At 44.6% G+C, this 144,179-nt stretch overlaps 1 protein-coding gene across 1 annotated transcript; it reads right to left on the bottom strand.

Moving 5' to 3' along the window:
* Positions 1-29,549: 29,549 nt before the first annotated feature.
* LOC137631175 (zinc finger protein 721-like) lies at positions 29,550-128,875 on the bottom strand. The gene is made up of 9 exons (XM_068366187.1): positions 128,683-128,875; positions 127,959-128,051; positions 99,656-100,865; positions 74,881-74,984; positions 72,445-72,561; positions 71,203-72,244; positions 49,822-49,969; positions 47,587-47,842; positions 29,550-31,529 (listed from the first exon to the last, which is right to left on the bottom strand). Exons 3-9 carry the CDS (start codon positions 100,810-100,812, stop codon positions 29,833-29,835), a joined length of 4,521 nt encoding a protein of 1,506 aa, XP_068222288.1. The 5' UTR covers positions 100,813-100,865; positions 127,959-128,051; positions 128,683-128,875; the 3' UTR covers positions 29,550-29,832.
* Positions 128,876-144,179: the final 15,304 nt, after the last annotated feature.

Genomic DNA, 144,179 nt, shown 5'->3' with positions numbered 1-144,179 from the left:
GCTACTACTTTTTCTTTGTCTATGTGGCTCCTTTAGACACCTTTCTCATCGTCTTTTCTGATTTTTCTATAGTCTATAATCGTACTTTTTCCATTTTCACTTCTAGTCCATTTTCCACTACATTCTTCATGTGTATTGATAATACTTAGATTCATATTATCTACTAACTATGCTAGCATCCTGCCATTTGACATCTTTGTGCTTATGTTAGTCGATTCTCGAGACTTATTTCGTTCAACAACTCATCGACTCTGTTCTAAAAATCTACCCTTTTGAGACTTGGGTTGCCCTCTTAGTTTTCAGCATTGTTTTCGTAATTGGTGAATCTGCTGCTTTTTTTTCCCAGGTTATTCTCCTAGAACTAGCCTCCTGGCTAGTACAGTGGTAACGTGTTTGCCTCGCATTCGCGTGGTAAGAGATCGATCCCCGCCCAGGGCCGTGAGTTTAAGTTGTTTACTGTGGAGGCTACTGCTGTGGTAGGGCACCACAGTGGGGGGTTGGGCTTGCCAGGCTTACGTTCTGGTGAGCATCTATTCTGATGGAACTGAAACCAGACACCTTTAACCTTTACTTCTTTCTGTCCCCATAACATTTGTATCTGCCGCCTCTCTTATTATAGGGACATATAATTTATAAATTGCTGTTTCCCTTCTTCATTGTTGATACTTCATTGGCCCTCTCATTTGTTCTAACCCAATTTTTCTTTCCATTGTTTGTGGCTTATGCCAAAATTTACAAGTTTCTCCCCACTGGCATCTCCTTATCTCATTCTGCCTGCATATTATTCTTTCACTATTACTTCTTGAATATTGTTTCCTGTGGTAAAATCTGCACTCAGTGCCTCGGTAGCATTTCCTTGCAGCAAAGTATTTGCATTCTTTATTTGTCATATTTTTTCTAAATGTCCTATTCTCCAAACTTCCACCCTATTTTTCTCTTTGTTCATTACTTACTATATCTTGTTTGATTTCACTTTCCTTTCTACTAATTTGATCCTTTCCTTTCTCATTCTGAGTGTATTCACTCTGCAAATTTATTTCAATCCGCTACTTTCTCCTCTCCTATTCTTGCTTATTCACTTCACTTAAATTTTCTGAAGATTCTTCAATGTTATCATTTCCCGAGTCCCTAGATTCTACTTTCCTGTTTTCATCGAGCATTCTTTCATTTAAGTCAGTTAAATCTCAAATCATTAAGTTTAGATTTCCTATCGTGTGCGAGTTTTCCGTTATCTCCTCAATCAAGGTTTTATGTCGTCCCTTGTAATTTCTGCACTCCTCTTGCAACATTGGTATTGTCCTAGACTTGTCTCCATTAGTTGTCTTCAGTAAGTTTATTTCATTCTCTTGTTCCTTGATGGTAACGTTACTCCTATCAAGACTATTCAACATTTCTTTTTTTCTTTCTTCCTCTAATTTACCTGTAACGAACTCCATCTAGGAATATTTTTCTTTATAGTTAGGTCTTTTACTTTCATTAATTTCTAGTTTTTTTGCCTTTAACATACTCATCCACTGGGTTTGTAGCAATTTTTACAAAACCAAAATAAGCCCGATGTCTTACCGGTCGATTCTATTACTGCCAATTCCGTTTTTGACAGACCGTGACAAGCTAAGCACGTCCACAATTCGTATTTATGGCATGATGCACAACCCTCACCAACCTTTTCATACAGTATCCACAAATTTCATCAACACGCAGATTTGACTCTCATGTTGTAGCCTCCTCAACGCTTTCCCTACCTGTCTTTTCATTTCCTCTTACGTGAGTTGAAGTGAAACTCAGCTTCAATCAACTTGCTGCTCCCGTTCAACTCTTGACTACTGTACCCTATATCTAGAAATGATACATCCGAGTCATTATTCTTAGCTAAGCCTAAACCTAGTTCTGCTTGTTTTCCTTCATTGTACACCATCCCTGTAATCATTTTAATGACACCTTTGCGTCTTTAAAATGTTTGAAAAATTAAGGCTAATGAAAATTAAGGATAAAATTAATGCCAAAATTAGTAGATCCCAGTGTGGTGGGATAGAGGGTAGATCTACAGCAGATCACTCCCTTATCACAGCGAATGCTGTAATAGACTATAGACTCCAAGGACCCCACCTCTTAGTGGGTAGCTCATTCTTGGCAAGAAAGGCAGGATCCGGAAAAAGGTTCAATTCTCCTGTGTCTGGGAACTGAATATGGCCTTCGTTTTTAGATAAGGCCACTATTTCACTAACTCTAGCCCCTGAGGCTATTGCAAACAGAAAAATTACTTTCTGTGTTAGATCCTTTAGAGTACAATCCTCATTGTTTAGGTTCGAAGCATAGTGCAAGGCTTTGTCCAAAGACCACGTGATGGGCTTTGGTGGGATTGCTGGCTTGAGTCTAGCGCATGCTTTTGGGATCTTATTAAAGATTTCACTAAAGAGGTCCACTTCAAAGGCGTAAAGTAGTGGTCTAGCCAGGGCTGACTTACATGAAGTAATCGTAATAGAAGCCAGGCCTTGTTCGTGTAGGTATATGAAGAATACGAGACAGAAATCTATCAATATTTCTGACAGTTTCCTTGTTTTTACAAAGGAAACCCATTTCTTTCATGATGATTCATATTGTCTCCTAGTTGAACATGACTTATACTCTTCGATGAAGTCAACTTTATCCTTCGAGATTCCAATCTTTTTGTTCGCCGCTAGGGCGAGAAAATCATGAGATGTAGGTTGTTGGTTCTCGAGGATGAAGCGTAGACAGTCGACTTCTGGGCCAGTTGAGATAATACTGGATCTGGCAGAGGAAACAGCTTCAGTTTCAGCTCTAGAACTAGAGGGAACCAATTGCTTTTGGGCCACTACTGCTGCTGTCCCTCTGAAGGATCTTAGCTTGTCGAGGACTCTTAGCTGGAGATTGGTTGGTGGAAACAGGTAAATGCGATTCCACCTGTTCCAGTCGAGGGACATGGTGTCCATCGCCTATGCTTGAGGGTCCATATAAGGGGCTATGTAACGAGGTAGTTTCTTGTTGCCACTCGTTACGAAGAGGTCGATCTGCAGTTCCGGGACTTTTTCCGAGATGAGGGAGAATGAGTCTGTGTCTAAGGACCATTCTGTCTCTATGGGCTTTCGCCTGGATAGAGCGTCCGCCATCACGTTGCGGAACCCTTGTAGGTGAACTGCTGATAGGTGCCATCCCTTTTTCCTTGCCAGGTAGAAGATGGCTAATATCACATGGTCGATGTGAGGCAATCTCGAGCCTTGTCGATTTAGACATTTTACTATCACTTCGTTGTCCAGGACCAATCTGATGTGGATTGCTCTGCGAGGGGATAGTTTCTTCAACATCAGGAAACTGCCAAAGCTTCCAAAATGTTAATATGAAAGGTTTTGAACTGGTGCGACCAATTCCCTTGCACTTTTCTCTCGTGAGAATGGCCTCCCCATCCTTCCAAGGCCGTCTGTATCACCACTGATGGTTGTGGTGGTTGCAGGGGAATTGTCCATTGACCACAGCCTGAACTGCGTGCGCAACAGGGTCGGGGTCAACATTAGTTGATCTCTTCGAGCGTTTGATGCGTATCGTCTCCAGACTCCTGATGCATCTTATACACACGCTTTTAGCACCAGGTCTGTCACTGCTGCGAACTGGAGAGAGCCCAATACTCTTTCCTGTTGGCGTCTTGAAATACTCGTGATGGATTAGTCTCCTGACAGATCCCGCTATCTCTCTCCTCTTATTGGATGGAATGGAGAGGTGGGGTGACTTTAAGTCCCATTGGATTCCTAGCCATTGGAACTTCTGAGCTGGAGAAAGGCGAGACTTCTTGCGATTGATCTTGAAGCCCAGGTGTTACAGGAATTGGATCACCTTGTTGGCTGCCTGCAGACAAGTAGTCTTGGATGCTGCCCATACCAGCCAATCGTCTAGATATGCTACCACTGAACTTCCTCAGAGCGTAGCTGCTGTACGATTGTGTCTGCTAGCTTCATGAATATCCTTGGAGCTGTGTTCAGTCCGAAGGGCATTGCTCTGAAGACAAACTTCTTCTGTAGCTTGAATCCTAGGTAGGAGGAGAAAGGGCGACTCACTGGAAGATGCCAGTAAGCATCTGCTAGGTCTATCGAGACTGTGTACGCCCCTTTTGGTAGCAGGGTCCTTATGTGTTGCAAAGTAAGCATCCGGAACTTGTTGTTCTTGATGAACTTGTTGAGTGGAGACAAGTCTAGAATGACTCTGAGTTTGTCTAAGTCTTTCTTGGGAACACAAAACAGCCTTCCCTGGAATTTGATGGACTTTGCTTTCCTTATTACTTTCTTGTTCAAGAGTTCTGAGGTATATTCTTCTAACAAGGGGGTGGAGTGTTGGAGGAATTCTGGAAAACGGGGTGGAGTCTGTTCCATTTCCACCCGAGTCCATTCGTGATTAGGCTGTGGGCCCAGGGATTGAAGGTCCAGCGATCCCAAAAGTGATACAGTCTGCCCCTACCTGGAGCCCCTCATTGCTTGGGGGGTCCTGCGGATTTGTTTCCGCGAACACGTCCTCCTCGGCCCCCAGAGGAGTTATCTCCGGGAGAACTTCTCCTTGGGCCTTTTCCTTTCTGACTAGGGCAAAAGAAAGTCGACTGCCTCTCAAAGTTAGGGTTAAACACTGGCGACTGGGCTACCAGTTGTTGAGGGACCATCTGGAAGGTGGTCTGAGGCATCGTGGTCATAGTCACGGCAGGAAGTTGTGCAAGTCTGTGTGGTCTCCTTGCCTTTTTATTCTTAGGCCGGGGACCTCCGTCCGAGGAAGATTTCATCTTTGAGCTCATGCCCCACTTTTGGAGAAGGTTCCTGTTCTCCGTGGCTGCTCTGGCTATGATCTCTCGGACCAGTTCCTGTGGAAAAAGGTCTTTACCCCAGATGCTTGAGGTAATCAGCTTGCTTGGTTCATGTCTTATGGTCGCTGAGGCCAAAACAAACTACCTGAAGGCTCTCCTTGCTCTGAGGAAAGCATATAAGTCTTTCACAAGGGTACCCATGTGAGACTTAGCCAGGAAGATGAACATTTCTGGGCCGTTATGTAGACCTGCACTCATTTCCAGGCACTTCTGATGAGAAAGGGAGCCCACAAGTCTCTCCTTCATCTCCTGTTCCCTCCTCAGAAGATGGTCTGGCAACTTTGGGAGGTTCTTATAGAACTGCTGGCCTGCTATCTCTGGATCCAACTTAGAGATGGAGAAGGTTAGGTGGACATCCTTCCACTTCTCGCAGGTAGGCAGTGCTAGAGAGAATGGTTTGCATTCCTCTAGGGTTGGGCAGGGTTTGCCCTCGTCGACTGCCTTAACGGCAAAGTCTAGTGCTTTCTCCGAAAAGGGGAAAGAGATGGAGGAAAGGCTGAGACTTTGGAGTTGGTGTATCCGGCTCCTTTCAAGGTTTTTAGGAGGATTGGTTGCGCCTTGTCATGCTCGAAGACAATTTCTTTGGGTACCATTTCCTCACGGGCTGCCTGTTCATCCCACAGTCTCACGTAACAGTCTGGGTAAGCTGAAAAGTTAGGCCAAAACTCAAGGTCTTCAATTAGTTTGGCCCCCAACTTCTCCGAGACGAATAGTTCCCATTCATCATGGGCATATGCTCCACATACCTCCAGGGGTTGGTTTCAGAACAGAGAGGGAGATCCAATACTCTAAGGGGCTTCTTAGTGGAGCCCTTGGTAGGTCCAGGGCGGTCTGCCATATCGTGCAACAGTATCTGCTGCTGCTTGATTGATTCTCTCATCGTCTCTTGTTCCTTTTGGAACAATTCCATCATCCGTTGAATCGAAGTGAGGATTGCTTCGTTCTTGTCGGCCTGTGTAAGTGGTTGTAGAGTTGGGGTTGAAGAAGTTGACGGCATAGGTTGGTATGCCGTCACGGCGAACTGAGGGTCTTCGGTTGCCGTTGAAATGGATCCTTCTTCCTCCGCTTGTGGATGTTCCATGTCTTCTTCAGGGCTTCCTTGCAGTAGGTCCTGCTCAGTGTCAGTGGACACTTCTGACATCCTTTCTCGGTGGATGTCCATGCCTTCCAGTTCCTTATTTATGTCTGCGTCGATCTTAAGTTGTATGAGGGGAGGCTGGACCTGTTCCTGGGGCACCACCGCATTTGGTAGAGGCTTGGGGAACAGTAGGCACCTTAGGGAGTCGTTGGGTAAGTACAGTCCCGAAGAGTTCTTCTGGAAACCCTCTTACCCATTTGCAAAGGGTCTCCCTCGCTGTATCCCTAGTCTCTATGTTGACTGGGGGAGCTTCTCCGAAGCCGTTGGCCAGCAGGGTCGAGCAGGTGGGGCAACCCTTCGGGTCCCAATACTTGAGGACTCCCGACACGATGAAGCAGGGGGCATGAGTACTGCACTTCGTGTGGCCACAAAAGTCTTTGCCTTTGTGGTTGCAGAACAATGCTGCACACTTCTCCATCGGCTCCTCCTGTAAAGGAAAAAGGGCCCAATGAGTACTCATGTTTTTTATATCAAGTGATATAAAAGCATACATTTTTATCAACAATAGTAATCACTATTGTTTATAATAGCTTAGGATAGTAAGCTTAAAAGGAAGTAGAAAAGACACATATCTGTGTTTCCTCTCCCAGGCCATTGCTGAGACCTCCGTCAGTAATAGTATTTAGTTTCCCTGATAAGGATAATACAAGGTAGAAAAAACTCTAGGAACTAGAGTTAGAGTTAGTAAGTGTCTATACTAACATTATCCACCTTTAGTATATACTGTAAGGAAACCGCTCCCTTCGTCGTCCAGAAAATCAACAAACTGTTTATTTATTTGAATTCTCCTTTCGCCACACCGTGGTTTCCCATGTATATGTATTCCGCTCTATCAGAGCTACATTTTGACATATGTATCATTTCATTATATGTTTCTGTTAACTCATAATTCGTATATTTGTAAGTGTAAGAAAACACATATATTTTGGCGGGCAATTCAATCTGATTTGGCGCCAGCGCCATCCTACCTTTCCGTCCGCACCTTGTAATATACTCCCATGCACATTTGAATAAAGTATCAGTTGATCTTGGTGACACTTGTCTCACTGTCCTTACAACTGGTGACCCCGGAGTTGAAAGTAGCATCAGCGGTTTTGGCTTTGCCATTAACGGACTTATTACGGCCGTGCTACCTTCTCTATACAGTACTCCGTTACCTTAGGCGTGAGCCTGCCTTTGGTTCTCCCACACTTCGGTGCATGTAAGGCAGTAAGATGAGCTTAACCGACATATCAACTTCCCACCTCTTCGCCGACTCGTCGTCTGGCCACGATGCAGGAAGCAACACGCCCATTGCACCCAACGGCCTCGCCTCCAAGCCCAAAGTGAAACTGCCGCCCTTTTCTCAACACAACACCGCTTCCTGGTTCCTGAGAGCAGATGTACTCTTCCGCGTCGCTAGACTCAGCGACTCCTGCCCCAAGGCTGACATCGTTCTCACCTCCATACCTGAAGAGGTATTCGACAAGATTTCCCCATGGCTCGACGCCCAGGCCGGCCAAGTTTCATACGACAACCTGAGAACGAAACTCATCGGTATCTATTCCCTCTCCGTCTCAGCAAGGGCACAGAAAGTCCTGGACCTCGCTGGCAAGCCCATGGGTGACACCTCTCCTGTTGAGGCGTGGGACGAGTTATCCGGCCTGCTTATGCTCCCCGAAACAGACAGCAACGGCCGATGACGTGAGATTAGCTTATCTCGCGAGATCTTTCTTCGACGCCTACCACAGGACGTAAGGGCCCAATTGACAAACGCCAACACGCTCCCGATGAACGAACTCCTGTCGAAGGCTCAGAAGCTCCACGAGGCCTCCAAAGCATCTCGCCTCGGAGCATCATCGTCAACACCGCCTTCGTTCTCCTCCTTCAGCAGCTGCTCTTCCATAGACTCCTCGGCAACGGCCCCTGAGGACGACGAGATCAACGTTCTATCAAGAAAGTAAAACCCATGACAACCAAGGTCGACGCCATCAGAAAGTTCCCGATACCTACGACCATCCGCCAACTTCAGGAGTTCCTGGGGATGGTCAATTACTACAGGCGCTTCATCCCCAACATCGCACAAACCCTGTCACCCCTCGACAACGTCCTGAAAGGAAAAGCAAAAAAACTCGAGTGGGGTTTGCCCCAGCAACAGGCATTCGCCCGGACGAAGGATGCCCTCGCGAATGCCACCACCCTGGCTCATTTCGACGACAACGCGCCCCTGCGACTAACGACCGACGCCAGCAACGTCGCCTGTGGGGCTGTGCTGGAGCAACTCGTCGATGGTTCTCCTCGACCGCTGGCATTCTTCAGCAAGAAATTGAAACCCGCCGAAACAAGATACAGCACCTTCAATAGGGAACTCCTCACCGTCCGCCACTTCAGGCACATCCTGGAGGGCACTCCCTTCACAATCGCGACGGACCATCAACCCCTCGTACACGCTTTCACGAAATCGACAGACGCATGGTCCTCCCGACAACAACGTCATCTCGCATCAATCGCCGAATTCGGGTGCACCATACGTTACGTCTCAGGAAAGAAAAACCCAGTCGCGGACGCCCTTTCAAGGATTGAAATTGACGCAATCCACCTGGGAATCGACTACGCCAATCTCGCAACCGAACAACGCACCGACCGAGAAGCACAGGATCACCTGACGGGGCCATCCGCGCTCAAGATAAGTGCCATTCCCCTCGGACCAGCAGGAGTAACTATTATTTGCGACACCAGCACCGGCCGCCCACGTCCCTGGATACCAGCCTCCTGCAGAAGGAAAATATTCGATATCATCCATGGACTTTCACACCCCTCAGGACGCACCACCGCTCGCCTTCTGTCTGAAAAGTTCGTCTGGCCAGGGATAAAAAAGGATGCCTGGGAATGGGCGAAGTCATGCATCAACTGCCAGTCAAGCAAAGTCAGCCGTCACACCGAATCGGGGGTAGGCGATTTTCCCCAGCCAAAAAGACGTTTCGATCACATACACATCGACGTCGTGGGACCATTGCCCCCTTCTGGATCTGCTTGCTACCTGCTTACGATCATCGATCGCTCCACGAGGTGGTTGGAGGCATCGCCGATGACCGAAGCTACGAATCAAGCATGCGCCGAAGCCCTCCTGTCAAGCTGGGTGAGCAGGTTTGGCGTTCCTGACGACATCATGACAGACAGAGGCCCCGCTTTCCTCTCAGAAATATGGCTCGCTTTGGCAAACCTGATGGGGACGACGCTCCACAGCACCACGGCATACAACCCCGCGGCAAACGGCATGGTCAAAAGAACTCACCACGCCCTCAAGGCGTCCTTGATGGCGAGCTGCACCGACGGGGACTGGAAATCACGACTTCCTTGGGTACTCCTCGGCCTTCGCACCGCCCCTCGCGCAGACGGCGAACCTTCGCCCGCCGAAAAGGTTTACGGGAAGGAGCTCGCAGTTCCTGGCGAATACTTTCCCTCATCAACCGACGACACGCAGCTGGGTCACCTAAGGGACATCACCAGGAAGTTCAGTCCATGTCTCAAAACTTACCAGGACAGAACCAAGCACTTCAAGCCAAAAAACCTGGATGACTGCGGGTATATTTTCGTCCGTGTCGACGCTCATCGACAACCACTAACTAGACCTTATCGAGGCCCCTACCGGGTAATTAAGAAGACAACGAAAGCCTTCCTTCTCGACGTCCATGGCCAAGAGGACTGGGTCTCAATAGACCGCGTGAAACCAGCGTTTCTCGAAGGAAGCGACACCGCCTCCGCCGGACCTGGCAGATCCAGAGTTCCACCTCAAAACAAGGCGCCCAACGAAAGACAAATCATCAAACGACGATAAGAGGAAGAGATCCTTACACCGACCACCGGCGCGCCCCTCCGTTCAAAAACAAGAGGAACCCTCCGACGCCCGAAAAGATACGAAGATTGATCATCAGTCCTCTACGCCGCCCGATGTCTTGGGGGGGAGTACATGTAAGTACACCGCTCCCTTCGTCGTCCAGAAAATCAACAAACATGATAAATTCGAAGATAATTTGTATTTTTCCTAACCATACAAACCTTAGCTATTTACAGAGGGTTTACCTTTTAGCGCAGCTGAAATGACGAGCCAATAGTTTTAACGAGGGTTAATTACCCCCACGCTAGTTAGCGGGGGATGGGGAAGGGTAGCTTGCTACCCCTCCCCCCTCCACACACCGGTGACTTGCTTCACTTCACTTAGAGGTAGGACTTGACTTGGGGGTCAGGGATGGCGGGCACATATGTGTAAATAGCTAAGGTTTGTATGGTTAGGAAAAATACAAATTATCTTCGAATTTGTCATTTGTTCCGTAACCGAAATACAAACCACGCTATTTACAGAGGGTGACTTACCCCTTAGGAAGGGTGGAAAGTCCCCAGCCTTACTGACTTCGGCTTGCCCGGGGGCTCGATCCCTCAGTGAGCAGCACTAGAGAGAGGGAGCCCCTGTACCTCACAAGTTCCTAGCATCGCTAGGAACGAGTGGCCTACATAAGCAGTGTGAGGTGGAGAGTGTGACTCGTCCTATGAAGTTGACCTTGAGACCTTCAGATAGGAATTCTAGGATAGGACGTTCCCCATACCACCTCGTCAGGGTATGGGAGACGCAGCACAAAGAAGCATGGGTTACCTGCAGAGGTCAAGGCCAGCTATGCGAGGACCAGGATGCTGCTTCCCCAAGAGAGGGGAGAATGAAGAAAGAAGTAAGGGTCAGACATACTCTTTCATTCACGCAGACTAAGACCGGGTAACAACGCCCTCAACCTACTGCTACTTGTCCAAAAAGGAGCCTGAGGTTAGACCAGCTGTTGTGCAGCCACCACAGGGCCGATAGAAAACGTATCGAGGCTCCTGTGGGTCACGTCTCGCAGGTAGTGGGCTGTGAAGGTCGTTTGACGCTTCCAGACCCCAGCTTGAAGTACCTGTGTCACAGAGAAGTTTCTCTTGAAGGCCAGGGATGTAGCAATACCCCTGACATCGTGGGCCCGAGGGCGACGTGACGGAGGAGGGTCAGGATTCAGGGCATGGTGGATAACCCTTCGAATCCAAGCTGAGATGGTGTTCCTGGTGACCCTCCTCTTTGTCCTGCCTGTGCTCACAAACAAAGCTCGCACATGAGGACGGACTGCAGCCGTTCTCTTCAAGTAGTGACTCAGACACCTCACTGGACATAGTAGCAGCTGGTCTGGGTCGTTTGTTACAGAACGGAGACTCGCGATCCTGAAAGAGTCGAACCGAGGATCCGGCACTCCAGGATTCTGAGTCTTGGCCACAAACTCAGGGACGAACCTGAACGCTACCTCCCCCCATCCCCTTGAATGGGCGATGTCATACGAGAGACCATGAAGTTCACTAACTCGCTTGGCCGAAGCCAAGGCGAGTAGGAAAGCCGTCTTCAAAGACAGGTGGCGATCGGAGGCCTGGCGTAATGGCTCGAAGGGAGGTCTCTTAAGAGACCTGAGGACTCGAACCACGTTCCAAGGAGGGGGTCTCACTTCCGACTGGGGGCAGGTAAGCTCATAGCTACGTATGAGTAAAGAGAGTTCTAGCGATGAAGAAATATCCACGCCCTTCAATCTGAAGGCCAAGCTTAAGGCTGAGCGATAGCCTTTCACTGCCGAAACAGAAAGGCGCATTTCTTCCCGCAGATACACGAGTAAGTCCACTATTGCTGGAATAGTGGCATCGAGTGGAGAGATACCCCTTCCACGACACCAACCACAAAAGACTCTCCACTTGGCTTGGTAGACTCCCTCAGAGGACCTTCGCAGGTGCCGAGACATTCTCTCCGCAACCTGTTGCGAAAAGCCTCTCTCCGCGAGGAGACGCTGGATAGTCTCCAGGCGTGAAGCCGAAGCGAGGCTACGGCCCTGTGAGGGACGCCGGAGTGGGGTTGTCTGAGAAGCTCGTGTCGTGGAGGAAGCTCCCTTGGGAATTCAGTCAGGAGTTGCAGAAGGTCCGGAAACCATTCCGCGTGATGCCATAGCGGAGCTACCAGAGTCATCAAACAGTTGACCGATAGTCTGGTCCTGTTGAGCACCCTTCTCATCAGACAGAACGGTGGGAAGGCGTACACGTCGATGTTGTCCCACCGTTGCTGGAAAGCATCTTGCCAGAGTGCCTTGGGGTCCGGGACTGATGAGCAGTACAGGGGCAGCTTGAAGTTCAAGGCTGTCGCGAACAAGTCCACAGTCGGGGAACCCCACAAAGTCAGGACTTTGTTGGCTATCTGAGGATCCAAAGACCACTCGGTACTCACTATCTGCAAAGCCCTGCTCAGACTGTCGGCGAGCAAGTGGGTTTCGGTCCACCTCAGAGTCTCTACTGCAAGATGGGATAGCTGTTGCGAAAAAGTGCCTCCCTGGTTGTTGATATAGTGGTGTCGCCGCTCATCACCACCACGGAGTGACCCGCCAGGGACCGTTAGAACTGCTGAAGAGCCAGAAAGACGGCCTTCAATTCTAGCAGGTTGATGTGTAGGCACTTTTCTGATTCTGACCAAAGGCCTGAGTCCCTCTGGTTCAGAACGTGCGCCCCCCACCCTTCTTTTGACGCGTCCGAAAACAGAGTCAATTCCGGGGGGAGCACGAGAAGACTCACTCCCTTCTGCAGGTTCTCGTCGGCCAGCCACCACCGCAAGTCCGTCTGTTCCAGAGACCCCATTGGGATCCGAATGTCCGGGGAATCAGATCCTTGATTCCACCGGGACTTGAGCCGCCATTGAAGGGATCTCATCCTGAGGCGGCTGTTTGGAACCAGACGGGCCAGGGAGGATAGGTGGCCTAAGAGACGCAACCACGATTGGGCGGGGAGTTCTTTTCGCCTGAGGAAGGGTTCCGCCACCCTCCTCAGCCTTGCTATCCGGTCGTCTGATGGAAAGGCTTTGTGGAGATTGGTGTCTATTAGCATGCCTAGATAAACCAGTCGTTGGGACGGCTGCAGAGAGGACTTCTCGAGGTTTACCACGATCCCCAGATCCTGGCAAAGATCCAGAAGCCTGTCTCGGTGCCGAAGAAGGGTCGACTCCGAGTCTGCTAGGATCAGCCAATCGTCCAGGTAACGAAGGAGACGAATGCCGTTCCTGTGCGCCCAAGATGAAATCAGGGTGAACACTGGTGAACACCTGAGGAGCTGTGGAGAGACCGAAACACAGCACCTTGAACTGGTAGATCTTGTTGTCTAGGCAGAATCTCAGGTACTTCCTGGAAGACGGATGGATTGGGATCTGGAAGTACGCATCCTTTAGATCCAGTGTACACATGAAGTCTTGTGGTCTCACCGCAAGTCTGACCGTGTCTGCTGTCTCCATGCTGAACCGGGTTTGTTTGACAAACCTGTTCAGAGCTGAGAGATCGATGACGGGTCTCTAGCCTCCAGTAGCCTTCTCTACAAGAAAGAGTCGACTGAAGAAGCCTGGGGAGCCGTCCACAACCTCCTGGAGAGCACCCTTCTCGAGCATGGTCTCGACTTCGGCCTGAAGGGCCAGCCCCTTTGCCGATCCTGTGGCATAGGAGCTCAACGACACTGGATTCGCTGTCAGGGGAGGTTGAGATGTTGTGAACGGGACGCGATAACCTTGGCCGATCAGAGAGACCGTCCAAGCATCGGCCCCGTGTTGCTGCCACCTGCACTACCAACCTGAAGGCATCCCCCCACAGGTGGACATGCAGGGGGACTGCCACCCCTAGGGCTTGCGGCTGCGGCCGCCACCCCTAGGAGTCTTGCCTCCCCTGGAGGACTTACCGCCCCTCTTGACCTTGGCTGGAAAGGGCTGGGGCTTAGACACCACTTTCTTAGCTGCCGGTGCCTGTTTGGGAGCCTTACGAGGCTGTTGCTGCTGTTGTGGCGGGGCTGGAGGCTTACAGGGCCGAGTTGTAAGGGCCCTGTGGAGGAGGGAGTCCGTGCTTGATTTCCTCCACCTCTCAGCCGTTTGCTTCATGTTTTGAGGCTCAAACAGGCTCTCCCCCAGAAGGGAAGCATGTCGGAGCCTACACACATCTACGGCAGGGACCTTCGGATGGAATCTCTCGGACACAGCATCGCGACGCTTCAACACCGAGTTGGCCCACAGGGTGGTAACCTGGTGCGCCAAAAACTCGATGGAGTGGGTGCCCGAGAGCAAGAAGGTCTCTAGGGCCTTCCTATTGGTCTCCTTGGACAAATCCTCCGATCAAAATAGGATGCCCAGAGATCCTAGCCAGAAGTCCAGCCACAAAGTGGCCTGCATGGCACACTTAGCGACCTTCTCATGGTTAAGGATCTCTGCCGCCGAGAACGACACCTGCCGGGCAGAGAGTTTCTCAAGGGGAACTCCCTTCGCCAGCTCCTCCACAGAGTGATGGAGAGGAAGAGCGAGGTTGTGCTCACCCAGGATCTCGAAATACCTCCTCTGCTGGAGGCGAGGAGGAGGGATGAGCTTGTTCCCGGCAGTGGAACGACTGGAGGAGGCAAGAAGTGCGAGCTGAGCGTTGGCCCTAGCCCTGGCACTCTTCAGCCCCCGAGACCAGGGCAGAGCTGCACTGGTCTTAGGGGCCTTCCGAACGTCAAACACTTCATCCAGAATCGTGTCTTTGCCTTCACGGGGGGCGATGACTGGATCCATAAGCCTGTTAAGTTGCCTTATCTGGCTTAGGACCTGCCAGAAGGCATGTTCGGATTCTTGCTGTTCTCCTCCTTGCGGGCTGGCAGCTAAGTCTCCTGCCCCAGGAATCTCTTCCTGGGGTGATACGTGGACATTCCCCTGGGTAGTCGTGGGTTCCTGACGAATCCTTGCAGAGGATTTAGGGATGGTCTTGGAATCCTTGGATTCCCTCCTGGGAGGGATACAGGATCCCAACAACGAGGTTCGAGGGGCCCCTTCCTCACGAGACGATTCTCCTGCATGAAGCGAAGTCTCCCCCACTGGTGCCGAGGGGAAGACTACCGCCCCACTGGACTCACCTGAGGACGGAAAGGCCTTGTCCACGGGAGAAGGAGAGAGTACTCGTGCAGGAGAAGGGACCTTCGCGACCGACCTCTTGGGAACCAACTTCGCCCTGGGGGAAGTCACCACGAAGTCCACTCCTCTCTTTCTCTTCAGCGTAGGAGAGACAGCCGTTGGTTTGTTACCCTGGCCGGCGAGTGCTGGTTTCATAACCCTCACTAACGCCCGTGCCAGAGGACCAAACCAAGTCTGCTGCTCCAAGGACACAGAGTCCGAAATCCTCGCTAAAAGGAAAGGGATCGGGCGATCCTTTGGAGTGGACACGACGGTACCTGCCTGAAAAAAAGGTGGGGAAGAATGATGTACTAACCTCTCCTCGTCCTGCACTACCAACCTGTGTTTGGATGGAGGTGATCCCGAGTGCCGTCTACGAGCACGAGTTCCTGCTGCTACCACTGGCTGCGGAATTCGCCGCGAACGATGGTCGCGCGAGGGCGAATGGTCGCGCGAAGGTGAATGGTCGCGCGGGCGAGCGATCGCGCAGGCGTGCAGGTGGATGATCGCGCGGGCGCACAGGCGAGCGGTTGCGCGAGCGCGCAGGCGAGCGGTCGCGCAGGCGAGTGGGCGCGAGGGTGGGCAGGTAAATGAACGCGTGTCCGAGGCGACGAACGCAAGCGTTGGCGCGACGGCGAGGGAACGCGCTGCCGCGTAGGTGAGGAAGATCGCTGGCGATGTAGATCCACAGGCGATCGATGACGAGCTGGTGAGTGCAGTCGCTCAAGTTGGCGATGGCGCGATGTGGCATGTCGACGCACTGGCGTGCGATGGTGAGCAGCATGCGCAGGTGAATGACCGCGTAATGGTAAGCGATGGCGAGCAGCATGCGCAGGTGAATGATCGCGTGATGGGGTGCAATGGTGATCAGCATCCGCAGGAGGGCGATCGTGCAGGGGCGAGCGATGGCGAGCAGCATGCGCAGGAGGGCGATCGCGTGATGGCGAGCGATGGCGAGCAGCATGCGCAGGTGGGCGATCGCGTGATGGGGTGCGATGGTGATCAGCATCCGCAGGAGGGCGATCGTGCAGGGGCGATCGATGGCGAGCATCATGCGCAGGAGGGCGATCGTGCAATGGCGAGCGATGGCGAGCAGCATGCGCAGGCGGGCGATCGCGCGATGGCGAGCTAGAAGCTGGCGAACCATGTTCCTTCAGGAACGTTGGAGAACGTTGGCGCGCTAGCTGTCGCTGTTGAATAGGCGATACTAAGATCGCCTGTGCGCGCTGGCAAGCAGGTGAGCGCTGGTGAGGAGGTAATCGCTGGCGGGTAGGTGATCGCTGGCGAGCTGGAGATCGCTGGCGAGCAGAAGGTCGACGCGTGTCATGTGAAAGGACAGGTGGCGCGGCGCGTTCACGAGCAGGAACTGGGAGATCGCTGGCGCGTTGGCGAACATGTGTTTTTGTCACACGCGCAGCACGATGTTGCGTAGCTACAGGACCAGGCAGATGGTGAGCAGGGAGTTCAGCAGGAACTAAAGGGTGGTCAGAGACCGCAGGGCGATGGTCCTCAAATGAGCGCTGACGCTCGGAAGAGAGCTGACGAGCAGGAGAGCGCTGGCGAGGGGGGCGAACATCAGGAGAGAGCCGACGAGCAGGTGAGCGTCGGCGAGCAGGAGAGCGCTGAAGATCAGGAGAGCGCTGGCGAGCAGGAGAGCGCTGGCGAGCAGGAGAGTGCTTGTGCGCTAGCACTGCTCGCGTAAGGGAATAATCCCTTAGCCCCGAAGGGACCGTTGCCCGTCGGGTGACGAGTTCTCCAGAAGGCGAAGATCTGGCAGGAGATGGCGAGCGGTCTGCAGAGAGGTTCAAGGAGGGCGTAGCTGTAGGTAGGTTGAGGCTGACGAGGAGAGTCCCCCCCGGAGGATGAAGACCCAAAAAGGCGCCTCTTAGTCCCCCTGTAAGGGGAAGGGAGGCCCTTGTGGCGTAGCGGACGGTGAGCCTTACGGCGGAGGCGGCCTCGGGGAAGATCGTCGGGACCATCGGTCCTCCGAAGGGGAGTCTCCGTTAAAGCACTTCCCTCAGAAGGAAGCTGAGCAGCAGCCGAGACCGAAGGACTCACTTCCCCCTTCGAAGGATGTACGGAAGGAGGAGGAGAGCCTTTAGCACCATCACCCGCAACAGCAACTGCGGCGGAAGGCCCAGCCACGTCGGAGGCCTCTGTCACCACGACGTCGACAATAGACCGAGGGTCTACCTCTGCTACCGCCGGCGACTGCTTAACAACGGCCCCCAACGAGACAAGGTCAATAAGAGCGACCCTGGAGGGCAAGCCCTTAAGCCCCAGGGACGACCAAATCTGTAAAAGATCATCACTGGATAAGGCATTATCAATAACCTCCCCCGGAGGAGGAGGGGGAACCGCCTCGCTATGGGAGGCGACGCCCTCTCCCCCCACCGAAGGTCGGGAAACAGAACAAGGGCCTGCGCTCCCACTCGGCCGACTCTCCTTAGGAGGCGGACGAGGGGGAGCTTCGGAGGAGGTTTGGGCGGCGGAAGAAGAGTCCCGAGAACCTTCCTCCTTCAAGGCTAACCCCGGAGGAGAACGGTCTCTCTTGGACTTCTTCTTACGCCGACGGCCAAACCTCTCCCACTGGGAGGCAGACCATTCCCTGCACTCACTGCACATGTTCTCCTGGTCACACCGTCGGCCCCGACATTGAGGGCAGAGGGTGTGCGGATCCGTATTTAAGTCCGACATGAAAGTCCCACAAGGACGACCGGCAACTCCAGGGCATGTACGCATTGTAAAGAAATAACTGAAGGTCAACTTCCAACCAACACATACGCTGAAAAGAAAAAGCAGAAAATTAAAGGCTGTCACGAGGGCGATGAGCAGACACGTCTGATCACCGCCGAGCCAAAAGTGAAGTGAAGCAAGTCACCGGTGTGTGGAGGGGGGAGGGGTAGCAAGCTACCCTTCCCCACCCCCCGCTAACCAGCGCGGGGGGTAATTAACCCTCGTTAAAACTATTGGCTCGTCATTTCAGCTGCGCTAAAAGGTAAACCCTCTGTAAATAGCGTGGTTTGTATTTCGGTTACGGAACAATGTTTATTTATTTGAATTCTCCTTTCGCCACACCGTGGTTTCCCATGTATATGTATTCCGCTCTATCAGAGCTACATTTTGACATATGTATCATTTCATTACATGTTTGTTAACTCATAATTCGTATATTTGTAAGTGTAAGAAAACATATATTTTGGCGGGCAATTCAATCTGATTTGGCGCCAGCGCCATCCTACCTTTCCATCCGCACCTTGTAATATACTCCCATGCACATTTGAATAAAGTATCAGTTGATCTTGGTGACGCTTGTCTCACTGTCCTTACAATACTAATACTGATCGGTGATTTTTTAGGGTCCTGATGATCGAAAAAACCATCTAGAATATTGTGTAGTATTGAGCCTCATGATGGAGAAGACCTGACTATTAGAATTAACTGCATACCTAGTATTACGGACAGGGTGGTACTGTCCGCGAAGATCTGAATGTAAAGGATGGTGAGAATTATGAAAAATCTTATGCAACATGCAACATTTTATTCCTGATCTAAATCAGGAATAAAAAATTTAATAGACCCTCAGTTCTTGTCCAGCAAATTAAGATGAGAAGACCAGACAGGAGGACAATACTCGAAACAAGGTAGAAAGAAAGAATTAAAACACTTTTGTTCCGTAACCGAAATACAAACCACGCTATTTACATTGGGTTTACCTTTTAGCGTAGGTGAAATGCCGAGCCAATAGTTTTTAACGAGGGTTAATTACCCCCGCGCTAGTTAGCGGGGGTAGGGGAAGGGATAGCTTGCTACCCCTCCCCCCCCACACACCGGTGATTTGCTTCACTTCACTTTTGGCTTCGGCGATGAACAGACGTGTCTGTCCATCGTCCTCGTTGACAGCCTTTAATCTTTTTCTGCTTTTTCTTTCAGTTTGTTTGTGTGTCTGTGTGTTAGATGTTGACCACCTTTATTATTACTATGCGTACGTGCCCTGGAATTGCCGGCCGCCCTTGTGGTACTTTTATGTCGGCCGTGGACACTGATCCTCACACCCTTTGCCCGCTGTGTCGAGGCCGACGGTGTGATCAGGAAAATAAGTGTACAGTAGTGAGTGCAGGGAGTGGTCTGCCTCCCAGTGGGAGAGGTTTGGGCGCCGGCGTAAGAAGAAGTCCAAGAGAGACCGTTCTTCCGGGGTTGCCTTGAGGGAGGAAGGTTCTCGGGACTCTTCTTTCGCCGCCCCAACCTCCTCCGAAGCTCCCCCTCGTTCGGCTCCTAAGGAGAGTCGGCCGAGTGGGAGCGCAGGCCCTAGTTCTGTTTCCCGACCTTGGGTTGGGGGAGAGGGCGTCGCCTCCCACAGCGGTGCGGTTCCTCGTCCTCCCCTGGGGGAGGTTATTAATGAATCTTTGTCTAACGATGATCTTTTTCAGATTTGGGCTTCCCTGGGGCTTAAGGGCCTGCCCTCCAGGGTTGCCCTGATTGACCTTGTCCAGTTGGGGGCTGCCGTTAAGCAGTCGCCGGTGATAGCAGAGGTAGATCCTCTGTCTATCGTCGATGTCGTGGTGGCAGAGGCTTCCGACGGGGCGGGTCAATCCTCTGCAGGTGCAGTTGTGGATGTTGGTGCTGACGGCTCTCCTCCCCCTTCCGTACATCCTTCGAAGGGGGAAGGGAGTCCTTCGGGCTCTTCTGCTGTCCAGCTTCCCTCTAAGGGGAGTGCTTTGACTGAGACTCCCCTTCGGAGGACTGATGGTCCTGACGATCTTCCTCGTGGCCGCCTTCGCCGTAAGGCTCACTGTCCGCTGCGTCGCAAGGGCCTCCCGTCTCCTTATAAGGGTGCTAAGAGGCGCCTTTTTGGATCTTCTCCTTCTTCCTCCGAAGGGGACTCTCCTCGCCGTAAACAGCCTGCAGCTCCAGCTTCCTTAGACCTCTCTGGGGATCGGTCTCCTACGCCTTCCAGACCTTCAACTTCTGGGGCAGATGTTCAGCAACCTGACCTCGTCACCCGACGGGCAACGGTCCTTTCGGAGCAAAGGGATTCTTCCCTTACGCGTGCAGTGTTAGCGCACAGGCCCTCTCCTGCTCGTCAGCGCTCTCCTGTTCGTCAGCGATCTCCTGTTCGCCAGCGCTCTCCTGTTCGTCAGCGATCTCCTGTTCGCCAGCGCTCTCCTGATGATCGCCCCTCTTCTCGCCAGCGCTCTCCTAAGGACATCCTTCAACCTGTTGTTCCTGAGGAGCGCCCAGCGCGCCAGCGTTCCCATGCTCGCCCTTCTGCAGTGTTAGCGCACAGGCGCTCTCCTGCTCGTCAGCGCTCTTCTGACCGTCAGCGCTCTCCTGATCGTCAGCGCTCTTCTGAGGACCATCGCCCCTCTGCTCGTCAGCGCTCCCCTGTGGTCTCCGAATATCCTGCAGTTCCTGTTGTGCGCCTTGCGCGCCATCAGTCTCCTGAGCGCCCTCGCGATCCTCAGCTTGTTCCTGTACAACATCGCTCGCGTTCTCCAGCGCGTGTTTCTAAAACACACGTTCACCCACGCGCTTCCTGTTCCTGTTCGTGAACGTTCGGCTTTGCGCCCCGCGCCGACTGTTCCCTCACAGGATTCCACGCGTCGCCCTCTTGCTCGCCAGCGATCACAGACGATTCAACAATCGCCTGCTCGTCAGCGTTCTCCTACGCGTCAGCGATCACCTGAACATCGGCGATCTCCAGACCGCCCGCGTGACCTATCGCCTGCGCGCAAGCGTTCTCCAACGCGCCGTCGCCCAGAAGAGCTGGAAGGACATGGGTCGCCCTGTTAGCTCGCCCTCGCGCGGTCGTTCGCCTGCGCGATCTACGCGCTATCGCTCGCCAACGCGCCATCGCTCGCCTGCGTTCACCAGCGCACCACCGATCGCCTGCTCGCAATCGCTCTCCCACGCGCTACAGGTCTCCTGACCAACGTCCCCAGCGATCTTCGGAGCATTCTCGATCGCCCGCGCGACAACGCGTTCCCTCGCCGACGCGCCAACACATTCGTTCACCTGTACGCCCTCGCGCCCACGCGACCGCTCGCCTGCGCGACCGTTCGCCTACACGCGACCACCGTTCGCGCCGAATTTCGCAGCCCGTGACAGCAGCAGGAACGCGTGTCACCAGACCGCGCTCAGGATCGCCTCCACCAAAGAGCCGAACACTTGTGCAGGACAGGGAAGACACTTCAGAGAGGTCAGTACGTCTTTCTTCCCCTTTTCCTTTTCAGGCAAGTCCAGTGGTGTCCACTCCGAAGGATCACCCGATCCCCTTCCCTCCAGCGAGAATTTCGGACTCTGTGTCTGTGGAGCGACTTGGTTTGGTCCCCTGATGCGGGCGTTAGTGAGGGTTATGAAGCCAGCACTCGCCGATCAGGGGAACAAGCCAACGACTGCCTCACCTCCGCTGAAGAGAAAGAGAGGAGTGGACTTCGTGGTGACTTCCCCCAGGGAGAAGTTGGTTCCTAAGAGGTCTGTCGGGAAGGCCCCATCCAATTCGCAGGCGTTTTCTCCTTCTCCCGTGGACGAGGCTTTTCCGTCCTCGGGTGAGTCCAGTGAGGTGATAGTCTCCCCCTCGGCACCAAGAGGGGAGCCTTCTCTTCATGGAGGAGAATCGTCTCGCGCGGAAGGGGCTCTCCGAACCTCTTTGTTGGGATCCTGTATCCCTCCCAGGAGGGAACCCAAGGTCTCCAAGACCATCCCGAAATCGTCTTCAAGGATTCGTCAGGAACCCGCTGCTCCCCGGGAGAACGTCCACGCTTCGCCCCAGGAAGAGATTCCGGGGACGGGTGACTTAGCTGCCAGCCCACAAGGAGGAGACCAGCAGGAATCTGAACATGCCTTCTGGCAGGTCCTGAGCCTGATGAGGCAACTCAATGGGTTCATGGATCCCGTGATCGCCCCCGGAGAAGGCAAGGACACGGTCCTGGACCAAGTGTTCGATGTTCAGAAGGCCCCTAAGACCAGTGCGGCTCTGCCCTGGTCTCGGGGATTGAAGAGTGCCAGAGCCAGGGCCAATGCCCAGCTCGCGATTCTTGCCTCCTCCAGTCGTTCCTCTGCCGGGAACAAACTCATCCCACCTCCTCGTCTCCAGCAGAGGAGGTATTTTGAGATCTTGAGTGAGTCTAGTCTCGCTCTTCCTCTCCATCACTCCGTGGAAGAGCTGGCTAAGGGAGTTCCCCTCGAGAAGCTCTCCACCCGGCAGGTGTCGTTCTCGCCATCGGAGATCCTGAGCCATGAGAAGGTCGCGAAGTGCGCCATGCAGGCCACTTCGTGGTTGGATATATGGCTAGGAACTCTGGGCCATCCTATTGCGCTCCGAGGACTTGTCTAAGGAGACCAATAGGAAGGCTCTGGAGACCTTCCTACTCTCGGGCACCCGCTCCATGGAGTTCCTGGCGCACCAGGTCACCACCCTGTGGGCCAACTCGGTGTTGAAGCGGCGCGATGCAGTGACCGAGAGGGTCCACCCGAAGGTCCCCGCCGTGGATGTCTGTAGGCTCAGACATGCTTCCCTCCTTGGGGAGAATCTGTTGGAGCCACAGGATATGGAGCGAACGGCTGAGAGGTGGAGGAAATCTAGCACGGACTCCCTCCTCCATAGGGCCCTTACAGCTCGGCCCTATAAGCCTCCAGCTCCGCAGCAACAGCAGCAGCAGCCTCGTAAGGCACCGAAGCAGGCACCGGCAGCTAAGAAAGTGGTGTCTAAGCCCCAGCCCTTTCCAGCCAAGGTCAAGAGGGGCGGTAAGTCCTCCAGGGGAGGCAAGACTCCTAGAGGGAGCGGCCGCGGCCGCAAACCCTAGGAATGGCAGTCCCCCCGCGTGTCCACCTGTAGGGGGATGCCTTCAACGTTGTGTGCACAGGTGGCAGCAACACGGGGCCGATGCTTGGACGGTTTCAGTTATCGGCCAAGGCTATCGCGTCCCGTTCATAACATCTCAACCTCCCCTGACAGCGAATCCAGTGTCGTTGAGCTCCTATGCCACGGGATCAGCAAAGGGACTGGCCCTTCGGGCGGAAGTCGAGACCATGCTCAAGAAGGATGCTCTCCAGGAGGTCGTTGACGGCTCCCCAGGCTTCTTCAGTTGACTCTTTCTTGTAAAGAAGGCATCTGGAGGCTGGAGACCTGTCATCGACCTCTCGGCTCTGAACGGGTTTGTCAAGCAAACTCCGTTCAGCATGGAAACCGCAGACACGGTCAGACTTGCGGTGAGACCTCTAGACTTCATGTGCACACTGGATCTAAAGGACGCGTACTTCCAGATCCCAATCCATCTGTCTTCCAGGAAGTACTTGAGATTCTGCCTAGACAACAAGATCTACCAGTTCAAGGTGCTGTGTTTCGGTTTCTCCACAGCTCCTCAGGTGTTTACCAGAGTGTTCACCCTGATTTCATCTTGGGCGCACAGGAACGGCATTCGTCTCCTTCGTTATCTGGACGACTGGCTGATCCTAGCAGACTCGGAGTCAACCCTTCTTCGGCACCGAGACAGGCTTCTAGGTCTTTGCCAGGATCTGGGGATCGTGGTAAACCTCGAGAAGTCCTCTCTGCAGCCGTCCCAACGACTGGTTTATCTAGGCATGCTGATAGACACCAATCTCCACAAAGCCTTTCCATCAGACGACAGGATAGCAAGGCTGAGGAGGGTGGCGGAACCCTTCCTCAGGCGAGAAGAGCTTCCCGCCTAATCGTGGTTGCGTCTCTTAGGTCACCTGTCCCTGGCTCGTCTGGTTCCCAACGGCCGCCTCAGGATGAGATCCCTACAGTGGCGGCTCAAGTCCCGGTGGAATCAAGGATCCGATTTCCCGGACGTTCAGGTCCCGATAGGATCTGTGGAACGGACGGACCTGCGGTGGTGGCTGGCCGACGAGAACCTGCGAAAGGGAGTGAGTCTTCTTGTCCTCCCCCCGGAATTGACACTGTTTTCGGACGCGTCAAAAGAAGGGTGGGGGCACACGTTCTGAACCAGAGGATCTCAGGCCTTTGGTCAGAATCAGAAAAGTGCCTGCACATCAACCTGCTAGAGTTGAAGGCCGTCTTTCTGGCTCTTCAACAGTTCCAACGGACCCTGGCGGGTCATTCCGTGGTGGTGATGAGCGACAACACCACAGTAGTGGCTTATATCAACAAGCAGGGAGGCACTTTTTCGCAGCAGCTATCCCATCTTGCAGTAGAGATTCTGAAGTGGACGGAAGTCCACTCGATAACATTATCAGCTCGCTTCATTCCTGGCAAGAGGAATGTGCTCGCTGACAGTCTGAGCAGGGCCTCGCAGATAGTGAGTACCGAGTGGTCTTTGGATCCTCAGATAGCCAACAAAGTCCTGACTTTGTGGGGTTCCCCGACTGTGGACCTATTCGCGACAGTGTTGAATTTCAAGCTGCCTCTATACTGCTCCCCAGTCCCGGACCCCAAGGCTCTCTGGCAAGATGCTTTCCAGCAACGGTGGGACAACATCAACGTGTACGCCTTCCCACCGTTCTGTCTGATGAGAAGGGTGCTCAACAGGACCAGACTATCTGTCAACTGTTCGATGACTCTGGTAGCTCCGCTATGGCATCACGCGGAATGGTTCCCGGACCTTCTGCAGCTCCTGACGGAGCTCCCGAGGGAACTTCTTCCACGACACGAGCTTCTCAGACAACCCCACTCCAACATCCCTCACAAGGCCGTGGCCTCGCTTCGGCTTCACGCCTGCAGACTGTCCAGCGTCTCCTCATGGAGAGAGGCTTTTCGCAACAGGTTGCGGAGAGAATGTCTCGGCACCTGCGAAAGTCCTCTGAGGGAGTCTACCAGGCGAAGTGGAGAGTCTTTTGTGGTTGGTGTCGTGGGAGGGGTATCTCTCCACTCGATGCCACTATTCCAGCAATAGCGGACTTCCTCGTATATCTGCGGGAGGAAATGCGCCTTTCTGTTTCGGCAGTGAAAGGCTATCGCTCAGCCTTAAGCTTGGCTTTCAGGCTGAAAGGCGTGGACATTTCTTCCTCGCTAGAACTCTCTCTACTCATACGTAACTATGAGCTTACCTTCCCCCAGTCGGAAGTGAGACCTCCTCCTTGGAACGTGGTTCGGGTCCTCAGGGCTCTTAAGAGACCTCCCTTCGAACCATTACGCCAGGCCTCCGATTGCCACCTGTCTTGGAAGACAGCTTTCCTGCTCGCTTTGGCTTCGGCCAAGCGAGTTAGTGTACTTCATGGTCTCTCGTACGACATCGCCCATTCAAGGGGATGAGGGGAGGTAACGTTCAGGTTCGTCCCTGATTTTGTGGCAAAGACTCAGAATCCTGGAGTGCCGGATCCTCGGTTTGACTCTTTCAGGATCGCGAGTCTCCGCTCTGTAACAAGCGACCCAGACCAGCTGCTACTATGTCCAGTGAGGTGTCTGAGGTACTACTTGAAGAGAACGGCTGCAGTCCGTCCTCAAGTGCGAGCATTGTTTGTGAGCACAGGCAGGACAAAGAGGAGGGTCACCAGGAACACCATCTCAGCTTGGATTCGAAGGGTTATCCACAACGCCTTGAATCCAGACCCTCCTCCGTCACGTCACCCTAGGGCACACGATGTCAGGGGTGTTGCTACGTCCCTGGCCTTCAAGAGAAACTTCTCTGTGACGCAGGTGCTTCAAGCTGGGGTCTGGAAGCGTCAGACGACCTTCACAGCCCACTACCTGCAGGACGTGACCCACAGGAGCCTCGATACGTTTTCTATTGGCCCTGTGGTGGCTGCACGACAGCTGGTCTAACCTCAGGCTCCTTTATGGACAAGTAGCAGTAGGTTGAGGGCGTTGTTACCCGGTTTTAGTCTGCGTGAATGAAAGAGTATGTCTGACCCTTACTTCTTTCTTCATTCTCCCCTCTCTTGGGGAAGCAGCATCCTGGTCCTCGCATAGCTGGCCTTGACCTCTGCAGGTAAACCACGCTTCCTTGTGCTCCTAGTATTAAGCTTAATACTGTTGCGTCCCCCATACCCTGACGAGGTGGTATTGGGAACGTCCTATCCTAGATTCCTATCTAAAGGTCTCAAGGTCAACTTCATAGGACGAGTCACACTTTTCTCCACATACAACTTATGTAGGCCACTCGTTCCTAGCGAAGCAAGGAACTTGTGAGGTGCAGGGGCTCCTTCTCTCAAGTGCTACTTACTGAGGGATGGAGTCCCCAGGCAAAGCCGAAGTCAGTAAGGCTGGGGACTTTCCACCCTTCCTAAGGGGTAAATCACCCAATGTAAATAGCGTGGCTTGTATTTCGGTTACGGAACAAATGACAAATTCGGAGATAATTTGTATTTTTCCAAACCATACAAACCTTAGCTATTTACACATATTTGCCCGCCAGCCCTGGCCCCCAAGTCAAGTCCTACCTCTAAGTGAAGCGAAGCAAATCACCGGTGTGTGGGGGGGGAGGGGTAGCAAGCTATCCCTTCCACTACCCCCGCTAACTAGCGCGGGGGTAATTAACCCTCGTTAAAAACTATTGGCTCGTCATTTCAGCTACGCTAAAAGGTAAACCCAATGTAAATGGCTAAGGTTTGTATGGTTAGGAAAAATACAAATTATCTCCGAATTTGTCATCTTCATAGATTGATCACCAAAAATCTTGAAAGACTTCCTCCAAAAGCAAATTTTTTGTGCAACTGAAGAAGACACAGACCTAATGTGTTTCCCAAAAGTAAATTTGTTGCCGAGATTCACACCTAAATTTTTAAATGAGTCATACAGAGTTAAAGAAATATTTTCAATGCTAAGGTCCGGATGTTGTGGAGCACCTGTCCTCGACCTACTTACAATCGTACAGTCGTCTTCCTTGCCTAAGCTTCAGCCTAGAGAGTAAGTGAACTACATGGTCTATCTCATCTTATGTCACATTCAAGAGGGTGGAGAGAAGTAGAGGAAACAAAGACCATTTTGAACTAACTGTTGTCCCTTGATGGCTCAGATGGTCTGTAATAACGTTTCTCTTCCAGGGAATAAACATCGCCAAGAGAGAGATCGACTGGGATCGTGTTCACTTGAGAATTTCTACTGATAGATTGCATAAAAGGAGAGAGGCTGAGCCACCTTGTTTGGAGATGTAGGTCACTACTGTGGAGTTTTCTCTCATCAACACCATGGAGTGACCTTTCAGAATCTTTGCAAAGTGGAGTACAGTAATGCTAGTTACGCCACTTTCATTTCCAGGAAGTTTATGTGAAATCTCTTGTCCTCTTCTGACCATAGACCCGAAATTTGTTTCTTCCCCAGATGAGCACCCAACCCCTGGCGAGATGTATCGGTAAATAACATGAGCTGTGGAGGGGGAGCCTGAAGGCAGGTTCCAGCTGACAAGTTCTCCTTATCCACCCACCACAGGAGGTCTGATATCACCTGACGTACTTGCAGCTGGGCTGTAGGATAGTCTGAAGCTTGTGACCACTGGGTCTTTAGAACCCACTGCACCAAGCGCAGATGTAACCTCCCCAGAGGAACAAGTTTCTTTAACGAGGAGCGATGACCTAACAACTTCTGCCAAGTCAGGGCAGGCAGGAGGTTCCCTTTCAGAAAGGTTGTTACCAACGTCCTGAACCTTGCTATTCTGTTTACTGAAGGGAAGGCTTTGGCTTACACCAAGTCTATGTTCATGGCCAGATACCTGATAGACTGTTTGGGGATGAGGCTGCACTTCTGAAGGTTCAGTTGGACCCCTAACTCCTTGCACAGATCTAGCAGTAGGTCTCTGTGTTTCAGGAGAGCTAGAGATTCTGCTAGAGAAGCCAGTCGTCTAGGTATCTCGTGAACCTGATGCCCATGGCATGTGCCCAGGCTGAGACATGGTCAAAGACTGTGGTGAAGACTTGAGGGGCTGTAGATTGGCCAAATTGCAGCACCTTGAATTGTAAAACCTTGCCTCGAAAGATCACGTGCTGCCGAACAGCAAGCTGAAAGAGAACAACAATCACGAGGAGACACGTGATCGCGTGGAGGAGAACAGAGAGATGGCGAGCATCTAGCCAGAGAAAGGCGATAATCAGCAGCAGGAGAAGGATGGTTAGCAGAGCGTCAAACATGCACCGACGAGTGACAATCACGAGGTGTTAGGTGACGAACACGAGCCGCAGAGTGATCTTGAGAAGACCAACAATCACGAGCAGGAGAACAAAGAGAAGATCGTCGACCTCACGAACTAGAGCAATGCCTGATGGAGGGCAAACATAGAGGACTACAGTCCATAGAGGACAAAGAGACCCAAGGATGGTAGGAGGTCTTGTCGTCAGCAGGAAGTCGTTGATGAGTAGACGACTGGGTGCGCTGGTCACGAAGGCGCACAGGACTGACTGAAGCAGGAGAAGGCGAGAGATGGGCCTCGCACGCAGTCAGAGCATTTATAGAGACAGGGATTCAACTTCGAAGGGACCAGGAGAAGGACCCTTCCGGGACACCCACTGAAGAAATTCCAAAAGCACCTCCTAGGAAGAAGGCCAAGCCACACCCAGTGAATGCCGATCCTGCAGCACATCTGAGAGGAAGAAGGACTCGCCCCAGGGTGGGGGCGAAATTACTTCTTTAATGGAAGCAACAACGTCCCCAGAACCCTGAGGTTGCCCTAGAGTTAGCTGGTCTACGCTCCTACTCGACTGCCCCTCGGAAGAGGCAGAACGAGCAGGAACTTAGGGAAGATATCGGGGGGTGAGAGAAGACATCCGAGGCTTCTTCACCCTTAAGGAAGACCCCGAAGGCAAAGACTCTCTCCTACACTTCTTTCCCAAGCACCCAAATCTCTCCTACTGGGAGGCAGACCACTCCCTACACTCCTCGCAGGTGGAACCCTGCTCACAACGACGTCCTCTGCAGGTTGGGCACAATGAGTGGGGGTCGGTCTCGACCAAGGACATGGTGCCGCAAGAGCACCCTTCAGGCCCTGGAAAAGTATGCATGAGGAAAATCAAAAGGATGAACACACCTAAAAGAGAAAAAGCAATTGCTGGTAATGGCCAAGTGTTTGAAAGTGCAAAGCGGATATGTTCATTCTCCTCAAGTCAAAAGAAAAGTGACGTGGTTTCACTGGTGCGTAAGTGAGAGGGGTAGCCCAGCTAACTAGCGGTTGGGTGGTTGCCAGCCCGCATGAAAGTCTTAATGGCTAGTCTTCGCACTTTGGTGACAGATAATCACAATTAAATACTGGTAAATACAGGTTTGTAGTGTCGGAACAATTCTGTTTTCTTAATATTTATTGACAACCCTCTTTCTCTGCTTGATTGGTCTAAAGTACTGATTAAAGCTTTAAGTTTATCCTGAGAGTCTGTAACAAGAGTTGTATCATCAGCCTACAGTGCATAGTTGTGAAGCAAACTATATACAGTGGTACTGATATCTCCATTTTTGCTTTTTATATCATTCATGGAGCAGTTTCACTATATAAATTATCTTTTCAGGATTATTGTAGCAAACTTTTCTAAAATTCTCTAATAATCCACAGATCCCAATAGCTAGATGAGATGATGAGGCTTAATTAGTATGGTAACTCACAATGAAAAGAAAAAAAAATGTTTTTTAAAACAGGATATGTTACTGAAAGGATTATATAAAATACAAGGGCAACCACATTAATATCAATTTATTCAAAACAAATATGATATTCAAGGTCTTACAGACTTTCTTACCAACACCTACTATATTTTAAAAAGTATTATTTCTTCACAATATTAGGCTAATATAAATACAGGAAAGTAATTCTGAACACATTTCCATCATTAAATTATTGTAACAAAACAATTTCATTTAGTAATTATTATCGGATCGAGCAAAGGTATTATTTTATTTACAATATAATTATATCTAGAAGCATAACTGTCACAAGGATACCATGGCAAAACTAATTTCATCTACAGTGAAGACTCGTATTCAGAGGCATCCATCGTAATACTTTCTACAAATATTTCTTCTTTTACAGTAACAGGTAGATCATCAGTCTCTGCTTTCAGAACATCTGGGAAAACTACTAAAGTCTCAAATGGTTTCTCCAAGTCATGGGGCTTTGAATCTTCATCCATTTGTGTGTCTGTGGAGCTTTCTTCTGGCTTTTCACTATCAACCTGTTCACCTGTATGCAATTTTATATGAATCTTAAGCTCTCCTAGAAAAGGAAAACTTTCACCACATGACTTACATGAAAATGGCCCCTCTCCTGTATGTTGTTTCATATGCATTGTAAAGAGTTCTTCGTCAGGAAATTCTTCGCCACATTCATTACAAATAAAAGGTTTTTCTCCGGGATGTTTTTTCATGTGAACAATAAGATTTTGTTTAGTTAGGTAACCTTTACCACATACTCTACAAGAATACTGCTCCTCAGATGCATGCTGCCTTGCATGTATCATAAGAGTCCCTTTACGAGGAAAATCTTTGCCACAGACGTCACACGTATATGGTCTCTCACCTGTATGTATCCTTTCATGCACTATTAGACTTTCTTTTGCCAGATAACCCTTCCCACAGAAGCTACAAGAATATGGTTTCTCCCCTGTGTGATGTCTCATGTGACTTTGAAGTCTTTCTTTAGTCTTAAACGCTTTCGTGCAAACTTCACAATGAAAAGGCCTCTCATCAGAGTGTTGCATAGAATGCACCTTTAATTTACTAATATCAATAAAACCTTTGCCACATATTTCACACAGAAACTGGGTTCTATCTACATGTGTTTTTGTGTGTCTTCCTAAAGTGCGCTTATGTGGGAAAGTCTTGCCGCATATTTCACATGTAAATGGTCTTTCCCCAGTATGTTGTTTCATATGATCTGTAAGTCTCACCTTCTCCGTGTATTCTTTACCACATACTTTACAAGGGAATGGTCTTTCACTCCGGTGTAACTTCATATGTTTCATAAGGGTACCTTTTGTAGAAAAAGGTTTAGAGCAAATTTCACAGGTAAATGGTCTCACACCTGCATGCTGGTTCATATGATCCAGAAATCTTCCTCTTTCTACATAACCTTTACCACATATCTCACAAGAATATGGGCGTTCACTGGAATGTCGACTCAAGTGGGTCTTTAATCTCTTCTTAGCTATAAATCTTTTTCCACAAATTTCACAGCAGAATGGTTCCTCACCCGTGTGTTTTCTCATATGTATCACTCGATAACTATTTAAAATAAAACCCATTCCACAAATTTCACAGGAATATGGACGCTTACCTGTGTGTATTAACAAATGTTGTCTAAGACTCCTTCTTTTTGTGAAATTTTTATTGCAAACATTACAAGTCCAAGTCCCATCAACATTTTTTTCTATTTGTTCATAAGGGTTTTCTCCTTGTTCGCCATGTGTAGCATGGGATTCTCCATCTTCGCTGTTTTCTTCTTGCTTAAAACTTGTAGGATACGATTCTGTGAGTTCAATGTTTTCTTCTTTAAAGCTTGCATCATAAAACTCCGTGTGTTCGTTAGTCACCTCTTGCTTAACAGATGTAGCAAAAGATTCTGTGTTTTCGCAAATATTTTCTTCTTCCTTACAACTTGAATCGAAGGAATCACAAAACACAATGTGCTCCATTGGTGATTCGTTCATTTGTAATAATGTAACTGAAAATTAAGAATTGAAGTAGTTATAAAACAGGCACCAATATATTTACAGACTATAATTTAAAATTTCACGTCTATCTTATCGTTATATAATGATTTAAGACCAATTATAAATAATATTATTTCTAACAGTATAAGGCTAGTATTCACTTTAAAGCAGATACTGTATACTAATATTATATAACTAAAAGCAATTACATATACTAATATAATACAACTAAAAGCAATTACATATACTAATACTAAAAAACTAAAAGCACTTACATATACAAATATGAGAATCACCAAAACATGATAAAAATATCTACACCATTCAACATCCGAAGGTGTTAGCTGTACAAGACCCTCTCCAAATGAATGTCTGATTTTTATTTATGCAACTAAATAAATCCCTACATGTATTTAAAATCCTCTACTAAATACATTCCATTCAACTGTACTACCCAATTGCATCATTAATTACATACATCCTCATATTATACTTTTTCTTTCACCTCATATGCTAACCAAAATTATTCATTTTTACAGCTTCAGCCTCTTCTCATTTCATTGCTACCAACATTTACATTCCGCATCCATAAGGAGAGTTGGCTCAATAAATTACTTCATACACTCCTACCTTGGATTCCATAGGCAATTCAGGCTTCTTCCTAATGGCTGCACAAAGCCTCTCAATTTTCTTGCTTTACTTTCCTTGATTCACATTTTCTCTCACTTATCCGCTTAGCTATCTTGAGCATTTGCTTTTTCCTATCTGCTGTCTTGAGATACTGATAGCATTCCTCCCAAATGTTCTAAGGACTGGCCACCTTCCTTTTAGCCTCCCTCCTCCTCTAGCGTACATTAATCATCTTCACGTGTTCTGCAAGAGCCACAAACCATTCTATTGTTAAACTTTCCATGGTACACATTGATTCCAACATGTAACTCTACATCTCTTCCCAGTTATCACATCCAATACTTCCTATGCTTATAAAATATAAAAATTTAATTCTCATTTTTGTAAGCTACTCTTCATGAGATTTTTTCTTCAAGCAGGCATAATCAATTATGAGACGTCACTATTGTACAATATTTTCAGATTGTCTCTAAATACAGTACAGTGCTAGACTTTCTGTATGAATAAATAGTTTGTATACCCTTTTTCAAAGGATATTTGAGACCTCTTGTGTCAAATAACAAACATACCTGATTTACTTTCTGTAAATTTTAGTTCTGTATTACTGTATACTGTACATGAATGATCTGAAAGGTTTTCAATCTGAATTTTTTTCCCCATTTGATCATTAGTAGCCAAGCTACAACCTTAGTTGGAGAGGCAGGATGCTAGAAGTCCAAGGACTCCAACAGGGAAAGTAGCCCAGTTAGGAAAGGAAATAATAAAAAGAAATTGGTCAGTAATCACGTTAAAATGTCATATAAAAACTATGAAAAGACATATTAATCTGTTCACCAGAAAAAAAAAATTGGAACAAGTTTGAATTTCTGAAATTCACAGCTTCAACTGCCAGATTAGGAAGATCATTCCATAATCTTGTCATCTTGTCACAGCTGGAATTTAACTTCTGGAATACTGAAGAAGGCAAAACTTAGAACTGACAGCAAACCAAGTACTATTTACAGGAAGATCTGAATACAAAGGATGGTCAGAATGAGGAAAAATCTTATGCAACATGCACAGCGAACTATCTATATAACAGTGCAAGAGATTAATATCTAGACCAGGCATAAGGAATTTAATACATGACAAGTTTTGTCCGATCAATTAGATGATAGTTAGCAGCTGAATGCCAGACAGAAGAGCAATGCTAAAAACATGGTTGAATGAAAAACTAAAACATTTCCTCATGTTAGATTGATCACCCAAAAATCTTAAAAGATTTTTCTCAATATGCCAACATTTGGTGCCATTGAAGAAGAAACAGATCAAATGAGTTTCTCAAACAAGAAATACACCTATAGTTCATTTCTTTTAGCGATGCATATTTGCACCGACTCGCAGCGGTGCCCTTTTAACTCGGAAAAGTTTCCGGATCGCTGATTGGTTGGACGAGATAATTCCAACCAATCAGCGATCACGAAACTTTTCCGAGCTAAAAGGGCACCGCTGCGAGTTGGTGCAAATATGCATCGCTAAAAGAAATGGGCTATAGAATTTTAGATATTTAAGTAGAACATAGTTGAAGACATTGGAAATTAAAAATCTGGATGTTAAGGCACCATTTGTATTGAATTTTTTTATGGTTCAACATTGTCTGTCATCATCCCATTTATGATTACAGTACTATAGAGACAATATATGGTAGTATCAAAATATGGCAAGTTATATCAGCGTAATTTGCATTATAACAGATGTAAATAGCTATATCAGTTTTATTCCAGTATCATGATAAGTAATGTTTAGATTTTGTGAATTGCAAATAATTTTGGCCATAATCAATGGACTCATTCAGTTTGTTACTCGTTAATATCCTAGAAATATCCTAATCATCTGATATTATGCTGTACCTCTACTATCAACAAATTCATACCCATGCTCAATTTAAATTCATGATACTGAAAGTATGGTTCTTATCACAGTAGTATCATAATCATTGCACCCTTGTGTACATATAAAATATCCTTGTGAACATCTTCTAATATTCATATTACTTCCTCTCCGGAAGCTGTGTATAATCGCAATTACCCATAAGATTTTTTAAAATTTAAACATTTTCCTATTTCCTTCTCTTGAATAAACACATACCCTTAATAGAGGAAATAACTTTCTAGCTGTAAGTGGTAACTGACGCGCCAGTATCTTGTCTCTTTCAGTTTCTCAGTCGTGCCTGTCGGGATCAGACCTCTCCAGATTGTTTGCTTATTACTAAACATTAAGATGTTTTCCCTGATTTGGTTAGCAACTACCACTGTACATAGTGTGTGCACGGGAATTGTTTTTAGGAGATCAAGATTTGCATTCCCCTTGTGTATAGTGTTGGGAAAAAATTCTGTGATTTAAATAAATGTTGAGAAGAGTGCGTTTCCCTTAAAGGAATATTGTAGTAGGTTTCAATGATTTCCAATTAAGTTTACAGTTCAAAGTGCAAAGGGAAGTTGTTGTTAGTTCTGGGGAAAAGCCAGGAAATACTAGGCTAGTTGATTACAGCAGGGAGGGACGACAATGACATGCCTCCATCTTCAGACAATTCACATAATCAGCCAACATTCGATGGTCATGAGCTTCATAAACTCTGGACATTGCTAGCTTCCTTTATCAAGTCCGGAAGTCCAGTGAAACCTCTCTTGCAAGCAGTAATTCTGGTCCTACTCGGTCCGCTGCCAAATCTGACCCGATTCCCTCCCCAAGTTGAGCCTAGTGCTAAGAGTTTCTTTCAGTAAGGGTTCTGAAAGTTCTCTGTGCAGTACTGATTTGAAAGTCTATCATAGAATCTTGAATTCTTTAATTATTTTAGACCCTTCTCATTATAAACCCTTGCAAGCCACAATCTTAGTTGCTCTATAAGGCAACTAGATGGTGAGGCAGAAAGACAAATAGGTAGTTTCATCCTTATATCCCTCCATTTACTAAAGTAAGCGCTCCTGAACAACCTCATATTACTTATGTGGATGGCATGGCATATCGTATGATTCCCTTAAATCTTGACGGTCTGAACGGAGTTTCAACTAAAGTCAATTGTTTTCATCACGTTTCAGATAAGTGTACTCTGTTCCCTTGTTTTAATTTATCAAACCTGATTCTTTTAATAGGAGTATGCTTTCAGCAAAATTGGATACAGCTGTTAAAACTTTGGCAGGGAAGCCCAACCACCTGACAGGCCACCGAGTCCTTTTTGACCTTCAGACTAGAGCTTGTGGGGTAGTTGAGGTGGGACTTATAGTCAGCTACCGCATTATGCAAGTTTATTCTTTGAGACTTCATTCGATTGCAACACAGAAAACCAAGTAACCAATTAAATAAAAAATTAAATAATTGGGTGGAATATTCCACAGCAGGACAATTTTAAACTAACTGCGCTCCTTTGCACTTTGCTAGCTTCGCACCACTTCCTTCTCCGCTCCCATTTCACTCTGACTCGTCACCAGAGTTGCGATTTCAACGCCTTTCATGCTGGATCTGGTGCATTTTTAGAGAATTCAGCCTATTTTTACTATCTGGCATGGTTTTTTATTCTATGCCCTTACGAAATATAATACTGTATACAGTAGGGCTTTTCCCGATGATAGTATATATGATAAAATGGTTGCCTTCCAGTCTTTCTTCCCAACTTGACTTACTGAAAAATTTCTGCTTTATCATCATTATATCTTAAAACATCCTTTAGTGCTTTTCAGAACTTTATGTAGCATGTATGTAACAAGCGAAATATCTACCCTGCTCATCAGTTTTACATTGTGTGTATATCTTCCGATTCAGTCCATTAAGAGCAGAATCATATTTTCATGTAAAAAAGTGATGTATTTGCATACAGTAGTACATAATATACTCCTGGACATTGTTTATATTTACGGGGTAATATACTGTAGATATGACAAATTCGTAGATAATATGTTATTTTCATTAGTAAAATAAATTTTTGAATATACTTACCCGGTGATCATGTAGCTGTCAGCTCTGCTGCCCGACAGAAAAACCTAAGGACGAAATACGCCAGCGATCGCTATACAGGTGGGGGTGTACATCAACAGCGCCATCTGTCGAGCAGGTACTCAAGTACTTCATGTCAACACAGAACCAATTTTCTCCTCGGTCCACTGGGTCTCTATTGGGGAGGAAGGGTGGGTCCTTTAATTTATGATCACCAGGTAAGTATATTCAAAAATTTATTTTACTAATGAAAATAACATTTTTCAATATTAAACTTACCCGGTGATCATGTAGCTGATTCACACCCAGGGGGGTGGGTAGAGACCAGCATACATGTTAACATTAAAAGATAAGTATTTCGTATTTCATTTTAGCAGTTATTCAAAATAACAAACATAAAATAAATAAGTACCTGGTAAGGAAGTCGACTTGAACAATTACTCTGCCTTTTTAAGTACGTCTTCCTTACTGAGCCTCGCGATCCTCATAGGATGCTGAGCGACTCCTAGGAGCTGAAGTATCAAGGGTTGCAACCCATACAACAGGACCTCATCAAAACCTCTAATCTAGGCGCTTCTCAAGAAATGACTTTGACCACCCGCCAAATCAACTAGGATGCGAAAGGCTTCTTAGCCTTCCGGACAACCCAAAAACAATAAAACATTTCAAGAGAAAGATTAAAAAGGTTATGGAATTAGGGAATTGTAGTGGTTGAGCCCTCACCCACTACTGCACTCGTTGCTACGAATGGTCCCAGAGTGTAGCAGTTCTCGTAAAGAGACTGGACATTCTTAAGATAAAAAGACGCGAACACTGATTTGCTTTTCCAATAGGTTGCGTCGATTATACTTTGCAGAGATCTATTTTGTTTAAAGGCCACGGAAGTTGCGACAGCTCTAACTTCGTGTGTCCTTACCTTCAGCAAAGCTTGGTCTTCCTCACTCAGATAGGAATGAGCTTCTCGTATTAACAGTCTGATAAAATAGGATAAAGCATTCTTTGACATAGGCAAAGATGGATTCTTAACTGAACACCATAAAGCTTCAGACGGGCCTCGTAAAGGTTTTAAATAGAACTTAAGAGCTCTTACAGGACATAAGACTCTTTCTAGTTCATTTCCAACCATACGATAAGTTTGGAATATCGAACGATATTGGTCAAGGCCGAGAAGGCAGCTCGTGTTGGCTAGAAAACCAAGTTGTAGAACATGTAGCCGTTTCGGATGAGAATCCGATGTTCTTGCTGAAGGCATGAATCTCACTGACTCTTTTAGCTGTGGCTAAGCATATCAGGAAAAGAGTCTTTAAGGTGAGATCTTTCAGGGAGGCTGATTGTAGCGGCTCGAACCTGTCTGACATAAGGAATCTTAGTACCACGTCTAAATTCCAACCAGGTGTAACCAAACGACGCTCCTTCGTGGTCTCAAAAGACTTAAGGAGGTCCTGTAGATCTTTATTGTTGGAAAGATCTAAGCCTCTGTGACGGAAGACTGATGCCTACATGCTTCTGTAACCCTTGATAGTGGGAGCTGAAAGAGATCGTTCTTTCCTCAGATATAAGAGAAAGTAAGCTATTCGAGTTACAGAGGTACTGGTCGAGGATACGGATACTGACTTGCACCAGTTTCGGAAGATTTCCAACTTCGATTGGTAGACTCTAAGGGTGGATGTTTTCCTTGCTCTAGCAATCGCTCTGGCTGCCTCCTTCGGAAAGCCTCTAGCTCTCGCAAGTCTTTCGATAGTCTGAAGGCAGTCAGACTAAGAGTGTGGAGGCCTTGGTGTACCTTCTTTACGCGTGGCTGACGCAGAAGGTCCACCCTTAGGGGAAGTGTTCTGGGAACGTCTACTAGCCATCGAAGTACCTCGGTGAGCCATTCTCTCGCGGGCCAGAGGGAATCAACTAGCGTCAACCTTGTCCCTTCGTGAGAGGCGAACTTCTGCAGTACCTTGTTGACAATCTTGAACGGAGGGAATGCATATAGATCTAGATGTGACCAATCTAGTAGAAAGGCATCTATATGAACTGCTGCTGGGTCCGGGATTGGTGAGCAAAATATTGGGAGCCTCTTGGTCATCGAGGTTGCGAAGAGATCTATGGTTGGCTGGCCCCAGGTGGCCCAAAGTCTCTTGCATACATCCTTGTGGAGGGTCCATTCTGTTGGAATTATTTGTCCCTTCCGACTGAGACAATCTGCCATGACATTCAAGTTGCCTTGGATGAACCTCGTTACTAGTGAAAAGTCTAGACCTTTTGACCAGGTGAGGAGGTCCCTTGCGATCTCGAACAATGTCAGAGAGTAGGTCCCTCCTTGCTTGGAGATGTACGCCAAAGCCGTGGTGTTGTCCGAGTTCACCTCCACCACTTTGCCTTGAAGGAGAGACCTGAAGCTTTTCCAGGTCAGACGTACTGCCAGTAGCTCCTTGCAGTTGAAATGCATTGTCCTTTGACTCGAGTTCCATAATCCCGAGCATTCCCTACCGTCTAATGTCGCACCCCAGCCTACGTCCGATGCGTCCGAGAAGAGAACGTGGTTGGGAGTCTGAACAGTCAGGGGAAGACCCTCTCTAAGGTTGATAGTCCTTTCACCAAGTCAGACAAGACTTTATCTTTCCGGAAACCGGGATCAAGACCGCTTCTAGCGTCTTGTCCTTTTCCAGTGAAAAGCTAGATGAAATAGAAGAGGACGGAGGTGTAGTCTTCCTAGTGACACAAATTGATCCACGGATGACAGTGTCCCTACCAGACTCATCCACAGCCTGACTGGGCAGCATTCCTTCTTCAGCATCTTCTGGATGGATAGCAGGGCTGGGGGTTGATCGTCTTGTTCAGCAACGTCCTCATCAGAGGGTTCCTCATCCGAAACTGATGAGGAAACGGCAACGGAGTGGGCAACGTCTGACTCGCTGAATCCGGTCGCACTGGTGGATGTGTGACGGAGCCGGACGCATGGCATTGCTGCACAGTCTGTGAACTGTCAACAACCATGGGTGCGCGAGGAAGTACAGCGTCAACCCGAACTGTCTAGACTGTCTGGGTTATGCAGTCAACACCCTACCGGGTTGCTGAGGTTGACGCACTGCGTCACAACAAGTCACCTCTGCTGGTTGTTGAACGTCTTCCTAGTGACACACTGAACGTCAACAACCACCTCCGAGCGTCGCTTAACGTCAACGTGCGACTGGCAACCCACACTGGGTCGCATCGGTGGAGGAACCACCTCAACTGGCAGACGCGAGTAGGATACCTCAGCGTCAACAGGGCGCACAACCAACCGGTTGGAAGGTTGTTGGCCAGAAGGTTCTTCTCCACATTTAAGTCCTCAATCAAGGACACAAGCTTGGACTGCATGTTTTGCAGCAAAGCCCATAGGGTCTACGGGAGCAGGTGTGGCAACAGACGGGGTTAGCGACTGAGGCGGAACCATTTACCATCCCTGGAAGCCTAGTTATGTGTGACATAATAGTACAGCAACACTTCAAAGGCTCGACAAAAGTGGGAAGTTGACCTGTAAACAACTTGGAGCGTCTCCTGGCTAGGCGCCAGGGCGAGTCTACCAGAATTGAGAAGTCCATCTGGGCAGAGGCAAGAACTCCCAAGCCGAGAACTTCTCTCGTGTCTTATCAGACTCTCGCTCTATAAGCCAGTTTAAAAGAAGGGAAAACAAAGGCTGTATCCCTAAAACTACTCCTGGTGCAAAACCAGTCGCCTAGCCAACGTAACGCTCTCTAGGAGAGCGAGAGAGCACTAGCTTAACAACAACGGCTTCGAAGCAGCTAGGCCTAGTGTAAGTTCTGACGTTTAGGCGAACGAGGAGCAGCAGTTACAAGATCCGGACGAAGATCCTTAAAAAATCATCATGATTTAATTAAAGTCCATAGGAGGCTAAGCAGCTTAAGGCTCCTCTCCAAATGACAGAGTCCTCAAAGGAATATCAGTAGGAGGGAGAACAGCACTTTCTCATCTACAGGAACCTTGTCCGAGAAAAGCTAGGTTATCTCAGTGAATCTCTCACTGGTGCATTAGTAGCAGACCAGAAGGCAACGTCATGTAACTGCTTGACAGTCTGTGAACTGTTAACAACTGAACTGTCAACCACAACAGGTGCGTGAGGACATACAGCACTGGTGCATTAGTAGCAGACCAGAAAGCAACGTCATGTAACTGCTTGACAGTCTGTGAACTGTCAACAACTGAACTGTCAACCACAACAGGTGCGTGAGGACATACAGTGTTCACTCGAGACTGCTTTGACTGTCTATACTGAGCAGTCAAAACAACTCTAGAATGCGGAGGTTGACGCACCGCGTCAAAACACGGCAACTTAACTCCACCCTCCTGTTGTTGTGGTAACACGCGAACGTCAACGGAGGGTTCCGTGCGTCGGTGAACGTCAACATGCGTCTGGCAGGGTACACTGCGCATGGGTGGTGGAACTCTCACAGCTGGAGTGCGGGAGCAGGTAGCCTCAGCGTCTACTGGACGCACAACCGTGGTTGGTTGTAGGCTAACGGGTGCAGCGTCAACCTTCTCCGCACGATACTCCTGCATAAAAGAAGCTAACTGTGTCTGCATAGACTGTAGCAAAGACCACTTAGGGTCTACAGCAGCAGGTGCGGCAACAGACGATGTTACTGCCTGTTGCGGTACCACTTTGCCTCTCTTAGGAGGTGTGCAGTCGTCGGAAGACTGCAGCGAGTCCGAACTGACCCAGTGGCTACAACTGGGCCGTTGGACTTGCACGGAAGGGACCGACTTGCACTTAATAAGCTGCGAGACCTTGGTCCATGGTTTCTTACGAGAAACCTCTTCCGCAGACGAGAAATAAATGGGCTCTCTCGTCTTTGTGTGGGTGGGGCGATCTTGGGTAGATACGCCCGAAACCAAGGAGGGAAAACGTCTGTTCGTTGATCAAGGCCTGACGAACCCATAAGTCGTTCGACATTACTTCTCCCCTGGGCTTGGGAGCTTGTAAGAGGTCCCGGACTAGGTGAACGACAGGCACGAACAGACGAACCCTCGGACGCAACACTGTAACCCTTGCGCATATCACTTTATCACTTCGATTTTCTGCTTTGCACTAATTTCACTGAAATCGAAACTTTTACTGATTTCTACGTGAAATACGCAATTCTACCCTTCATAAAAAGGTAGTAATTGCGAAATCAGTCGTATAATGCAGCTCATTAATACTAGCAAAAAACAGAAAACATATATAAAGATAAAAAATTCAGTGGCTGGGAAAGAGACTAAACACTAGTTCAAATAAACTACGTTTACAATCTCTCACCGCACATAGCCTGGGGAAGAGAATAAAACCCTAGAAACGTTTTACCTTCTTCCCTGTACAGCGACTAGGGAGGAGAGTAACACGAGAAACAACGTTACCCGCTTGAACGGAACGTTTTCTCTCCTCTCTCTCCCTCCGTCTCTATCTCTCTCTCTCTTTCTCTCTTGATTTCGCACCTAAGAGAAGAGCCCAATTATAAATCGTCAAAAAAAAACATGTTATTTGACTAAAAGGAACAAACTGAAAGGTTTTCCAAATAAAAAGTTCCTTTAATTTAGAATTTAAAACATTTAAGTTAAGAAAGAATGAACGAAACGTCAGAAACGATTTACTCTTACTGCAAAGTGAAACCGTGATGCTCTCTCTCTATCGTAACGATAGAGCGCATGTTGAACGTCCTGAACGTCAACAACTGCGTAGTCTAAAAACTAAACGTTAGTTCATCTTTGAAAACAGTACGAAAACTATCAAAGAGATTCTTTCATAAAACATTAAATTTAAAAAGTTTTAAATTCTTTAAAGGCTAACGGGCTCAACGTTGATTAACTTCGGTTCCAATTTCGGACCGCCTACTATAAGGAAAGGTCGCATATAAACAAAACATAAAAATTTATTCTATATGTTTATAATAAATGGAAAGTTAATCGAAGAGGCCTAATAAAGGCGGAGAGATATAAAATATGTGGATCTATAACGTGTTAAGCAAAATTACAAAAAACCTAAACACACTTCCTTCTAAGGGAAGGGTCGGCCATTTAAAAGTGAAAGAGAATCCATACTCTCTTTGTCACCATAATTAAATCTATCCAAAACGAGTTCAAGTTTTGAGATGAAGATAAAACCCCTGCATAGCGAAAGCTCAAAACTAGAATAGTGTACTTCACCAAATAGTTGTGAAAACAAATCCAGTTAGTAACAGCGTATTTAGTAGGTCTTGCCAGTGGCACGACAGAGAGAAAATTAGTTCTGTGTTGACATGAAGTACTTGAGTACCTGCTCGACAGATGGCGCTGTTGATGTACACCCCCACCTGTATAGCGATCGCTGGCGTATTTCGTCCTTAGGTTTTTCTGTCGGGCAGCAGAGCTGACAGCTACATGATCACCGGGTAAGTTTAATATTGAAAATTGTATTTTTCCTAACCATACAAACCTTAGCTATTTAATATGGGTATTACTTTTGGCGTAGCTGAAATGACGAACCATTAGAATTTTAACGAGTGTTTACTACTCCCTCGCTAGTTAGCGCGGGGGTAGGGAGGGGTAGCTAGCTACCCCTCCCCCTCTCACACACCTGTGACTAGCTCACTTTGCTTAGAGGTAGGACTTCCCGAGGGACAGGGCTGGCAGGCAAGTTTGATTAAATAGCTAAGGTTTGTATGGTTAGGCAAAATACAAATTATCTAAGAATTTGTCATTTGTTCCGTAACCGAAATACAAACCACACTATTTAATATGGGTGACTTAACCCTCAGGTAGGGTGGTCCCAGCCATTTCTGACTTTTGGCTTTTGCCCGGGGACTGAGTATCTGAGTGTGTCAGCGCTCAAGATAAGGAGTCCCTGCACCTCGCAAGTGCCTTGCTCTGTGAAGGACCGCGACCTACATAAGCTGATGTGTGAAGGAATGAAGTGTGACTCGTCCTAGGAAGTTGACCTGAAGTACTTTAGATGGAATTCTAGGATAAGACGTTCCCAATACCACCTCGTAAGGGTATGGGGACGTGACAGTATTATCTAATACTAGGAACACAAGGGAACATGGTTTACCTGCAGTGGTTTGAGGTCAGCTGTGCAGAGAACCCAGGATGCTGCTTTCCCCAAGAGAGGGGAGGATGAAGAAAAGAATAAGGGCCAGACAAACCTTTTCATTCATGCAGACTAAAACCGGGTAACAATGCCCTCAACCATCTGCTACTTGTCCATTAAGGAGCATGAGGTTTAAACAAGCTGTTGTGCAGCCACCACAGGGCCGATAGAGACCGTATCGAGCCTCCTGTGGATCACGTCTTGCAGGTAGTGGGCGGTGAAGGTCGTTTGACGCTTCCAAACCCCTGCTAGTAAAACCTGCATCACTGAATAGTTTCTCTTGAAGGCCAGGGACGTAGCAATGCCCCTGACATCGTGTGCTCTGGGGCGACGTGGTGGAGAAGGGTCAGGATTTAGGAAATGATGGATAACCCTGCGAATCCATGCTGAGATAGTGTTCTTAGTGACCCTCCTCTTCCTCCTTCCAGTGCTAACAAACAATGCCTGTACCCGCGGACGAACTGCAGCTGTTCTCTTAAGATAGAGCCTCAGACTCCTCACTGGGCACAGTAGGAGATGGTCTGGGTCATCTGTTACAGAACACAGACTCGAAATCCGGAAAGAGTCGAACCGAGGGTCCGGCACTCCTGGATTTTGAGTCTTAGCTACAAACTCAGGGACGAATCTGAACGTTACCTCCCCCATCCCCTTGAATGGGCGATGTCATACGAGAGATCATGAAGTTCGCTAACTCGTTTGGCCGAGGCCAAAGCGAGTAGGAACACCGTCTTCCAAGTCAGGTGGCGATCAGAAGCATGGCGTAATGGTTCGAAGGGAGGTCTCTTAAGAGACCTGAGAATTCGAACCCCGTTCCATGGAGGAGGTCTCACTTCTGACTGAAGGCAGGTAAGTTCATAACTTCGTATGAGTAGAGAAAGTTCCAGTGAAGAAGAAATGTCCATTCCTTTGAGCCTGAAGGCAAGACTTAAGGCTGAGCGATAGCCTTTCACTGCCGAGACTGAAAGGCACATTTCCTCCCGCAAATACACGAGAAACTCCGCTATTGCTGGAATAGTGGCATCGAGTGGAGTGATACCCCTTCCATGACACCAACCACAGAAAACTCTCCACTTCGCCTGGTAGACCCCTGCGGATGACTTTCGCAGGTGTCCAGACATCCTTTCCGCAACTCGTTGCGAAAAGCCTCTGTGAGGAGATGCTGGATAGTCTCCAGGCGTGAAGCCACAGCGAAGCTACGGCTTTGTAAAAGATGTTGACGTGTGGTTGTTTGAGTAGCTCGTGTCGTGGAGGGAGTTCTCTCAGGAGCTCCGTAAGGAGTTGCAGAAGGTCCGGAAACCACTCTGCGTGATGCCATAGCGGAGCTATTAAGGTCATAGACAGGTTGACCGATTTCTGGTCTAGTTGAGCACCCTCCTCATCAGACAGAACAGGGGAAAGGCGTACACGTCGATGTTGTCCCACCGTTGTTGGAAGGCATCTTGCCAGAGTGCCTTGGGGTCCGGGACTGGGGAACAGTACAGCGGAAGCTTGAAATTCAAGGCTGTCGCGAACAGATCCACCGTCGGGGAACCCCACAAAGTCAGGAATTTGTTGGCTACTAGACGATCCAAAGACCACTCGGTACTCACTATCTGAGATGCCCTGTTCAGACTGTCGGCGAGCACATTCCTCTTGCCTGGAATGAAGCGAGCTGATAGTGGAATCGAGTGGACTTCGGTCCATCTCAGTATCTCTACTGCAAGATGGGATAGCTGTTCTGAAAAGGTACCTCCCTGCTTGTTGATGTAAGCCACTACCGTGGTGTTGTCGCTCATCACTACCACGGAGTGACCCGCCAGGTACTGTTGGAACTGCAGAAGTGCCAGGGATACGGCCTTCATTTCTAGCATATTTATGTGGGGGCACTTTTCTGATTCTGACCACAGGCCTGAGGTCCTGTGGTTCAGAACATGGGCCCCCCACCCTTTCTTTGAGGCGTCCGAAAACAGCATCAAATCTGGGGGGAGGACGAGAAGATCCACTCCCTTTCGTAGGTTCTCGTCTGTCACCCACCACTGAAGGTCCGTCCGTTCCGCAGGACCCATAGGGACCAAGACGTCCGGGGAATCGTGTCCTTGATTCCACCGGGACTTGAGTCGCCATTGCAGGGATCTCATCCTGAGGCGACAGTTTGGAACTAGACGGGCCAGGGAAGAAAGGTGACCGAGGAGACGTAACCACGATTGGGCTGGGAGTTCTTCCCGTCTGAGGAAAGAGTCTGTGACCCTCCTCAGCCTTGCTATCCTGTCGTCTGATAGGAAGGCTTTGTGGAGATTGGTGTCCAAGATCATACCTAGATATACCACCCGTTGAGTTGGAAGCAGAGAAGACTTCTCGAGATTTACCATGATCCCTAGATCTTGACAAATTCCTAGAAGCTTGTCTCGGTGTCGAAGAAGGGTCGACTCCGAGTGCCAGGATCAGCCAGTCGTCCAGATAACGGAGGAGAAGGATGCCGATCCTGTGTGCCCACGAAGAAATCAGGGTGAACACTCTGGTAAATACCTGAGGTGCTGTGGAGAGACCGGAACACAGCACCTTGAACTGGTAGATCTTGTTGTCTAGGCTGAATCTTAAGTACTTCCTTGAAGACGGATGGACTGGGATCTGGAAGTACGCGTCCTTCAGGTCCAGTGTACACATGAAGTCTTGTGGTCTCACTGCAAGTCTGACCGTGTCTGCTGTCTCCATGCTGAACGGAGTTTGTTTGACAAACCTGTTCAGAGCTGAGAGGTCGATGACTGGTCTCCAGCCTCCAGACGCCTTCTTTACAAGAAAGAGTCGACTGAAGAAGCCGGGGGAGCCGTCGACGACCTCCTGGAAAGCGCCCTTCTTTAACATGGTCTCGACTTCTGCCTGTAGGGCTTGCCCCTTTGCCGATCCCATGGCATAGGAGCTCAACAACACTAGGTCCACTGTCGGGGGAGGTAGAGATGTTGTGAACGGGACGCGATATCCCTGACTGATTACGGAAATCGTCCAGGAATCGGCCCCGAGTTGCTGCCACCTGATCGTGCAACTTTGTAGGCATCCCCCCACTGGTGGACATGCAGGGGATTGCCAATCCTAGCGATTGCGGCCTCGGCCACTCCCTCTAGGATTGTTCCCTCCCCTGGAGGACATTTTGCCTTTCTTGTCTTTGACAGGAAAGGGCTTTTGTTTGGACACCGTCGTCTTTGCTGCCACTGCCGGTTTCGTTGTCTTGGACGGGCGAGGTTGTTGAGGTGCTGGAGGTTTGATGTGAGAGCCCTCTGGAGGAGAGAGTCCTGATTGGATTTCCTCCACCTCTCAGCTGCCTGTTCCACATCTTTAGGCTCAAACAGATTCTTTCCCAAAAGGGAAGAATGTCTGAGCCTGCTGACTTCGACGGCTGGGACCTTCGAATGGAACCTTTCTGCCACCGCATCACGTCGTTTTAAGATGGAATTGGCCTACAAGTTCGAGACTTGGTGGGCCAGAAACTCAATGGTGCGGGTGCCCAAAAGGAGGAAGGTCTCCAGGGCTTTCCTGGTGCTCTCCTTAGACAGATCCTCGGATCGCAACAGGATGCCAAGAGACCCCAGCCAGACGTCCAGCCACGAAGTAGCCTGCATGGCACACTTCGCAACCTTCTCCTGACTTAGGATCTCTGTCACCGAGATAGTCACTTGCCGGCTAGAGAGCCTCTCTAGAGGGACTCCCTTGGTAAGCACTTCCACAGAGTGGTGCAGGGGAAGAGCTAAGCAAGACTCCTCCATGATCTCAAAGTACCTCCTCTGGTGGATACGAGGAGGAGGGAGGAGCTTGTTGCCAGCAGTGGAACGGCTGGAGGAGGCGAGTTCCGTGAGCTGGCCCTCAACCTTATCCCTGGCACTCTTCACACCTTGGGACCAGGGCAAAGCCGCACTGGCCTTAGCGGGTTTCTGGGTGCCAAAGACTCGGTCCAGGACTGTGTCCTTGCCCTCACGAGGAGGAATCTCGGGGTCCGGAAACCCGTTGAGATGCCTCATCAGGGTCAGGACCTGCCAGAAGGCATGCTCCGACTCCTGTTGCTCTCCTCCTCGAGAACTGGCAGCAAAGTCTCCTGTCCCCAAAGGCTCTACTTGGGGGGACACGTGGACGTTCTCCGATGGTCTCGTTGGCTCTGCTCGAATCCTAGAGGAAGACTTAGGGATGGTCTTAGAGTCCTTAGGTTCCCTCCTAGGAGGGATACAGGACTCCAATAACGAAGTTTGAGGGCTCTTCTCCGCCCCAACTCGAGACGATTCTCCTGCTCATGGTGGGGTTTCTCCCATTGGTGCAATGGGAGAACGTCTCACCACGGATAGATTCCCGAGGATGGAAAATCTTCGTCCACAGGAGAAGGAGAGAAAGTCTGAGGGGGGAGGGAGCCTTACTCAAGGATTTCCTAGGAGCCAGCTTGACCCTGGGAGAAGTCACCACGACTTCTACTCCACTCTTCCTCTTCAGTGGGGTCGGAGCTGCCCTTGGTTTGAGGCTCAACTCAGAGAAGGCAGGCTTGACAGCCCGAACTACAGCTCTGATAAGGGAACCAAACCATGGCTGCTTACTGACAGATGCTGTGTCAGAGATTCCCTCTGGAGGGAAGGGGATCGAGCGATCCATCGGAGTAGACACTACAACTGGGCCTGCCTGAAAAGAAAGGGAAGAAGATTGGTTCCTGGACCTATCCGAAGACTTCCCCTCCTCCTGCGAGCGCGTTGGTCTGCGCTTGCAGGGGGGGCGGGAGAACGTGAAGACGACGACCTGGATGCTCTCGTTCCTGAAGCCTCGCGCTGCTGTGAATCCCAATGGGAATCATGCCGGGGATCCCGCTGGCGCGATGGAATATTCAATGGTTTGCACGCGGGCGAACATTCGTGCGCGTGCGCGCGGAGATGAAGGCGCGGGCATGCGGGTGAGGGCAAGCGCTGACGAGCAGGAGAGCGATGGCGCACAAGCGAGCGATGGCGGACAGGCGAGCGATGGCGCGCAGGGTGCGTAGGTGAGCAACTGCGTACTGGCGAGGGGGCGCGTGGGCACGCAGGCGATCTGTGGCGCGCAGGTGATCGGTGGCGCGCAGGTGCGCGATCTGGCGAAGGCAGAGGGAGCGCAGTAGGAACCACCAGCGTAGTTGTGCGCGAAGGTGACTGCTCGTGGGCGCGTGGACGCACAGGATCTCAGAGACCTCTTGAAGGGCGCACAGCAAGGGCTGGAACATGTACGCGCGAAGGTGACTGCGCGCGATGGCGCGCGGGCGAAGTCCGATGGCGCGCAGGAGATCGCTGACGAGAAGGTGAAAGCAGAGTCTTCCCTCCTGTGCCTAGATCTGGAGATCGTGGGCGCGCGGGTGAACAATGGCGAGCAGGAGGGCGCTGGCGAACTGGACATTGTGGGCGTGCGTGGCGCGTATCAGGATCACGGCGCGCAGATGTGCGCTGGCGAGGAGAAGATCGCTGGCGCGCAGGTGAGCGCTGGTGCGCAGGAGATCGACGGCGAGCAGAAGAGCGCTGGCGCGTAGACTCTGCAGCAGGAGAGCCCTGGCACAGGATGATTCTGGAGAGTAGTCTCAGGAACAGCAGAAACAGCAGGCGAGCGAATTGCGCACGAGCGCGCAGGAGACCGTGGACGCACAGGGGATACCTGGCACTTAAGGGACTTACTCACAATGTCAGAAAGCCCCTTTTGTCCCGAAGGGACCGGTGCCCGTTGGATAACGGGGTGCGTGGGCACCCACAGCGTGTCAGCAGCCAGGAACGGAGAAGAAAGATCAGCAGGTCTGGCAGGCGAAGGAGATCGCGAACAATCAGCAAAGAGGTCCAGGGATGCAGCTGCAACGGTCACTGCACGGCGAGGAGGATCCTCTGCGGGGGACTGCGAAGGCGAAGAACCGAAGAGGCGCCTCCTAACTCCCTTGTGGGGAGTAGGAAGGCCTGTACGGCGAAGAGAAAGACCAGCTTTACGTCTGATACATCCTCTGGGGGCAGCAGGCAGACCATCATCAGTCCTCCGAAGAGGAGTTTCTGTTAGTGAACTCCCTCAAGGGGAAGAATCACCTGCAGGAGAGACCATTGGACTTAGCTCCTCCCTCGAAGGATGTTCGGAGGGGGGAACTAAGCCTTCAGCAACATCAGCACCCAAGGCAGAGGTTTGACCTAACTCGTCCGAAGCCTCTGCCACAACAACGTCGACGATAGACAGAGGGTCGACCTCTGCTATCGACGGCGACTGTTTGACAGCAGCCCCCAACCTAATTATGTCAAACAGGGCTTCCTTGGAGGGCGAACCCTGAAGCCCCAAGGAAGCCCAAAGCTGCAATAAATCATCATTAGAGACATTAGCAGAAATAACCTCGCCTGGGGGAGGAGGAGGAGCTGCCTCGCTATGGGAGGCAATGCCCGCTCCCGCACCCCGAGATTGGCGAACACAAGTACGGCCTACGCTACCACTCGACGGCCTCTCAGAAGAGACCGATTGAGTGGGAGCTTCGGAGGAGGTTTGAGCTACGGAAGAAGAGTCCTTGGGATTTTCTCTCTTCAAGGAAACCCTTGAAGGAGAAATATCCCGTTTAGACTTCTTCCGGCGCCGTGAAAACCTCTCCCACTGGGAGGTAGACCACTCCCTACACTCACCGCAAACCTTATTCCTTTCACACCGTTGGCCCCTGCAATAAGGGCATAAGGTGTTAGGGTCTGTGTCCACCGCCAACATAAACATTCCGCAAGGGCGGTCAGGTAAGCCGGGACACTTCCGCATAGTAGAGGCCAACTTCCAAGCACACTGAAAAGAAAAAGCAAAACAAGATCAAAGGCTGTCAATAAGCAAGGGTGGGAGGAGACACGTCTGTTCATCACCCGAGCCAAAAGCAAAGTGAGCTAGTCACAGGTGTGTGAGGGGGGGGGGAGGGGTAGCTAGCTACCCCTCCCTACCCCCCGCTAACTAGCGAGCGGATAGTAAACCCTCATTAAAATTCTAATGGCTCGTCATTTCAGCTACGCCGAAAGTAATACCCATATTAAATAGCGTGGTTTGTATTTCGGTTACAGAACAAATGTGATTTCCTACGGTACTGTACTGCGCAACAGACAATGCCCACACATGAGTTACTTCAAGGCTGCGTATAACTTCGTATGAAAATGGTGGCTATTATATAAAATATGTACGCGAGTTAATCTTAAATTGTATAAATATTGTATAGTACATAATTACAATATTGTAATGTACATTAAAGTTTATTGCAAACATAAGCTACATGTGCAGCGATTCAAGCCATCCAAATGAAAACAGTAAACACTTACAGTATAATTAGGCTTTATTGCAGCGATAGTACTGTACATATACTGTATTACAGTAATATACACTACAGTATTAGCAAATGTTATACAGTATCATTAGATAGGAACAACAGTTTTGTTATTATACTGTAAATGAACGATAACTACTGGGTAAAATTATTGTTCCGGTCAGGGCAACGACTACTGTACTGTAGTGTTACATACTGTACTGTAGCCTTACCGTTTCCAGTGTGTACTGTGCACGTGTGCACATGTACTATACACTTACTGATTTAATTACAAACTACTTATACTGTGATAGAAACAAAGTAAAAACAATATTAGGATGTAAATTGTTGGGTTGGGTTTGGAGTTATCCTACCCTAGGTCACCAAATATATGCAAAATTGCGCTTTTTGCACCCATTTCTGTTACATAACCCTTGCAAAGAGTGGGAGCTAACTGTATAAATTAAAAGGACTCAGGTTTGTGTAGCTAGGAAAAATACAAATTACTTAAAAAATTTGTGGTTGGTCCTACAAAAACACAAACTCTTGTTCTTTAATAGGATTTGTGTAGCTAGGAAAAATACAAATTACTTAAAAAATTTGTGGTTGGTCCTACAAAAACACAAACTCTTGTTCTTTAATAGGATTTGTGTAGCTAGGAAAAATACAAATTACTTAAAAAATTTGTGGTTGGTCCTACAAAAACACAAACTCTTGTTCTTTAATAGGATTTGTGTAGCTAGGAAAAATACAAATTACTTAAAAAATTTGTGGTTGGTCCTACAAAAACACAAACTCTTGTTCTTTAATAGGATTTGTGTAGCTAGGAAAAATACAAATTACTTAAAAAATTTGTGGTTGGTCCTACAAAAACACAAACTCTTGTTCTTTAATAGGATTTGTGTAGCTAGGAAAAATACAAATTACTTAAAAAATTTGTGGTTGGTCCTACAAAAACACAAACTCTTGTTCTTTAATAGGATATTTATCCTCAAGGGGGACGAAGTCCCTATAGCCAAACTGGCTGTTTTAATATCAAGGGAAATGTCTAAGCACCTTGGTCTTATACAGGAACAGAAGTGATGACTGTCAATCTCCTAACAACCTAGTCTTGAATATACGGCAGGTGTTAGGCTAGGTTACTGCCAGAAACTGGTGGATAATGAAGGAAAATCTATATCTGTGGAGAATGTTGTCAGAATGTACAGTTACTAAGAAAATGGGTTGCATACATTTTGCCATCCTGACCCTCGTCTGGGAGGTTGGAAGAAAAACTTTTAAACAAAACTTATTTCTAAGAAAAATTACTCGATTATGTGGCTCCCTACATCTAGAGCCCGATCCAGCAAATAACAGGGATTGCTGTACCACAAGGAAGGGGAAGAAAGAAGGGGTAAACGTGCCAGTCATTTTACCTCTCATTCTAGACTTTATATCATGACTACAAACATGAGGTTAGGTTATGTTAGGTTCTATTTCGTAGATAGGGAGTTTTTTGTCCTGTGGAGATAGGTTTGTTACATAATCTTATTGAGCAACTACCACCGGGACAAGAATACTGGTATTCAGGGACTTCTAGGTATACTGTACTCCTATAGATAATGGGTAGGAACGGTTCTGACATTACCCGATTCTTACCTTCAAAAATTGCACCCCTGACAGGCTCTTCTTCAGACCTGGAATAGATCTGATTTGTGTGACCTTGAGTGTATGAATCCGGGATGGTTTCTATATCTTCTTGTCCAATAGGGAAAGGACATTTGATTGACTTATAAAACTAGTAAGAAATAGTATTCAACGATCTTCCACTATTTTTTTGATTGTAGGAGGAATCATAGTGACCTCCCAGAACCGGTAAGCAATTCATTCAGGTTCCCGCTACTGTACTGCAGTCACTTGTTGTAGGGAAGAGATGAAGAAGGATTTGAAGTTATGAACAGTTGGGTTCTAGGTCCTGTACCCAAACTCCTGAACCGAGATGGAGATCCACTATTCTTACGAATAACTTGTGGCACAAGCAAAGTTATGCCATTTCCTACTTGCTTTGTCAGGACTAGGCTAGCCAAGGATATTCAAGGGTCCAACCCTATCTGCTGTATGTTACTCTGTTTGAGCGGAGATTACTCAAGAGGCCTGCAAACTCTTGAAACATTTCCCATGTGCTGAAACAAATGTTCAATGTGTTATCAGCATACTTTGGTCCTTTATTTCTGCCTAGCCATGAGGCTGAGTTTCTGATAGAACAGGATTCTCATATTGTAGTGAAAATGGAGGTGAACTACTTTGGTTTTGGAGCATTGCCTCCCATAGAGAGGTAGGATAAGGTGATTGCCAAGAAAATCCAAGAGATAACTCTTGATGTGGAAGGCACCAGATGTAATCCTTTAGGTTCTATGTGTGGGAGAAGACCTCTTCTTGATCGCAGAACTTACTGTGCTTGCTGTCTTCCTTTGAAGTGGAAGAAAGTTGGTCTCCTGGATCCAGTTGACATCTTAACTAGAAGAGTTGACTGTCAAAGCAAGGGAAACTGTCTAAAAGGACTTAAGAGTACATTTCTCTCTCTGTTGTTCCTTAGAGATCTAAAGGAGCACTGGTAAGGTGGCTTCAGAGCCTGAAAAGTTCTTGCCTTCTGCCTGTTCAGGACTGTTGAGTTTCTGTTGAGGTGAAGTATATAACTGCATACAATCAAAGGTCGAGTAATCTGTTGTCAGACCCATCTTGAAAGCAGCTTCCATGGTAGGAGATTTCTGTCCTGAAAAAGATTGTGTTCCCCATGCCTGAGTCTTACAAAATGGGCCCTGTTTTGAGTACTGCAATCGCTGAATCAATAGATTGTGGTAATGGAGTCACCAAAGCATATCAGGAATGTCCTGAGACAGGACAAGGACAATGGTTGTCTCATATGAGACCTAGCACTGGTGAGAGAAGTGTGAGCTCCTGTGCATAATACCAAACCCCTTCCCTGGGTATGAATTGAATTAAATATAAAATTTGGGCATCAAACCAAGCACTGGAGCATCAAAGACCATTCAGTGCTATATAATGCAAATCAATCAATCATACCCATAGACTCCCAAGATTTGGTTTTCAATTTAACCTATAAAACCAATCACACAACTTGCATACAATAACACCTATATGTAAAATAAGAAGGGATTAAAAGTATTAAAAAATAAATTACGGTAATAATATTAATTAAAGCTCGTGATATATAGCAATACTCTATAAATATTTTTAAGTTTAGGGTATTACAATTTTCCTCCTATATATCTCTTTAAAGGTTTCTGCTACAGTAAATGTATCCTCCTCTGAAGATTAAAAACAGGACAATCGACTAAAATATGTTCAATATCTATTGTCACTTGACAGGTATTACAAAGAGGGGCATGTCACCCTTCCCCACTCTTCATTAAATAATCGTGGGTTGCATGTATATGGCTAATACGAAGGCTAATTAAAATGATGCTATCCTTCCTATCATAATACAGTATTACAACATGACTATTTATCCACCAAAAGGTGGATTTGTTTCAATTTTGTATTGGTGGTCAGTTCAGACAGTGAAAATGCATCTTAAATTTAAGGTTTTTGTAAGGAATACTAGCTTCCTTAGCTGCCTTATCTACCATTCATTTCCATCCACCCCAAAGTGGCCAGGGACCCAACAAAATTCAACACTGGTATTCTTCCTAGACTACAGGAATACTAACCAAATACAGCCATCCTAAGTTATCATGGGTGTTACGTTCACGGGGCTCCCTTTGACAGTGAAAGCAAGTAATTTCTTGTTGGTTCTCTCATTCATTATTTTTTTGGTGTCTCTCATGAACCAAATGCTAAAAACTAAGTCCCCGAAGGAGGCTAAAATCAAAATAGCATAAACAAAGTCAAAGAGAGGTAGATACTCAACTTTAGCGAAAAAGAGGAAGCCAATTCACAAAACTAATCATCAAAGTTTGCGAAAAAAGCGCCTCCCAAAAATCAATCGAACTGTAGCCATCAGCTGCGTTCGAAGGAATGGGAAGCAGGAACGTATAGGGGCACTCGAAGGTGATAGGATGTGTAACGGCTCCTTACTTATCCTTCCCCTTAGTGGATTAGACTGGGTAAGGTCTGTTTGGGGTGCAGATATCTATGGTTATCTTAGGATACATCTTTGATTATCCACGATATCTTTGGATAGTTGTTTCCGGGGGTTGGAACCCCGTGATACCTGACGGTAATTCTCTTGTAATATCAATCGAAGAAATATTATACTGTAGAAGTTGCCAGAAGGAACTTCCATCAGGACGACATGGCTCGAGCCCAAAAATAGATTTTTCCTACGTCAAAATCCCTTAAAGAGATTAGCACAGTACCTAACTCTGCCAAAACGAATTCAAAAGGAATATCACCAACACAAACCAGAAGATGTTTTTGTGGGAATGTAGGTAGAGATAATCCAGAGAAACAGATTAGAGAAGTATTATGTAGATAAGTAGTTAGCTGATACGGAAAGTAGGATCTCTAGTTTCAAAACTGATGAAGTAGCAAAAATAAAAGCAAGCAATGTTATTAGTAAATGATGAGGTAGGTGATGCTCACCCCACAATGAATGGTAAGGAATTTGAAAATATCAACACTTTCTGAGAGTATAAAGAAATATGTAAGCTCTTATGGCATTCTGCCCAAAAGACAGATAGGTTATCAAATTTACACTAGTTCCTATCAGCAAAATACGATGGTGGCTCTATGACTATCTATGTCACACAGATGTAAAATCATTAAGAAATAATAAAAAAAGGATGATTCCCTTAAGATAAAAACAATTGTCAATGACAATTCACTTCATGAGGTATTAACTTACATAGCGTGTAGCATCCTAGATATTGATTTTAATGAAGAGAAAGGGAAAATAACCAAAATACTTAGAAATCAGAAGAAAGAAACTAGGGAACAAATAGCTACATTTCCTACAAGTAAAGCTTAGAATAATTTGAATAGCTACAGGAATGTTAGTTCCGAAGATTACGGTGATAGCACAAATTACTATAACCAGAATAAGAGGCAGTTCTTTGGACAAATTCAGAACAAGGAAATGATCAATCCACAGGAAATATCAAAAGGGAGATAGAAATAAGGCTAAATATTGCAAGTATTGTCAGAAGGGTGGTCACACAGAACAGGAAACATCGGATACATGGCCAAGTGGTGTCATGAATATGTTTACAGTATTTCATTACGGTAATTGAGAGAGAGAGAGAGAGAGAGAGAGAGAGAGAGAGAGAGAGAGAGAGAGAGAGAGAGAGAGAGAGAGAGAGAGAGAGAGAGCCGAATTATATTGACTTTGTAAACGTGTACCTTGTCACAAGATAAGAAATGAAAATATTAAGTTATAGGAATGAAGAAAACAAATAACGAGACGATTGCAGGCACAAAGATGTTACTTTGTGACCTCAATGCTCTGAGTTGCTCAATACGCATTAGCCAAGCATTGTATCGGTTGGAGACCATTTTCTGATCATCTGTCATATTGCCGAGTCAAATCTCTTTCCCACAGGGCTGGAGACGGGGAGGACGCAGTGGCAGAAGCAGTAACAGTGGCTGTTGGAAATAGGACAGCTACCCTTGCCAAAGTGGATATCCATGGTACCCATCCACGCCAATGCCCAACTTAAGGAGAAGCAAACCAAGATGTTGACAGTTCGTCATTATAGTCCTGCTGGAATAGGTCTATCTTGGCCTTATTAATATTATTTTACTTTACAATGTAGTTTTAACTTGGTAATATTTTAAAACCCTGCTGTGTCCCTCTCCATTGCCAGACCCTAGTAGCCCGATGACTTTGTAATTTTTATGTATTCAGAATGAGGACTTGGAAGTTTTAACTATTTCTGTTCAACTTGATACTGTAAATTGTGGCTTTGAATATTTCCAGTAACTTTCAAATAATGTGCTCAATAATCTTATGAATATTTTCTTATTTAAATATATGAACTGATTGAAAAAATAACAGATTAAACTCTGTCCTTATCCTCACTTCCCACATTCTTATGTTTTAACCGCTACTACCACAAGGCCACGTTACAACATTAAAAGACACACATTAGTAGAGAGTGTCAAACCAAGGTGGTTAGGTATGTTATTATTTTTGTTATTTAAACCCAGCAATTTTGAGCCATAACATCCTAGTAGCAGATGAAGAAATCCAGACATCCCGTAGGCTACTGATATAAAAAATAAAAATGCAAGGTATTCGTAGATGCCGTAGAAAGGAAAAGCTGACATAAGGTTTAGGTTTTATTCAGTCTTACGAACACAAGGAAGTCAAAATCTCTTTGTGCTGGACCAAAGAGAAATCCATGTGTTCGGTAGGGCCTAGCGACAATCACCACTATGAGACAAGGCCATGTGACTCACCACAGCTTAATGACAAGCTGCCATGTTGGAAAACGCCCCTATACAAGCAGCATAAAAGAAGGAAAATTTAAAGTAAAAGGACTAGTCCAGTCCAGCATCAACTGTCAGCTAAGCAGCAAGGTCTGCCCGACATCACAGGCCACCCTCAGGGTTAAGCGTTCACCTACTATATTCCTGTCCCTAGCAATGGACAGATATGATCCGAAACAACAGTAACCAGACACTGAAAAAGAATCACTGGACTCTGAAAAAAGTCACCCAACTCTGAAAAAGTCACCCAGCTCTGAAAAAGTCACCTGACGCTGAGAAAGTCCCCCAACCCTGACAAAGAGTCCCCCCACACTGATAGAGTCCCCTGACGCTGAGAAAGTTTCCCAACGCTGAGAAAGAGTAACCCGACGCTAGTACCCCGACGCCAAGAAAGAATCCCCCGACCCCAAGAAAGAATCCCCCAACGCTGAGAAAGGGTCCCCCGATGCAGGGGAAGAATCCCAGATGCTGAGAACGAGTAACCCTACAAGAAAGTCCCCCAATGCTAAGAAAGTCCGACTGAGAAGTTATCCAACGCTGAATAAGTCACCCAACGTAGAAAAAGGAACCCGACTCTGAAAATGAGTCCCTGATTCAGAAAATGAGTCCCTGACTCAGAAAATGAGTCAACTGACTCTGAAAATAAGTCACAGGACTCTGAAAAAGTCTCCACCTTCTGAAAAGAAAGTCAACCAACTCTGAAAAGAAAGTCACCCGACTCTGAAAAGAAAGTCACCCGACTCTGAAAAGAGTCACCCAACTCTGAAAAGAATGTCCCCCAACTGCAAAAAAAAGTCCCCCAACTGCAAAAAAAAGTCCCCCAACTGCAAAAAAAAGTCCCCCGACTGAAGAAGTCACCCGACTGAAAAAAAGTTGCCCGATTGAAAAAAAGTTGCCCAACTGAAAAAAAGTCGCCCAACTGAAAAAAAGTCGCCCGACTGAAAAAAAGTCGCCCGACTGAATAAAAGTAACCCGACTGAATAAAAGTAACCAGACTGAATAAAAGTCACCCGACTAAAAAACAGAGTCATCCGACTGAAAAAAGTCACACGACTGAAAAAAAGTCACACGACTGAAAAAAAAGTCACACGACTGAAAAAAAGTCGCCCGACTCTGAAAAAAGTCCCCCGACAGAAAAAAGTTGCCCAATACTGAAAAAGTCACCCTACTCTGAAGAAAAAGTCACACGACTGAAGAAAAAGTCACCCAACTCTGAAGAAAAAGTCACAAGATTCTGAAATTGCTGCCATTCAGACCATGTGGTAGATGGAACCTAAAAGAGGGCAGGAGACTGTCTGACTCCTGCTATTCAGTCATAAACGCCAGTGACAAGAAAGGAGACCAGTCAACAGCAGATGAAAATAGAATAGCACCATTGCACCACTTAGTGAGGAAGACAGTCTAAGGGCTTCCCATTCCACATATCAAGTTCTACTATTCTGTGTATCCTTGCCTACTGGCTCAGTGAACGTTTTGTTGTTAAATTTCATGCATAGTATTTACTCATGTAAAGTAATGAAACTACACAGCACCATTTATTTTCCACTAATCTTACGAGTGACTAATAAATTAAAGGTTTTCTACCAAAAATAAATAATTCTGTTCAATTCCTACATAAAATTTAAAGAACCTTCACCAATAATCTGTAATAATCACTTTAATTATACAAAGCTTCACACTGACATAATTCTCTCTTTATAGTATATACAGTATATGCAAGATCAATTTTAAATGTTGCTATTTTTCTTAAAATATTTCATATCAATAGCCCCTTACTTCTCATAGTTTATTTCCTTTCCTCACTGGGCTATTTTTCAATATTGGTGCCCTTGAGCTTATAGCACCCTGCTTTTCCAACTAGGGTTGTAGCTTAGCTAATAATAATAATAATAATAATAATAATAATAATAATAATAATAATAATAATAATGATGATGATGATGATGATGATGATGATATAAGCTATGAACCCGATCTTTATGAATTACTATATATCTTCTGAGTCAGTGTCCTTTTAATTGCATAAGGAAACAGTTTACAGTAACAATCAGCTCAAGTTACAATAAGGAATCAAGAGATCCCTACCTACATTTTAAAAATAATATTTACACCAAATCTGTGCCTACAAAGTTTCCATGGAGGCATCAAAAACTTTTCTCTTTTTCATATGAGATCTATGCCACTTCTTTCTCGAGTCTTACTACTTATGACCTCCAGTCACAGTATGTCAACTTCTCCCTGCTTTACTTGAAGAGATGTTTACTGGAAATTCATTACACCTTTCATTTAATACCTCACATCTTGACCCTCTGCTAAGAGTAAAGCTTCTGAGATGAATTGCCCAGCCTTACAGTATGAGTAAACACATCCTCATAAAAATTGGCAATGTATTCAATTAGAAAGGGCCCTGCTTAATTCATGGTACCTTGTCAGTCTTCAGAGCTGAGGACGCCAAACATTCCTATACAGTAAAAAGTGTAATGGCGATTCTTTCTTATTGCTCAAACCTATGAGTTCTGAATGATTCTCTTACTCAATGGCAGAATCTCAGCTCTTTTCCATCCATGTGGCTATTCAGGCTATGGTAAAAGGAATTTTTTTTGTGTGGAAGACAAAACAGCATTTTATCAGTAGAAAATTATCTTTTTTTAATACAAATTCATCACTTTTAACCTTAAAAGAGTCAAGCTGCAGACCTAACTGATATATCACAGCCAGAAAATATCTACACTAAATTATCGTTTGTCATAAAAAAGCTAAAGACCACACTAAATTATCCTGTTTGTCATAAAGAACCTAAAGTCTACCCTAAATTACCCTGTTTGTCATAAAGAGCCTAAAGTCTACACTAAATTATTCTGTTTGTCATAAAGATGCACAGGGTCAAACACAATGACCCTCTTTGTCATAAAGATGCTAAAGTTCAAACTAAATAATACAGACTATCAATAGGAACCTAGGGAAACAATGCCCACATGGCCAAAACCTACAGAGAAACAGGACTGCCTAGAATTGAAACACACACATGAACAGGCTGTAAAATAATAGTTTTGTACTGATAAATTAATTAAGAAAAAATATTAAAACTACTAAAACAATAGCTTCATTGCATACAAAATCCTTATTATGCACAAACCTTACTGTTGGTAGAGTTGAGCATACCACTCAAACTAAAACAACTACAGTGTGCCTCCAGTTACCATGAGTTAGATAATCCACAAGAAAAGCAACCTTGCTCCCACCAGTAGTAAATACTTTCTTTACCACACATGAAGTCCAAAATGTGGTCGAGTGGTAAGCACTCAAAGCATGAGAAAATTGTTAAAAACATATGCCCTAAAAACATTAAAAAACTTATATAATAATGTACATACATACATACATATACCAAAGGCACTTCCCCCAATTTTGGGGGGTAGCCGACATCAACAAGAAACAAAACAAAAAAAGGGGACCTCTACTCTCTACGTTCCTCCAGCCTAACCAGGGACTCAGCTGAGTTCAGCTGGTACTGCTAGGGTGCCACAGCCCAACCTCCCACATAATAATGTAGTTGGTATAAAAAACTCTTCTAAAATGTAAGAAGACTAAAGTAGGTAAAGTTGAAGTAGCTAAGCTGTTATAAAGGAAGAGAGTAAAGCTACATATAATAATACATGTATTGATGTAACTACTGTATGTAAGAAGTCAGTTTATCTCATCATCTGACAAGTCACGTGATAACAATTGGATGAAAGATTTTACTCTCCCGTAGCCTTCTGGACTTGAATAAACACTGTAAAGACCAACCAATCACTTGCCGTAGTTACTTATCAAGAATATTTCTCTCCCACAGAATTCTCTTCAATAATCTATGCAACACCACCTCAACTTGATGATAGTTGACTAGCCAGAAGAGGAAGACTGATGACTATTATCTAATATCCATAAACTAGTTCTTTCCTCAAGTATATATTAACTGCTCCTAACCTACTTACATAGAGTGCTTGAATAGATATTATCACTTCTACCCATGACTGTCAAATGGAGCCCAATTTGGAGAAATGTCAATATATTCCCCTGGAATGAAGAAGAGCAGCAAAACTTAAAACCTCCAAGACCTTTGGTTTGGATTCATCTTGAAGAGTATGAGCAGCAATAGATGAAGAGATGGGATAGAACTTCTTTGATGCAAGAGAAATACAGTATAGCAAACTGGAGATGCTTGTAGCAAGACACTACCATTTGCATCAAGTGCATACACAACAAACAATTTCAAGAGGGAGGAAAAAAAACCAGATCAAATTCATAAATTCTAGTTACAAGCATTGAACACCACTACCTAAACAAGTCGTTAAGAACAGCATCCTAACACCCTTACCTATAACAGTTTCATGAATGTAACGCATGCAGTGTGCCTCACATAGCATGTTGTAGCTAGTGCTTATTTTCTAGCTCTTCTAACCCAACCGTTCAACTTTTTAAATGTTAGCGTACTCTAATTTTAGCCAATCAGTTAAAAATAAATCCTACATGCAAGTCCATTATTATTATCATAATCATAATTATTAGCATTACTAGCTAAACCTACAACCATATTTGGGAAAGCACGATGATACACGTCCTAAGGCTCCGACAGGGAATAATAGCCCAGTGAGGAAAGGAAATAAACAAAATATATATGAGGAGTAATGAATAAAAAGTATAAAATATCATAAGATCAGTAACATTAAAATACTGTAGATTTGTCTTATATAAACAAGGAAGAGAGAATCGTGTCATCCTGTTCTATACAAAAAACATTCGCTGCAAGTTTCAACTTCTGATATTCTAACGATTCAACTGCTTGATTAGGAAGATAATTTCACAACCTGGTCACAGCTGGAAACAAACTTCTAGAACACTATGTAGTATTGATCCTCATAATGGAGAAGGCAAAACTTAGAATCAACTGCATACCAAGTATTATAAGCAGGATGTTACTGTCTGGGAAGACCTAAACCCATCAATAACTTTTCTTTACCTATTACTCAAAAAATCCATAAATATTGATAAGTATTGACCCATCTACTCTCAACTGTTTGAGTTTGAAAACATGGGCCTCATGATTAATATGGTCAAAGGCTGCACTAAAATCAAGGCCAATCATATGAACTTCCTGACCACAATTAAGTCTTCCTGACCACAATTAAGTGATTTCTCTACAGCATTAGAGATTGTAAGAAGGGCATCAGAGGCTCCAAAGCATTTACAGAAGCCAAATTGTAAACTCGGGAACAGAAGATTACCTTCACCATTCCTATTTAGTAATTATGCCAAAAGAGGTTAAAAAACTTCAGATAGTATGGAAGTTATGGAAGTTGGGTGGTAATCAGCTGGACTAGAGCTACCAAAAAAGGGATTTTGACAAAGGAAAAATCTATTTCTGGGGAGAGACCAGTGACGCCCGGTGAAAAGGTCCTTCTTTACACTTTTCTGATATAAATCTTCCAAATATACCGGAGAAAGATAAAAGTATGGAATGCAGAGGTTACTACCCTCGCGCGAGCACCTTGTGAGTGTCGTGTATACATCAGGGGCGTGTGAAAACCACTATTCACAGGCTGTCTTCCATTTAGATAATTCCTTCATCAAAGGCCCTAGAAACCAAACTTGGACCACGCCACCGACACCTAACACGAACACCCTCTAGGACATCTTCGACCCAGAAACACATTTACATAATGAAATATTACCAATTCTCCAACAAGATTAAAAAGAACCTCTTCCTGCTAACTTGCAGATAATTACAGATAATTTAGGAACAAAGAAATCTGCAGTCTTTATAAAAATAAAACAAAGGAAAAATACCATTTGAATCTACACCTCCATAAGCATCAAAGTCCATCAAGTGTTTTAATTTCACAGGACCAATAAGCTAAACTAGTTAGTTTGGCCTCAGAAAAACATGAAAGAGGAAGATCGAGTTTTTCATTGCTCTATTTAATGTCAAACAGATCAGACAAAAGGGTTGCCTTGCCCTTTGGGCAGTGAGTGACAGAGCCATCTGGCTTAAGTAAAGACAGAACTGTCAACTTTACACCAAGGTGCAGATTTACGGATCACTTATTATTTGTGTTCCTATGTTGTACCATAAATGGTTTCTTTTACGGTCACACTGTATTCCTAGAAATGTAACACAGATCGTGTTAAACTAATTAGTAATAAAATAATATAAATACACTGATAAGAAATGGTTAGAGCTTCTCAACTTGTTTATGCAATATTCTGGCCTTTGATATTAATACAGATGGGAATCGGAATCAAGAACACAGAAAATTCTTCCCAGCATGCTCTACCCAAAATAATCTGCAACTATCAAATGAACAATTATGGGGCTCTAGCTGAACCGTCACCATAAAATGAAAAGACCAGCATGACCTTGCATTATGCCCTTTATCAACAAATTTGTTGTCTTGGACTGTAACCAATACATCATTATCAAGAATTAAGTCAATTAAAGAAAGCTGTAACATCTATACTTCATTAACTCTGGTGATGCCAAAGCATGCCTTTCTAAGCAATCCTCTTAGATTCCCCAGCATGCCCTGATTCTTAAATTTTAAGTACAGTAGTATAAAACTCTGGTGGATGGCAAATATAAATCACCCTAAGGTTTCTCAACAACCTAACATTATACTGTTACAATATTCATTGAACAATTCTTTGTTTATTGGTAATCTCAAATAAGCAATTAACATTTTAACTCAATGTGACAATATTCCAATCAATCCTTTCACCAAAAAAAATAACACAAACCACCAATGTTAAATTTCCTCTCAAAATCCATAGGGTGCAGAATTCTCCAATACTCCCTCCAAGAGTCTGTTGTAATACTAGTCATGCCATGGTCTTAAGGAAATTTAAACAAAATCAAGCCCAGTCACAACCAGGAAATGGTCCAAGGCAGTCCAAAGCAACAACCTGGCAAGAACGAGATAAGAGACAAATAACCACCTCTCATTCCCATAACAAGAATACGCAATTTCCAAAAAGCCCACATAAACTGAAGAAGAGTGTAGTCCACAAAATAAAAGCAGATCAAGAACTTGGCCAGCTGATGTTTTTGACAAAGTTGTTGAAAGGCACAAAACTCAATTATCAATTACTGTACTTTATCCCCTCCATGATCCAAATTTCATATACAACCAAAATAAAAGTGAAGTCCGGTCTCTTGTAATATGATATTTTAATTATAAAATAAATTTTTGAATATACTTACCCGGTGAATATATAGCTGCAACTCTGTTGCTCGACAGACAAAAAACTGTACAAAAAAACTCGCCAGCGATCGCTATACAGGTTGCGGGTGTGCCCATCAGCGCCAACTGTCGGCCAGATACCAAACTCCATGTAAACAAAGACTCAATTTTCTCCTCATCCCACTGCGTCTCTATTGGGGAGGAAGGGAGGGTCGTTTAATTTATATTCACCGGGTAAGTATATTCAAAAATTTATTTTATAATTAAAATATCATTTTTAAATATTTAACTTAGCCGGTGAATATATAGCTGATTCACACCCAGGGTGGTGGGTAGAGACCAGTTAAATATGTTTACATCTTATGAGCTAAGAGTTTTTATTTCATTTTAGAAGTTATAAAAATAACAAAAACAAAATAAATAGGTACCTGGTAAGGAAGTCGACTTAGACGATTACTCTGCCTTATAAGTACGTCTTCCTTACGGAGCCTCGCGATCCTCTTAGTATGCTGACAGACCCCTAGGAGCTGAAGTATCAAGGGCTGCAACCCATACAACAGGACCTCATCAAACCCCTAATCTGGGCGCTCTCAAGAAATGACTTTGACCACCCGCCAAATCAACCAGGATGCGAAAGGCTTCTTAGCCTTCCGGACAACCCATAAAAAAACAACATTTCAAGACACAGATTAAAAGGATATGGAATTAGGGAATTGTAGTGGTTGAGCCCTCACCCACTACTGCACTCGCTGCTACGAATGGTCCCAGTGTGTAGCAGTTCTCGTAAAGAGACTGGACATCTTTCAAGTAAAATGACGCGAACACTGACTTGCTTCTCCAATAGGTTGCGTCCATTATACTTTGCAGAGATATATTTTGCTTAAAGGCCACGGAAGTTGTTACAGCTCTAACTTTGTGCGTCTTCACCTTAAGCAAAGTTCGGTCTTCCTCACTCAGATGTGAATGAGCTTCTCGTATTAACAATCTGATAAAGTCTGACCAAGCATTCTTTGACATAGACAAGGATGGTTTCTTAACTGAACACCATAAAGCTTCAGATTGGCCTCGTATAGGTTTAGTACGCTTTAAATAGAACTTAAGAGCTCTAACAGGGCATAAGACTCTTTCTAGTTCATTGCCTACGATCTCCGATAAGCTGGGAATATCGAAAGATTTAGGCCAAGGCCGAGAAGGCAGCTCATTTTTGGCTAGAAAACCAAGTTGCAGCGAACAAGTGGCTTTTTCCGACGAAAATCCGATGTTCTTGCTGAAGGCATGAATCTCACTGACTCTTTTAGCCGAGGCTAAGCATACCAGGAAAAGTCTTAAGAGTGAGATCTTTCAGGGAGGCTGATTGTAACGGCTCCAACCTGTCTGACATGAGGAATCTTAGTACCACGTCTAAATTCCGTCCAGGGGTAGCCAAACGACGCTCCTTGGTGGTCTCAAAAGACTTAAGGAGGTCTTGCAGATCTTTATGTTGGAAAGATCTAAGCCTCTATGCCGGAAGACCGATGCCAACATGCTTCTGTAGCCCTTGATAGTGGGAGCTGAAAGGGATCGTCCTTTTCTCAGGTATAAGAGAAAATCAGCTATTTGAGCTACAGAGGTACTGGTCGAGGATACAGAAACTGACTTGCACCAGTCTCGGAAGACTTCCCACTTCGATTGGTAGACTCTAATGGAAGACGCTCTCCTTGCTCTAGCAATCGCACTGGCTGCCTTCTTCGAAAAGCTTCTAGCTCTCGAGTCTTTCGATAGTCTGAAGGCAGTCAGACGAAGAGCGTGGAGGCTTTGGAGTACCTTCTTTACGTGTGGCTGACGTAGAAGGTCTACCCTTAGAGGAAGACTTCTGGGAACGTCTACTAACCATCGAAGTATCTCGGTGAACCATTCTCTCGCGGGCCAGAGGGGAGCAACTAACGTCAACCTTGTGCCTTCGTGAGAGGCGAACTTCTGCAGTACCTTGTTGACAATCTTGAACGGTGGGAATGCGTAGAGATCCAGATGTGACCAATCTAGGAGGAAAGCATCTATATGTATTGCTGATGGGTCCGGGACTGGAGAGCAATAGATTGGAAGCCTCTTGGTCAGCGAGGTTGCAAAGAGATCTATGGATGGTTTACCCCAAGTGGCCCAAAGTCTCTTGCACACATCCTAGTGGAGGGTCCATTCGGTTGGAATTACTTGCCCTTTCCGACTGAGACAATCTGCTATGACGTTCAAGTCGCCTTGGATGAACCTCGTTACTAGGGAGATGTCTTGACCTTTTGACCAGATGAGCAGGTCCCTTGTGATCTCGTACAACGTCAGTGAGTGGGTACCTCCTTGTTTGGAGATGTACGCCAAGGCCGTGGTGTTGTCCGAGTTTACTTCCACCACTTTGCCTCGAAGGAGATACTCGAAGCTTTTCAAGGCCAGATGAACTGCCAACAGCTCCTTGCAGTTGATATGCATGCTCCTCTGACTCGAGTTCCACAGACCTGAGCATTCCCGACCGTCCAGTGTCGCGCCCCAGCCCAAGTCCGATGCGTCCGAGAAGAGAACGTGGTGGGGAGTCTGAACAGCCAGGGGAAGACCCTCTCTTAGGTTGATATTGTCCTTCCACCAAGTCAGACAAGACTTTATCTTTCCGGAAATCGGGATCGAGACCGCTTCTAGCGTCTTGTCCTTTTTCCAGTGAAAAGCCAGATGGTATTGAAGAGGACGGAGGTGTAGTCTTCCTAGTGATACAAACTGTTCCAGGGATGACAGCGTCCCCACCAGACTCATCCACAGCCTGACTGAGCAGCGTTCCTTCTTCAGCATCTTCTGGATGGATAGCAGGGCTTGATCTATTCTGGGGGCTGATCGTCTTGTTGTTCAGCAACGTCCTAATCAGATAGTTCCTCATCCGAAAACTGATGAGGAAACGGCAACGGAGTGGGCAACGTCTGGCTCGCTGAGTCCGGTTGCACTGGTGCATGCGTGACGGAGCCGGACGCAACGTCATGGAATTGCTGCACAGTCTGTGAACTGTCAACAACCATGGGTGCGCGAGGAAGCACAGCGTCCACCCGAGACTGTCTAGACCGTCTGGGTTGTGCAGTCAACACCATACCGGGTTGCTGAGGTTGACGCACCGCGTCAAAACAAGTCACCTCTGATGGTTGTTGAACGTCCTGAACGTCAACAACCACCTCCGAGCGTCGCTTAACGTCAACGTGCAGCTGGCAATCCACACTGGGTCGCATCGGTGGAGGAACCACCTCAACTGGTAGACGCGAGAAGGTTACCTCAGCGTCAACAGGACGCACAACCGACCGGTTGGAAGGTTGTTGGCCAGAAGGTTCGGCAGCAACCTTCTCCGCATTAAAGTCCTCTATCAAGGACGCAAGCTTGGACTGCATGTCTTGCAGCAAAGACCATTTAGGGTCTACGGGAGCAGGTGCGGCAACAGACGGGGTTAGCGACTGAGGCGGTACCGCTTTCCATCCCTGAAAGCCTTGTTTATGCATGACATAATTGTACAGCAAAACTTCAAAGGCTCGAAAACAGCTGTGAAGTTGACCTGTAAAAAACTTGGAGCGTCTCCTGGCCAGGCGCCAGGGAGAGTCTACGAGATTTGAGAAGTCTATCTGGGCAGAGGCAGGAACTCCCAAGCCGAGAACTTCTCTCGTGTCATATCAGACTCTCGCTCTATAAGCCAGTTTAAAAGAAGGGAAAGCAAAGGCTGTATCCCCCAAACTCCTCCTGGTGATAAACCAGTCGCCTAGCAGACGTAAAGCTCTCTAGGAGAGCGAGAGAGCACTAGCTTATAAACAACGGCTTCGAAGTAGCTAGGCCTAGTGTAAGCTCTGACGTTTAGGCGAACGAGGAGCAGCAGTTACAAAAAGATCCGGACAAAGATCCTTAAAAATCATCATGATTTAATTAAAGTCCATAGAGGGCTAAGCAGCTTTAGGCTCCTCTCTGTCTGACAGAGTCCTCAAGGGAATATCAGTAGGAGGGGGAACAGCAACTTCCTCATCTAAAGGAACCTTGTCCGATAAAAGCTGAGTCTCAAGCAAGGGAGAGACCTACCGTGGTGGCAATGCTTTACAAGCAGAGTCCACACACACTGGTGCATTAGTAGCGGACCAGGACACAACGTCATGTAACTGCTTGACAGTCTGTGAACTGTCAACAACAACAGGTGCGTGAGGACGCACAGCGTCCACTCGAGACTGCTTTGACTGCCTAGACTGAGCAGTCAAAACAACTCTAGAATGCGGAGGTAGACGCACAGCGTCAAAACAAGTCAACTCCGATTGTTAGCGAACGTCCTGAACGTCAACAGGAGCATCAGCAAGTGGCCTAACGTCCAAATGTGGCTGAAAATCCACACGAGACCGCATCGAGTGTGGTTCTAAACAACCTGACTGACGTGACTTAGCTACGCCAAAGTCAACAGGATGCACAAAGGAACGTTAGGTTGGCTGAAAGCCAGGATATCGATGAGATAAACGGCTAGACTCAACGGACTAATCGGCAGAATAGTCTTCCATAAGGGAGGCAAGCATATTCTGCATGTCTTGCCGTACAACCCAAAGGATCAACGGAAATGGTTGCGGTAAGAGACGAGGGTAACGTCTGTGACCGCAACACTATGCCAACAAAAAAGACTCTCGGAGTCTGTGTTACGCTTTTGTTAGGCGGCGAGCAGTTTTCCGATGACTGCATAGGGTCAGAGCTGTCCTAATGGCTGCAACCAGGACGCTGGACCTGTCCTGAAAGGACTGACTTTCGCTTAAGGGTCTCGAAACCTTGTTACAGGTTTCTTATGCGAAAAGCCTTCGGATGACGAGGAGAAAAACGTCTCTCTCGCCTTATGGTAGGGGAGATCTTGGTAAGATACACCCGATACCATAGAGGGAAAAACGTCTGTTCGCTGATCAAGGCCTCTCGAACCCATAAGTCGTATGACATTACTTCTCCCCTGGGCTTGGGAGCTTGCAAGAGGTCCCGGACTAGGTGAACGACAGGCACGAACAGACGAACCCTAGGACGCAACACTGTAACACTTTGCGTAATATCACTTTATCACTACGATTTTCTGTTTTGCACTTATTTCACTGAAATCGAAACTTTACTGATTTCTACCTGAAGCACGCAATTCTACCCTCATCAAAAGGTAGTAAATGCGAAATCAGGCGTATAATGCAAGCACATTAATACCAGCAAAAAAACAGTAAACATCTTTTAAGATAAAAAATTCAGTGGTTGGGGAAGAGAATAAACACTAGTTCATTCAAAACTACGTTTTCAATCTCTCACCGTACATTGCCTGGGGACGAGAATAAAACTAAAAACGTTTTATCCTTTCTCCCCGTACAGAGACTAGGGACGAGAGTAACTCGAGAACAACGTTACCCGCTTGAACGGAACGTTTTCTCTCCTCTCTCTCCCTCTGTCTCTATCTCTCTCTCTCTTTCTCTCTTGATTTCGCACCTAAGAGAAGAGCCCAATTACGTTTCGTCAAAAAAACATGTTATTTGACCAAAGGAAAAAACTGAAAGGTTTTTCAATTAAAAAGTTCCTTTAAAAATAGAATTTAAAACATTTAAGCTTTGAAAGAAGAATGAACAAAACGTCAGAATCGATTTACTTTTTCTGCAAAGTGAAACCGTGATACACTCTCTCTCTATCGTAACGATAGAGCGCAAACTGCGTAGCATAAATAAACTAAACGTTAGTTCATCTTTGAAAACAGTACGAAGACTATTCAAAGAAATTCTTTCACTTAAAAAGTTTTAAATCCTTAGCTCTTTAAAAGCTATTACGATTTAAAGGGCTCAACGTTGATTAACTTCGGTTTCCAAGTTAGGACCGCCTACTCTCAGGAAAGGTCGCATATAAACAAAACATTAAAATTTATTTTTTATGTTTATTATAAATGGAAAGTTAATCGAAGAGGAAAATCTATAATTAATTTATAACGTGATAAGATAATTACTAAAAGCCTAAACACACTTCCGTCTAAGGGAAGGGTCGGCCATTTAAAAGTCAAAGAAAGTCCATACTCTCTTTGTCACCAAAAATTAAATCTATCCAAAACGAGTTCAAGATTGAAGATGAAGATAAAACACCTGCACTGCGAAAGCTCAAACCAGAATATAGTACTTCACCAAAGATGATGGGAAAAACTCCAGGTTTCAACAGCGAGTAAAGTACGTCTTGTCGACACGTCGACAGAGAGAAAATTGAGTCTTTGTTTACATGGAGTTTGGTATCTGGCCGACAGTTGGCGCTGATGGGCACACCAGCAACCTGTATAGCGATCGCTGGCGAGTTTTTTTGTACAGTTTTTTGTCTGTCGAGCAACAGAGTTGCAGCTATATATTCACCGGCTAAGTTAAATATTTAAAAATGCAGGTGCTTAAGGATTTATTTTAAAGGAGGACGTATCTTCATTGTGCATAAAGAACATCTTATGAGCTATGCATATGAACGTGGAATAAATCTCAAGCCCATATGCAATAGGTTAAGAATAAAACTATAAGGTTATACAGTATTGCATTTCCTTAAAACCTCATGAATGTTTTTAAAATATTTAATTTTAGTTCATTACTTCTTATATTGTTTATTTATTTCCTTATTTCCTTTCTTCACTGTGCTATTTTTCCCTGTTGGAGCCCTTGGGCTTATAGCATCTTGCTTTTCCAACTAGGGTTGTAGCTTGGCTATTAGTAGTAATAATAATAATAATAACAATAATAATAATAATAATAATAATAATAACAAACATTTGAAAACCACATCTGATGCAGATAGAATATGTATTATCAAGATGAGCAGATGAGCAGAAGGAAGACTCTCTGACAAAAACAGGGAGAGAGGGCTTACAGCAGCAGTACATCACAAAGGTACCTAATATTTTAACTATTTCAGTTGGCATGGTCTCTCATAAAAATACCACTGGTTGGAGGCTTGTGTAAAATAATAAGGTTCATTCTTAAGAGGGAGCACTTACAGAAGAATTCCAACAAAATGACAATATCTTGATGATAAATCTACCAAAAAAGACTTACTACAGAAAAACTTCAACTGTCAATATCACTCACAGAGAAGAATCTATTTCAATTGGATCTAAGATAAAACTATCAATTTTTTCTTCTTTCACATCACTACAACAGTCTACATTTTCTATTTTAATGACCTCTGTTAAACGAGTTGATGATTCTACTGGCTGTTCTTTCCGATGGCGTCGCATATGTCTTCTGAGGGATCCTTTCTCCGCAAAGTTTTTGTTACATATTTCACATATATATGGCTTTTCACCAGTATGTAGCCTCAAGTGGACCTTGAGAGTATTTTTGTTATCAAAACTTTTGCCACACTCTTCACAAGAAAAGGGCCGTTCCCCTGTATGCTGCCGCAAATGTCTCTTTAGTTTATCATTTTCATAAAAGCCCTTCTCACAGAATTCACAACAATATGGATATTCACCTGTGTGCTGGAACTTATGGGCTTTAAGTTTTCCATTATGAGTAAAAGTTTTCTCACAAATGTCACATACATAAGGTCTTTCACCAGTGTGTGTTCTCATATGCTGCTTAAGGTTTCCTTTCTCACTAAATTCCTTATTACATATTTCACATGAAAATGGACGAATTCCTGTGTGTTTTCTCCTATGGTGTCGAAAATTGCTTGCATCAGCAAAGTCTTTGCCACATAATTTACAAGAAAAAGGTCGCTCACCTGTGTGCTGCCTCATATGTATCTTAAGATAACCTTTATGAGTGAAACACTTAGCACAAATTTTGCATTTGATAGGAGCCTCTTTAGTGTTTTGTTTTATTTGCACAGCAGGAGGCTTGTCAGTGTTCTGTTTCACCTTCATAAGAATGTCTTTTTGCGAACAACTTGCAACAGAAGAATCACCAAAAAGTGAATGCTCCAATGAAGGTTGATCAAATGTTTTATCAAAGTCATTGTGCTGAACTAAACTCACACTGGGAACATCACTTGCACCATGGTCCACTGGGGAGCTTCTGTCTTCAGTACAAGTCTTCCCAACATAATCAGAGGAGAATTCTCCCTCTTCATGCATTGTAAGAACGAATTGTCCACAAGACCTGCGCTTGTTTTCTGGACAATTTTGGACTGAAAATTAAGAAAAAAATATATGGAAAAGTCACAATACAACAGAGATCTCATGATACATGTATATTAATTCACCAATAATGCTACAAGCATCTTATATTGCCATACCCAAGGATTTTTCTTGACTAAAAATATCTAACACTACTCTAATAGCTCAAACTAATGATCAAAATTACTGTATATAAAAACCTAACAGCTACCTAAGCATGCCCTAGGTGACTGATTAAAGGTATTAGGGCCTAAGTAAATTCCTGATTGGCTTTCTGTGATTTTTATTTGCCTTTCAATAGGTGGCAACATTAATGCATGATGAAACCCTGAGAGGAAAAGAAATATAGAAATAAAACTATAAAAGAAGTAATGGATAAATAATATAAAATATCTTGAGATCAATAAAAACATTAAAATAGATCTGCCATATATACTGCGTGTCGTAAGAGGCGACTAAAAGGGACGGGACGAGGGGGCTGGGAACCCCCTCTCCTGTATAAAAAATCCTGTGAGACAGCAACAAAACCTGCTGCTTCCTCCGGTGCCTTAGATGACCGCGGAGGTAGCAGCAGTAGGGGACTCAGCAGTATGAAGCTTCATCTGTGGTGGAAATGTGGGAGGTTGGGCTGTGGCACCCTAGCAGTACCAGCTGAACTCGGCTGAGTCCCTGGTTAGGCTGGAGGAACGTAGAGAGTAGAGGTCCCCTTTTTTTGTTTTGTTTCTTGTTGATGTCGGCTACCCCCCAAAATTGGGGGAAGTGCCTTTGGTATATGTATGATGATGTATAGATACTTATGTCAGCCTGTTCAACATAAAAACATTTGCTGGAAGTTTCAACTTCTAAAATTCCACCGATTCAATTGCCTGATTAAGATAATCATTCGACAATCATCTCACAGGTGCAATTAAACTTCCAGAATACTGTGTAGTGTCCAGCCTTATGATGGAGAAGGCAAGACTTGGAATTAACATCATACCTTTGGACAAGCATTGTTCTTAAGTTGCCACTTAGTATTAAATCTTATATTCAACTTTGTATTCATGTATGTATGAAACAACGTTGGTCACTTGTTATGAATAATTTTAACATTGAATATTGTTAGATCGTTAAAAAAAACATTTCATGCTAAAATATTTAAAAACAAAAATTAAATGTGTTACAGTAACATGAATCCCCTTGTCAAAATGACTCTGCAAGTCAGTGAGACTAGTCTTTGATCTGTCCGTCTGGATAGAATTATTAAAACTGAGAAAGAGGGTGTCTAGATGGAGAACAGTTTAAGCAGAGCCCTATAGTTTAATGATAACAATTTATGCATTTGGGATATGATTTCAGAGTTATTACTTATCCTTTGCTTATGTCGTTTTGTGTATAAAAAAAACTTTAGTTAGGATTGTGATTTTAAAACTTGCAATAAATTATTACAAGTCATAGTTTAGACTATAGTCAACCCTATTTATATAATTCTAGCCTCCCAATGGGTTTCTCCAGTTTGAGAAAAAATTAATAAATAAATAAATAAGCAAGGTAATGAGCTAGAATCAATCAATCAATCTTAGCTATTAAAAACACAATTAATTCTACCTTTCTATCATTTTACTTGTACTTTACGAATGAAAGACTATAATCAGGTTAGACATAATCAGCCACATGTGTTATGTGCAGATTCTACAAAAAGATAATAAAGTATCTTAAATTATAAAGTAGTAGTAATAATAATAATAATAATAATAATAATAATAATAATAATAATAATAATAATAATAGTGGCGATGATGATGATAGGATGGCTCTGGCGTCTAGGCCTCTGCTAATTGCTTTGTAACTTTTCGTCTTCTGTGGTTGTGTAGCAGCGGGGTCTCACTTCATAGGATGGCTTTTAAATTTTTCTCCTTCATTGTATTATTTAGCCAACAATAAACAGTTGTTTCATTGATGTTAAGAAGTTTGGTTATATCTATTTTTTTTATAGAGAATCTGGTGAAATGAGCTTAACTAGAGTTATGGTTATACGGTTGCTGTTGGGTAGCTCTAGCTAAACTTGACAGATGACTTGCTTGTGAGAGTGCCAACGTGAGACTGCCAGTTGATGTCTGGTTAGACCCTGCCCACAACTACATCTTCAATACATTCTTAACCTTAAATACATAACTATGGTGGCTAAAAAGTCAGACTCATTATTTTTTGTTTTCAGTTTATATCATAATTAAAGATTATTGGATTATTTTTTCCATAATGATCCAGTTAATATTTTGATAAAAATATAGCACAAATTCTCTAAAATCATGCTTAATGAACTGTATCTTTTATTGAGCAAAGTTTCAAAATGCTTCGTCCCAGGAACCGAGCCTTGTTAGAGATGCAAAGAATGTGAGTTGCCAGTTAGTGACTTTCAGACAAAAATCACTAAATTCAGGTACTGTATCAACGATTTTGATGTATATTGTACAAGATGGTACAGTTTAGGAGGTTCTGAATCCATTAGATGGTCAGAATTATGGGAAATCATATGCAACATGCATGAAGAACTGAACATCAGTGTCGGAGATTAATATCCATATCAGGTATAAGTATTTCAATAGACCGAAGATATATCCCCAACAAATTAAGACGAGAGTCAGCACTTGAATGCCACCTTATTTACAACTAAAGTGTGTTTGGTGATAGCTACTATTTATACTGCTCATTTCTATTTCTACTTGATCTAAAATCATCCTGCAAATAACTTCAAAATAGAAGACAGTATGACTGAATAAGCAAGCAAACTATATTACAGCTAGATTACAGAACACTTAAAAAAATATTATTGGTTTCATCTTGTCTACCCCACCACTGATAATAACATGTTAATATAAAATTTAGCTATCCTTTTCTCTCATGTTTAATACATGTCCTATTTCTGAGATAGATAATTTATTCAATGCAAATACTGTAGTACATTACTAAACAACAGGTGATAGTTTTTAGTATTCCTCAGTAAGCAAAATCTATCACTATGGTTTTGTTAATAAGTGGGTTAAACTTGAGCTAGAAAGTTACAGAATGACAACCAAGTTCTGTAAAAAAAAAATCTGTTTTAGAGATAACTGCAACTAATTTATATTTTTGTCTCTAACCTTTTGAAAAGCTATCAATAAAAACTGGATATAGAGTCACTTCTAATTCTAATTATAAAACCTAATTACATAGTTCTATATCATCCAGCATGTTATTTTAACCTGACCCTTATAAGTTATATCTCCATGTAGATCAAGGTACAAGAAATCCTATTACATTTTGGCCTTAAAAATGATATTTTAATTATAAAATAAATTTTTGAATATACTTACCCGGTGAATATATAATAGCTGCAACTCTGTTGCTCGACAGACAAAAAAACAGTAAAAACTCGCCAGCGATCGCTATACAGGTTGCGGGTGTGCCCACCAGCGCCAACTGTCGGCCAGATACCACTCTCGATGTAAACAAAGACTCAATTTCTTCTCATCCCACTGCGTCTCTATTGGGGAGGAAGGGAGGGTCGTTTAATTTATATATTCACCGGGTAAGTATATTCAAAAATTTATTTTATAATTAAAATATCATTTTTAAATATTTAACTTAGCCGGTGAATATATAATAGCTGATTCACACCAAAGGAGGTGGGTAGAGACCAGAGTTAAATATGTTTACATCGTATAAGCTAAGAGTTTTTTATTTCATTTTGGCAGTTATCAATATAACAAAACCAAAATAAATAGGTACCTGGTAAGGAAGTCGACTTAGACGATTACTCTGCCTTGTAAGTACGTCTTCCTTACGGAGCCCAGCGATCCTCTTAGGATGCTGACAGACCCCCAGGAGCTGAAGTATCAAGGGCTGCAACCCATACAACAGGACCTCATCAAACCCCTAATCTGGGCGCTCTCAAGAAATGACTTTGACCACCCGCCAAATCAACCAGGATGCGAAAGGCTTCTTAGCCTTCCGGACAACCCATAAAAACATTAAAACATTTCAAGAGACAGATTAAAAGGATATGGAATTAGGGAATTGTAGTGGTTGAGCCCTCACCCACTACTGCACTCGCTGCTACGAATGGTCCCAGTGTGTAGCAGTTCTCGTAAAGAGACTGGACATCTTTTAAGTAAAATGACGCGAACACTGACTTGCTTCTCCAATAGGTTGCGTTCATGATACTTTGCAGAGATCTACTTTGCTTAAAGGCCACGGAAGTTGCTACAGCTCTAACCTCGTGCGTCTCAACCTTAAGCAAAGATCGGTCTTCCTCACTCAAGTGTGAATGAGCTTCTCGTATTAACAATCTGATAAAACATGACAAAGCATTCTTTGACATAGGCAAGGATGGTTTCTTAACCGAACACCATAACGCTTCAGATTGGCCTCGTAAAGGTTTAGTACGAGCTAAGTAGAACTTAAGAGCTCTAACAGGGCATAAGACTCTTTCTAGTTCATTGCCTACGATCTCCGATAAGCTGGGAATATCGAAAGATTTAGGCCAAGGACGAGAAGGTAGCTCATTTTTGGCTAGAAAACCAAGTTGCAGAGAACAAGTAGCTTTTTCTGACGAAAATCCGATGTTCTTGCTGAAGGCATGAATCTCACTGACTCTTTTAGCCGAGGCTAAGCATACCAGGAAAAAGAGTCTTAAGAGTGAGATCTTTCAGGGAGGCTGACTGTAAAGTCTCAAACCTGTCTAACATGAGGAATCTTAGGACCACGTCTAAATTCCACCCAGGAGTAGCCAAACAACGCTCCTTAGTGGTCTCGAAAGACTTAAGGAGGTCTTGCAGATCTTTGTTGTTGGAAAGATCTAAGCCTCTATGCCGGAAGACCGATGCCAACATGCTTCTATAGCCCTTGATAGTGGGAGCTGAAAGGGATCGTCCTTTTCTCAGGTATAAGAGAAAATCAGCTATTTGGGCTACAGAGGTACTGGTCGAGGATACAGAAACTGACTTGCACCAGTCTCGGAAGACTTCCCACTTCGATTGGTAGACTCTAATGGTAGACGCTCTCCTTGCTCTAGCAATCGCACTGGCTGCCTCCTTCGAAAAGCCTCTAGCTCTCAAGAGTCTTTCGATAGTCTGAAGGCAGTCAGACGAAGAGCGTGGAGGCTTTGGTGTACCTTCTTTACGTGTGGCTGACGTAGAAGGTCTACTCTTAGAGGAAGACTTCTGGGAACGTCTACTAACCATCGAAGTACCTCGGTGAACCATTCTCTCGCGGGCCAGAGGGGAGCAACTAACGTCAACCTTGTCCCTTCGTGAGAGGCGAACTTCTGCAGTACCTTGTTGACAATCTTGAATGGTGGGAATGCGTAAAGATCCAGATGTGACCAATCTAGGAGGAAGGCATCTATATGTATTGCTGCTGGGTCCGGGACTGGAGAGCAATAGATTGGAAGCCTCTTGGTCAGCGAGATTGCAAAGAGATCTATGGTGGGTTGACCCCAAGTCGCCCAAAGTCTCTTGCACACATCCTTGTGGAGGGTCCATTCGGTTGGAATTACTTGACCTTTCCGACTGAGACAATCTGCTAGGACGTTCAAGTCGCCCTGGATGAACCTCGTTACTAGGGAGATGCCTCGATCTTTTAACCAGATGAGCAGGTCCCTTGCGATCTCGTACAACGTCAGTGAGTGGGTACCTCCCTGTTTGGAGATGTACGCCAAGGCCGTGGTGTTGTCCGAGTTTACTTCCACCACTTTGCCTCGAAGGAGATACTCGAAGCTTCTCAAGGCCAGATGAACCGCCAAAAGCTCCTTGCAGTTGATATGCATGCTCCTCTGACTCGAGTTCCACAGACCTGAGCATTCCCGACCGTCCAGCGTCGCGCCCCAGCCCAAGTCCGATGCGTCCGAGAAGAGAACGTGGTTGGGTATCTGAACTGCCAGGGGAAGACCCTCTCTTAGGCTGATATTGTCCTTCCACCAAGTCAGACAAGACTTTATCTTTTCGGAAATCGGGATCGAGACCGCCTCTAGCGTCTTGTCCTTTTTCCAGTGAAAAGCCAGATGGAATTGAAGAGGACGGAGGTGTAGTCTTCCTAATGATACAAATTGCTCCAGGGATGACAGCGTCCCTACCAGACTCATCCACAGCCTGACTGAGCAACGTTCTTTCTTCAGCATCTTCTGGATGGAGAGCAGGGCTTGATCTATTCTGGGGGCCGACGGAAAAGCCAGAAAAACTTGACTGTGAATCTCCATCCCTAAATACAGAATAGTTTGGGATGGGACCAGCTGTGACTTTTCCAAATTGACTAGGAGTCCCAATTCCTTGGCCAGATCTAGAGTCTAATTGAGATCCTTCAGACAGCGATGACTGGAAGAGGCTTTGAGAAGCCAGTCGTCCAAGTACAGGGAGGCTCTGATCTCCGATAGCTCGAAACTGGTACCCCACATTCCTGTAAACAAACCTCAGAAACGGTTGGGAATCCGGGTGTATAGGAATGTGGAAGTATGCCTCCTGAAGGTCGAGAGAGACCATCCAGTCGCCTTCCACAAATGCTGTCAAGACAGCCTGGTAGACTTCATCGCGAAGTTTGTCTTGACAATGAACACATTGAGCGCACTTGCCTCTTACGTACTCCTGCAGTGAACATGGCTGCCAAATCATGGAGCCATCCCTGAGGGACTTGTCTCTGCAGAGAACGTGGCTGTCAGATCATTGGAGCCATCCCTGAAAGCCTTGTTTATGCATGACATAATTGTACAGCAAAACTTCAAAGGCTCGAAAACAGCTGTGAAGTTGACCTGTAAAATCTTGGAGCGTCTCCTGGCCAGGCGCCAGGGAGAGTCTACGAGATTTTAGAAGTCTATCTGGGCAGAGGCAGGAACTCCCAAGCCGAGAACTTCTCTCGTGTCATATCAGACTCTCGCTCTATAAACCAGTTTAAAAGAAGGGAAAGCAAAGGCTGTATCCCCCAAACTCCTCCTGGTGATAAACCAGTCGCCTAGCAAACGTAAAGCTCTCTAGGAGAGCGAGAGAGCACTAGCTTATAAAACAACGGCTTCGAAGTAGCTAGGCCTAGTGTAAGCTCTGACGTTTAGGTGAACGAGGAGCAGCAGTTACAAAAAGATCCGGACAAAGATCCATAAAAATCAGCATGATTTAATTAAAGTCCATAGAGGGCTAAGCAGCTTTAGGCTCCTCTCCGTCTGACAGAGTCCTCAAGGGAATATCAGTAGGAGGGGGAACAGCAACTTCCTCATCTAAAGGAACCTTGTCCGATAATAGCAGAGTCTCAAGCAAGGGAGAGACCTACCGTGGTGGCAATGCTTTACAAGCAGAGTCCACACGCACTGGTGCATTAGTAGCGGACCAGGACGCAACGTCATGTAACTGCTTGACAGTCTGTGAACTGTCAACAACAACAGGTGAGAGAGACCAGGACGCAACGTCATGTAACTGCTTGACAGTCTGTGAACTGTCAACAACAACAGGTGCGTGAGGACGCACAGCGTCCACTCGAGACTGCTTTGACCGCCTAGATTGAGCAGTCAAAACAACTCTAGAATGCGGAGGTTGACGCACAGCGTCAAAACAAGTCAACTCCGATTGTTAGCGAACGTCCTGAACGTCAACAGGAGCATCAGCAAGTGGCCTAACGTCCAAATGTGGCTGAAAATCCACACGAGACCGCATCGAGTGTGGTTCTAAACAACCTGACTGACGTGACTTAGCTACGCCAACGTCACCAGGACGCACAAAGGAACGTTAGGTTGGCTGAAAGCCAGGATCTCGATGAGATAAACGGCTAGGCTCAACGTACTAATCGGCAGAATAGTCTTCCATAAGGGAGGCAAGCTTATTCTGCATGTGTTGCCGTACAACCCATTTAGGATCAACGGAAATGGTTGCGGTAAGAGACGAGGGTAACGTCTGTGACCGCAAAACCTTGCCAACAAAAAGACTCTCGGAGTCTGTGTTACGCTTTTGTTAGGCGGCGAGCAGTTTTCCGATGACTGCATAGGGTCAGAGCTGTCCTAATGGCTACAACCAGGACGCTGGACCTGTCCTGAAAGGACTGACTTTCGCTTAAGGGCCTCGAAACCTTGTTTCAGGTTTCTTATGCGAAAAGCCTTCGGATGATGAGGAGAAAATTGTCTCTCTCGCCTTATGGTAGGGGAGATCTTGGTAAGATACACCCGATACCATAGAGGGAACGTCTGTTCGCTGATCAAGGCCTCTCGAACCCATAAGTCGTACGACATTACTTCTCCCCTGGGCTTGGGAGCTTGCAAGAGGTCCCAGACTAGGTGAACGACAGGCACGAACAGACGAACCCTCGGTTACGCAACACTGTAACACTTTGCGCAATATCACTTTATCACTACGATTTTCTGTTTGCACTTATTTCACTGAAATCGAAACTATTACTGATTTCTACCTGAAGCACGCAATTCTACCCTCATCAAAAGGTAGTAAATGCGAAATCAGTCGTATAATGCAAGCACATTAAAACCAGCAAAACACAGTAAACATCTTTTAAGATAAAAAATTCAGTGGCTGGGGAAGAGACTAAACACTAGTTCATTCAAAACTACGTTTTCAATCTCTCACCGTACATTGCCTGGGGACGAGAATAAAACTAAAAACGTTTTATCCTTTCTCCTCGTACAGAGACTAGGGACGAGAGTAACTCGAGAACAACGTTACCCGCTTGAACGGAACGTTTTCTCTCCTCTCTCTCCCTCCGTCTCTATCTCTCTCTCTCTCTCTCTCTCTCTTGATTTCGCACCTAAGAGAAGAGCCCAATTACGTTTCGTCAAAAAAACATGTTATTTGACCAAAGGAAAAAACTGAAAGGTTTTTCAATTAAAAAGTTCCTTTAAAATAGAATTTAAAACATTTAAGCTTTGAAAGAAGAATGAACAAAACGTCAGAATCGATTTACTCTTTCTGCAAAGTGAAACCGTGATACTCTCTCTCTCTATCGTAACGATAGAGCGCAAACTGCGTAGCATAAATAAACTAAACGTTAGTTCATCTTTGAAAACAGTACGAAGACTATTCAAAGAAAATCTTTCATAAAATATTTATTAAAAATATTCATTTAAAAAGTTTTAAATCATTAGCTCTTTAAAAGCTATTACGATTGAAAAGGGCTCAACGTTGTTTAACTTCGGTTTCCAAGTTAGGACCGCCTACTCACAGGAAAGGTCGCATATAAACAAATCATTAAAATTTATTTTTATGTTTATTATAAATGGAAAGTTAATCGAAGAGGCCTAATAAAGGCGGTGAGATATAAAATATATAGAGGAAAATCTATAATTAATTTATAACGTGATAAGATAATTGCTAAAAGCCTAAACACACTTCCGTCTAAGGGAAGGGTCGGCCATTTAAAAGTCAAAGAAAGTCCATACTCTCTTTGTCATCAAAAATTAAATCTATCCAAAAACGAGTTCAAGATTTAAGATGAAGATAAAACACCTGCACTGCGAAAGCTCAAACCAAAATGAAGTACTTCACCAAATATGTTGAAAAAAAACTCCAGGTTCTACAGCGAGTAAAAGTACGTCTTGTCGACAGAGAAGAAATTGAGTCTTTGTTTACATCGAGAGTGGTATCTGGCCGACAGTTGGCGCTGGTGGGCACACCCGCAACCTGTATAGCGATCGCTGGCGAGTTTTTACTGTTTTTTTGTCTGTCGAGCAACAGAGTTGCAGCTATTATATATTCACCGGCTAAGTTAAATATTTAAAATATCACTTATCTTGTTTTTCTTACGATACCATTACCAGCCTTTGCATAGTTTACAAGAGAGGGGGTTATGAAAAAATCATCTTTTCTTAGTTATGAAGTGTATTGCATAGTGTTGGTTATACAATTTATTTTCTTGCCAACCATATTTTGTTAGTCACCGATAATAAAATCAATAACAACTTGGTGTTTCAAGGTACGCGTAGTATAAACTGATCATCAAGGACTTTTTAAAATTGTCTCGGGATACAAGGATGTTTGGAGACCTTATCAAAGAGCTAGCCGAGTTATGGATGGAGTGCTACTGCCTGGTTACTGCACATCTTATATCTGTCTAAAAACTTCACACAAACTTGACCACACACTACCAATGATACTGACAGCCAAAAACCACATAGGCAAAGCAAGCGGATTCTTCCATAACCAGACCACAGTTTTTGGAGATAGAGTACTTGTATGTCTAGTTCATTACTTCAAAAACTATGCAGACTAACCTTTAGTTGAATAGCCAGAAAAAAATAATTCTAAAATAGCTCACCAAGCCAACCGAGTTAACACTAATCTCTCATAGGTTTAAATTCATTACTATATCTTGCAATATCTCATGTCTTTAAATTCTTTACTATATCTTGCAACTCCCCAAAACTCAATTCCATAATTGAAAAGCTGAAGATGCTAATGAAATGTCTTAAATGGCTTTATTTCCAATATTTGATAGTTTGTATATGTTGTGGGTTGAAAACTGGAACAAATTTAATTATAGTAATGCTATAGTAGCAAGGTTATGCATGAATTGTGTGTTATCACAGGGCTGGTTCTCAAATAATTGGTCTTATACTTCATAAAGAAAAATCATCCATCAACAAAGTTGTGTGTGTTCATATATAAGCTTTGAAGAGGGTAGCCGATCTATTTATTGCTGAAAAATTTATGAACAAAACAAATGTTAAAATTTTTTTCTTGCAAATTGTAAGTATAGTCGTAAGTTTAGAGACTCCCAACGTTTAAAATGTTATTTTCATTAGTAAAATAAATTTTTGAATATACTTACCCGATGATCATATAGCTGTCAGCTCTGCTGCCCGACAGAAAAACCTACGGGCGGAATACGCCAGCGATCACTGTACAGGTGGGGGTGTACATCAACAGCGCCATCTGTCAAGTAGGTACTCAAGTACTCGATGTCAACATAGAACCAATTTTCTCCTCTGTCCACTGGGTCTCTATTGGGGAGGAAGGGTGGGTCCTTTAATTTATGATCATCGGGTAAGTATATTCAAAAATTTATTTTACTAATGAAAATAACATTTTTCAATATTAAACTTACCCGATGATCATATAGCTGATTCACACCCAGGGGGGTGGGTAGAGACCAGCATTACATGTTGACATTATTATGAGCTAAGTATTCCGTATTTCATTTTAGCAGTTATTCAAAATAACAAGCATAAAATAAATAAGTACCTGGTAAGGAAGTCGACTTGAACAATTACTCTGCCTTTTTAAGTACGTCTTCCTTACTGAGCCTCGCGATCCTCATAGGATGCTGAGCGACTCCTAGGAGCTGAAGTATGAAGGGTTGCAACCCATACTAAAGGTCCTCATCAAAACCTCTAATCTAGGCGCTTCTCAAGAAATGACTTTGACCACCCGCCAAATCAAGTAGGATGCGAAAGGCTTCTTAGCCTTCCGGACAACCCAAAAATATTAATAAAACATTTCAAGAGAAAGATTAAAAAGGTTATGGAATTAGGGAATTGTAGTGGTGGAGCCCTCACCACTACTGCACTCGTTGCTACGAATGGTCCCAGAGTGTAGCAGTTCTCGTAAAGAGACTGGACATTCTTAAGATAAAAGACGCGAACACTGATTTGCTTTTCCAATAGGTTGCGTCGAATATACTTTGCAGAGATCTATTTTGTTTAAAGGCCACGGAAGTTGCGACAGCTCTAACTTCGTGTGTCCTTACCTTCAGCCAAGCTTGGTCTTCCTCATTCAGATGGGAATGAGCTTCTCGTATTAACAGTCTGATAAAATAGGATAAAGAATTCTCTGACATAGGCAAAGATGGATTCTTAACTGAACACCATAAAGCTTCAGACGGGCCTCGTAAAGGTTTTTAAAATAGAACTTAAGAGCTCTTACAGGACATAATACTCTTTCTAGTTCATTTCCAACCATACGATAAGTTTGGAATATCGAACGATATTGGTCAAGGCCGAGAAGGCAGCTCGTGTTTGGCTAGAAAACCAAGTTGTAGAACATGTAGCCGTTTCGGATGAGAATCCGATGTTCTTGCTGAAGGCATGAATCTCACTGACTCTTTTAGCTGTGGTTAAGCATATCAGGAAAAGAGTCTTAAAGGTGAGATCTTTCAGGGAGGCTGATTGAAGCGGTTCGAACCTGTCTGACATAAGGAATCTTAGAACCACGTCTAAATTCCAACCAGGTGTAACCAAACGACGCTCCTTCGTGGTCTCAAAAGACTTAAGGAGGTCTTGTAGATCTTTATTGTTGGAAAGATCTAAGCCTCTGTGACGGAAGACTGATGCCAACATGCTTCTGTAACCCTTGATAGTGGGAGCTGAAAGAGATCGTTCTTTCCTCAGATATAAGAGAAAGTCAGCTATTGAGTTACAGAGGTACTGGTCGAGGATACGGATACTGACTTGCACCAGTTTCGGAAGATTTCCCACTTCGATTGGTAGACTCTAAGGGTGGATGTTCTCCTTGCTCTAGCAAACGCTCTGGTTGCCTCATTCGAAAAACCTCTAGCTCTCGAGAGTCTTTCGATAGTCTGAAGGCAGTCAGACGAAGAGCGTGGAGGCCTTGGAGTACCTTCTTTACGCGTGGCTGACGTAGCAGGTCCACCCTTAGGGGAAGTGTTCTGGGAACGTCTACTAGCCATCGAAGTACCTCGGTGAGTTATTCTCTCGCGGGCCAGAGGGAAGCAACTAGCGTCAACTTTGTCCCTTCGTGAGAGGCGAACTTCTGCAGTACCTTGTTGACAATCTAGAACGGAGGGAATGCATATAGATCTAGATGTGACCAATCTAGTAGAAAGGCATCTATATGAACTACTGCTGGGTCCGGGATAGGTGAGCAAACTATTGGGAGCCTCTTGGTCATCGAGGTTGCGAAGAGATCTATGGTTGGCTGGCCCCAGGTGGCCCAAAGTCTCTTGCATACATCCTTGTGGAGGGTCCAATCTGTTGGAATTATTTGTCCCTTCCTACTGAGACAATCTGCTATGACATTCAAGTTGCCTTGGATGAACCTCGTTACTAGTGAAAAGTCTAGACCTGTTGACCAGGTGAGGAGGTCTCTTGCGAACTCGTACCATGTCAGAGAGTAGGTCCCTCCTTGCTTGGAGATGTACGTCAAAGCAGGGTGTTGTCCGTGTTCACCTCCACCACTTTGCCTTGAAGGAGAGACCTGAAGCTTTTCCAGGTCAGACGTACTGCCAGTAGCTTCTTGCAGTTGAAATGCATTGTCCTTTGACTCGAGTTCCATAATCCCGAGCATTCCCTACCGCCTAATGTCGCACCCCAGCCTACGTCCGATGCGTCCGAGAAGAGAACGTGGTTGGGAGTCTGAACAGTCAGGGGAAGACCCTTTCAAAGGTTGATAAAGTCCTTTCACCAAGTCAGACCAGACTTTATCTTTCCGGAAACCGGGATCGAGACCGCTTCTAGCGTCTTGTCCTTTTCCAGTGAAAAGCTAGATGATACAGAAGAGGACGGAGGTGTAGTCTTCCAAGTGACACAAATTGAACCACGGATGACAGTGTCCTAACCAGACTCATCCACAGCCTGACAGGGCAGCGTTCCTTCTTCAGCATCTTCTGGATGGATAGCAGGGCTGGGGGTTGATCGTCTTGTTCAGCAATGTCCTCATCAGAGGGTTCCTCATCCGAAACTGATGAGGAAACGGCAACGGAGTGGGCAACGTCTGACTCGCTGAATCCGGTCGCACTGGTGGATGCGTGACAGAGCCGGACACAATATCATGGTACTGCTGCACAGTCTGTGAACTGTCAACCATGGGGACGCGAGGAAGTACAGCGTCAACCCGAAACTGTCTAGACTGACTGGGTTGTGCAGTCAACCCCCTACCGGGTTGCTGAGGTTGCCGCACTGCGTCACAACAAGTCACCTCTGCTGGTTGTTGAACGTCTTCCTAGTGACACACTGAACGTCCACAACCACCTCCGAGAGTCGCTTAACGTCAACGTGCGACTGGCAACCCACACTGGGTCGCATCGGTGGAGGAACCACCTCAACTGGCGGACGCGAGTAGGATACCTCAGCGTCAACAGGGCGCACAACCAACCGGTAGGAAGGTTGTTGGCCAGAAGGTTCTTCTCCGTAAAAAATCCTCTATTAAGGACACAAGCTTGGACTGCATGTCTTGCAGCAAAGCCCCTTAGGGTCTACGGGAGCAGGTGTGGCAACAGACGGGGTTAGCGACTGAAGCGGAACCATTTACCATCCCTGGAAGCCTTGTTATGCTTTAATTAAAGTCCATAGGAGGCTAAGCAGCTTAAGGCTCCTCTCCAAATGACAGAGTCCTCAAAGGAATATCAGTAGGAGGGAGAACAGCACTTTCTCATCTACAGGAACCATGTCCGAGAAAAGCTAGGTTATCTCAGTGAGGGTCTCACTGGTGCATAAGCAGCAGACCAGAAGGCAACGTTATGTAACTGCTTGACAGTCTGTGAACTGTCAAAAACTGAACTGTCAACCACAACAGGTGCGTGAGGACATACAGCACTGGTGCATTAGCAGCAGACCAGAAGGCAACGTTATGTAACTGCCTGACAGTCTGTGAACTGTCAAAAAACTGAACTGTCAACCACAACAGGTGCGTGAGGACATACAGCACTGGTGCATAAGTAGCAGACCAGAAGGCAACGTCATGTAACTGCTTGACAGTCTGTGAGCTGGCAACAACCAAAGCTGTGTGGGGAAGCCTCAACTCCTGACTGACTAGTCTGCTGCGGCTGTAACACTTTGCGCATATCACTTTATCACTTTGATTTTCTGTTTTGCACTTATTTCACTGAAATCGAAACTTTAACTGATTTCTACCTGAAACACGCAATCCTATCCTTCATTAAAAGGTAGTAATTGCAAAAACAGTCGTACAATGCAACAGAAAACATAAATAAAGATAAAGAATTCAGTGGCAGGGAAAGAGACTAAACACTAGATCAAATAAACTACGTTTACAATCTCTCACCGCACATAGCCTGGGAACAAGAATAAAACCCTAGAAACGTTTTACCTTCTTCCCCTACAGCGACTAGGGAGGAGAGTAAAAAACGAGAACAACGTTACCAGCTTGAACGAAACGTTTATTCTCCTCTCTCTCCCTCCGTCTCTATCTCTCTCTCTCTTTCTCTCTTGATTTCGCACCTGAGAGAGGAGCCCAATTATATATCGTTAAAACATGTTATTTGCTAAAGGAAAAAACTGAAAGGTTTTCCAAATAAAAAGTTCCTTTAATTTAGAATTTAAACCATTTAAGCTAAGAAAGAATGAACGAAACGCCAGAATCGGTTTACTCTTACTGCAAAGTGAAACCGTGATACACTCTCTCTCTATCGTAACGATAGAGCGCATGTTGAACGTCCTGAACGTCAACAACTGCGTAGACTAAAAACTAAACGTTAGTTCATCTTTGAAAACAGTACGAGACTATCAAAGAAATTCTTTCATAAAACATTAAAATTTAAAAAGTATTAAATTCTTTAAAGGTTAAATACGATATAACGGGCTCAATGTTAATTAACTTCAGTTCCAAGTTAGGACCGCCTACTATCAGGAAAGGTCGCATATAAACAAACATAAAAATTTATTGTTACTGTATATGTTTATAATAAATGGAAAGTTAATCGAAGAGGCCTATAAAGGCGGAGAGATATAAAATATATAAATCTATAACGTGTTAAGCAAAATTACCAAAACCTAAACACACTTCCGTCTAAGGGAAGGGTCGGCCATTTAAAAGTGAAAGAGAGTCCATACTCTCTTCGTCACCATAATTAAATCTATCCAAAACGAGTTCAAGTTTTGAAATGAAGATAAAACCCCTGCATAGCGAAAGCTCAAAACTGGAATAGTGTACTTCACCAAATCGTTGTGAAAACAAATCCAGTTAGTAACATCGTATTTAGTAGGTCTTGCCAGTGGCACGACAGAGAGAAAATTGGTTCTATGTTGACATCGAGTACTTGAGTACCTACTTGACAGATGGCGCTGTTGATGTACACCCCCACCTGTATAGCGATCGCTGGCGTATTCCGCCCGTAGGTTTTTCTGTCGGGCAGCAGAGCTGACAGCTATATGATCATCGGGTAAGTTTAATATTGAAAATTGAATTTTTCTATGAAGGATTCTCTCTACAGAAAGCATTTAACTGTAGATCTGACACAGCTTTTTGTACCAAGACCCACTAGTGATCCTAGATAGTTTGTACCAAGACCCACACTAGTGATCTTAGAAAGTTTAAAGTGCTTAACCTTTGCTAAGATTAAAGCTATAAGGAGTCTCAACGGTCAGATCTCTGTCTGATGCTCTTCTCAAGGGCCAATAAGGGGCACGCCTGAGAGACCAGAGGACTCGGAAGGAATCGCATTACGGGAGCCTGAGCTACAGGGAGGCAAGACTGCAACAACGCTCCTTATGAGCACAAACAATAATCAAGATCAAAGTTCTGAGGCACTGAGCCCTTAAGTCTGAAAACCTGGCTTAAGGATAAGCGATAGACTTTCACCGCACTCTCAGAAAAGCTTTTGTCAATCAAGAATTATGAAAACATCAATCAAATGCAGTGAGGCTCTAAATGGAAAATTATCTCATCTACTATACCAATAACAAAAGATGGCCCATTTATCTTGGTACACAGCTGAAGAGGGCCTAAAAAAACAGCTCCACAAAGTTGCCCAATGCCCAGGTGTGCACCTGCTTTGCCAAATTACAAAGGGTCCGTGGAACAGTGGACCCTTGTTTATTGATTTACGCCACGACCATAGTGCTGTCGCCCTAACAAAGTCTGCTGGAAAGTTTGCAATGCTAGAAGCACTGCTTGCATTTTCAGCTGGTTGATATGCAGGTGCTTATTTGAGTGGACCATACCTCTGAAGCAGCTTGGTTCCTCTGGGGTTAAGCCCTACCCCTCCTTGGATGTGTTTTGGAAGAGCAGCATCTCTGGAGACAGAGAGCTGAGTGGAGCTCCCATAGCAAGGTTTTCTTTGCCCAGCCACCAGGCCAGATCATCCCGTACTTCCTGTTCCACTGGGAAAAGACAGTAAGGAATATCATTGGTTACTAACCAGTGACACTTAAGACACCACTGTAGTCATCATTTTTGGAGATGTCCACGTGGCACGAGTTTCTCCAACAAATATAGATGGGCTAGAAGATGTTGACACTGTCGAGCATCTCTCCTCTTCAGGGACCAGTTGGCCCACTGGTTTGCCAACTGCTGTGCAAAAAGGGTCACAGCCTTTGCACCCGAAAGAAAAGTTGGTGTACTTTACCTTATCTCAGGATTTGTATGAGATTCTAGGTTGTAGCAAAGTAGCAACTGGCCCAGTCCAGTGGTCAATCCAGGTGGTTGCTTGAAAGCTGGTCATAGAATGGGTTTTTCATAAAAGCAGATTCAAGTGCTAAAAATGAGATGCCCTTATACTGATGTTTGTCCACAGGAATCCGTGCTGTCAGCAAGGCCACTGCGGGAGTGATGGGTAGATGGATTGGCATCTTATGGCACATAGAATCTTCATTGTCAAGTGTATGGAAGGTTGGATCTTATTCAATCGGTTGAAGCAAAGGGAATTAACTATATCCAAAGCTCCTCGAGTAAGTTTTGACCAAAGGTGGGCTTGGATCCTTGAGGGGTGACTTAGTGCCTTACAGGCACTAGTTAAGCCTCACTGAGGTCGCTGTACTCATAAACGAGTGCAAGGACCTTAGCAAACATGGACTCACTTTAGGGGTTTTCCAATTATGCAGGCACTGGACTAGAATCAGGTGATAATGTCCCAAGGAATTGTTACCCCTCATGAAGGGGGGGAGGTCTCAACGTACACTTCAGTAGACAGCTCCACACCCCAAAAGTTTACAAGAGCTGGACCAAGCACAGAACAGAGGCTATAACTTGAAGAGGTTGAAAGGTTAACCAATGGGCTTTTGGACTCACCTTCGGAGACAGAAGTACCTCTAGGTCTCCTGCCCTTATAGGTTGACAAATTACTCCGTATTTTAGCCTCCGAAGCTGGAGAGTATGGTAAGGAGTGTTAGGTAGGCTGAGGTACCTGTCATTCGGTGGAGAGGAGCCTTGCCACCAATCGCACATACACGATGGGGCATGTCAGTGCTCTTAAAGGCACATAAAGTGGTCCTGAGAGGTCACCTGTTCCTGTTCCCTAATGAGTGAGCACATGATCAGACCTTAGGTCATAGCATGGTCCCAGACCAAAGGAAGATCTCAGTGTATATATTGGGATGGCTGTGATGGAATATTTGACATGTGTTTGATCTGGTGCTGATCAACCATGTGCTGAACAATATCACAGTAACCAATTACGACAGGATTGATCACAGGGAAAACGATCATAAGGAGACCACGAATCGTACTAACACATATGTGAGGGAACATCTCATACAATATAAAAATGAGGATACCAATAATGGGTTCTCCTACTTGCACGAGTGTGGTTCTCCCTTTTCGGGGATGAAGTCTCCTTGAGGAGAGATACAGAGGTGTACCTCAGATGTCCAGGGAAATAAAGAGGAAGAGGGCAGCGCCCTTCATCCTAACAGGCAGCGTGTATGCTTGGTCCCATGCAAGGCAGAGAAAAGGTAGTAGGCTCATGATCATCTGTACCACAAACTGATCCACCTTCCATGACTGGGTTGGTTCTTGGTACACGTCAGTCTTTCTCACGAGTATCAAGTACATAAAGAAAGATCAGTCAAGGTTTCCCTGGACTTCATGGCTTATTCTTTGGGGCATTTTGGTGATTACTACTGTTTTGGGGCAAAAGGAGTGGCATCAAAAGGGTCAGCAGCAAAGGGCAAGAAGATGCAGGGGAGTTAGGGGTACAAAGAGTTTGTATTGCCCTTCTCCCTGTAATGAGACTTCAGAGTTGAGGATTTGGAGAACTGAAATGATAATCCTGGGGCAGGAGAGGTCACACAATCATACTAAACAGAAGGAAAGAATAAACTGATGGGCCTCAACTCCCCAGTGCCACCAGAGGTGAAGGAAGAGATGGGGAAGGCGGAGCACTGGAAGGTCTTAAGGCCCTGGCATCAGCCAAGACTTTCTACACAGACAAAACACCAACGATGCCCAAGGATGGCCACAACTTTAACAGGTCAAGGTCCAGCTAACGTCCGAATCGGTAGGCACAACAAAATGTAAACTTCAAAGGAAAGGCAGAGCAGTAATGCATTCACTGAAGGAAGGCAATACTTCTGCCTCCCCTGAAGCATGCCCTGAGTGCAAGCCAAGGTCCCTTCTATCCTTACGAACCTCTCCAAAGGTCCCACTCGTACAAGAATCTGAAGGAGGCACTAGTGGAGAAGAGGAGAGGCTTTAGAGAAAAGGAGCTACAAAGATTCTTTGTCATCAGCTTGGGCACTGCTGTGTTCAAAAGCCAAAGAAAACAATCTTAGTCTTCTCCTCCTTGCCAAACTTCACCCACTGCAGAGGAGGCCACGACCTGGACTCATCGCAAGAGGATGACTGTGAAGTCATGCCTCCTGCGAATCAGAAGGTTTATTCAAACCTGCCACATTTTTCGTCAGGTTTACAAGGATACCCACATGTCTATACGTGGATTATCCTTCAAAATCCAAAACTGCAAAGAAAAAGCAAAACGAAGTTTAACTGATAGCATAGGCAGAAAGAGGTATGTCAGTACAGATTGAGGCCAAAATCAAAAGCGAGTGAATAGCTGATTGTTGACTGGGCAGGGCTTACTCTCCACATGCCAATAATTACTACTACCTCGTTAAAAGATTAAAGACTGTTCCCAGCCAAGCTAAAATCATATTCCTATTAAAAGATTATGGTTTGCATTTATATATGAACAAAGTCCTTTTCCTTACCAAAATACCTATCCAAATACTATTTGGCTGTTATCCAATGATAGACATTTTTTTTTTTTTAAACTTTCATCATTGTATTCATGCTAGTGGTCTCATCAGGCTAAAACTACTAGTTTCACATAAAATACAGTACTGTTTGTATATCAACTTACTACACATACATTACATGGCATAGTTTTGTATACCTGAACCAACAAAATTACTCAACTGAGGAATACAGTACAATCAAAATACTATGGATGGTTGCTGAAAAGCAGCATCACTTAAATCACACTCTTATATAAAGTTTCACAAACAGCTTTCCTTTTTATTTGAAACAATATACTTTATAACATATAAGAAGTAAGTATCTTACCACTGTCAGGGTAACTCACGCAGATTACAAACATGAGAAGAGGATACCCTCTAACCAATGTAATTTGGAAACAACCATTGGGTGGTGCTAAATAACACCACAACAACAAGTAGCTCATACATTAAAGACCTCAAGAAAAGTTAAACCTCTTTAATACTTGCCATTTAATCTTAGTCAATGGATTAATTACATTCTTGCATGCAGCACCACTTGTCATTACCAATAAGAGACTGTCTTGGCTATTTAAAAGTAAAAAAAACACAGTAATATTTCAGTTACACTAGGTAAGTCAACCACTCCTTAATAGGTATGGCAATTTTTCCATAATGGAAGAAATTTAATTTCTTTACAATTCAGGATATTCCACATATTTCACATGAAATGTACTCAACCAATTTTACACTGGAAGATTAAGTCTATACAATACAGTATATGTTTGCACCATTAGTCAGCGTTAAATACTATGATGGATTATATAATAACCGCAACATCATTATTTGCAGTGATATTTTCAAAATACAACTACAGTACTGTACAGTATTCCATACAACAGGCTGTAGGAGGACCCTCAACCTTGCACATTTACATGAAAAGATAAGGAAGAACAACTATTTAAATGAGATATACAACATAAATCACCAAAGCCCAATTTTTTTTTAACATTTACCTCGACTCGCATGCTAGTCCATCCCTCTCAACCCAACCCCTACCCAAAAACATGACTAATTCGTAGGTAATTTGTATTTTTCCTAACTATAAAAACCTTAGCTATTTAATATGGGTAATTACTTTTGGCGTAGCTGAAATGACGAGCCATTAGAATTTTAACGAGGGTTTACTACCCCACCGCTAGTTAGCGAGGAGGTAGGGAGGGTAGCTTGCTACCAACTACCCAGCCCCCCCCCCCAACACACACACACACCTGTGCTTGAGCTCACTTTGCTTAGAGGTAGGACTTCACGGGGGATAGGGCAGGCGGGCAAGTTTGATTAAATAGCTAAGGTTTGTATAGTTAGGAAAAATACAAATTACCTACGAATTTGTCATTTGTTCCGTAACTGACATACAAACCACGCTATTTAACATGGGTGACTGACCCCTTAGGAAGGGTGGAAAGTCCCAGCCAGTACTGGCTTTTGGCTTTGCCCAGGGACTCAGTATCTGGGTGTGTCAGCACTCAACAATAAGGAGTCCTGGCACCTCGCTAGAACCTTGCTATGCAAGGGCTGCGGCCTACGTAAGCTGTGTGTGAAGGTATGAAGTGTGACTCGTCCTAGGAAGTTGACCTGTAGTCCTTTACATGGAAACTTTAGGCTAGGACTCTCCCAATACCACCTCGTCAAGGTATGGGGACGTGACAGTATTAGCTTAATACTAGGAACACAAGGAAACATGGTTTACCTGCAGTGGTTTGGGGTCAGCTGTACAGAGAACCCAAGATGCTGCTTTCCCCAAGAGAGGGGAGGATGAAGAAAAAAATGAGGGCCGGACATACCTTTTCATTCATGTAGACTAAGACCGGGTAACAATGCCCTCAACCTTCTGCTACTTGTCCATTAAGGAGCCTGAGATTTTAAACCAGCTGTTGTGCAGCCACCACAGGGCCGATAGAAAACGTATCGAGCCTCCTGTGGGTCACGTCTTGCAGGTAGTGGGCTGTGAAGGTCGTCTGACGCTTCCACAACCCAGCTTGTAGAAACTGTGTCACTGAAAAGTTTTTCTTGAAGGCCAGGGACGTAGCTACGCCCCTGACATCATGCGCTTTAGGGCGATATGACGGAGGAGGGTCAGGATTCAGAGACAGATGGATCACCCTAAGAATCCATGCTGAAATGGTATTCTTGGTAACCCTCCTCTTAGTCCTCCCAGTGCTCACAAACAATGCCTGCACCTGGGGATGAACTGCAGCCGTTCTTTTGAGATATAGCCTCAGACTCCTTACTGGTCTGGGAAATCTGTTACAGAACAAAGACTCAAAATCTGGAAGGAGTCGAACCAAGGGTCCGGCACTCCCGGATTCTGAGTCTTAGCAATACACTCAGGGACGAATCTGAACGTTACTTCCCCCCATCCCCTTGAATGGGCGATGTCATAAGAGAGACCATGAAGTTCACTGACTCGCTTGGCCGAGGCCAAAGCTAGTAGGAACACCGTCTTCCAAGTTAGGTGGCGATCTGAAGCCTGGCGTAATGGTTCTTAGGAAGGTCTCTTAAGAGACCTGAGAACTCGAACCACGTTCCATGGAGGAGGTCTCACTTCCGACTGAGGCCAGGTAAGTTCATAACTTCGTATGAGTAGGGAAAGTTCCAGCGAGGAAGAAATGTCCACTCCTTTGAGCCTGAAGGCTAGACTTAAGGCTGAGCGATAGCCTTTCACCACCGAAACTGAAAGGCGCATTTCTTCCCGCAAATACACAAAGAACTCCGCTACTGCTGGAATAGTGGCATCGAGTGGAGAGATACCCCTTCCACGACACAAACCACAGAAGACTCCCCATTTTGCCTGGTAGACATATGTGGATGACATTCACAGGTGTCCAGACATCCTGCTCACAACTTAGAGCGGAAATCCTCTCTCTTCGAGGAGATGCTAGATAGTCTCCAGGCGTGAAGTCGTAGCGAAGCTACGGCTTTGTGGAAGATGTTGGCGTGTGGTTGTTTGAGTAGCTCGTGTCGTGGAGGGAGTTCTCTCGGAAGTTCCGTTAGGGGTTGCAGAAGGTCCGGGAACCATTCCGCGTGATGCCATAGCGGAGCTATAAGGGTCATCGAAAGATTGACCGATATTCTGGTCTTGTTGAGCACCCTCCTCATCAGACAGAACGGGGGGAAAGGTGTATACGTCGATGTTGTCCCACCGTTGTTGGAAGGCATCTTGCCAGAGCGTCTTGGGATCCAGGACTGGGGAGCAGTACAGTGGAAGCTTGAAGTTCAGCGCTGTAGCGAACAGATCCACAGTCGGGGAATCCCACAAAGTCAGGACTTTGTTGGCTACTAGATGATCCAAAGACCACTCGGTACTCACTATCTGAGACGCTCTGCTCAGACTGTCGGCGAGCACATTCCTCTTGCCTAGAATGAAGCAAGCCGATAGTGGAATCGAGTGGGCTTTGGTCCATCTCAGTATCTCTACTGCAAGATGGGATAGCTGTTTTGAAAAGGTACCTCCTTGCTTGTTGATGTAAGCCACTACTGTGTTGTTGTCGCTCATCACCACCACAGAGTGACCCGCCAGGTATTTTTGGACCTGTTGATGGGCCAGGAATAAGGCCTTCATTTCTAGCAGATTTATATGGAGGCCCTTTTCTGATTCTGACCACAGGCCTGAGGTCCTGTGTTGCAGAACGTGGGCCCCCACCCTTTCTTTGAGGCGTCCGAAAACAGCATCAAATCCGGGGAGAGGACGAGAAGATCCACTCCCCTTCGCAGGTTCTCATCTGTCACCCACCACTAAAGGTCCGTCTGTTCCGCAGGACCCATAGGGATCATAACGTCCGGGGAATCGCAACCCTGATTCCACCGGGACTTGAGTCACCATTGGAGGGATCTCATCCTGAGGCGACCATTGGGAACTAGACAGGCCAAGGATGAGAGGTAACCGAGGAGACGTAACCACGATTGGGCTGGAAGTTCTTCTCATCTGAGGAAAGGATTTGCAACCCTCCTCAGCCTTGCTATCCTGTCGTCTGATGGGAAGGCTTTGTGGAGATTGGTGTCTACGATCATGCCTAGATATACCAGTCTTTGAGTGGGAAACAGAGAGGACTTCTCGAGATTTACCATGATCCCCAGATCTTGGCAAAGTCCCAGAAGTTTGTCTCGGTGTCGAAGAAGGGTTGACTCCGAGTCTGCTAGGATCAGCCAGTCGTCCAGATAACGGAGGAGACGGATGCCGATCCTGTGTGCCCACGACGATATTAGGGTGAACACTCTGGTGAAAACCTGTGGTGCTGTGGAGAGACCGAAACACAGCACCTTGAACTGGTACACCTTGTTGTCTAGACTGAATCTTAAGTACTTCCTTGAAGATGGATGGACTGGGATCTGGAAGTACACGTCCTTCAGATCCAGTGTACACATGAAGTCTTGCGGTCTCACTGCAAGTCTGACCGTGTCTGCGGTCTCCATGCTGAACAGAGTTTGCTTGACAAACTTGTTCAGAGCTGAGAGGTCGATGACTGGTCTCCAGCCTCCAGACGCCTTCTTTACAAGAAAGAGTCGACTGAAGAAGCCTGGGGACCCGTCGACGACCTCTTGGAGAGCGCCCTTCTTCAACATGGTCTGGACTTCTGCCCGAAGGGCTTGCCCCCTTGCCGATCCCATGGCAAGGGAGCTCAACGACCCTGGATTTGCTGTCAGGGGAGGTAGAGATGTTGTGAACGGGACGCGATATCTTTGACTGATTACGGGAATCGTCCAGGAATCGGCCCCGAGTTGCTGCCACCTGTTCGCGCAACTTTGTAGGCATCCCCCCACTGGTGGACATGCAGGGGGACTGCCAATCCTAGCGTTTGTGGCCTCGGCCGCTCCCTCTAGGATTCTTTCCTCCCCTGGAAGACTTTTTGCCTTTCTTGTCCTTGACAGGAAAGGGCTTAGCCACCATTGTCTTTGCTGTAGCTGCCGGTTTCGTGGTCTTGGTAGGACGTGGTTGCTGGGGTGCTGGAGCTTTATAGGGCTTCGATGTTAGAGCCCTATGTAGGAGAGAGTCCTGGATGGACTTCCTCCACCTCTCAGCAGCCTGCTACACGTCCTTAGGCTTGAACAAGTTCTTCCCCATAATGGAAGAATGTCTGAGCCTGCTGATCTCGGTACTGGGGACCTTTTGATGGAATCTCTCAGACACCGCACCTCGACGTTTCAAGATGGTATTAGCCCACAAGTTCGAGACTTGGTGGCCTAGAAACGCGATCGTACGAGTGCCCGAGAGTAAAAAGGTCTCCATGGCCTTTCTGGTACTTTCTTTGGACAAGTCCTCTGAACGTAACAGGATGCCTAGGGACCTTGGCCAGATGTCCAGACACGAAGTTGCCTGCATGGCACACTTCGCTACCACCTTCTGCCGATGGAGAGTCTCTCTAGAGGGACTCCCCTGGTAAGCTCTTCCAAAGAGTGGTGTAGGGGAAGAGCTAAACAAGTCTCCTCAATGATGTCAAAGTACCTCCTCTGATGGACTTGAGGAGGTGGGAGGAGTTTGTTGCCGGCGCTGGATTGGCTGGAGGAGGCAAGCTCGGAGACCCGAGCTTCGACCTTGTCTCTGGCACTCTTAACCCCTCGAGATCAGGGTAAAGCCGCACTGGCCTTTGAGGGTTTTTGAGTCCCAAAGACTCGGTCCAAGACCATGTCTTTGCCCTCACGAGGGGGAATCTCTGGATCCGCAAACCCATTGAGATTCCTCATAAGGATCAGAACCTGCCAGAACACATGCCCTGGCTCCTGCAGCTCCCCTCCTGAAGGGCTAGCAGCGAAGTCTCCTGTCCCCAAAGGCTCTTCTTGGGGGGACTCGTGGACATTCTCTGAGTGCTTGGCTGGCTCCGGTCTAATCCTTGAAGATGACTTCGGCAAAGTCTTGGAGTCCTTCGACTCCCTCCTGGGAGGGATCCAGGACTCCAACAACGATGGTGGGAGGCTCTTCTCCACCCCTACCCGAGAAGACTTTCCAGCGCGAGGTTGGGTTTCCCTCACTGGTGCGATGGGGGAACGCCTCACCTTGCGTGACTCCCCTGAGGACGGGAAATCTTCGTCCGAAGGGGAGGGAGTGAAAGTCTGAGGGGGTGAGGAGGCCTTCCTCAAGGACTTACGAGGAGTCAGCTTCGCCCTCGGAGAAGTTACCACGTTAGACACTCCTCTCTTCCTCTTCAGGGGAGTAGAAGCTGCCAATGATTTGTGGCCCAGCTCAGAGAGAACAGGCTTAAGAGCCTGCATGACCGCTCTGACCAGGGACCCAAACCAAGGCTACTGACTGACAGCTGTGCTGTCAGAAACTCCCTCTGGAGGGAAGGGGATCGACCTATCCCTAGGAGGAGTTACCAAGGGGGGTTCGCCTGAAAAGATGAAAGAAGAAAAGTCCCTGGACCTATCCGGAATCCTCCCTCCCACTGGCGAGCGCGCTGGGGCGCGATGATGATGATGACCTGGCCGCACGTTGTCCTGCAGCCTTGCGCGTGGGATCGCGTTGGGGAGCGTGCTGGCACTCACGCAATGGGAATTGCCCTGGGTCGCGCGCGGGAGACTGTTGGCGCGAAGGGCTCTTCGGCTGGACCTTGCGCGCCCGTGCGCAAGCGCTTATTCATCCCTCAGCGCGCCCTCTGCCTTCTCCAGCCCGCGCCCCTTCGCGCCATCGCTCACCCGCGCCCCCTCGCCATCGCCCTCGCGCGCCAAGAGTCTCCCGCACGCGACCCAGGGCAATTCCCATCACGTGAGTACCAGCATGCTCCCCAACGCGATCCCACGCACGAGGCTGCAGGACAACGCGTGGCCAGGTCATCATCCCCCCCCCCCAAGCGCAGAACAGCGCGCTTGCCGGTGGGAGGGAGGATTCCGGATAGGTCCAGGGACTTTTCTTCTCCTTCATTTTTTCAGGCGAACCCCCCCTTGGTAACTCCTCCTAGGGATCGGTCGATCCCCTTCCCTCCAGAGGGAGTTTTTGACAGAGTCAGCAGCCTTGGTTTGGGTCCCCGGTCAGAGCGGTTATGCAGGCTTTTAAGCCTGTTCTCTCTGAGCTGGGCCACAAATCATTGGCAGCTTCTACTCCCCTGAAGAGGAAGAGAGGAGTGTCTAACGTGGTAACTTCTCCAAGGGCGTAGCTTGGCTATTATTAGTAGTAGTAGTAGTAGTAGTAGTAATAATAATAATAATAATAATAATAATAATAATAATAATAATAATAATAATAATAATAATAAACATTTGAAAACCCCATCTGATGCAAGTGTAGGATGATCTAACAGCAGATAGAATATGAATTATCAAGATAAGCAGAAGGAAGACTCTGACAAAAACAGGGAGAGAGGACTTACAGCAGCAGCACCTCACAAAAGTACCTAATATTTTAACTATTTCAGTTGGCATGGTCTCTCATAAAAATACCACTGGTTGGAGGCTTGTGTAAAATAATAAGGTTCATTCTTAAGAGGGAGCACTTACAGAAGAATTCCAACAAAATGACAATATCTTGATGATAAATCTACCAAAAAAGACTTACTACAGAAAAACTTCAACTGTCAATATCACTCACAGAGAAGAATTAATTTCAATGGTATCTAAGATAAAACTATCAATTTTTTCGTCTTTCATATCACTACAACAGTCTACATTTTCTATTTTAATGACTTCTGTTAAACGAGTTAATGATTCTACTGTCTGTTCTTTCCGATGGCATCGCATATGTTTTCTGAGGGATCCTTTCTCCGCAAAGTTTTTGTTACATATTTCACATACATATGGCTTTTCACCAGTATGTAGCCTCAAATGCTTAGTAAGGTTTCCTTTTTGAGGAAATTTTTTGCCACATACATCACATGAGAATGGTCTTTCACCAGTATGCTGTCTCATATGAATCATTAAGGTTCCCTTTTCTGGAAAATCTTTATTACACACTTTACAAACAAATGGACGTTCCCCTGTGTGCTGCCTCATGTGAACCTTGAGAGTATCTTTGTTATTAAAACCTTTGCCACACTCTTCACAAGAAAAGGGCCGTTCCCCTGTATGCTGCCGCAAATGTCTCTTTAGTTTACCATTTTCATAAAAGCCCTTCCCACAGATTTCACAACAATATGGAAATTCACCTGTGTGCTGGAACTTATGGGCTTTAAGTTTTCCATTATGAGTAAAAGTTTTCTCACAAATGTCACATACATAAGGTCTTTCACCAGTGTGTGTTCTCATATGCTGCTTAAGGTTTCCTTTCTCACTAAATTCCTTATTACATATTTCACATGAAAATGGACGAATTCCTGTGTGTTTTCTCCTATGGTGTCGAAAATTGCCTGCATCAGCAAAGTCTTTGCCACATAATTTACAAGAAAAAGGTCGCTCACCTGTGTGCTGCCTCATATGTATCTTAAGATAACCTTTTTGAGTGAAACACTTAGCACAAATTTTGCATTTGATAGGAGCCTCTTTAGTGTTTTGTTTTATTTGCACAGCAGGAGGCTTGTCAGTGTTCTGTTTCACCTTCATAAGAATGTCTTTTTGCGAACAACTTGCAACAGAAGAATCACCAAAAAGTGAATGATCCAATGAAGGTTGATCAAATGTTTTATCAAAGTCATTGTGTTGAACTAAACTCACACTGGGAACATCACTTGCACCATGGTCCACTGGGGAGCTTCTGTCTTCAGTACAAGTCTTCCCAACATAATCAGAGGAGAATTCTCCCTCTTCATGCATTGTAAGAACGAATTGTCCACAAGAACTGCGCTTGTTTTCTGGACAATTTTGGACTGAAAATTAAGAAAAAAACATATGGAAAAGTCACAATACAACAGAGATCTCATGATACATGTACATTAATTCACCAATAATGCTACAAGCATCTTATATTGCAATACCCAAGGATTTTTCTTGACTAAAAATATCTAACACTACTCTAATAGCTTAAACTAATGATCAAAATTACTGTATATAAAAACCTGACAGCTACCTAAGCATGCCCTAGGTGACTGATTAAGGGTATTAGGGCATAACTAAATTCCTGATTGGCTTTCTGTGATTTTTATTTGCCTTTCAATAGGTGGCAATATTAATGCATGATGAAACAATTTAAAGACTAATAACCCTGAGAGGAAAATAAATATAGAAATAAAACTATAAAAGAAGTAATGGATAAATATATCAAATATCTTAAGATCAGTAAAAACATTAAAATTGATCTGCCATATATACTGTAAACTATAGATACTTATGTCAGCCTGTTCAACATAAAAACATTTGCTGGAAGTTTCAACTTCTAAAATTCCACCGATTCAATTGCCTGATTAAGATAATCATTCGACAATCATCTCACAGGTGGAATTAAACTTCCAGAATACTGTGTAGTGTCCAGCCTTATGATGGAGAAGGCAAGACTTGGAATTAACATCATACCTTTGGACAAGCATTGTTCTTAAGTTGCCACTTAGGAAGGGTGGAAAGTCCCAGCCAGTACTGGCTTTTGGCTTTGCCCAGGGACTCAGTATCTGAGTGTGTCAGCACTCAACAATAAGGAGTCCCTGCACCTCGCTAGAACCTTGCTACGCAAGAGCTGCGGCCTACGTAAGCTGTGTGTCAACGTATGAAGTGTGACTCGTCCTAGGAAGTTGACCTGTAGTCCTTTAGATGGAAACTTTAGGCTAGGACTCTCCCAATACTACCTCGTCAAGGTATGGGGACGTGACAGTATTAGCTTAATACTAGGAACACAAGGAAACATGGTTTACCTGCAGCGGTTCGAGGTCAGCTGTGCAGAGAACCCAGGATGCTGCTTTCCCCAAGAGAGGGGAAGACGAAGAAAAGAATAAGGGCCAGACATACCTTTTCATTCATGCAGACTAAAACCGGGTAACAATGCCCTCAACCTTCTGCTACTTGTCCATTAAGGAGCCCGAGGTTTTAAACCAGCTGTCTGAGCCTGCTGATCTCAGTACTGGGGACCTTTTGATGGAATCTCTCAGACACCGCATCTCGACGTTTCAAGATGGTATTAGCCCACAAGTTCGAGACTTGGTGGCCTAGAAACTCGATCGTACGAGTGCCCGAGAGTAAAAAGGTCTCCATGGCCTTCCTGGTACTTTCTTTGGACAAGTCCTCTGAACGTAACAGGATGCCTAGGGACCCAAGCCAAATGTCCAGACACGAAGTTGCCTGCATGGCACACTTCGCTACCTTCTTCTGGCTAAGGATCTCCATTGCCGAGAACGAGACCTGTCGGTTGGAGAGTCTCTCTAGAGGGACTCCCCTGGTAAGCTCTTCCAAAGAGTGGTGTAGGGGAAGAGCTAAACAAGTCTCCTCAACGATGTCAAAGTACCTCCTCTGATGGACTTAAGGAGGTGGGAGGAGTTTGTTGCCGGCACTGGATCGGCTGGAGGAGGCAAGCTCGGAGACCTGGGCTTCGACCTTGTCTCTGGCACTCTTAACCCCTCGAGACAAAGGCAAAGCCACACTGGCCTTTGAGGGTTTTTGAGTCCCAAAGACTCGGTCCAAGACCGTGTCTTTGCCCTCACGAGGGGGAATCTCTGGATCCGCAAACCCATTGAGATTCCTCATAAGGGTCAGAACCTGCCAGAACGCATGCTCTGACTCCTGCAGCTCCCCTCCTGAAGGGCTAGCAGCGAAGTCTCCTGTCCCCAAAGGCTCTTCTTGGGGGGACTCGTGGACGTTCTCTGAGTGCTTGGCTGGCTCCGGTCTAATCCTTGAAGATGACTTCGGCAAAGTCTTGTAGTCCTTCGACTCCCTCCTGGGAGGGATCCAGGACTCCAACAACGATGGTGGGAGGCTCTTCTCCACCCCAACCCGAGAAGACTTTCCAGCGCAAGGTGGGGTTTCCCTCATTGGTGCGATGGGGGAACACCTCACCTCGCGTGACTCCCCTGAGGACGGGAAATCTTCATTCGAAGGGGAGGGAGTGAAAGTCTGGGGGGGTGAGGAGGCCTTCCTCAAGAACTTACGAGGAGTCAGCTTCGCCCTCGGAGAAGTTACCACGTTAGACACTCCTCTCTTCCTCTTCAGGGGAGTAGAAGCTGCCAATGATTTGTGGCCCAGCTCAGAGAGAACAGGCTTAAAAGCCTGCATGACCGCTCTGACCAGGGACCCAAACCAAGGCTGCTGACTGACAGCTGTGCTGTCAGAAACTCCCTCTGGAGGGAAGGGGATCGACCTATCCCTAGGAGGAGTTACCAAGGGGGGTTCGCCTGAAAAGATGAAAGAAGTAAAGTCCCTGGACCTATCCGGAATCCTCCCTCCCACCGGCGAGCGCGCTGTTCTGCGCTTGCGGGGGGGATGATGATGATGATGATGATGATGATGATGATGATGATGATGATCTGGTCACGCGTTGTCCTGCAACCTCGTGCATGGGATTGCGCGTGCTTGTGCTCGCGCGTGGGAGACTGCTCGCGCGCGCACTGGAGAAGGCAGAGGGCGCGCTGAAGGATGAATAAGCGCTCGCGAAGGCAACTGTTTGCGCGGGCGCGCAGGGTCCGGCCGAAGAGCCCGTGCGGGCGATAACGTTGGGCGCGCGCCCAGGAGACACATCCCTTGCGCACAGGCGCGCATGAGAGCGCACATCTGCCTGTGGTGATGGGTGTGGGCGTGCGTCGGAGACTGCGCGCGAGGGCTCGCTGGCAAAGGATGGCGCGTTGGTGAGCGCTGGCGAGTAGGGGAAGAAGTTAACTTCCCCACTGCTCCCAGATCAGAAGATCGTGCGCGCACAGGAGATCGTTGGCGCTCAGGCGAGTGCTGGCGCGTAGGCGAGCGCTGCCGCGCAGGAGAACGAAGGCGCACATGGCGCGCAGGTGAGCACTGGCGCGCTTTAACAGGTACAACTTCTGTCGATGAGCGCTTGCGCGCAGGGGAGACCTGGCGCGTAAGGGACGTATACACTAACTTGTGCATACGACCTTGATGCCCCGAAGGGACCGTTGCCCATTTTATAAAGGGGTGGCGTTGGCGCCCACAGCGTGTCAGCAGCCAAGAACGGCGACGGCAGGTCAGCAGGTCTGACGGGTGGAAGGTCGGCGTGCCCTTTGTAAGGACGACCTTCCACCGAAGGAGATCGCAAACGATCTGCAGAGAGGTCCAGGGTTGTAGCTGGGAGAGTCGGAGAACGACGGCGAGGTTCCTCTGCAGCGGACTGCGGTGACAATGAACCAAAGAGGCGGCCCTCAACACCCTTGTGAGGTGAAGGAAGGCCTCTACGGCGAAGAGGAAGGCGGGCTTTACGCCTTATACGCCCTCTGGGGGCCGTGGGGTCAGCAGGCTGACCATCAGCAGTCCTCCGAAGAGGAGTCTCTGTGAGTGAACTCCCCCGAGGGGGAGAATCACCGGCAGGAGAGACCATTGTACTTAGTTCCTCCCTCGAGGGATGTTCAGAGAGGGGAACTAAGCCTTCAGCTACATCAGGATCATCACGAGCAGAGGTTTGATATAACTCATCGGAAGCCTCTGCCACGACAACGTCGACGATAGACAGAGGATCAACCTCTGCTAAAGTCGGCGATTGTTTGACAGCTGCCCCCAACCTGATCATGTCAAACAAGGCTTCCATGGAGGGTGAACCCTCAAGCCCCAAGGAAGCCCAAAGCTGAAACAAATCATCATTAGTCACAGGCATATTTAAATCCTCCCCTGGGGGAGGAGGAGGAGCTGCCTCGCTATGGGAGGCAACTCCCTCTCCCAAACCCTGAGATCGGGCAACAGAACTATGGCCTATGCTATCACTCGACAGTTTCTCAGAAGAAACCGATCGAGTGGGAGCTTCGGAGGAGGTTTGGGCCACGGAAGAAGAGCCCTTGGGATTTTCTCCCTTCAAAGAAACCTTCGAAGGAGAAATATCCCGTCTGGACTTCTTCTTCGGCACCGAGAAAACATCTCCCACTGGGAGGTAGACCACTCCCTACACTCACCACAAACTTTATTTCTATCACACCGCTGGCCCCTACAATAAGGACATAGGGTGTGAGGGTCCGTATCAACCGCCGACATATATGTGCCACAAGTTGCAGTCGGGTAATCCAGGACACTTTCACATAGCAGAGGCCAACTTCACGCACTCCTGTCAAAGGAAAAGCAAAAAGCATTAACAACGGCTGTCAAAGAAGGCGAGGGTGACAGCGAACACGTCCGACTACCACCCGAGCCGAGAGCAAAGTAAGCTCAAGCACAGGTGTGTGTGAGGGGGGGTAGCAAGCTACCCTCCCTACCCCCCGCTAACTAGCGGAGGGGTAGTAAACCCTCATTAAAATTCTAATGGCTCGTCATTTCAGCTACGCTGAAAGTAATTATCCATATTAAATAGCGTGGTTTGTATGTCAGTTACAGAACAAACTTGTTTTTACTGTCACTGCATCCAAGAAAAGCCATGGAATTCTCATCCAGCTTTACTGGGACTTGATAATTACTCAATGTTAGTTTCTCTCCTGTCTCAAGATATTCAAATGCCACTTCAAATCGTATAGGATAAAACCTCCCCCTAAATTTAGGACTATTGTAGTTATATCAGAGCAATAAAATGATCTACGGAAGAAACAAGAATGAGAAAAGACCTACGGCAGCAACTGTTTTCCTGGCAGATACAGAAAACAGCAGAAAGGAGAAGACAGTAAGTGTAAGTTTGATATGGTCAAACCATGTACTGTATTATTACTATAGGATTCTACAAATACTATCCTTACCCAAGGAACTCTGTTATAGCATTAGTCTTATTTTCACCCAGTGCACATATTTGTAAAGAAATTAATTGAATTGTACAGAGTCTTCCATATTACTTGTAGAATCCTTGACATCACAACACAAGACAGCATGATACTGCTGCTATTTGAGTGTCTTAATAACCATAAGTCAACCAACACAGGCAAGTGCATTTACTCCAAGCTATAACTAATATAATACAGTACCACTATCAAAAATATGACAAATTCGTAGATAATTTGTATTTTTCCTAACTATACAAACCTTAGCTATTTAATATGGGTTATTACTTCGGCGTAGCTGAAATGACGAGCCAATAAAATTTTAACGAGGGTTTACTACCCCACCGCTAACTCTCTCATCCTATTCGCAACTTGCTGCGAAAATCATCTCTCAGCGAGGAGGTGCTGGATAGTCTCCAAGCGTGAAGTCGAAGCGAAGCTACGGCTTTGTGGAAGATGTTGGCGTGTGGTTGTTTGAGTAGCTCGTGACGTGGGGGGAATTCTCTCGGGAGCTCCGTAAGGAGTTGCAGAAGGTCCGGAAACCACTCTGCGTGATGCCATAGCGGAGCTATCAAGGTCATCGATAGATTGACCGATATTCTGGTCTTGTTGAGCACCCTCCTCATCAGACAGAACGGGGGAAAGGTGTAAACATCAATGTTGTCCCACCGTTGTTGGAAGGCTTCTTGCCAGAGAGCCTTGGGGTCCAGGACTGGGGAGCAGTACAGTGGGAGCTTGAAGTTCAGCGCTGTAGCGAACAGATCCACAGTCGGGGAACCCCACAAAGTCAGGACTTTGTTGGCTACTTGAAGATCCAAAGACCATTCGGTACTCACTATCTTCGTCGCTCTGCTCAGACTGTCGGCGAGCACATTCCTCTTGCCTGGAATGAAGCGAGCCGATAGTGTGACCGAGTGGACTTCGGACCATCTCAGTATCTCTACTGCAAGATGGGATAGCTGTTCTGAAAAGGTACCTCCCTGCTTGTTGATATAAGCCACCACTGTGGTGTTGTCGCTCATCACCACCACAGTGTGGCCAGCCAGGACCTGATGGAACTTCTGAAGTGCCAGGAATACGGCCTTCATTTCTAGCAGGTTAATGTGGAGGTACTTTTCTGATTCTGATTACAGGCCTGAGGTCCTGTGGTTCAGAACGTGGGCCCCCAACCCTTTCTTTGATGCGTCCGAAAACAACATCAAATCCGGGGGAAGGACGAGAAGATCCACTCCCTTTCGTCTGTTCCGTAGGACCCATAGGGATCAGAGTGTCCGGGGAATCGTGTCCTTGATTCCACCGAGACTTGAGTCTCCACTGGAGAGATCTCATTCTGAGGCGACCATTGGGAACCAGACGGGCTAGGGAAGAGAGGTGGCCGAGGAGACGTAATCACGCTTGGGCTGGAAGTTCTTCTCATTTGAGGAAAGGCCTTGCGACCTTCCTCAGCCTTGCTATCCTGTCGTCTGATGGGAAGGCTTTGTGGAGATTGGTGTCTATGACCATGCCTAGGTGTACCAGTTTCTGAGAGGGCTGCAGAGAGGACTTCTCGAGATTTACCATGATCCCCAGATCCTGGCAAAGTTCGAAAAGCTTGTCTCAGTGGCAAAGAAGGGTTGCCTCCGAGTCTGCTAGGATCAACCAGCCGTCCAGGTAACGGAGGAGACGGATACCGATCCTGTGAGCCCAAGATGATATCAGGGTGAACACTCTGGTGAACACTTGAGGAGCTGTGGAGAGACCGAAGCACAGCACCTTGATTGATTGATTTAAAGTTTTCAGGCATCCTGACATCTGATGTCATTTGACGCCGGTAACATTTAATTTATGTATACAAAAATAAAAAATAAAATAAAATAAAAAATAAAAGAGTATTCAATTAAAATCATAAAAGTTGAATGTCATAAAAGTTAAATATTTTCCAGAAGACCTGCTTCTGAAATAAATCTAAAAATGCCACTTGCATGGTAGGACACATCATTTCCAAGAATCTTGGCAAGGATGAACCTGCCACCCTCACCTCGAGCCTCAAACAAATATCTGTTCCTAAAGTTGTTATAATTGGGGCATTCGGTCAACAAATGCCTTACTGTTAGAGGTACTAAACAGTCGTCACAATACGGTTGGTGTTGGCCCTTCAGCAGAAACTCGTGTGTCAACCGAGTGTGACCAATACGGAGACGACAAAGAGACATCTCCCATTTTCGGGGCATCATATTATACCTCCAAGGAGATATGTCATTTGTTATCTCTCGCATTTTATTGCCATCTTGACTATCCCATTGCTGTTGCCATTTATTGCAAACCAATTTCTTGATGTCAGGTAAGAAATCATTACAGGGAATGGGATACCTTCTTGGCAGCAACTCGGATGCAGCCTCCTTAGCCAGTGAATCTGCCTTCTCATTCCCGGACACACCTACATGTGCTGGAACCCAACAAAATTGAACTGTTATACCTCTCCGTCCAATAATGAAAAGCCATTCTAAAATCTTTAAAACTAAAGGGTTATTAGAATTAAAAACTTCCATAGCTTGAAGGACACTCTTTGCATCACTAAAAATTGTAAAATTACCCTCCTTCTCCAACGCTATTTTCTCAATAGCGGTTAATATGCCATACAGTTCGGCAGTAAATATGGAAGCGGTCAGAGGAAGTGCACCTCTACAATTAAAACCATTACTATGTACTCCAAATCCAACGCCAGCATCAGATTTGGAGCCATCAGTATAGATAAAAGTTGATCCTCTATGTTCTTTAACATGTTCATTAAAAAGAGACCTGGCTTCTAGGTCTGACATATTCTTCTTACCTCCAATAAAATATTTACAAAAAGATATCTCTGGTAACTTCCACGGAGGCGTTGATGATACCTTGAATGGAAGTACCTTATTTCTAATTATATCCTGACTATTTAATAATCGTTTCACCCGAAAGCCATAAGGTTGAGGAGACTTTGGGTGCAACTCAAAGTATGATGCGTGTCTTACAAGGCTTTCAGTCTGAAAGGCTAGAGAGTTAGGGAGTCTTTGCAATCTAAACCAATACCGAAGAATGGAAGACATTCGGTAAAGGTCTAGAGGTAACTCTCCAGCATCAACAAGGAGACTTGGGATAGGCGAGGTTTTAAAAGCTCCAGTAGACAATCTAATACCTGCATGATGTATCGAGTCTAATGTTTTTAGCCGGCTTGGGGTGGCTGAAGAATATACCTCGCAACCATAACTAATTTTGGAAAAAATCAAGACCTTGTTTAATTTTAGAATAGTATTGCGGTCTGCCCCCCATGATGTATGGGACAATACTTTTAAGATATTCAGAGCTTCAACACATTTAGCTTTTAACACTTTTAAGTGAGAAACCCATGTAAGCCTACAATCAAATATCAAACCTAAAAATTTAGCTTCTCTTGCACATGGTATCCGTTGACCTTTAATGTATATATCCGGGTCTGGATGTACTCCCCGGATACGACAAAAATGGACAATGGTAGTTTTACTTGTCGAGAACTTAAATCCATTCATGTCAGCCCACTGGATAATTTTATCAATAGAGAGTTGGATTTTTCTCTCAACCATTGCCATTCTAGTGCCAGCAAATGATATTGAGAGATCATCCACAAATAATGTTGAGAGAACATCCTGGGGAATGGCTGAGGATATCCCATTAATTGCTAGTGCAAAAAGGGTTACACTCAGCACACTACCCTGAGGAACTCCTTCTTCCTGGCACTTACTCTCTGATAGAGCTTCCCCAACTCTCACTTGAAAAACTACGTGAAAGAAATGCCTGAATAAATAGTGGCAGCTCTCCTCTCAATCCCAATTCATGAATGGTTTTAAGTATACCATATCTCCATGTGGTATCATATGCCTTTTCAAGGTCAAAAAATACTGTAACATGGTGCTGTTTGGAAGCAAAGGCTTCACAAATAGAAGACTCTAGTCATATCAACACATCAGTCGTTGAGTGCATTTTTCGGAATCCACATTGAATCGGTGATAAAATACCTTTCTTTTCAAGGTACCACATCAGCCTTGCATTGACCATCTTCTCCATTATTTTACATAAACAAGATGTCAATGCAATAGGACGATAGTTTGCTGCTAAAAACTTGTCTTTACCGGGTTTTAAAAAGGCTAAAATAATGGCTAGTTCCCAAACACTTGGGTAACTATGATCATGCCATATTCGATTAATAATACTTAAAATAAATAGCTTTTTATTAAAATGTACATTTTTAATCATTGCATATGGAATTCCATCGGGTCCAGGGGCTGTATCATTGCAATGAGCAAGTGCGGAATCAAATTCTCTTTCAGTGAAAGGAGAATTATACGACTCTTCCCTTCTTGTTGCAAAATTTAAAATTTTCTTTTCTTCAGTGCTCCTATACTGGTGACCAGGGGCTCCTTCACACTTGCTGGATACATTTGAAAAATGATTAGCCAGGGCATTGCTAACATCATTTGCTTCAGTTACATACTGGCCATTCACCTTCAACACCGGTGGTGGGTTGGGGGTGAATTTGCCAGCTATCTTTTTTACTTTCCTCCACACAGAAGATGGTGGTGTTCTACTGTTAATGGAGGAAACAAAAGACATCCACGACTGGCGCCTTGCTTCTTTCATGGCACGACGGAGCTGTGCTCTACATTTCTTGTACATAATTAAATTCTCATCAGTTCTGCGTCTACGCAATCGTGCTAGAGATCTTCTTGTGGCTCTGTGGAGGGCAGTTAGTTCTGAAGACCACCACGGGACTGGTCGTCGTTTGAATAACCCTGTTGTTTTGGGAATTGAATTGACTCCTGCTGTATGGAGAGTTCCATTCAGTAAGTCTATGGCATCATCAATATTTTCAACTTGTCCTGCATCCCCCTCAATTTCGCTTAGCTCACGAAATTTATCCCAGTCCGCCTTGTCAAGATTCCATCGTGGCGATCCCTGTAAAGGTGGACCATTGTTGGTGTTTATAATGATTGGTGCATGATCACTAGTATGCCAATCATCTAATGTTCTCCAATCGAAGTCGAGAAGGCAATTAGAGCTTACGATTGATAGGTCAATACATGACAAGGTACCTGTCTGGACATGAAAGTGTGTGGGCTCTCCTGTATTAAGGAGTCCCACATCTTCATTTTCCACAATTGATGATATGATATTTCCCCTCGTGTTTGCTAAAACATCACCCCACAAAGGATGTCTACCATTCAAATCTCCAAGTAAAAGAAAAGGTTGAGGGAGTTGTTGAATCACCTCCACTAAGTTATCATACAAAATTTTTTCATTTGGAGGCAAGTACAGAGAACAAATTGTATATTTTCGCCCTATGTCAATCTGTACAACCACTGCCTGCAGAGGTGTACGAATAGACAGAGAAACTTGGGGAACATCTCGACGAACGTATATGAGACTTCCGCCATGGCTCCCCACTTGGTGATCATATGGTGTCCTATAACTAATATATTCACGAGGACAAGGGGTACTGTATTATGATCAAGTTTGCTCTCCTGTAGACAAATAATTATGGGGGAATGCTCATGAATAAGGAGCTCAAGTTCTTCAGATTTGGCCCTTAAACCCTGACAATTCCATTGCAAAATGGAGGAAAAAACTATGGTTTATAATTTGGTAGACCCCTTGGATGGAGTCTTCCCATTAGCAGTTTTTGATCTAACACTATTTTTAGGTGGTTTTATTAAAGAGGGTCTTGATAGATTGGGTTTAGCATTTATGATTTTCTTTTTGTCTTTTTGATCTGATTGTTGAGGAGGTTGGTGCACCTCCACTTGAATTTCCGATTTATTTAAATTGACTTCCAGATCAGAAATATCAACAGACAAATCATCATATTTATTTGACGTCGTAATTTTGATATTTCTTATGGAAGGGGGCGAGAGAGATGGAGGTCTCTCTCTTTTCCGATTAGTAGGTTTTGAGCTACCAGGTTTTTGCACCTTCCCCAATACAGGTGCACCTGGTAACTTGGTGTCAGGTGGCATCTCCATCAAATCAGGCAAGGACATGGCCTGGGAGAGGTTATTACTAATGTTGGTAATGGGGGACGAAGGCTGTACAGAAATGGGCAATGACCCATTTTTAATACGCTGTGGCAGAGCCTCAGAAGGCAATATGATTACCTTGTCATGCAGTACTTTATTATCAGAGGTTGTATTTTTTCTTTTAGGATTACTGGCAGTGCTAGGTGAGGTTGCTGTCTCCTGTGGTAAATTTACCTTTGATTTTAAGGCCTTTGCATAGCTGGTTGACTTATTCAACTTCTTTTTGCATGTCCCACACTTATGTGTTCTAAACTTGATTTGTTTAGGGCAGCTTCCTCCAACTTATACAGTTCGCACCTCCTATCAGTTGATTTATGGTTCAAATTGCAATTTGAACACCTGGCCTCAAGTGTACATTCTCCATGATAAGTTTTGGAGCAAATACCACACATTTTTCCATTTTTGCAAACTTTGGATGGGTGTCCAAATTTAAAACAATTAAAACATTGCAGGGGCTTTTGTTTGAAAGGCCGAACTTTAATCCTTTCATTTTCAATAAAAATATGGAAAGGTACATCAGCATTCTGGAAAGTAAGTATAATCATGTTATTTCTATAATAAAATAAATTTTTGAATATACTTACCCGGTGATTATATAAGCTGCAGCTCTGCTGCTCGACAGAAAACTCTACGTTCAAAATCCGCCAGCGATCGCTATGCAGGTAGGGGGTGTACTTCAACAGCGCCATCTGTCGTGCAGGTACTCAGTACTCAATGTAAACACAGAACTCAATTTTCTCCTCGGTCCACTGGGTCTCTATTGGGGAGGAAGGGAGGGTCCTTTAATATATAATCACCGGGTAAGTATATTCAAAAATTTATTTTATTATAAAAATAACATTTTTCAATATTAAACTTAGCCGGTGATTATATAAGCTGATTCACACCCAGGGGGGTGGGTAGAGACCAGCAATAAATGTTTACATTATTATGAGCTAAGGATTTTTTATTTCATTTTAGCAGTTATTCAAAATAACAAACATAAAATAAATAAGTACCTGGTAAGGAAGTCGACTTGAACAATTACTGTACTCTGCCTTTTTAAGTACGTCTTCCTTACGGAGCCTCGCGATCCTCTTAGGATGCTGAGCGACCCCTAGGAGCTGAAGTATCAAGGGTTGCAACCCATACTACAGGACCTCATCAAAACCTCTAATCTAGGCGCTTCTCAAGAAAAGAATTTGACCACCCGCCAAATCAACCAGGATGCGAAAGGCTTCTTAGCCTTCCGGACAACCCAAAAACAACAATAAAAAACATTTCAAGAGAAAGATTAAAAAGGTTATGGAATTAGGGGAATGTAGTGGTTGAGCCCTCACCCACTACTGCACTCGCTGCTACGAATGGTCCCAGGGTGTAGCAGTTCTCGTAAAGAGACTGGACATCTTTAAGATAAAAAGACGCGAACACTGACTTGCTTCTCCAATAGGTTGCGTCCATTATACTCTGCAGAGATCTATTTTGTTTAAAGGCCACTGAAGTTGCGACAGCTCTAACTTCATGTGTCCTTACCTTCAGCAAAGCTTGGTCTTCCTCACTCAGATGGGAATGAGCTTCTCGTATCAACAGTCTGATATAATAGGATAAGGCATTCTTTGACATAGGCAAAGAAGGTTTCTTAATAGAACACCATAAAGCTTCTGACTGTCCTCGTAAAGGTTTAGTTCGTCTTAAATAGAACTTAAGAGCTCTAACAGGGCATAAGACTCTTTCTAGTTCATTTCCAACCATATTTGAAAGGCTTGGAATATCGAACGATTTCGGCCAAGGACGAGAAGGTAGCTCGTTTTTGGCTAGAAAACCAAGCTGTAAAGAACATGTAGCCGTTTCAGATGAAAATCCGATGTTCCTGCTGAAGGCGTGAATCTCACTAACTCTTTTAGCTGTGGCTAAGCAAACCAGGAAAAGAGTCTTTAAAGTGAGATCTTTAAAGGAGGCTGATTGTAGTGGCTCGAACCTTTCTGACATAAGGAATCTTAGAACCACGTCTAAATTCCAACCAGGTGTAGCCAAACGACGCTCCTTCGTGGTCTCAAAAGACTTAAGGAGGTCCTGTAGATCTTTGTTGTTGGAAAGATCTAAGCCTCTGTGACGGAAGACTGATGCCAACATGCTTCTGTAACCTTTGATAGTGGGAGCTGAAAGAGATCTTTCTTTCCTCAGGTATAATAGGAAGTCAGCTATTTGGGTTACAGAGGTACTGGTCGAGGATACTGATACTGACTTGCACCAGTTTCGGAAGACTTCCCACTTCGACTGGTAGACTCTAAGAGTGGAAGTCCTCCTTGCTCTAGCAATCGCCCTGGCTGCCTCCTTCGAAAAGCCTCTAGCTCTAGAGAGTCTTTCGATAGTCTGAAGGCAGTCAGACGAAGAGCGTGGAGGCCTTGGTGTACCTTCTTCTAATGTGTGGCTAACGTAGAAGGTCCACCCTTAGAGGAAGAGTTCTGGGAACGTCCACTAGCCATTGAAGTACCTCGGTGAACCATTCTCTCGCGGGCCAGAGGGGAGCAACTAAAGTCAACCTTGTCCCTTCGTGAGAGGCGAACTTCTGCAGTACCTTGTTGACAATCTTGAACGGGGGGAATGCATATAGGTCTCGATGTGACCAATCCAGTAGAAAGGCATCTATATGAACTGCTGCTGGGTCCGGGATTGGTGAGCAATATATTGGGAGCCTCTTGGTCATCGAGGTTGCGAAGAGATCTATGGTAGGCTGGCCCCATGTGGCCCACAGTCTCTTGCACACATCCTTGTGTAGGGTCCATTCTGTTGGAATTATTTGTCCCTTCCGACTGAGGCAATCTGCCATGACATTCAAGTTGCCTTGGATGAACCTCGTTACTAGAGAAAGGTTTAGATCTTTTGACCAGGTGAGGAGGTCCCTTGCGATCTCGTACAACGTCATAGAATGGGTCCCTCCTTGCTTGGAGATGTACGCCAAAGCCGTGGTGTTGTCCGAGTTCACCTCCACCACTTTGCCTTGAAGGAGGGACTTGAAGCTTTTCAAGGCCAGATGAACTGCCAGTAGCTCCTTGCAGTTGATATGTAACGTTCTTTGACTCGAGTTCCAAGTTCCCGAGCATTCCCGACCGTCTAATGTCGCACCCCAGCCCATGTCCGATGCGTCCGAGAAGAGAACGTGGTTGGGGGTCTGAACAGCCAGGGGCAGACCCTCTCTGAGGCTGATACTGTCCTTCCACCAAGTCAGGCAAGACTTCATCTTCTCGGAAATGGGGATCGAGACCGCTTCTAGCGTCTTGTCCTTTTTCCAGTAAACAGCTAGGTGAAATTGAAGGGGACGGAGGTGTAGTCTCCCTAACGAAACGAACTGTTCCAGGGATGATAGCGTCCCTATCAGACTCATCCACTGTCTGACTGAACATCGTTCCTTCTTCAGCATGTTCTGGATGCATACCTGGGCTTGACTTGTTCTGGGGGCCGACGGAAAAGCCCGAAAAGCTTGACTGTGAATCTCCATCCCTAAATACACAATAGTTTGGGATGGGACCAGTTGAGACTTTTCCATATTGACCAGGAGACCCAATTCCTTGATCAGATCTAGAGTCCACTTTAGATTCTCCAGACAGCGACGACTGGAAGAAGCTCTTAGAAGCCAGTCGTCCAAATAGAGGGAGGCTCTGATGTCCGCTAAATGAAGGAATTTGGCTATATTCCTCATCAGCCTCGTAAACACAAGAGGAGCTGTGCTTAGGCCAAAGCACAGGGCTTGAAATTGGTAGACAACCTTTTCGTAAACGAATCTCAGAAAAGGTTGGGAGTCTGGGTGGATGGGGACGTGAAAGTATGCGTCCCTTAGGTCTAAAGAGACCATCCAGTCTTCCTTCCTGACCGCTGCTAGAACGGACTTTGTGGTCTCCATGGCGAACGTCTGCTTTGTGACAAAGACATTCAGCGCACTGACGTCTAGCACCGGCCTCCACCCTCCTGTCTTCTTTACCACTAAGAAGAGACGGTTGTAGAAGCCCGGTGATTGATGGTCCCGGACTTTGACTACCGCTCCCTTTTCTAGTAAGAGAGACACCTCCTGCTTCAAAGCTCATCTCTTGTCTTCCTCTCTGTACCTGGGAGAGAGATCGATGGGAGACGTTGCTAGAGGGGGTTTGCGTACAAACGGGATCTTGTACCCTTCTCTGAGCAACTTCACAGATTGTGCATCTGCGCCTCTTTTCTCCCAGGTCTGCCAGAAGTTCTTGAGTCTGGCTCCCACTGCTGTCTGAAGAAGGTGGCAGTCTGATGTGGGCGAGCAGAGGTAACCACACTGGGTTGCGGAGGTTGACGCACCGCGTCAAAACAAAACAACTTAGACTGTTGTTGTACCTCGCGAACGTCAACGGAAGGTTCCGTGCGTCGCTGAACGTCAACATGCGGCTGGCAGGGTACACTGGAACGCATGGGTGGCGGGACTCTCTCAGCTGGAGTGCGGCAGAAGGTCGCCTCAGCGTCCACAGGACGCACAACCGTGGGTGGTTGTAGGCTAGAGGTTGGTGCAGCGTCAACCTTCTCCGCACGAAAGTCCTGCATCAATGACGTTAACTGAGACTGCATGGTCTGCAGCAAAGACCACTTAGGGTCTACAGGAGCAGGTGCGGCAACAGACGGTGTGACTGCCTGATGCGGTACCGCTTTGCCTCTCTTAGGAGGTGAGCAGTCGTCGGAAGACTGCAGCGAGTCCAAACTGACCCAGTGGCTACAACTGGGCCGTTGGACTTGCGCGGAAGGGACCGACTTGCGCTTAAGAGGCCGCGAGACCTTGGTCCATGGTTTCTTACGAGAAACCTCTTCCGCAGACGAGGAATAAATGGGCTCTCTCGTCTTTGTGTGGGTGGGGCGATCTTGGGTAGATACGCCCGAAACCACGGAGGGAACGTCTGTTCGCTGATTAAAGCCTCTCGAACCCTTTGGTCGTACGACATTGCTTCTCCCCTGGACTTGGGAGCTTGCAAGAGGTCCCGGACTGGGAGGACGACAGGCACGAACAGACGAACCCTCAAGCGCAACACTATCCACAACACTAACACTCACTTTATCACTACCCACTGCACTCTTACACTTCAGCTCCTTGACGTCTGCCATGAGCTGGTTACGGTCACTAGCCAAGGACTCGACTCTCTCACCCAGAGCTTGGATGGCATGCATCATATCTGCCATCGAAGGTTCTTGAGTGCTAGAAGGGAGATCAGGAGCAACCACTACAGGGGAAGGAATAGGTTGTGGGGCATGAGGAGAGGAAAATTCAACGGAGCGAGATGAACTTCTCCTGACTCTATCTCTCTCTAGCCTACGTGTATATTTCTGGAATTCGATAAAATCGAATTCCGAAAGCCCAACGCATTCCTCACATCGATCTTCCAATTGACAGGTTTTATCCCGACAATTGGAACAAACGGTGTGAGGATCGATAGAGGCCTTCGGAAGACGCCTTGAACAGTCCCTAGCATTACACTTCCTGAATTTAGGGACTTGAGAAGGGTCAGCCATTTTGAATTAGTCAAAGGGGAATTCAAAAACTATCCAAAGTCATCAACAAATAATCCGATATCAACAAAAGAATGCAAGGATGTATTGAAGATAAAGCCTGCAAAGCGAAAGCTCAAAACTAGAAATGTGTACTTCACCAAAAAGTTGTGAAAACCAATCCAGTTAGCAACAGCAAATTTAGTAGGTCTTGCCGGTGGCACGACAGAGAAAAAATTGAGTTCTGTGTTTACATTGAGTACTGAGTACCTGCACGACAGATGGCGCTGTTGAAGTACACCCCCTACCTGCATAGCGATCGCTGGCGGATTTTGAACGTAGAGTTTTCTGTCGAGCAGCAGAGCTGCAGCTTATATAATCACCGGCTAAGTTTAATATTGAAAAATTGAAGTTCCAGGAACCTTATGCACTTTCCATACATTTAATGGACACATAGAAAGTATCTCCTCCTCTGTAAATTCGTACAGGTCCTTATTAAAGACCACTCCCCTTCCATAACTAAAATTTAGATGAGGTTTCATTTCCAATGTAATTTCATCACTGCCTGTCTGTAAGTTAGACAGTATTGCACACTGAGTCGAAGATTTGGCATGGATGAGATAACTATTCTTCCCAAAACGAGATATATCTCCAGGTGCTATGGTTCCTACTTTTTTTTGGATAAACTTACATATCTTAAAATAATTTCCTATTATCCCTTTAGGTTCAGCTAAGAGCAACATTGGTGGTTTGGGTTTTCTCTGTGAAGGCATGGGTACATTTCTATCTTTTTCAAACCAATCAGCAGGTTTGTACACATCCAATTCCTTTGGGACCTTATCACAAAGAGCTCCCATGATGTTCAATTCATTAATTTTGATACTACTAATATTACTTATGGCATTAAATGCTTCATCATGACTTTCAAAAGATATCCAAGATTCCCATTTTTCATCTCCAAGTCTCATCCTTATTTCCTTTATCAATCCATAGCACTCAAATGCTCTATACAGTATATATCATCATAATTTGTCTCTAATGGGATTTGGGAAACATGAAGGAATCGTAGTTTCCCTGTGTTACCCAAATTGCTAGATTTTTTACCATCAGTAGAGTGGTCCTTTTTCGTTCGAAGGTCGTCAACAGAATTTTCCTTAATTACAGTAGCAGAAGTCGTCAACAGTGCCGGGGGGAGTCAGCAAATCCAGGGGATGGGGAGTCAGCATTTGAAGGGTCCATATTTAAGGGTGGGATTTTCAGGTTTTTTGTTGTTGTTTTGTTGGGGTACCTGCTTGAGAATTATAAGAAAGTATCATACGTTGGAAAGGAAATTTGTATTCTCCACTATCGGCACAATGAGAGTATACTTCCCAGATGGTCCACTCCATACCCTACCCGAAGGATAGCATCAAAACAGATATAGAGGCACAGGTGTAAGATAAAAATGCCTGTTAGGACTGAGACCAAGGTAATATGGAATCATCCTCCCCATATCTGTAATGATGGGCTTCTAGCCAAAAGCCAAGAGTCCCACTTCAAGGATTGGATCCCCCTGGATTCCGATGACCCAACCCTTGAGAGTAGTTCCGCCAAAAACGTCCAAACCATCTTTGGGATGGCTGAGATCATCCAATACTCTCATATATAGCTTTGAATGCGAATACCTCCCAACCGTGATCTCTTCTCCCATTCATCTAAGCAGGCAGTAATATCGAATGTGGAAATATCCACGCCATTTAAATAAAATAGAAAAAAAATAGATAAATAAATAAATGAACAAATATAATAAATAAATACATATATATGCATACATCTACATATATATATATAACTAAGAAAAATGAAAAATAATTATCATAGAGATAGGACAGCAAGATTAAAGAAAGTTGATAAAATTAGGAGAAGGTCGAAGTAATATTAAGCAGAAGAAAAAGATGAAAGAGAGAAATTTAGATTCGAACTGGGGGAGCAATTTCCCGAAGTTCGAGAGCCCTCTTGCCCGTCACCAAGATTCAGCACGGGAATGAAATGCCGTGCTGAAGTTCAATGACTTCATCAAGGCATTCTCTCATTAAGAGGGACAGCCCCTTGAACTGGTAGATCTTGTTGTCTAGGCAAAATCTTAAGTACTTCCTTGAAGACGGGTGGACTGGGATCTGGAAGTACGCGTCTTTCAGATCCAATGTACACATGAAGTCTTGTGGTCTCACTGCAAGCCTGACCGTGTCTGATGTCTCCATGCTGAACGGTGTCTGTTTGACAAACCCATTCAAGGTTGAGAGGTCGATGGCTGGTCTCCAGCCTCCAGATGCCTTCTTTACAAGAAAGAGTCTGTCACCTCTTGGAGAGCGTCCTTCTTGAACATGGTCTCGACTTCTGCCCGGAGGGCTTGCCCCCTTACCGATCCCATGGTAAGGGAGCTCAATGACACTGGCTTCGCTGTCAGGGGAGGTAGAGATGAAGTGAACGGGACGCGATATCCCTGACCGATCACGGAAATCGTACAGGTATCTGCCCCGAGTTGCTGCAACCTTGTCCCGCAACTTTGTAGGCATCCCCCCACTGGTGGACATGCAGGGGGACAGACAATCCTAACGTTTACAGCCTCGGTCGCTCCCTCTAGGATTTTTACATCCCCTGGAGGACTTTCTGCCCTTCCTGTCCTTGACAGGAAAAGGCTTAGACACCTTTGGCTTTGCTTCTGTCGTTTTCTTCGCATTCTTAGCTGGACGGGGCTGTTGGGTTGCTGGAGGTTTGTAGGGCCTCGATGTCAGGGCCCTATGGAGGAGGGAATCCTGGTTGGACTTCCTCCACCTCTCAGCAGCTAGCTGCACGTCCTTAGGCTCGAACAAACTCTTACCGAGTACGGAAGAGTGTCTGATCCTGATAACGTCGAAACTGGGGACCTTCTGGTGAAATATCTCAGCCACTGCATCTCGATGTTTCAGGATCGTATTAGCTCAAGACTTGGTGGGCCAGAAACTCAATGGTCCGCGTGCCTGAGAGTAAGAATGTCTCCAGTGCCTTCCTGGTGCTTTCCTTGGACAGATCCTCAGACCGCACCAGGATGCCCAGAGACCCCAGCCAGATGTCAAGCCACGAGGTTGCCTGCATGGCACACTTCGCCACCTTCTCCAGGCTTAGGATCTCAGTAGCAGAATACGAAACCTGCCGGTTGGAGAGTCTCTCTAGAGAGACTCCCCCAGTGAGTTCTTCCACAGAATGGTGAACAGGAAGACCCAAACAAGTCTCCTCTAAGATCTCGAAATACCTCCTCTGGTGGACTAGAGGAGGAGGGAGGAGCTTGTTACCGGCGCTGGATCTATTGGAGGAGGCAAGCTCAGAGAGCTGGCCTTCAACTTTGTCTCTGGCACTCTTCATCCCTTGTGACCAGGGCAAAGCTGCACTGGCCCTAGAGGGTTTCTGGGTGCCGTAGACTCGGTCCAAGACCGTGTCCTTACCCTCACGAGGAGGAATCTCTGGGGCCGGAAACCCATTGAGATTTCTCATGAGGGTCAGAACTTGCCAGAACGCATGTCCTGACTCTTGAAGCAAGCTCTCATCCCGAAGGGCTAGCAGCAAAGTCTCCCGTCCCCAGTGGCTCTTCCTGGGGGGACTCGTGGACATTCTCCGAAGGTCTAGCTGGCTCCTGTCTGATCCTTGCCAAAGACTTAGGTAAAGTCTTCGAGTCCTTCGGCTCCCTCCTGGGAGGGATACAGGACTCTAGTAACGATGGATGCAGGCTCTTCTCCACCCCTGTGCGAGAAGACTTCTCAGGGAGAGGCGGAGTTTCCCCCATTGGTGCGATGGGGGAACGGACCGGCTCATCCAACTCCCCTGAGGATGGGAAATCCTCATCCGCAGGGGAGGGAGAGAAAGTCTGGGGGGCAGAGGGAGCCTTGCGCAAGGATTTTTGAGGAGACAGCTTAGCCCTCGGAGAAGTCACCACGGAGGGGACTCCTCTCTTCCTCTTCAGGGGTGAAGAAGTCGCCACTGCTTTGTGACCCAGTTCAGAGAACACAGGCTTAAAAGCCTGCATGAGAGCTCTGACTATGGTCCCAAACCAGGGCTGCTGGCTGACAGTCGCGCTGTCAGACACTTCCTCTGGAGGAAAGGGGATCGACCGATCCCTATGAGGAGTCGACAAACGAGGGTTCGCCTGAAACGAAGCTGAAGGAAAAGTCCTTAGACCTGTCCTGAAACCTCCCCGCCTCCAGTGAGCGCGCTGTTCTGCGCTTGCGAGGAGGGGAACAAGACGATGACCTGTCCGCCTGAAGCCCCGTGAAATCGCGTGCGGGATCGCGCTGGCGATTGCGGCGCAAATCGCACGATGAGCCCTGCCCTGGATCGAGCGTGGGAAGATCGTGCATGGTAGGAATTTCGCGCGTGTGCGCGCATAGGTGATGGCGAGGGCATGCGGCGCACAGGAGCTGGAACGTGGGGCGGGGTTGAAGGCTGGATGGGAGCTGGCACGTGAGCAATCCTTTGATCACTCGTGCGCGGGCGCGCAGGAACCTGCCCAAGAGCCCGTGCGGGCGAGACTGTTGGGCGCGCATGTGCAGGAGAAATGTCTCTAGCGCGTGGGTGTGGAGCGCACGTATCTGGAAGCACGGGGCGAGGGCGCGATTGTGCAGCCTCGTGATAGCGCAAAGGTGAATTTGCGCGCTGCGCAAGTGGTGCATGAACTGTCCCCTGAGGAGATCGTGGGCCCGCAGGAGATCGCGGGCACGCATCAGGATGCGGGCGCACAGGAGTGCGCTGCTACGATGGGCACGCAACAGGATTCAGGCGCACAGGTGTGCGCTGCTGAGTTGGGAGCGCATCGCGCGCAAAGGAGTGCGTATTTTGGAAGAAGAGGGCAAGGTTACCTGTGAGCGCCCGTGCGCTAACTTAGGTTCCTCCTGGACTGCGCACTGGAACGTAGGGGTGCGCTGGCGCGCCGGTGAGCGCTTGCACGCTGTATCAGAAACGACTGTAACTGCGCGCTTAACTCCAGAAGTGCGCTGAGGCACTGGAGAGCGCTGACGAGTAGGAGAGCGCTTGAGCGCTGTAGCAGGAACAGACGAGCGCTTGCGTGCAGGTAACCACATGTGCCCAGGTGAGCGCTGGCGCGCTATAGCAGGAACTGCAGGTGGGCGCTGGCGCGCAGGAGAACGCGGGCGGGCAGGGGAACCCTGGCGCGTAGGAACAGGAGTGCGCACGCCCGCAGGTGAGCGCAGGGGCGCTAAGTCAGGAGTAGCAGCAGCATGATGGCGCGCAGGGGGTACCTAGCGCTTAAGGGACTGAGGCTCAGTTTTGCGCTCAAGTCCCTTGTGCCTTGAAGGAACTGGTGCTTGTCCAATGACAGGATTAGAAGGCGCATATACAGTGAACCCTCGTTTATCGCGGTAGATAGGTTCCAGACCCGGCCGCGATAGGTGAAAATCCGCGAAGTAGTGACAGCATATTTACCTATTTATTTAACATGTATATTCAGACTTTTAAAACTTTCCCTTGTACGTAGTACTGTTAACAAACTACCCTTTAATGTACAGAACACTTAATGCATGTACTAACGTACCCTAAACTAAAACAGGCACAAATATTAAGGGCGACTTTATATCATGCGTTTCCTAAACACGCCTAAAAGCACGATAAAAAATGGCAACCAATGTTTTGTTTACGTTTATCTCTGATTATAATGAAGAAACAAATGCATTTACACATCTGTGTACAGTATAGGTTAGTTTCTGCATCGATTATATTGATTATTCAGTACAGTATGTTGATTTGGTTATTACTAATGTTTTACTTAATTTTTCTTAGGACTTCCAAATGAAATGTTTTTCTTTATGACGCTACCTGAAACGACGGCGTCATAAAGTACGTTAAGTAAACAAACTAAGGAATTTAACGCGCATGATGAAAGTGATAAATAATGATATTACAGTAAAACCTTTAATAAAATATGTTATTACAAATATTGTTTACCGTATCTATATAAAATCATACATACGTAGCAAAGCAGGAAAACAATCTACGAGAGAGAGAGAGAGAGAGAGAGAGAGAGAGAGAGAGAGAGAGAGAGAGAGAGAGAGAGTTGTTTTACATACGTAAATGTAAATTTTAAACAAAAAAAAAATAGCCCCATTTCATATAAAATAGATTACAAATATTTTACTTTATCATATTACAGTAGTCTGTATAATACTGTAAAGTTCAGTACAGTATGTTGTTGTTTTTATCATATTACAGTAGTCTGTATAATACTGTAAAGTTCAGTACAGTATGTTGTTGTTAAAGTCGTGGCGATGAAATTCTTACGAAACAAAAACACGCCATTTGAGTACAACAGCTGATTCTCTCTCTCTCTCTCTCTCTCTCTCTCTCTCTCTCTCTCTCTCTCTCTCTCTCTCTCTCTCTCTCTCTCTCTCTGTGTTATACAATACTTACATTTAGATGAAGAAGCTAAAATTAGTTTTCTTAGTGTCAATTAAATACGAAACGAAATAATTAGGCCGAGTCTACATCCATTTCAATCATAGCTAAAAATACGGCATCCGATTTCATCAGCAAACCACTATTTTTTGGGAAATATCCTTTTATTCTAGAAAATTGCCACTCTTTAAATAGTTAATTGCACATTAAGAAAGCGTGTACTTTTGTTTTTAAATTTCGGGTTTGTTTTAAAAATCGAGTATTGTTGACTTCTTTTTTTTTTTACTTTTGGCAGTGATTAGATCAGCTGTCATCTAGCTGCCGCTCTTGAGTGTGTACGAATACACTAACAAAGTATCATTTATACCATTTCTTAACTTATTCAAACTGTCTACAGTATACAGTTGATATTACATAAGCACCAATGTGTTATAACCTATCAATTTTTTTTGTTTATTACATTTAAACCCCCCTCTCTCTCTCTCTCTCTCTCTCTCTCTCTCTCTCTCTCTCTCTCTCTCTCTCTCTCTCTCTCTCTCTCTCTCTCTGTGGGCTACTTTTCACTACCTCCCATTCCTTACCTCTCTCTATCTCTCTAACAAATGATATCTTTGTTGCTCTTCAAAGTTTCATTTATATTGAAAATCAATCACGATTCAATTTTCCTTACTTTCTCCAATCTCGCACCATCGGTCACTTCGCGGTATTTTTTATATTTCCGGAAAATCCGCGATATATGTATATACATGGGTTATGAAAAAATCCGCGAAGTGGTGAATCCGCGATGGTCGAACCGCGAAGTAGCGAGGGTTCACTGTAGCGCATCAGCAGCCTTGAAGGGTGACGGCAGGTCAGCAGGTCTGGAGGGTGACAAGTCAGGGGGTCCCGAAGGACGACCTTCCACCGAAGGAGATCGCCAGAGAGGTCTAAGGTGGTAGCTGGCAGGATCGGTGAACAGCGAGTCTCCTCAGCAGAGGACTGCGGAGATGACGAGCCGAAGAGGCGCCTCCTAACTTCCTTGTGAGGAGAAGGAAGTCCTCTACGGTGAAGGGAAGGACGAGCCTTCCGCCTTATACGCCCTCTAGGGGCCGTGGGATCAGCAAGCTGACCATCATAAGGCCTCCGCAGAGGAGTCTCTGAAAGTGAACTCCCCCGAGGGGGAGAATCACCAGCAGGAGAGACCGTGGGACTAAGTTCCACCCTCGAAGGATGTTCAGAGGGGGAATCAGAGCCTTTAGCTACCTCAGCAACAACAGGAGCAGGAGTCTGATCAGACACACCGGAGGCCTCCGTTATAACAACGTCGACGATAGACAGAGGATCTACGTCTGCTATCGCCAGCGATTGCTTAACAGCTGCTCCCAGTTTGATCATGTCAAACAGGGCTTCCTTGGAGGGCGAACCCTGAAGCCCCAAGGAAGCCCAAAGCTGTAACAAATCATTATTATTTACAGAGAAATCAATATCCTCCTCCGGGGGAGGAGGGGCAGCTGCCTCGCTATGGGAGGCAACTACCTCTCCCTCACCCCGGGATCAGTCAACAGAACTATGGCCTACGCTACCCCTCGACGGCCTCTTGGAAGAGACCGATCAAGTGGAAGCTTTGGAGGAGGTTTGGGCTACGTAAGAAGAGGCCTTGGGATTTTCTCTCTTCAAAGAAGCCTTTGGAGGAGAAATATCCCTTTTGGACTTCTTCTTCTGGCGCCAGGCAAACCTCTCCCACTGGGAGGTAGACCACTCCCTACACTCACCGCATACATTACCCCTATCACACCGCTGGCCCCTACAATGAGGACACAAGGTGTGAGGATCTGTGTCGACCGCCGACATAATAGTCCCACAAGGGCAGTCAGGTAAACCAGGACACGTACGCATTATTAATAGAGGCCAACTTCACACACTCTGTAGAAAAAGAGAAAGCAAAAACAGATTAATGGCAGTCAAGTGAGGGTGAGAGTAGACACATCTGTTCATCACCCGAGCCAAAAGCAAAGTGAAGTATTCACAGGTGTGTGAGGGGGGGAGTAGCAAGCTACTCCTCCCTACCCCCCGGTAACTAGCGGTGGGGTAGTAAACCCTCGTTAAAATTCTAGTGGCTCGTCATTTCAGCTACGCCGAAGTAATAACCCATATTAAATAGCGTGGTTTGTATTTCAGTTACAGAACAACTTAATCTCATAACTAATTTGCCACTTTATTTCCGCATTCAAAACTTTGTAACAACTCGCATTCATCGTAAGGTTCTGTATCTTGTCTTCCCTAACTAATACAGTTGATTTTTTTTTAATCAAATCATAAGTATAATCTTTTGTTAAACAGTAACCAGCACAATTTTCACAAACTGCCATAATCTCTAACTCTCATTCCTTCTCTAAATGACCAAACCTCTAGCAGCAAAGGAATTCTAGCACATCATACCTGTTACTGTAAGAATGTCATAAATCACTCTTCATGAAAAGCAAGGTGCATTGACTTTAAACTCCTCCTATCCATTTAAACCTAGCCTAAGCTATTAATAATCTACTTTAGATATCTAAATTATATTTTGCTTATTCTGTAACAATCTTATGCTTATTCTGTAACAATCTTCTTAGGATTCATTCCATGATATCCCTTATGGTTCAGGTCTATATACTAACTTACACATGAAGCTAGTCCAACCTAATCATAAACTAGGCTACACAGCCTATGTAATTCCCATTGAACAACATTTATCCTAATTTCATGGTTGTGGTGGCCAGAACAACATTTAGCCTAATTTCATGGTTGTGGTGGCCAGAACAACATTTAGCCTAATTTCATGGTTATGGTGGCCAGAACAACATTTAGCCTAATTTCATGGTTGTGGTGGCCAGAACAACATTTAGCCTAATTTCATGGTTGTGCTGGCCAGAACATTTAGCCTAATTTCATGGTTGTGGTGGCCAATGTAGTAATGTCCCTGACTGGTGAACGCCAAACTGGGCTTTGAGTTCCGCTCAAATTCACTAAGTTTCTTTGGTCGCTGCAACCTTACCATCCTTATGAGCTAAGGATGGGAGATTTGGGGGAGCCCATATGTCTATCTGCGGAGCCATCAGCAGCCGTTGCCTGGCACTCCTTGGTCATAGCTTGGGTGGAGAGGGGGCTTGGGTGCTGATCATATATATATATATTGTCAGTCTCTGGGGGCATTGTCCTACTTGATAGGGGAATGTCACTGCCCCTTGCCGCTGCCATTCATGTGTAACCTTTAAACTAACCTCAATGTCAGCCGTTCATTTTATAACCATCCTAATCTATTACATAAGATCTTAAAACAGGTCCGTTAAGTAGTCCTGGTAGCATGTGTGCCATATTCAAGCTTTCTCGAATAGATTTTGGGGAAGGCTAAGCCTTCATTAACCAACAAGTTGGCTAGCCTTAACAAACTAAGCTTAGAAACATCAGAATTGAAGGACATTCTGCTTAAGATTTGGCTACTTCCTAGTTTGGTGTTGAAATCAGACAAGATTTAACTCGATAAAAATAACACACCTCAAACTCGGGTTACAATATTATAGTTTTAGACCCTAAGGTTAGGGCTAATATAAGCTAGCAGAGAATAGTAAAAGAAGAAAACTGAAAAGCCATAAAAATATCGTGCCATACACAAAAGCACTTAAAATTATTGCTCAATTTTAGTTTCATACAAGTTATGAGATAAGACTAATTTTCCATTGCTTTTATATGAAAATAACTGGATAAATTAAAGTTATAAAGTAAAAAAAAAAAATGATTTACCTACTTTAGCCTCTTGCTTTGACTGCTGGTGTTCAAAAGCATGATAGTTAATCATAATTGAATTAGATTTTAATTGATAGTCCATAGTACTTTACTCAGACATAAAAATATGTGTTGTACATGAGCAGGTCAAAGAAAGCACTCAATGTTCCTCCTAATCAAGAAGGAAAATTATTAGATTTCTTGAGAACTTTAAGAAACTTGACCTTCAAGTGATTGAAAAAGAATTTAACATAAGAATATCACTGAAAATAATCTCCCCATCATGATTGTTTTGGTTTAAAGAATCCCCAGAAAATTGACAGACCCCAACATAACCTAACCCAGGTAAAGGACTTGGATATAAAGTAATCCCACCTAACTAAAGGGCCCTATACAAATGAATACTGTAAGTAATTAATATTTACTAAAAGAGTGCACAAAATCTACTTACATGAAGTGTTTCTATTCTATCACCCAGGAGACGAAACCTTTGGCTTTTTTTTGGTTAAAACCGATGCCTCATCCTCTTATTTATTAGACGTCCCTGTAATATTACATAAAATTAAGTTAATAGAAATTTGGAAATAAAAGCTGTTATATTTCTGACATATAGTTCAACCTAATATAATCTATATCCCCCTGAACTTAATAGATTGTGCCTTATACCCTGGGGTGAGGGTTTGGCTCTTTTTGGTTAAAACCGATGCCTCATCCTCTTATTTATTAGACGTCCCTGTAATATTTCATAAAATTAAGTTAATAGAAATTTGGAAATAAAAACGGCTATATTTTTTACATATAGTTCAACCTAATATAATCTATATCCCCCTGAACTTAATAGATTGTGACTTATACCCTGGGGTGAGGGTTTGGCTCTTTTTTGTTAAAACCGATGCCTCATCCTCTTATTCATTACACGTCCCTGTAATATTACATAAAATTAAGTTAAAATAAATTTGGAAATAAAAGCTGCTATATTTCTGACATATAGTTCAACCTAATATAATCTATATCCCCCTGAACTTAATAGATTGTGCCTTATACCCTGGGGTAAAGGCCCCCCGGGTGGCGTCACTCAGTCGAAGTAGACTGATTGGCCTCCTTCCATCTCCTTGCAAAGGGAATATTTCAGAAGTCCCCTAATCTACAAATGACAACATCTGAAATCTCATCACCTGGCAAGATAGATGACTTGATGAACTATCCATGCGATAAAGAAGAATTTGGGAGGGGTTGTTCCATCGGTTTTGGACTGCGAAAACAAATATTTGTAAACACTGACAGGAAATGGCAACCAGACAGGTCTCCGGCACCAGAACACCGTTGATTCAGCTAAGAATAAATATTTCTAAAGGACAATAATCCTAAGTTAGCACAAAAAATAAAGAGATAAAAATTAGGGGCCCTAAACTGAAAAATAATATTGTAAGAAAAGATAGACGAGTAGAAGAAAAAAAAGAGACACTGGTTTCAGAGGGTGGAAAAAGTAGAAAATTAGGCTTAATTTTAAAATCAAATTCAATAATGCATGGTTTAAATAAAGTAACTGCGAGAAAATTTGCGCAATATTAAAGTAACTTTTAATACAAAAGCCTTCAAACGCTTTCTGCGGAAAACATAGGACATGGATTTTAAACTTGTGCAGAGAACTGTTCCATTAGCGCACATTCCTAAACGGTAAATAAAAATCTTAACTTGCCAAAAAATACCCTCAATAGAATAGAAGCCTAACTATTTGTGTTTAACTGATTTGTCCGATAGAGAAAACTAGATGGGAAATATACTGATAAATAACGGTAAAATACACAGCATATGAATAAACGTTCACCGATTACAGTCCATAAATACGCATAAATACTCTCAATGTTTAAATTCAAAATTTGCACTATTTATTATTCCGCACTTCTTTATTATATGAATAGACATTTCCATTTATTTTTAGGCTAAAATCTCATTTATATGTATCTATGTGTATATGTGTATGTATATGTACATGTGTGTGTATATGTATGTATATGTATGCATATTTATATACTTATGTATATGTATGTGTACATTTAGTTTATCTATATCAATATTTACTTTTTATAATTTTTTTTTAATTGATGATATTATTTTATTTGTATTACTGCCCGAAGAGCTCTGCTCCACATGGGCTTGGACCGAGTCTTTTTTTGTAAATATTTTGTATGTAAATATGTTTTTGTCCAATAAACATTATTATTATTATTAGATACGGCGATTTAAATCAACTGTGTAGTTTCTCACCTCTCTTTAATTAAAAGCATCAAAATTTATCACACCATCAACAAGACCGTTTTCAAGTTTTCAACAAATTCCGGTTAACTTATTGCTTGATTCATAGATTTGCTAAATTTTGGGCTACATGGTTCAGTACTTAGAAAGATTATCAATATATTTTAAAGAGATCTGACTCTGAAAGTGCGGGAACAGTGGCATATGCTAATTTGACTACTATATAAAATCACCATTATTGCCAAGCAATAAATTGCATTCTATAAAGAAACTTTATTCTTTGAAGTGTGAAGACCAAAGCACCTTAAGCTAGAGAAAAGAAATGGAAAGAAAAAAAAACTGATGCGATATCCATATACAGTAGGCCTGTACCGTAAATCAAAGGAAGATATCTTATCATAATGAGGATATGAAAAGCAAAGAGAGAATTTCAAAGCTTAAAATAGGAGAAAAAATAGTTAGTAGTGCGCGTATCCTTACAAATACACATTTCACAGAGTAAGCCTGGAAATATATTGCATGGTGGGTGTGACGAGGCTGTTTGAGAAGAGAATGATGAATGATGTCTTCCTTTAGCTGAAAAACAATGAACAGCTAACTAATACATATATATATATATATATATATATATATATATATATATGTATATATATAAATATATATATACATATATATATATATATATATATATATATATATATATATATATATGTGTGTGTGTGTATATATATATATATATATATATATATATATATATATATATATATATATATATATATATACATATATATATATATATATATATATATATCTATATATATATATATATATATATATGTATGTATATATATCCACAGAAATGACGGAGAAGCTACCATGTAGTGCAGAGAAACAATGAGTCGCTAATCATACAAGCTGTCCGAGAAAGACATTCTTTTTAGTTCCTGTTTTTGCACAATTTGTAAATTTCAATCGCTGAGTGCCACAGCGAATCGGTTCAAGTTGTCAAATCCACATTACTAGGCCTATTCTTGATAACAAGAATGCAGTTCTTAAATGGAAGTTTTGTAACCACAAACCAATCAGTGCCATCAGGAGCTAATTCAAAGTTACCATATCAACAAACGATATTACAAACTCTAAATCAGTGTTCTATTTATACATACATACATATACCAAGGCAATTCCCCCAAATTTTTGGGGGTAGCCGACATCAACAAATGAATCAAAACAAAAAAGGGGACCTCTACTCTCTACGTTCCTCCCAGCCTGACAAGGGACTCAACCGAGTTCAGCTGGTACTGTTAGGGTGCCACAGCCCTCCCTCCCCCGTTATCCACCACAGATGAAGCTTCATAATGCTGAATCCCCTACTTCTGCTACCTCCGCGGTCATCTAATGATCTAAGACACCAGAGAAAGCAGCAGGGCCTACCGGAACTGCGTCACAATCGCACGCCATTCATTCCTATTTCTAGCACGCTCTCTTGCCTCTATTTATAACTGACACTATTTTAAATATTAGCATTTGTAGGTCTATTCATGATTAGTAATTACGTCTACTACTTTAATATCTACACCCGGACTTCCCAGCACATCGAATTACCCTATTATTTTGTTGTTTGATACTCTTGATGAAATAACAAGTAAATTCGCACAGTTTCCATAGACGTTGCCATTTTAAGTCACTCCTCTTTAATATTCCCATGTCTTTTAAGTAAACACTGACTACGAAATTATATCTGTTGCCTATGACATGTGCACCTCATCGTAACATAATCACAATTATCAAGACTGTCTTTATATCACACCATCATCTTCACTATAATCACATGTGCACCTCATCGTAATATAATCACAATTATCAAGACTGTCTTTATATCACACCATCATCTTCACTATAATCATCACACAATAATTTTTTTTATTTCAATTTTCCTATTTTTGTCATTGCAAATTCTACCTGCAGTCTTCTAGTCGTTGCTGCATCTCTGTAACAATTGCAATAAAAAAAATAGTTTAGAGATACAATAAGGAGAACTTAAACAATTCCTATCTTGCTAATACACCTCCATTTAAGAAAATCATTTCATATACTTTTCGTCAAAAATATGTGATCATAACAAAAATAAAATGGATAACATAAAATATTACTAATCAAGAGAATAAACTCTCTAAATATTCTGCTTTTCCTATTATACCCTCCAATCAAAGCTTCAAGCTGTAGAGTCCAGTGGTTTATCTCACAGTTCTGGAACTCTCAATCTCGCATCTTTGTACGGAAGTAGCTTGTTGTCTGTCAGTATTACGAAATCGACTCCAAAACATGTACATCTGCAATATCTTAGCAGTAAGTAATATACTTAGGCCTTCTTTTCCTATTGTATTGTAATATTACTCATTTTTATAGGCTCCTATTGTCCATTTCTTTTAGAGATGCATAGTTGCACAGACTCGCAGCGGTGCCCTTTTAGCTCGGAAAAGTTTCCGGATCGCTGATTGGTTGGACAAGATAATTCTAACCAATCAGCGATCAGGAAAAGTTTCCGGAACGCTGATTGGTTGGACAAGATAATTCTAACCAATCAGCGATCAGGAAACTTTTCCGAGCTAAAAGGGCACCGCCGCGAGTCGGTGCAAATATGCATCGCCAAAAGAAATGGACTATAATTACATGAGCAATTGGAAATATACCATCGTTAAAATCTTACAAGAGTGTGGTTCCCAGTCCTTCATTCAGCGCGTCTGTATCCGAGTTATTCCCAAAGCTCTCTGCTTAGGTTTACTCCACTCTATTCAGTGTCCATTTTTTCTAAAGCTGGTTGAAGGAGCTATCCATAAAACTTCCAGTAATATCATATTAATCCGAGAATTATGTCACTTGTATCCACTGTAGTCTAGTATCCTGGTTATTCGCCATTTTGGCTTTGTTCATCGTTACTTTATCATTGACATTGTGTCTTAAGAATTCAACTTACTAATATCTAATGTAATACTTGGGAGACTATAGTCCATTTCTTTTAGCGAGTCATATTTGCACAGACTCGCAACGGTGCCCTTTTAGCTCGGAAAAGTTTCCTGGTCGCTGATTGATTAGAATTATCTTGTCCAACCAATCAGCGATCAGGAAACTTTTCCGAGCTAATAGGGCACCGCTGCGAGTCGGTGCAAATATGACTCGCTAAAAGAAATGGACTATAGATAGCTATTTCTGCTTGTCTCACTGTTATGAATAGGCTCTTGAATTCCTTGATGTGCATTTCCTTTGATGACAAATGAGATATGAAATTGTCCACAAAACGATCAATGTTCTTGGCTTCGGCTAACATCCTCTTCAACTCTCTATCAAAAGTTGTTATCATGTTTAACCGTTCACACAGAATACTCTAGCACTAGTAACGTCCAATAGACAAAGTGAAAGCTGTCTTCTCCTTTGAAGCCAGTAGGCTTTGCTTATGTCTCTTTTACTAAAGGACTTATCGTTTCGATGTTTCACTACAGTAGCTCCCAGATCTCTTATTGGTTCATTGTCAGACTTGCTCATTGCATTCAGGTTAATCATTATAAAATCTATTTGACGCATCTCGTTTCTTCACCATCACTATCATTGAACAGTATACGGAAGTGGACCTTTTAATGATTCTCGTATTCAACATATCCTAAATTTCATTTTGACTCAGATCCCATGTAGCATACGGTGGATAATACTGCAATATTTGCTTGGATTGGCTCATCAATTCACTTATATGCTCTCCCAACAAAACATCCCCTGGTTAAGATATATTGGTATTCTTCAATAAACTGAAATTTCTGCCTCGTCTCCTGTTTGTTCAGGGATTGCTACTAATGACTTTTTTGGTAAGTCTCTTCTTCATTATGATTTTGAAGTTTTAACCAACACTCCCCGTGAATTACCTGATAATCCCTTGCTTTTTCATTGATGATTATACCCAAAGAGCCCATTATCTTCGAGGACAGTTGCTGCTGCTTCATTTACTTTCCTTTCATTATAAGCTACCAGAAAAATTTTATCAAGAGGCTTCAATTCTCCACCAAATTCCTAATGTAGTCCTTATGATTACTCTCTTCCTTGATTTCCCTTGGCCTTCTCAATTGCAACATGACAAACACTTTTACCTTGCATCAAACTGACAATCACAGGTCGTATTTTTATCGTAATACTTCTAACATCTTTGTGCTTTGTTCAAACTCTAATTGACTCAGCTCTTTTAGCCCTCTATGGTGATTTATTGGCTCCAATAATTACTGGTAGGTGTTGCCTATCTCATCTTCACAGTCTCCACTCTACAATTTCTTGAGAATCTACATCAATTCTATTTTCTTCATTCCATTCAACAGATTAGGAGGAGGAAAACTGGGATGTGACTGTAGTACTTCTAGGTAAACAAATAATATTAATAGCAGATACCTGCACCAGTACATAAGGGTTCTTCAACGTGGACTTCAGTATACTCTCATAATTTCAGAAGGAAACTGGGTACCCCAATCACTCTGTATTAACTTAAGGAACACTAATCCACTGAAAACTTCAAAGAACGCTTCTATTATCACGCCCAGAATATATCTGCTTCCCCTTGACTGAAGAAGTAGGCAACAATCAGGTTTACCGGTACTCTACTGAATGGCTCCTCAATCAACAGTTTTGCGCAGTGTTACTTAGTTGGTTATGGTCTTTCAGTGTAGTCTCCTCTCAAAAGCACAGGATCTACAAAACCTAATGACTTCTACAAGTAATCCTCTCTAATGGAAACTGCTCTTCTTATTGCTTATGACTGGCAGAGGTAAGGGACAGGATGATGTCCTAGAGACAGCCATATATTTATTTGGTCAGTGCCCTAAACCCATCTCCACCCAAGCTAAGACCAGGGAAGGCCAGGCAAAGGCTGCAGATGACTCAGCAGATAGACTTATAGGTCCCTCAAAATCCCCTTACCTGGCTCACATGGAAGGCGACGTTGTGAGCACCAGTGAAAAGTTTTGTGTTGTGTGCAGGAATCAAACTTCAAACCTAAATCGGATACATTATCCATCTTTACTCCAAGATTACCTCCAAGATGGAGGTTCAGGGAAGAAGAAGAAGAGGGAGACCAAGAAAGAGATGGAGGGACTGTGTGAGAGGAGACTTACAGGAGAAGGGGATAGATGAGGCAGAAGCGCAGAATAGAAAAAGATGGAAACGGCTCATCCACAACGGCGACCCCATATAAAAATGGGAACCAGCTGGGAAGAAGAAGAAGAAGACTCCAAGATTACCTATAATAATAGACTAATGGGTTAACATTACTTGATTTCGGTAAGCTTCTGACACCTTGATCTGTTGTAATACCCCGTTTATCTTGCCCTGGAAAATACACCACACTATACATTTAATAAAATTTAATTTGAATGTTACTTCACACTTGGTTTTGTTTTCTCTTAGGCATACTTAGTTCTTTCCCAGTGCTTGGAGAAATTGGGATCTTTATGGTGAGTTTTTTTTTTTTCGCTGCAAAAGCTCTGGTAATGACTGCTGATATCATAGTATCAGCCTTTTTTTTTCTAGATCTGCGTCTGCAGCATTCTCCCCTTGGTCATTACTTTAGTTATCTGTTCTCAAAGCATTATCAACCCTCTCCACGTCAGATTTAACAAATTCCTCTGGATCTCTCATAACTTGAACATTTTCAAGATTAAGATCTTCAATAGTACTATCTAGGTCAGTGGTTCCCAACCTTTTTTCTGTCATTTCCCCCCTGCACCCAGTTCAACCATCCAGATTTCCCCCTTCATGCCCCGCCCAGCCCTCATGCCCACTCGCCTGCCTCAGAAATGGGCATGACACTCCAATTCTCCCCTTGAATATCGTGTCTTTGAGAACTGATATGATCATATCACAATTGAATGACTAACAGCAAATTGCCGCACGTACTATGAGGACATTTTCCGCTTGTTTTAGTTAGTATGTAGTGTAATTATTTCCCCCCTTGGAAGCTTCCAATTTCCCCCCAGGGGGAAATTTCCCCCAGGTTGGGAACCACTGATCTAGGTTCATATCAAACAAGTCTCATATGAAGTAAGGTCTATTTACTCTAATTTAGCTATTGTTTATCTACAGATTCTCCTGTAAATCAGTGCAGAACCATTTTTTTTAGTTATGTGGCCCTTGGTTACCAAACTCCTTAGTTAAACTACCTGTAAAACCAGATTCTTACACAGCTGTCACTTTTTATTTGCCGACACAGCATTCACTAAAGAGTGGATTATGATGATTTATCTTCTGCTCTTCAGATCTGCTTGCTACTAACAAAATAGGATGTTCAGCTCCATCTGCCAACTTTCGATTACCATCTTTGATGTAGTCTTCTATAGTCCATTTCTTTTAGCGATGCAGATTTGCACCGACTCGCAAGGGTGCCCTTTTAGCTGGGAAAAGTTTCCTGATCGCTGATTGGTTGGACAAGATAATTCTAACCAATCAGCGATCAGAAAACTTTCCCGAGCTAAAAGGGCACCCCTGCCAGTCGGTGCAAATATGCTTCGATAAAAGAAATGGACTATAGTGTACCCATGTTGGCGTCCCCCTGAGCCATTAGGGGTTATCCTTCTTGGCCTATTGATTGAACTGCTTTTAGTCTTTGTTTTTAAATTATAAATAATCCTTTGTTAAGTGCTTTTGCTTGTGACGTACGAATATCTTCCTTCAATCTTATTAGTCTGCCTCTCCTTGGGCATCTTATTGTCTATGGGGCACTCGTTCCATGAGGAAAAGTGTCCTTTCTGTCAAAATATTAGTAACAAATTGTTTAATTAGGAGCGCTTTAAGTCAACTAAATCACAAAACTTATCTGTCTCCAGCCATTCCAATCTATCTGTTGAAATATTGCAGTGGTTTAGCTTTGGGTTGCCGAATTTCTTCCTAAATACCTCTTTGCCTTATTGGATAAGAACCTGTGCAGAGCCATCTAGTGGCAAGAAATTGAACTAAATTCTGTTGAATATTAGGAGGCTAATAATTAGTAATTACTAATTAATGTGCAAGTTATTTTTGGAGAACATTGTATTTTTTTTGTAGCTAAGAACATACTGAATAACATATAAAAAAATTGGATAGTTGCAGGGTGGGTCAAATAAAAGTGAACAATATTGCTGTATGCCCCATGGCCTAAAACAACTTTAAGACCTTTATCTGTCAGTTCTGGACATAGACAAAACTTCCCACTCATCTCAAGGCCAACATTAGCTCTGCAAACTTCTTAAAATTTTCAGTGAAAGAACTCATTCTCATATCATTGCGCTTCATATTGGATCTGTGTAACATGGGTTTTGCAGTAACTACAGGGGGGCCAGTTCTGCTTACATGTTCCAATAAAGCTGTCATTTTAAGTTCATAAGCTCTCTGCGTTTTAGTCTACCTTCTTGCTTTCTGGCATTTTCAAGAGACATGTCTGGCTATTCTTTGACCAAACCTCTCACATCTTGACCTTTCAGGTCATTCCTGATCTAGTTTAATATGTTTTGTTATCTATGTTGCTATAATAATGGATAGAGTTTGATCTTAACAAAATAAAATCTCAGTAAAAAGTTATCACTCTAGTAAACAAATGGAGTTCATTAACTTTATACTAATTATAATTGCGCAACACTTATCATCACTTGAGTACTTATACTGATTCTAAAGATCATTTATATGTATAAAATCTTTAGCGCTAATATTCAAGGAAGTGATAATTGGAGATATGTCTTCCTGGGATGACTGGTGATCTGAGAAAGGCTGACATCTAAATCATCATACTGAATTTAGAACATTCTACAATTGAGCAGCAGTGATATTATTATTATTATTAAATGCTAAGCTACAACCCTAGTTGGAAAAGCAGGATGCTATAAGCCCAGGGGGCCCCAACAGGGAAAATAGCCCAGTGAGGAAAGGAAATAAAGAAAAGTAAAATATTTTAATTATAGTAACATTAAAAAAAAATATTTCCTATAAAAACTATAAAAAAAACTTTAACAAAACAAGAGGAAGGGAAACTAGATAAAAGTGTGCCCGAGTGTACCCTCAAGCACGAGAACTCTAACCCAAGACAGTGGAAGACCATGGTACAGAGGTTATGGCACTGCCCAAGACTAGAGAATTGTGGAGAGTTCTCAAACTATCAGGAATCTTTAAGATGACCATCTTATTTAATGAGAGGCAAAAAAAAAAAAAAATAAAATACAAAATAATTAACATTTGATTTTTACACGTTATAAAACAAACATATATGGATCTTTACGAAAAATAAAACATCCACATTTTCAGGTAATAAAAGACAGAAACGTAATTCATATTTTCCGAGCTAGAAGGACACCGCTGCGAGTCGGTGCAAATATGCATCGCTAAAAGAAATGGACTATAGTTTCCTGGTATCCTCATAGACCTTTTCTTGCTAATTTTTCCCATTAAATGTTTTACTATTAGAGACTTTCAAACTCTTACTTAACTCTAAGATTACCAGTCACGGTACAATATCAACATGGTATTACCTAGAAACATTTACCGCTCAGCACTCAATTTTCTTATCATGCCACTTTGCCCTTGCCTCTCATTTCTTGTCTTTGACTCTAACATCACTGTATCCCAGTGGTTCCCAAACTGGGGGGCGCGCCCCACTAGGGGGGCGTGAGGACGATACAAGGGGGCGTGAAGTCATCTGCTCGAAATTACTTGTTTAATAGAATAATATAATCATTAAAAGAACAAATATCTGTCATTACATACATGCATCCATCTCACTAAATTTGACCAGAAATTGTGCCTTAGTCTCATAAGTATTTCCAAACATTATATGCCATGCTTTCAAATTATCTATTCTTAAAATTGCAACTCAATTTTGCCAATTTGCTAATGTTCAAACTTTTTTTCGGTCACTTTGAACCAAATGTTTCGTGTTTAGTTACTGGAATGTACTAATATTTGTTTGAGTGGCTTTCATTATTAAAATGTACTACAAACAGAAATCTCTTTTCTTGTACAATGCTAAGAAATAAATGTAAGAATCATTTCATACAAAAAAAAACGAGAGGAGTGGGGGCGTACGGGTCTAATGGAAGCAAAAAGGGGGCGTCAGGTAGGATAGTTTGGGAACCACTGCTGTATCCTATCCATAAGAATATTTATTGACCATGAACACATAAAAAACTTTCATTAGACACACTTTCACACCAAGACAGTTACCGTCCCATGTGTATGCTCCAATGCAGGCTTTATTATTATTATTATTATTATTATTATTATTATTATTATTATTGTACTTGCTAAGCTACACCCCTTGTTGGAAAAGCAAAATGCTATAGGCCCAGGGGCCACAACAGGGAAAATAGCCCAGTGAGGAAAGGAAACAAGGAAAAATACAATATTTTAAGAACAGTAACAACATTAAGATAAATATTCCCTATGTAAATCATAAAAACTTTAACAAAACGAGAGGAAGAGAAATTAGAAGACCATGGCACAGAGGCTATGACACTACCCAAAACTAGAGAATAATGGTTTGATTTTGGAGTGTCAACTTTGTTATTCTCAACACATTACTATTTACACCACACATTATCACCCTGCTCATTACATCTATAACAGACCCAAGGTCTACAGTATATCTGGACCGTGAACAGACCCAACCTTAAATCTTTTAGGTGAACGTATATCCTACACAGTTTCCGTGTTCACTTTACACTCACCATTTTCACATGATTTTCCTTTTTTTTTTTACACACAATTATCTCCACATATCGATTCTCCAGTCATGAATTTTACTTTTAAATTCAAAATACCTTAAGGTATAAAAAGTAATGTTATAACTCCATCCTTATTACAGCCACCTACATCACTTTTTTATCCATATAGCGAAGAGATGAATATTCCTACTATCCATTCCACTCACCTTTCCATCATCTATACCTACCTTACACATCCTGGTAAGGCATCTAAAAGCTTTCCCCATAGGATCCCACCTTCAATCCCACCAATTATCGGTGCTCTTCCATTGTCAATCTCCTAATTTGGAAATCTACCTTTCCCTTATATACTCGTGCAGGAGTAATGTTTGAATATTAAAGGAAAATGCAGTATGTCTTGAAATGAGTTGAATATGTTTGTATATGAACAGGATATTTCCTACTTCAGTGGCTGGAAGTCTGTCAACAAAGACAGACGACTTCATTTGCAACAAAGCTAAGAAATTATATAGCAAGATCAAAGAATGATGTAATGCACAGCATGACCCATTAGGAATAAATTAAAGTACTGAAGCGAATTACATAAAATAGGATACTTCTTTGTGGACCATGATGCCATCCTTGGTAACGGCACTGTATAGTTTTTTTTTTTCTTTTTTTTTTCTTTTTTGAAGAAAGGAGGAACATATGGCTAACAATTAAAATTCTACTTGACCAGAAGTAAAGATTCAAATAAACTCAACTCAACTAAATTGATTATAAATTACTATCACAATTTCACAATTGATCAATTCCTTATACTTTACTACATAATCTACGATGTCATTGATATTTTTCAATCATTTAGAATCGAAACTTGACATAGAACTTACACCAACGGCCCCAATGGGAAAAGATGTCATTAACTTTTAAGCACCGAACCAGGTTTAATCTTCCTAATAACTAACAACCTTTGCTCATTTATTGTCATTTGCATATACACACATATATACAAGTGAACATATGTATGCATGTATGTACAGGTATATGTATGTGTAAGCAAGATTAAGGTTATACTGTAAAGGCAAATTGAAATCAGGAAGATAGAGTAATATATGTTGATAGAATGAGAACAGTAGATTTATAGTTATTTAGGAAGAAGTATTTCGGTTGTTGGTAAAATGAGAGATGAGTTACAGAATATGCGAAGCTAGGATGGTCCCATGAGGAATGCAAAACATTATAGTCCATTTCTTTTATCGAGGCAGATTTGCACAGACTTTTAGCTCGGAAAATTTTCCTGATCGCTAATTGGTTAGAATTATCTCGTCCAACCAATCAGCGATCAGGAAACTTTTCCGAGCTAAAAGGGCACCGCTGCGAGTCGGTGCAAATCTGCATCGCTAAAAGAAATTGACTATAGGAAGCTTTGACTGACTAGTAAAACTAAAGGCTACGACATTTGATGCTTTTGAAGTGGTTGATACGCCAACTCAGCCCAATAGAAATGAAGTTACGATGGTCGAAGTCATTGAAAGACAAAATGTGGAAACTGTAGAGATGAATTGTTTAGGAAGAATATGTGGCTTCATGAGAAGTGAACTGAATGGAAAGGCAGCGATGAGTGGACGGAGGGGTATGAAGGTTAACATCAAGGTCTATAGAATACAAGGTCTACCCATCAGCGATCCAAAATTTGTCATCTACTGCGCAGACCACCCATGCGGAGATTAATGACGTCACACCGTACCATGCTCTGATTTACCAGCCTTTGTTTTCCAGTATCTACAGTTAGTTTACAAGGAATCTGGTGTTATTATTCAGTGTGAAGCTCTTCTGCTTCCCAATTAACTATTTGTAGAGTCCCATTTGCCGAGTGCTTGAATTAAGTACTATTGGTTAAAATGCCTCGTTACTGTGCTGTGTTCTTCTAATAAAGATAAAAGAGATGAAGGAGTAACTCTTCACAGCTTTCCCAAGCACGTGGAAACGAGAAAGCTGTGGATAAATTCGTGTAAAATGAAGGACCCTTTCAACCCTGATATTGCAATCATGTCTAGTTTACATTTTGAACCTGATGCATTTGAAAGAAACCTGAAATATGAATTGCTTGGAGACCTTGGTTAACATGGTTGGAATCAAGGTCCTTTAAATATACCCCGAGTATATTTAATGGATCTTGGTTGGAATGATATATCAGCGACTAAATAAATAAATAAAAATCTTACATCAACGAACAATTGTATTTATTCTTAACTTTAGAAGGGACCATCTCCCTTCCTCTTCGGAATGAAAAGGTATATTTTCTCGAGTATGGCCGTGTTTTGAGATAATTCTGTAATGTAAAAAAAAGAACGGACAATGAAAAGTTTTTTGAGAGGCATGTACAATTCGAAAGTGTTATGAAGAAGAGTTGAGACCAAGGAAAGGCTGGATAGAGGCCAGGAAAGAGGTATTAGAAAGGGGGAGGGGGCTAAACATTATGAACGGGAGAATGTACGCAAGATGGAGGTGCACTGCTGGTGATTCCTGTGTAAGTGCGAAAACCTGAGAGGTTGCACAAATTTTCTGCGGTACCATGGTCTTCCACTGTCTTGGGTTGGAGTTCTCTTGCTTGAGGGTACACACGTGCACTTTATTTTTAACTAATTTCTCTTCTTTTTGTTTTGTTAAAGCTTTTATAGTTTATATAGGAAATATCTATTTCAATGTTGTTACTGTTCCTGCTTATCCTTGCTTGAGGGTACACACAGGCACACTGCAAGATCAACCATTCATGGGATTAAATATGGCTCACTGATTTTTGCCTGATAAATTTACCCTTGTGACCTTCAAGATGTACCGGTCAATCAGTGATGGTTTCTTGTCGTTTATTTCAGGGCATCGAAACATATTTCATAACCTGATTTATGAACAAATTGGAGAGAATATTAGAGCTTTATTAACTTACTTTTATGCCCAGTATTAATATCAACTTTGTGAAATAGCACTTTCCTTAGAGATTCTTTGCATTCATTGAATGGAATGTTTTCTTTAGCTTCCACAAGTATTTTTTTCAAAGGTGGAGATCTCCTTTCGTTCATTAAAGTTTAACACTGTTCTTCTTAAAACAAATTTGTCGAAGTCGTCTAGAGCAGTCACAGCACGAGGATGATGCTTTGTTCCTTCTTGAAATTTAGATTTTCCACATTCTTCTTCTTGATTATTCGAAGAACCTTTCATTCAGAAACATTAGTGACTCCAGAGGTGTGGATACATGCTTTAGTTACAACAGGAAAAGGGCAGCTCCTCTAGGAGAAGGACACTCCAAAATCAAACCATTGTTCTCTAGTCTTGGATAGTGTCATAGCCTCTGTAACATGGTCTTCCACTGTCTTGGCTTGGCGTTTTCTTGCTTGAGGGTACACACGGGCACACTATTTTATCTTATTTCTCTTCTTCTAGATTTGTTAAAGATTTTATAGTTTATATAGGAAATGTTGTTACTGTTCTTAAAATATTTAATTTTTCCTTGTTTCCTTTCCTCACTGGGCTATTTTCCCTGTTGGGGCTCCTAGGCTTATAGTATCCTGCTTATCCAAATAAGGTTATAGCTTAGCAAGTAATAATAATAATGTTCATTTTCTCCATTGTGAAATACTTGTACACACTGTGTACTGTTTCCACGGCTTAGTAAAGTTTCCAATCGTTTAAGTTCGATAGCTCATGCAGTCTCAAGCACTGCATTTTACACTGCAAGATCAACCATTCAGGGGATGAAATATGGCTCACTGATCTTTGCCTGATAAATTTACCCTTGTGACTCCAAGATGTACTGGTCAATCAGATTTAAAACTCACCATCTGTCTTATTAAGGCCGTGTCCCCACAGGGCTTGCGGGTGAATTGCGACAGAATAGCGAAAGATATTCACTAAACATACTCAGTATTTGCGATTCATGCTGAAATCAGTTGGCCAACCTCCGCAATGCATCCGCACTGGTTGCTTCTTCCGTTCCCAGGGTTTTGAACTGCTCAAAATTTTGGTTGCGGATGGGAGTTCGTAATACATTCGAATTTCATACTCAATACAATTGTAATTCAGACGCAATACATCCGCTGTTATTCGCTGTGTTCGGCCTTTATCCGCAACTCACGGGTAATTGCGTGTTGGTAGCGGAATGCGAGTGTATATATCGAGTAGGTATACCAAATGTGTAACATACCTATCGCACCCATACTATGAATTATTACAAATTATGAGAATGCATTCCAGATACATAGCGTATAATTTGCGAACCAATAGCGATTGATAACGGTAACCCAAGATTGTAGATAAAAGTGAGCCAAAACTGGACTCACGTCAATTGTCATTCAACGTTACGTATTAGCGAAAGGCAAACATCGTGTAATTTTCTCAGATGTATTTCCATAGCTGTTGACCAGGCGGACATGAGTCTTTTTATAGTTTACTTATGACAAATTTGTTTTTGATGTTGTTAATAGTTTATATTTGACATGTCTGTTTTGACGTTGTTACTTATTTTAGAATGATTTATTGTTAATTTGTTCTCTTCATTTATTTATTTCCTTATTTCCTTTCTTCACTGGGCTATTTTTCCCTGTTGGAGCCCCTGGGCTTATAGCATCTTGCTTTTCCAACTAGGGTTGTAGCTTGGATAGTAATAATAATAATAATAATAATAATAATAATAATAATAATAATAATGATAATAATAATAT

This window comes from Palaemon carinicauda, chromosome 1 (assembly GCF_036898095.1).
Source record: "Palaemon carinicauda isolate YSFRI2023 chromosome 1, ASM3689809v2, whole genome shotgun sequence".
NCBI classification, from domain to species: domain Eukaryota; kingdom Metazoa; phylum Arthropoda; class Malacostraca; order Decapoda; family Palaemonidae; genus Palaemon; species Palaemon carinicauda.
This window is presented reverse-complemented; position numbering and strand designations above follow the sequence as displayed.

Bases quoted from the DNA above. Each gene is read 5' to 3' on its own strand.
- LOC137631175 (XM_068366187.1), bottom strand. From the start codon at position 100,812: ATGCATGAAGAGGGAGAATTCTCCTCTGATTATGTTGGGAAGACTTGT. The intron at 74,985-99,655 runs GTGAGTGATATT...TTGCTTATTCAG, and splicing joins ATTGAAATTAATTCTTCTCT to TCATACTGTCTTCTATTTTG. The intron at 49,970-71,202 runs GTGAGTGATATT...TTTTCTTTTCAG, and splicing joins ATTGAAATAGATTCTTCTCT to TGTGCTTGGAAGTTGGCCTC.